Source organism: Pongo pygmaeus, chromosome 11 (assembly GCF_028885625.2).
Source record: "Pongo pygmaeus isolate AG05252 chromosome 11, NHGRI_mPonPyg2-v2.0_pri, whole genome shotgun sequence".
Lineage (NCBI taxonomy): Eukaryota > Metazoa > Chordata > Mammalia > Primates > Hominidae > Pongo > Pongo pygmaeus.
Window position 1 is genome coordinate 116,348,810 of NC_072384.2, and position 121,896 is coordinate 116,470,705.

Genomic DNA, 121,896 nt, shown 5'->3' on the forward strand with positions numbered 1-121,896 from the left:
CCCACAGCCCTCAGAGGAACAGGCCTGGAACCACCAGACACAGCCATCCCAGAAGCCTTGAGCTGTCACTGTCAGTGGACACTGTGGTCCCAGATGTATTTTTGGAATGATGTATCACCTGAGGGCACATCCTCAGCAAACACTCCTGACACAGCAAACTCACTAACTCTTCTCTTGTTTAATGACCCCACTGGAACTTATCACTTGATTCCAAATACCTCACCTAAACTGTCATCCAGTTCTCTCTTCTATCCCAAACCTCACCCTCTCCAAGCCTACCCAACTACTGCCCTTTCATCTCCTGGAGGGGACAAAAACCTGTTTCCTGACCCAGCGCAATGTGTTCCCATGATGCAGCAAGCTCTGGCCCTCCAAAGCCTCTCCCCACAACAAGCCTTTTTCTTCTCCCACTTGCCTCCAACTGTCAATTATCAGCTGTGTTTCCAGCCTCTGAAGGAGTTTAGCTACTTCACAGTTTCACCCAGGGACACCTTTCCTGCCTAATATCGCAAAACCACACTGTGGAATACTTCACTTCTCAGGGCTCTCTAAATACTGTCTCTAAATACAGAGGGTATTGTGAGAATCTACCAAATAGAGGTTCCCCTGATATGTGTTCAACATTAACACCAATGGCAATAGCAACGACAAATATATTGCAGATGAATGCTCAGTATGGACCTGTCCTAGAGCCCAATCCAACCCCAGTGGAAGTGGGCATTTATTGCTTGTGTCAAATTCACACTCACTCTCTTCTGATTTGCCTCTTGGAATTTTCATTCAAAGCACTTGTCCCTCTCCTGGCCAGAAATGGGTTCATGGCACAGTGAGGCCACCTCTCTTCCCCAGGAATTTGCATCTTGAGCTGACAGACCCAAAACTGGAACTAACAGGAGCAAATTCCTCCAGAAGGCTGTGCCCTACAGAGACTGGACAATTGTTTGAGCTCCAGAACGCTGTGCCCTACAGAGACTGGACAATTGTTTGAGCTCCAGAACGCTGTGCCCTACAGAGACTGGACAATTGTTTGAGCTCCAGAACGCTGTGCCCTACAGAGACTGGACAATTGTTTGAGAGGCAACATGTGGCACCACATGAGTACTAGAACCAGCTGGCCCAAGATTGAACATGGCTCTACTATTTATTGTCCATGTGACCATGGATTACTTAGGTTTACTTCTCTCTGCCTCATTTTTTTCTGCAGAAAAGCAATATGCACTGCCTGTTGGGGTCTTCTTAGGTTCAAATAAACATTTAGACTCACAAGACAGCAATAAGCACCAAAAGCTCCACATTTGGCATCAGTTTATTGAGAAGCATATCAGATGTTCTTCAGCACAAGAGTCCTTTCAATAGTCCACACAATAAAAATTAGGCTTAAGATCCACATCAGGTGGGAATTTCTCTGGATTAAAAACCTCATGACCTCTCCTCCCCCTTCACCCTCTTCTTCTTCAATAGCTGGTAGTTCTTGCAACAATTCCAGAGGCATAGCTTTCAGGTCCTCCCATAAGGACATGTAAGTTGTAAAAGTCAGAGAAGCCCAAAACTAGAGCTTCCTAACAGGTATTTATAGTTCTGTCAGTCTAGGAGCAATTTCCCAATCAAGGGTCATTTTTACCATAAGCAATGTCTCCTAGCATCATGGTTGACACACAGCATCATAACTGGTTTCCAGAGAACAGGCAGTTAACGAAAGGTCAATTAGGTTTTGTAACTCTTTTACCCACAGCATGACAAGTATACCCAACTTATAGCACTGTTTCAAGAAGCAGATGAATTAGTGCATGCCAAGGGCTTAGAACAAGGGCTGGAACATAGGAAGTTCTCAATAAATGTTAGTTATTGTTATCGGATATTTCTGGGATAGTCTGTATTTTCTCTGCCTTACAAGATCTGATGATCCAGTTATTTCTTCAGTTCTCTTAGCTACTACCAATCCTTCCAGTAAACTGAATCTTTGCTTATGTTGATCAGTACCTTTCTACTACAATTTATCAACTTGAATTACGTTGGAGTAGCCAGAGGAGAAAGAACCCATCTTAACCAGGTAGTCTAAACCTACCTGACTACAGGACTTTTGCTGAAGCTCAGATTTCACAAGTTACTGAGACTCTGAAAACTTCCAACATCCCACTGGCCCAGAGTGACAAGTGACCTGAAGCCTATGTGGCTTCCAGCCCAGAGCCTTCGGTGACTGCCGTCAAGGAAGAAGCCCTGTTGCTCCACTTACTTCACTCTGTGATTTTAGGTTGCTGTGTTTATTAGCGACTTGAGGGAAGAATGTCGTCAGTGTACACAGGTTCAAGTAGAGAGTGGTCTCAGAGAAGCAGCTAATTAGGGAGCAGGGTGTCAAACTCAAGTAAACAAGACAGGGATGCTTTTATCCTTGTATGATCCTTGGCCAGAGCAAAGACCTCAAGCCAGGGAGGAGCAGGTTATGGTAAATCTGTGCCTAAAGGGGAATCACTACAAATGGCATATTCATTTCTTTCTCCTGCTATTGGTGAATGAGAATGATGGTATCAGCAAATTTTGTTCCCCTTCATTTCACTGAGGTAACTGTCTGGTGTTGAAACAGGATGACTCATTTAAAGCATTTCTCCTCCCGTCTCCTTCTTAGGGTCATGGTGTCTGGTTTTTTGAATTGATAGTTCCTTTCCTTGTCCCAGTTCCCCCAAGTCCCCTGCCTCCAGCACCCTGGGTCTGGCCCGGCTTCCACCTTTCTGCCTCCAACACTCTGACTAAAGCGTTCAGAGCAAGGAACCAAGGTGGCTTTTCTTGGTTTTCTTGTCCTGGGGCCTGGTAGAGTGATTGGAACTGTACTCCTTGCTAAAGTGAGTCTTCATGCATTGGGTCTAAGGAACATTGCCTGGGAAGATGACTTCTTCAGAATAGAGGAGAGGGTAAATGGATACAAAACATAAGCAAATGTCCTGATACAGGCTGAGACTTCCACTGCCATCTTTCCCTCCAGAAGCGAGGCAACGCAGTCCAGCCCCCGGTGCCTCCCAATGGGCTCAGGCTTCTTTGTGCTACTGTCCTACCTGATACAGACTAGTCATTGTCTTCATAGATGACAATTACCTGTGCTATTAGTTACCTACTTTACTTCAAATTATTCCAATCTTTTTCTTTTACTTAAATGCCTATTTTACTCTCTTTAAATTCAAAATATCCAATGCAATCATAAGTTCCATGTATTTTTTATTTCCTTAATAAACGCTTATAGAACTCTCGTAATGTAACCAAATATTAACTCATTACAAATATTAACTCATTGAATCTTTGCAATAACCCTATGAGGTAGGGCTACTATTATCCCCAATTTACAGATTAGGGAATTGAGACTTAAACTAATGAGGAAACAATCACATCATAAATCATAGAACTGGAATTAGAATCAGGTAGGATGGCTCTGGAACTTGAGTTTAGCCTGAGTTCACCTGAGTTAACCCCTATGCTATTCTGCTTGTCCCCCTTTTAAATTAAATTAAAATAAAAGCCTAAATAGTAAAATGTTTCTATTTCCATTCCTGCACCACCTGAAATTATCTAATGTCCCACCAGTGGTATATACCACACTTTGAGAAACACCAGTTGAGTGAAAGGAGCTCTGAACCTAGACTTAACTTCAGTTTCTTTCTCACTATTTTCTGGCTGTGTGCCCTTGAGCAAATTTCTCGAGCTGTCTAAGCCTCGGTTTCCCCATGGGTTTACTAGTGACAATAATCCCTACATCTCCCACGGGTGGTTGGAGAGACTAAGGCAATCATACCATGGAAAGTGCTTTGGGAAATACTGTCACCACAAGTCAACATCATCCCCTCTGATGATGAATAACCACTTAAAATTAAGGAAGCAAGGCCCCTAGTTTTCATTACAAGCAGCCCTTGCTGGTTGGAAAATCTTTCCAATAAAAAGTAGATCCTTATGTTCCTTTGTGCTAGATATTGTTGCTGTTGCCACCAATCCAAAGTAAATTACTCCACGAAGTAAGGTCTGTTTATACTATTCCAGTACCTGATGACTTCCTATGCAGAACATTCAATGTGAGCATCTCAGCCAAAGGCCCATAAAGCCATTTCCCCCACACTTTACACTTAGCTGTGCTAAACATCTGCTTTTCTTGGCCACCTGAGTTGATGAGTTTCACTTTGCACTACGGTGAGGTCCAGGTGTCAAGCAAGGACCCAGACAGTTTCTTCCCTCCATGTCTCAAGAGGGGTCTGAGTTTATAGCCCTATTTCCCCTGCAAGAGCTAGTGGTGAGGAAACCCTGCAGCTGGGCGTCATTACACTCAATCAATGGCCACGACTTTTTTTTTCAAGGTAGCAGGCAGGGCCGAAGGTTGCATTCTCAAATTTTCAGCCAGGTTGAAACTGTGGCCATCTGGAAAGATGGATATGAATATAAACCTTGATGAGGAATCTTTCGTTTTGCCTTTTTGGGAGAGCTCCTCCAACGTGAAAACGCCTTGAGTCCTCACCCTGGGGGTAACATGTTTTCTTGACTGATCCTGTCAGTGTGGGCAAGCATCTAATCTCAGCTCATTTTTGCTTCTCTTCGTTATCAATTTAAAATGAGAATAAATAACGTAATGCTTGTAGAGTGTTTTGATATCCTTGCAGGAACAGTAATCTGTAATACATAAGTGAAACCCTTACAATGCAGATGGCTTTTGGGGGCTCTTACCTGATTCTAACACCCTTCAGTGTCAGAGGATGTCTTTTGAGCCCTGTACCACTTTTCTCCTTGGAGAATATATCTCATATAAGAGATAACATTAACTGATAACTGGCCATTGTGAGAGGAAAGTTAAGAAAAATAAACACCTCCTGATGCAGAGGAAGCATCTCCTGAATCCCACATGGCTTATCTCTGTACCTCTGCTGGCCAAACAAGAGTCTCCTAACATGGGAAGAAAGTAACTCTTTTCCTGAAACAATACAGGCGGTATTTTGGAGACCAGATCTCATCAAGGAAATGATTCAAAATCTGTTGCAACTGCACCAATATACTGATAGCCCAAGTGTTGCCCTTCACTGCTTTTGTATTTAATAACATGGGGGTTTTTCAAGGCTCAGTAACACCTCAGAGGATGACGGTAAAAATGGAAAATGGACCAAAAGCATAAGTTTCCATTCTTTCTGAAAGAAGATTTGCACATGGGGTCCTGTTTGACATATCTCTGTGCTTATAGTCCAGTCCTGCCAGTAGTTTTCCTAAGCTACCTCCACTGCCTATCGAACAGGCATAGATCACTTCTTAAACAGTGGTCATGGTTGTCTCTAAATAGCCATATTCATGTGGCTACTTGGGATTTTTCCCTTCAACCATTCCTTTAATGCAGAGATGTATTTAAACACCTGTATTTTAAAGATGGGCTTTACAATGTTGAAGTGGTGTCATCTGGGGTAAATACCTGAAGTTCATTGTCTCAGGCCAAGAGAATCAAGCATACCGACGCAAGAAGTGGGTTTAGGAGCAGAGGTTTAATAAGCAAAAGAAAGAGAAAGGAGAACAGCTCTCTCTCCTGGGACAGAGGGGGCACCCCAATGGGACTTCTGACCCATAGCGGAGTACACCAGATTTTACCGACAGGCTTGAGGAAGCGGTGTCTGATTTAAATAGGGCCCAAAGATTGGTTGGGCCAGGTGTGACATTTACATAATGCACGGGGAAACTGGTTGCCCCACCCTAATCTTATTATGCAAATGAGGTCTTTGCCTGGCCAGCACCCTGTTGCCTGTTTCTTACTGTACACATGGCTGGCAAAGAGAAGAGGAGATGGAGCCACCATTTTGAACATGCCTGGTCCCACATAGCCTTTTCGTATTGGCACAACTGCCGGCATTCACCCATGCAAGCTTCCAGCTTGTTTGTCTATGTCCGCAGCTTGATTTTACAGGCTGCTCTTTGTTAGAAAAGAAAATGATGTGGGGGCTGCCTTTTATTCAAAAGAAAACCTTACCAAGGACTCTCATACACTCACTATCTGCCTAAATAATTCCTTTTTAACTCCTATAGCATTGTTCCCTGTCCATCCACATCTCCCAAAGCCATCATCTTTGATAATGTGCTCTGTATTCCCAAGCTAATGGAACCAGACATCTTCCTGTGCCTCAAACCTTCAGCCTTATGATAACCATGACACCTCCATTATAAGCAAGAAAACCCAGACATGTAAAGGTCATAAACCTGGGGGTGGTTGACCCAGGGTTTACACCTGGCTGACATCCGAGTCCTGTATCCCATCTATTAAACAAACCAACTTCTCTTACCTCCTCTCTGAGCTACCTCAATGGGCATCACTAATTGCCCACTCCCCTTTATCAGCAGTGTCCTCCCTTCTTTCCTCTCATACCTGGGAGCCCAGCCTCTCTGAGCTGCATCGCAACCTTTTTTCTCTGAGTCTTGTATTTTCTCTTTTCCGATGACTCTCCTTTCCTATCCTCCTTTCCTTCTCTTTTCCTATCATAGCCAAATTCCTGAAAAGCCAACTATACTCTTCCCATTGCTCAATTCCAATCTGCTCCTCACTCCCTTGGAATTGACCACCAAAAGGACAGCTTCAATTCACTGCTGGTCTATTCCTTTATTTTTTATCACATTCAGATTCCATTCAGGCCCCAGGCAAACAAGTATATGCTGATGTTCATGCAATTGTGTATGCCAAAAAGAGATTTATATCCAGATATACACTTTTGTCCACAAATATTTCAAAGCATCTTACTAACAATTTTTCCAGGTCTTTTGTTTTCCTTTTAATTGCTGAACAATTTAAGCTACCTGGAAGTAAAAACTATGTCCTCTTGCTTTCAGTAGTGGGACTTAGGACAGTCGTATAATTAAATTAGAATCAAATATTAGATTAAATTCAAGCCATTTCTACCAAATCAAATCAACTGCATCTATTCTGTTAATACTGCAGCTCCCATAACTTCAGACAACAGGAACAGTATGTAAGAAGAGCTGCATTATCTAGGTAACAACTTGTTTTTTGAAAGTTGCTAATATTACATAAAAACCCCACTTCGGGTAGATGGAAAAGAGAGACAGAAAGAAGAAATTAAATTGTTGCTAGCTCTATCAAAAACCTGTGTGAGCAGGAGTTCAAGGGAAAAACAACTTTGAGGCATTGCTGGTGTGAGTGTGAAGAATATGTGGCCCCAAATATGCCACTTTGGCATAGAGAATATTCTGAGCTAAAGGCAACTGAGAACCAGCAGATACAGAAAAACCTCTTTATCTCCCTCAAAATGCCTAAAAACAGTGTATAAATTTCCCCTTGCATAAAGGAAATATATATTTTTAAAGGAATTTCCATTTGTAAAGATGTCTCTTAACCAGGAAGAGAGCTATTGCCAGAGACAATTCTTATCACATGAGAGACTCTTATCTGAATAAAAGACAATCTTTATTTACCAAACATTTTCTCTCCTTGAAACCACCTTTGCAAAATTATAACTGAGGAAATTATGACAGTGAAAGGAATCAGACCTTACCAACTCCACCTTGCTTCTAACTTTTAAGCTGTTCTTGTTCATTCCTGGCACAGGCCAAACTAACTTTGAGAAGAAATTCAGTTCATGGTTTGATTCTGAAACAAAATTGATAAAAGTCCTTTACCGAAAAGACCCTCTTCTTGCCTGGGGACCAGTCTGCCTTTGCAGTACTAACAAATCAGCTACAAGATTAGAAATTACACTTTAGGGTCCAAGAGTCTGAACCTTCCCAAATTGCCCCTGGGGATAACATCACTGTTATAAAACCTAAGATCAGTGCTTAAGATATTTTTCAGACCCTGCACTTGATGGATCAGCTGACACCATCCAGATTGGTAATCTGGCTCAACCATCATCCAGAAACAGAAAACAGCAAGAAAAACTTACTTCAACCCCCTGCGATTCCATCTCCAACCTGACCAGTCGGCACTCCCCACTTCCCAAGCCCCTACCCACCAAATTATCTTTAAAAACTCTGAACCCCAAACACTTGGGGAGACTGATATGAGTAGTAATAAAACTCTGGTCTCCCACACAGGTGGCTCTGTGTGAATTACTCTTTCTCCATGGCAATTTCCCTGTCTTGATAAATAAGCTATCTCTAGGCAGTGGGCAAAGTGAACCCATTTGGCTGTTACATCCTCACCTTTCCATAATTTGCTGCCCTGTCCAAAAGCCCCAAATCGTTTTTTCTTTGGTTACCCAAAAATAGTATATAAGCCTCCATCTTCTAGCCACCTCCTTGAGCCATCATTCTCTTTATGAACTCCCATGTATACATCTGTAATTAAAACCTTTTTCTCTTATCAATCTGTCTTTTATCAGTTTGATTCATGGCTCTTAGCCATACAACCTAGATGGGTATACAGAAAACAATCTCTTTTCTCCCCTGCAAGTGTGAATTGGAGGAAATTTTGTCAATATATATCAAAATTAAAAATGTATATACTCTTTGACACATAAATTCTACTCTTTTGGAACTGATCCCACAGATTTATTTATATTTATGTACAAAGAAATGTGTATTAAAATATTCACTGTGGCATTAAAAAATGAGGCAAACATAGGAAATGCTATTCAAGATATGTAAAAAAGCAAAATGCATATTTTGCATATGTATAATATGCTAATAGTTATAAGGGTAGGGAAACACACATATACATATATACACACATGTACTTACATAAGTGTGTATATCAAAAAGATGATAGATCCATAAACACACACATACACATTTGAATTTGGAAAGACTGCCTCTGGTAGCTTATACCAGAAAATACTCTCAGCTATTGTCTTTGGGAAGAAGAATTAGGGGTTGGGGATGGAAACTTATTTTTCCTCTACATTTGTATGTGCTAACTTAAAAGTTTTGCCCTGTGCAAGTAAGTATAAGAGAGGAAAAGTAATTTCCTCTCTACCCTCCATGGTTCTTAGCTGGGATTCCCTGCAGCAAAAGACAGATTAACAAGGGAAAAATAAACAGAAGTTTATTAACATGTATACCTCCTGTATACACAAGCAATAACTTTGGGAAATCTCAAAGATTAAATCTCAAGGCTAGATAAAGAATTGTCTTAGACTTCAGACTTAAATACTATTGTCCCCTGAAACAAAGAAAGAGGAGTGTGGAGAAAGACATGGTTATGGGGAGGTGGTCAGGAAAAGTGCAATAAACAAGAACCAGGTTTATTTTGCAGATGTAAGACCACACTTTCTCCATTGATAAGAGTCTCTAGTGATTTAGTCAGCCCTATCTTCCTGGTGTGGAGAGGGAGATATCCTTAAAAGTGAAGATTTCCTTCATAGGTATAAATTTCTCTTACAAAAGGGTAACTTCTTTTTCAAACTGTCTCCTGTGTCTGCAGGTTCTCAAAATAACCAGCTCAAAATAATCCTTATGCCAAAGAGGCATATTTTGGGATGACTTGGGGTAATGTGTTCTGAACCCTGTTAAAGTATTTTTAAAATTATTTTTAAAGAAAAATAATTTGCTTAAAGATGGGGTGTGAATTTGAATCCCTTTTTTCCCCCAGTTTAAAGAGTTGCTGTAAGATTTGAGAGGTATGGGTGGGCCAACTCTGAATTGAGATGTTTCAGCCACTGATTTAGGATGAAAGAGGGTTTTCTCTTGCCTCCCACTGGTTTTGTGTTTCACTGTTTTCAGAACATTAAATGAAGTGTTACCATGAAGAACTCACAAATTACTTAATCCTCACACAAGAGCCAGTCTCATTAGCTCACACTCACACCTCTTAGGTCATACCATGGCCATCAATTATACCCGGCTGATGTTGCAAGGGACAATCTCACTGCTCTGTGAAATATTTTTCTGTCTTACAGATTCTAGGTCTCAAAATACAAGGAATGACCTCACGAGTCACAGCCATATTGTTCCTATATGTAGTTAGAAGGAGATACCTTAAGGTCGGTAACACTGTTAATATTATTCAATCATTTCATCTCTCTTCTCAACCTCTCTATTCTCAACACTCAATTTCAAGTTTATGGCACCACTGCGATTCTAGCCCTTCCATTTCCCACTCAGAATATCTGTGTTATCGTCCCTCAGGAGCTCCTCGGATCTGGCATCCTCTCTACTGTCAACCTCACACCCCAGGCAAGAAGGGGAAATCCCAGAGGCCATGATCCTCCAGCCATCTGGGAGGCACCCCAAAGACAACAATTAGCAGACACTCTGGGACTTCAGGCAGTTCTGCTCCGTGAAACAACTGTCACTGGAGAGGCGATTTTACAGCAGCTACTGTTGTCAAGTGGAAATAAATTTTTAGTAATAAGAATAACAGCAATGGACGGATAAGCTGGCTCTTCTGGAACAGCCATCCAGGGATATTCCAGCCTTACAGTTCTATCAGGTCGAGCAAAAGTTGATGTTTCCACCTCACCAGGGAGCACTTTAGCCCTTAATCTCTTTTACAAGCAGCAGAGGACTTGAAGACCAAATGACAGCCAAGGACCTGGCCATTGCCGGGTAGCCTAGGAATGCACGACTACTAAGGAATTGAAGCCCTTCTCTGTGTCTCTGTTTTTCTCACTTGTCTTCTTTCCAGCTGTCCTATAGGTGTGGTAAATCTGAATGCACAATTCTCAAAAACCATAACTCCCACTTTTTCTAGATGCCAAAGAGAATGTTAAAATATCTTCAATTATCCATTCTCTCATTTCAACTTCAGCTTCTAGTATTGATTAAGAAGTAGAGACCACCTCATCTGTCCTCCTCAATCTTATACCTAGATGCACCTACAGCAGGAGAAACACTTCCAAGCACACGATGTGAATTTGTATCTTTACACACCTAACATACCGACTATTCCTGAATCCTCTTCCAGTTTGAAAGAGAATACAATGCAAGTAAAACCTGAATTGATTTTAGCCTGATGTTTTCCCATGGAACAGGGACTCATAAATCACTCCATATGTCAAACTCTACCCTTCTTCCCCGATTCAGTAATCACTCTCTTAGTAACTTGGGAGATATAAACTAGACATTTGTATCTACCAGGGGTTCTATCTGGCTTATTTATTTAATTCAGCTGAGAATTTGGGGTGTTATGTTTCATTAATTCACCAATGGCCTATTTTAAATCAACAATTCTGAGCCAACTTCTTTTTGAGATATTGGACTTGATATAAATACAATGCAGAAAGAAGTAATTCTCCATTCTGGGTTAACTTTGTTATTGTGCTAAGTATTCCCATAAGAAAAAAAAATTATCATATGCTCTCAAGCTTCACAGACATATTTTTGTCTGTATGTTTACTCAGAAAGGAGATAAAGTCTACAATTTCATTTTCATACTTTTACACCAAGATCCTAACCAAATCCAAAAACCCCAGCTATTTTGCATTAAAGCTAAAATCATGAAAATTAGTTAGAATCACAAATTATGTCTGGCTTTCAAGCTATCTGTAATGCATAGATGTAATGTAGCAAACATGTTGTATTTAAAAAAAAAATTTAAAGGTTTTAAAGGAAGGTTGGTGTCTTCTTCATTTCTTTTCAGACCAAGTGCTAAGACTTGGAGTTCAGGTAACTACTATTATTCATAATGGATTTTCAAAAATTCTAATGCAAGGAGAAGATAAACCTCTCCACCAATGTTTACTTACTGGAGAAAGCACAAAAAAAATGGGTAAGCAGATAGAGCTTTGTGATTTAAAGCAATAGCTTGCACTAAATGCCCCATCAAAAAGTAAATTCTCAAGTGTCACCTTTCAAATCTAAACCTGGAGGATGATTTTGCATTCACCACTAATGTCATCCATGATCTTATGACTCAGAAATACTGAGCCACTTCAGGCACATTGGTTTTCCTAACTAAATATCCATGTCTCCATCTGTAAAAAGTATAAATTCCTCTCATGCCTGTAATCCCAGCACTTTGGGAAACCAAGGTGGGAGGATTGTTTGAGCACAGGAGTTTGAGGCCAGCCTGAGCAACATAGCAAGACCCTATCTCTACAAAAATTTTTTAAAATTAGCTTGGCATGATGGTGCATGCCTATAGTCCCAGATACTGGGGAGGCTGAGGCAGGAGGATGGCTTGAGCCCAAGAGGTCAAGGCTGCAGTGAGCTGTGGTTGTGCCGCTGCACTCCAGTCTGGGTGATAGAGTGAGACCCTGTCTCAAAAAAAAAAAAAAGTTTAAGTTTCTTTTCTGTTTTCACTACTCAACTTTAAATGGCCTCTTTTGGTCTGAGCTATGAGGTCAAAAAAACCAATCAGAACTGAGTTTTCAGCTATATATATTTTACATCCTTGCAACAATACTCTGATGAAAGTGTTAAAAGATAAAGTTAGCCACATTGAAATTTTATTTGAGCAGACAGCAATTCATGAATCAGGAAGCTCCAGATCGCAGGTGGTTGGGGCTCCACCAATAGGGCATGAGAGGAAGAGTTTCATAAGGTGAAACTTTCACAGGGTGACTCTCAGAAGCAAGGTAAAGAAAATACAATTGGTTAAAATGGAGCAGAAGTTTAATTTGGACCATTCCAGTGGAAAGTCCCTAATTAGAAATTAATTGGCAGTTCTGGCTGGTTAAGCTTAAGTTTCATTTTCCTAGAATATGACCCTGTACACTGACTTGGGTTTCCATTTGCTTACATAGTAGGCAGTCTAATAGCCTCCTAATTAATTATTTTAACAAAAAGAAAGAACGCATGTGTCAGGCCTCTGAGCCCAGGCCAGGCCATCGCATCCCCTGTGACTTGCACGTATACATCCAGATGGCCTAAAGTAACTGAAGATCCACAAAAGAAGTAAAAACAGCCTTAACTGATGATATTCCACCATTGTGATTTGTTCCTGCCCCACCCTAACTAATCAATGTACTCTGTAATCTCCCCCACCCTTAAGAAGGTTCTTTGTTATTCTCCCCACCCTTGAGAATGTACTTTGTGAGATCGACCCCTGCCCACCAGAGAACAACCGCCTTTGACTGTAATTTTCCATTACCTTCCCAAATCCTATAGAATGGTCCCACCCCATCTCCCTTTGCTGACTCTCTTTTCGGACTCAGCCCATCTGCACCCAGGTGAAATAAACAGCCATGTTGCTCACACAAAGCCTGTTTGGTGGTCTCTTCACACGGACGCGCATGATATTTGGTGCCATGACTCGGATCGGGGGACCTCCCTTGGGAGATCAATCCCCCGTCCTCCTGCTCTTTGCTCCATGAGAAAGATCCACCTACGACCTCAGGTCCTCAGACCGACCAGCCCAAGAAACATCTCACCAATTTCAAATCCGGTAAGCGGCCTCTTTTTACTCTCTTCTCCAACCTCCCTCACTATCCCTCAACTTCTTTCTCCTTTCAATCTTGGCGTCACACTTCAATCTCTCCCTTCTCTTAATTTCAACTCCTTTCATTTTCTGGTAGAGACAAAGGAGACACGTTTTATCCGTGGACCCAAAACTCCGGCACCGGTCACGGACTGGGAAGGCAGCCTTCCCTTGGTATTTAATCATTGCAGGGATGCCTCTCTGATTATACACCCACGTTTCAAGGATGTCAGACCACACAGGGATGCCTGCCTTGGTTCTTCACCCTTAGCGGCAAGTCCCGCTTTTCTGGGGAAGGGGCATGTACCCCAACCCCTTCTCTCCTTGTCTCTACCCCTTCTCTGCTTTTCTGGGGAAGGAGCAAGTACCCCAACCCCTTCTCTCCTTGTCTCTACCCCTTCTCTGCTTTTCTGGGGAAAGGGCAAGTATCCCAACCCCTTCTATCCTTGTCTCTACCCCTTCTCTGCTTTTCTGGGGGAGGGGCAAGTATCCCTTAATCCCTTCTCCTTCACCCTTAGTGGCAAGTCCCACTTTCCTGGGGCAGGGGCAAGTACCCCTCAACCCCTTCTCCTTCACCCTTAGCAGCAAGTCCCGCTTTCCTAGGGGGCAAGAACCCCCCAGTTGCTTATTTCCGCACCACAACCTTTATCTCTGTGCCCCAATCCCTTATTTCTGCACCCTGACCTCTTATCTCTGTGCCCCAATTGCTTATTTCTGTGTTCCAACCCCTTCTCTGCTTTTCTGGAGGGCAAGAACCCCCCACCCCTTCTCTGTGTCTCTACTCTTTTCTCTGGGCTTGCCTCCTTCACTATGGGCAAGCTTCCACCTTCCATTCCTCCTTCTTCTCCCTTAGCCTGTGTTCTCAAAAACTTAAAACCTCTTCAACTCACACCTGACCTAAAACCTAAATGCCTTATTTTCTTCTGCAATGCCACTTGACCCCAGTACAAACTCAACAGTAGTTCCAAATAGCCGGAAAAATGGCACTTTCAATGTTTCCATCCTACAAGATCTAAATAATTCTTGTCGTAAAATGGGCAAACGGTCTGAGGTGCCTGACGTCCAGGCATTCTTTTACACATCAGTCCCTTCCTAGTCTCTGTGCCCAGTGCAACTCATCCCAAATCTTCCTTCTTTCCCTCCCGCCTGTCCCCTCAGTCCCAACCCCAAGCGTCGCTGAGTCTTTCTAATCTTCCTTTTCTACAGACCCATCTGACCTCTCCCCCCCTCGCCAGGCCGAGCTAGGTCCCAATTCTTCCTCAACCTCCGCTCCTCCATCCTATAATCCTTTTATCACCTCCCCTCCTCACACCCGGTCCAGCTTACAGTTTAGTTCCGAGACTAGCTCTTCCCCACCTGCCCAGGAATTTATTCTTAAAAAGGTGGCTGGAGCTAAAGGCATAGTCAAGGTTAATGCTCCTTTTTCTTTATCCCAAATCAGATAGCGTTCAGGCTCTTTTTCATGAAATATAAAAATCCAGCCCAGTTCATGGCTCATTTGGCAGCAACCCTGAGATGCTTTACAGCCCTAGACCCTAAAAGGTCAAAAGGCCATCTTATTCTCAATATACCTTTTATTACTTAATCTGCTCCTGACATTAAATAAAACTCCAAAAATTGGAATCTGGCCCTCAAACCCCACAACAGGACTTAATTAACCTCACCTTCAAGGTGTGCAATAACAGAAAAAAGTTGAAATTCCTTGCCTCCACTGTGAGACAAACCCTAGCCACATCTCAAGAACTTCCAAATGCCTGAACCACAGCAGCCAGGCATTCCTCCAGAACCTCCTCCCCCAGAAGCTTGCTACACGTGCCAGAAATCTGGCCACTGGGCGAAGGAATGCCTGCAGCCCAGGATTCCTCCTAAGCCACGTCCCATCTGTGTGGGACCCCACTGAAAATTGGACTGTTCAACTCACCTGGCAGCCACTCCCAGAGCCCCTGGAACTCTGGCCCAAGGCTCTCTGACTGACTCCTTCCCAGATCTTCTCAGCTTAGCGGCTGAAGACTGACACTGCCCGATCGCTTCGGAAGCCCCCTAAACCATCACGGATGCCAAGCTTCAGGTAACTCTCACAGTGGAAGGTAAGCCTGTCCCCTTCTTAATCAATATGGAGGCTACCCACTCCACATTACCTTCTTTTCAAAGGCCTGTTTCCCTTGCCTCCATAACTGTTGTGGGTATTGACGGCCAGGCTTCTAAACCTCTTAAAACTCCCCAACTCTGATGCCAACTTAGACAATACTCTTTTAAGCACTCCTTTTCAGTTATCCCCACCTGCCCAGTTCCCTTATTAGGCTGAGATATTTTAACCAAATTATCTGCTTCCCTGACTATTCCTGGACTACAGCCACATCTCATTGCCGCCCTTCTCCCCAACCCAAAGCCTCCTTCACATCTTCCTCTCATATCCCCCCACCTTAACCCACAAGTATGGGACATCTCTACTCCTTCCCTGGCAACCAATCCCATGCCCATTACCATCCCATTAAAACCTAATCACCCTTACCCTGCTCAATGCCAATATCCCATCCCACAGCATGATTTAAAAGGATTAAAGCCTGTTATCACGCGCCTGCTACAGCATGGGCTTCTAAAACCTATAAACTCTCCTTACCATTCCCCCATTTTACCTGTCCTAAAACCAGACAAGGCTTACAAGTTAGCTCAGAATCTGCGCCTTATCAACCAAATTGTTTTGCCTATCCACCCCATGGTGCCAAACCCATATACTCTCCTATCCTCAGTACCTCCCTCTACTACCCATTATTCTGTTCTGGATCTCAAACATGCTTTCTTTACTATTCCTTTGCACCCTTCATCCCAGCCTCTCTTTGCTTTCACTTAGACTGACCCTGACACCCATTAGGCTCAGCAAATTACCTGGGCTGTACTGCCGCAAGGCTTCACAGACAGCCCCCATTACTTCAGTCAAGCCCAAATTTCATCCTCATCTGTTACCTATCTCGGCATAATTCTCATAAAAACACACATGCTTTCCCTGCTGATCATGTCCGATTAATCTCCCAAACCTCAATCCCTTACAAAACAACAACTCCTTTCCTTCCTAGGCATGGTTAGTGCGGTCAGAATTCTTACACAAGAGCCAGGACCGCACCCTGTAACCTTTCTGTCCAAACAACTTGACCTTACTGTTTTAGCCTAGCCCTCATGTCTGCGCGCAGTGGCTGCCACTGCTTTAATACTTTTAGAGGCCCTAAAAATCACCAACTATGCTCAACTCACTCTCTACATTTCTCATAACTTCCGAAATCTATTTTCTTCCTCATACCTGACGCATATACTTTCTGCTCCCTGGCTCCTTCAGCTGTATTCACTCTTTGTTAAGTCCCACAATTACCATTGTTCCTGGCCCGGACTTCAATCTGGCCTCCCACATTATTCGTGATACCACACCTGACCCTCATGACTGTATCTCTCTGATCCACCTGATATTCACCCCATTTCCCCATATTTCCTTCTTTCCTGTTCCTCACCCTGATCATGCTTGATTTACTGATGGCAGTTCCACCAGGCCTAATTGCCACATACCAGCAAAGGCAGGCTATGCTATAGTACAAGCCACTAGCCCGCCCCTCAGAGCCTCTCATTTCCTTTCCATCGTGAAAATCTATCCTCAAGGAAATAACTTCTCAGTGTTCCATCTGCTATTCTACTACTCCTCAGGGATTATTCAGGCCCCCTGCCTTCCCTACACATCAAGCTCGAGGATTTGCCCCCACCCAGGACTGGCAAATTAGCTTTACTCAACATGCCTGAGTCAGGAAACTAAAATACCTCTTAGTCTAAATAGATACTTTCACTGAATAAGTAAAGGCCTTTCCTACAGGGTCTGAGAAGGCCACCACAGTCATTTCTTCCCTTCTGTCAGACATAATTCCTCAGTTTAGCCTTCCTACCTCTATACAGTCTGATAACAGACCAGCCTTTATTAGTCAAATCAGCCAAGCAGTTTTTCAGGCTCTTAGTATTCAGTGAACCTTTATATCCCTTATGGTTCTCCATCTTCAAGAAAAGTAGAATGGACTAAAGGTCTTTTAAAACACCTCACCAGCGGTCAGGAGCCAAGATGGCCGAATAGGAATAGCTCTGGTCTATAGCTCCCAGCGTGAGTGACGCAGAAGATGAGTGATTTCTGCATTTCCATCTGAGGTACCGGGTTCATCTCACTAGGGAGTGCCAGACAGTGGGCACAGGTCAGTGGATGTGCGCACCATGCACGAGCCGAAGAAGCGAGACATTGTCCCACTCGGGAAGTGCGAGGGGTCAGGGAGTTCCCTTTCCTAGTCAAAGAAAGGGGTGACAGATGGCACCTGGAAAATCGGGTCACTCCCACCTGAATACTGCGCTTTTCTGACGGGCTTAAAAAATGGTGCACCAGGAGATGATATCCTGCACCTGGCTCAGAGGGTCCTATGCCCACGGAGTCTCACTGATTGCTAGCACAGCAGTCTGAGATCAAACTGCAAGGTGGCAGAGAGGCTGGGGGAGGGGTGCCCGCCATTGCCCAGGCTTGCTTAGGTAAACAAAGGAGCCAGGAAGCTCGAACTGGGTAGAGCCCACCACAGCTTAAGGAGGCCTGCCTGCCTCTGTAGGCTCCACCTCTGGGGGCAGGGCACAGACAAACAAAAAGACAGCAGTAACCTCTGCAGACTTAAATGTCCCTGTCTGACAGCTTTGAAGAGAGCAGTGGTTCTCCCAGCACGCAGCTGGAGATCTGAGAATGGGCAGACTGCCTCCTCAAGTGGGTCCCTGACCCCTGACCCCCCAAGCAGCCTAACTGGGAGGCACCCCCAGCAGGGGCAGACTGACACCTCACACGGCCGGGTAACCCAACAGACCTGCAGCTGAGGGTCCTGTCTGTTAGAAGGAAAACTAACAAACAGAAAGGACAGCCACACCAAAAACCCATCTGTACATCACCATCATCAAACACCAAAAGTAGATAAAACCACAAAGATGGGGAAAAAACAGAGCAGAAAAACTGGAAACTCTAAAAAGCAGAGCGCCTCTCCTCCTCCAAAGGAACATAGTTCCTCACCAGCAATGGAACAAAGCTGGACGGAGAATGACTTTGACGAGCTGAGAGAAGAAGGCTTCAGACGATCAAATTACTCCGAGCTACGGGAGGATATTCAAACCAAAGGCAAAGAAGTTGAAAACTTTGAAAAAAATTTAGAAGAATGTATAACTAGAATAACCAATACAGAGAAGTGCTTAAAGGAGCTGATGGAGCTGAAAACCAAGGCTCGAGAACTACGTGAAGAATGCAGAAGCCTCAGGAGCTGATGCGATCAATTGGAAGAAAGGGTATCAGCGATGGAAGATGAAATGAATGAAATGAAGCGAGAAGGGAAGTTTAGAGAAAAAAGAATAAAAAGAAATGAGCAAAGCCTCCAAGAAATATGGGACTATGTGAAAAGACCAAATCTACGTCTGATTGGTGTACCTGAAAGTGACGGGGAGAATGGAAACAAGTTGGAAAACACTCTGCAGGATATTATCCAGGAGAACTTCCCCACTCTAGCAAGGCAGGCCAACATTCAGACTCAGGAAATACAGAGAACGCCACAAAGATACTCCTCGAGAAGAGCAACTCCAAGATACATAATTGTCAGATTCACCAAAGTTGAAATGAAGGAAAAAATGTTAAGGGCAGCCAGAGAGAAAGGTTGGGTTACCGTCAAAGGGAAGCCCATCAGACTAACAGTGGATCTCTCGGCAGAAACTCTACAAGCCAGAAGAGAGTGGGGGCCAATATTCAACATTCTTAAAGAAAAGAATTTTCAACCCAGAATTTCATATTCTGCCAAACTAAGCTTCATAAGTGAAGGAGAAATAAAATACTTTACAGACAAGCAAATGCTGAGAGATTTTGTCACCACCAGGCCTGCCCTAAAAGAGCTCCTGAAGGAAGCGCTAAACATGGAAAGGAGCAACTGCTACCAGCCGCTGCAAAATCATGCCAAAATGTAAAGACCATCGAGACTAGGAAGAGACTGAATCAACTAACTAGCAAAATAACCACCTAACATCATAATGACAGGATCAAATTCACACATAACAATATTAACTGTAAATGTAAATGGACTAAATGCTCCAATTAAAAAACACAGACTGGCAAATTGGATAAAGAGCCAAGACCCATCATTGTGCTGTATTCAGGAAACCCATCTCACGTGCAGAGACACACATAGGCTCAAAATAAAAGGATGGAGGAAGATCTACCAAGCAAATGGAAAGCAAAAAAAGGCAGGGGTTGCAATCCTAGTCTCTGATAAAACAGACTTTAAACCAACAAAGATCAAAAGAGACAAAGAAGGCCATTACATCATGGTAAACGGATCAATTCAACAAGAAGAGCTAACTATCCTAAATATACATGCACCCAATACAGGAGCACCCAGATTCATAAAGCAAGTCCTGAGCAACCTACAAAGAGACTTAGACTCCCACACATTAATAATGGGAGACTTTAACACCCCACTGTCAACATTAGACAGATCAATGAGACAGAAAGTCAACAAAGATACCCAGGAATTGAACTCAGCTCTGCACCAAGCGGACCTAATAGACATCTACAGAACTCTCCACCGCAAATCAACAGAATATACATTTTTTTCAGCACCACACCACACCTATTCCAAAATTGACCACATACTTGGAAGTAAAGCTCTCCTCAGCAAATGTAAAAGAACAGAAATTATAACAAACTATCTCTCAGATCACAGTGCAATCAAGCTAGAACTCAGGATTAAGAATCTCACTCAAAACCGCTCAACTACATGGAAACTGAACAACCTGCTCCTGAATGACTACTGGGTACATAACAAAATGAAGGCAGAAATAAAGATGTTCTTTGAAACCAACGAGAACCAACACACAACATACACAGAATCTCTGGGATGCATTCAAAGCAGTGTGTAGAGGGAAATTTATAGCACTAAATGCCCACAAGAGAAAGCAGGAAAGATCCAAAATTGACACCCTAACATCACAATTAAAAGAACTAGAAAAGCAAGAGCAAACACATTCAAAAGCTAGCAGAAGGCAAGAAATAACTAAAATCAGAGCAGAACTGAAGGAAATAGAGACACAAAAAACCCTTCAAAAAATTAATGAATCCAGGAGCTGGTTTTTTGAAAGGATCAACAAAATTGATAGACTGCTAGCAAGACTAATAAAGAAAAAAAGAGAGAAGAATCAAGTAGATGCAATAAAAAGTGATTAAGGGGATATCACCACTGATCCCACAGAAATACAAACTACCATCAGAGAATACTACAAACACCTCTAATCAAATAAACTAGAAAATCTAGAAGAAATGGATAAATTCCTCAACACATACACTCTCCCAACACTAAACCAGGAAGAAGTTGAATCTCTGAATAGACCAATAACAGGAGCTGAAATTGTGGCAATAATCAATAGCTTACCAACCAAAAAGAGTCCAGGACCAGATGGATTCACAGCCGAATTCTACCAGAGGTACAAGGAGGAGCTGGTACCATCCCTTCTGAAACTATTCCAATCAATAGAAAAAGAGGGAATCCTCCCTAACTCATTTTATGAGGCCAGCATCATCCTGATACCAAAGCTGGACAGAGACACAACCAAAAAAGAGAATTTTAGACCAATATCCTTGATGAACATTGATGCAAAAATCCTCAATAAAATACTGGCAAACCGAATCCAGCAGCACATCAAAAAGCTTATCCACCATGATCAAGTGGGCTTCATCCCTGGGATGCAAGGCTGGTTCAATATACGCAAATCAATAAATGTAATCCAGCATATAAACAGAACCAAAGACAAAAACCACATGATTATCTCAATAGATTCAGAAAAGGCCTTTGACAAAATTCAACAACCCTTCGTGCTAAAAACTCTCAAGAAATTAGGTATTGATGGGACATATCTCAAAATAATAAGAGCCATCTATGACAAACCCACAGCCAATATCATACTGAATGGGCAAAAACTGGAAGCGTTCCCTTGAAAACTGGCACAAGACAGGGATGCCCTCTCTCACCACTCCTATTCAACATAGTGTTGGAAGTTCTGGCCAGGGCAATTAGGCAGGAGAAGGAAATAATGGGTATTCAATTAGGAAAAGAGGAAGTCAAATTGTCCCTGTTTGCAGACAACATGATTGTATATCTAGAAAGCCCCATCGTCTCACCCCAAAATCTCCTTAAGCTGATAAGCAACTTCAGCAAAGTCTCAGGATACAAAATCAATGTACAAAAATCACATGCATTCTTATACACCAACAACAGACAAATAGAGAGCCAAATCATGAGTGAACTCCCATTCACAATTGCTTCAAAGAGAATAAAATACCTAGGAATCCAACTTACAAGGGACATGAAAGACCTCTTCAAGGAGAACTACAAACCACTGCTCAAGGAAATAAAAGAGGATACAAACAAATGGAAGAACATTCCATGCTCATGGGTAGGAAGAATCAATATTGTGAAAATGGCCATACTGCCCAAGGTAATTTACAGATTCAATGCCATCCCCATCAAGCTACCAATGACTTTCTTCACAGAATTGGAAAAAACTACTTTAAAGTTCATATGGATCCAAAAAAGAGCCCGCATCACCAAGTCAATCCTAAGCCAAAAGAACAAAGCTGGAGGCATCACACTACCTGACTTCAAACTATACTACAAGGCTACAGTAACCAAAACAGTGTGGTACTGGTACCAAAACAGAGATATAGATCAATGGAACAGAACAGAGCCCTCAGAAATAATGCCGCATATCTACAAGTATCTGATCTTTGACAAACCTGACAAAAACAAGAAATGGGGAAAGGATTCCCTATTAATAAATGGTGCTGGGAAAACTGGCTAGCCATATGTAGAAAGCTGAAACTGGATCCCTTCCTTACACCTTATACAAAAATCAATTCAAGATGGATTAAAGACTTAAACGTTATATCTAAAACCATAAAAACCCTAGAAGAAAACCTAGGCATTACCATTCAGGACATAGGCATGGGCAAGGACTTTATGTCTAAAACACCAAAAGCAATGGCAACAAAAGCCAAAATTGACAAATGGGATCTAATTAAACTAAAGAGCTTCTGCACAGCAAAAGAAACTACCATCAGAGTGAACAGGCAACCTACAAAATGGGAGAAAATTTTCGCAACCTACTCATCTGACAAAGGGCTAATATCCAGAATCTACAATGAACTCAAGCAAATTTACAAGAAAAAAACAAACAACCCCATCAAAAAGTGGGCGAAGGACATGAACAGACACTTCTCAAAAGAAGACATTTATGCAGGCAAAAAACACATGAAAAAATACTCACCATCACTGGCCATCAGAGAAATGCAAATCAAAACCACAATGAGATACCATCTCACACCAGTTAGAATGGCAATCATTAAAAATTCAGGAAACAACAGGTGCTGGAGAGGATGTGGAGAAATAGGAACACTTTTACACTGTTGGTGGGACTGTAAACTAGTTCAACCATTGTGGAAGTCAGTGTGGCGATTCCTCAGGGATCTAGAACTAGAAATACCATTTGACCCAGCCATCTCTTTACTGGGTATATACCCAAAGGACTATAAATCATGCTGCTATAAAGACACATGCACACGAATGTTTATTGTGGCATTAATCACAATAGCAAAGACTTTCAACCAACCCAAATGTCCAACAATGATAGACTGGATTAAGAAAATGTGGCACATATACACCATGGAATACTATGCAGCCATACAAAATGATGAGTTCATGTCCTTTGTAGGGACATGGATGAAATTGGAAATCATCATTCTCAGTAAACTATTGCAAGAACAAAAAATCAAACACAGCATATTCTCACTCATAGGTGGGAATTGAACAATGAGAACACATGGACACAGGAAGGGGAACATCACACTCTGGGGACTGTTGTGGGGTGGGGGGAGGGGGGAGGGATAGCATTGGGAGATATACCTAATGCGAGATGACGAGTTAGTGGGTGCAGTGCACCAGCATGGCACATGTATACATACGTAACTAACCTGCACATTGTGCACATGTACCCTAAAACTTAAAGTATAATAATAATAAAAAATAAAAATAAAAATAAATAAAAACACCTCACCAAGCTCAGCCACCAACTTAAAAAGGACTGGACAATACTTTTACCACTTTCGCTTCTCAGAATTCAGGCCTGTCCTCCGAATGCTTCAAGGTACAGCCTATTTGAGCTCCTGTATAGATGCTCCTTTTTATTAGGCCCCAGTCTCATTTGACACCAGACCAACTTAGACTGTGCCCCAAAAAAAACTTGTCATCCCTACTATCTTCTATCTAGTCATACTCCTATTCACCATTTTCAACTACTCATACATGCCCTGCTCGTGTTTACACTGCCGGTTTACACTGTTTCTCCAAGCCATCACAGCTGATATCTCCTCCTGCTATCCCCAAACCGCCACTCTTAACTCTTGAAGTAAATAAATAATCTTTGCTGGCAGGACTATGCTGAACCTCCATAGGCACTCTCTAATTAGATGTCCTAGGTCCTCCCAATTCTTAATCCTTTTATACCTGTTTTTCTCCTTCTCTTATTCCATTTAGTTTTTCAATTCATCCAAAACCGTATCCAGGCCATCACCAATCATTCTATACGACAAATGTTTCTTCTAACATCCCCACAATATCACCCCTTACCACAAGACCTCCCTTCAGCTTAATCTCTCCCACTCTAGGTTCCCACGCCGCCCCTAATCCCACTTGAAGCAGCCCTGAGAAACATCGCTCATTCTCCATACCACCCCCCAAAAATTTTTGCCACCCCAACACTTCAACACTATTTTGTTTTATTTGTCTTATTAATATAAGAAGGCAGGAATGTCAGGCCTCTGAGCCCAGGCCAGGCCATCGCATCCCCTGTGACTTGCACGTATACATCCAGATGGCCTAAAGTAACTGAAGATCCACAAAAGAAGTAAAAACAGCCTTAACTGACGACATTCCACTATTGTGATTTGTTCCTGCCCCACCCTAACTGATCAATGTACTTTGTAATCTCCCCCACCCTTAAGAAGGTACTTTGTAGTCTAGCCCACCCTTAAGAAGGTTCTTTGTTATTCTCCCCACCCTTGAGAATGTACTTTGTGAGATCGACCCCTGCCCACCAGAGAACAACCCCCTTTGACTGTAATTTTCCATTACCTTCCCAAATCCTATAAAACGTCCCCAACCCTATCTCCCTTCGCTGACTCTCTTTTTGGACTCAGGCCATCTGCACCTAGGTGAAATAAACAGCCATGTTGCTCACACAAAGCCTGTTTGGTGGTCTCTTCACACGGACGTGCATGAAAGCATGTTCTCAGAAAACCATTACTGTGGAGGTTTCTGAGTGCTCTCCTCTCATGATGTGCCTTTCACTTCAAAGACCTCCTCTCCATGTATCCAAGCCCTTTTTGCATTAAGGACTGTTCTGACAGACACTTCTTCTTTCCCTAATACCTAGCAGAGCCTACCCACAGGAGCACTAAAAAAAAAATTGTGGAAGAGGGATGCTATGCTTTTCTGCTCTTGAAGGAGCTCCAAATTGTAACCTTTCAAGATTTTCATGTGCCCACAGGATGTAGCTCAAGTCAGGGCAGAGACTACACTAGATGCAACAACTTAGGTTAATATTTGGTACAAAGCTTAACTGTAACTGTTGTCTCAGAAGAGGTATACCTATGCACACCCTATGGCCACACAAAATGGACTTCTGCTCACCCTTCCCCCCTTAACCTGAAAGCTACCCACTATAGATTAGATGTTTGTCCCCCCAAGCCTCATATTAAAATTATCCCCATTGTGGGAGACAGAACCTAATAGGAAGTAGGAAGTGTTTGAGTCATGGGGATGGATTTTTTTTTTTTTTTTTTGACCGAGTCTCGCTCTGTTGCCAGGCTAGAGTTAAGTGGTGTGGTCTCGGCTCACTGGAACCTCTGCCTCCCAGGTTCAAGTGATTCTCCTACCTCAGCCTTCTGAGTAGCTGGGACTACAGGTGCCTGCCACCACACCTGGCTAATTTTTTTTTTCTTTTCTTCTTTTTTTTTTTTTTGGATTTTTGGTAGAGACAGGGTTTCACCATGTTAGCCAAGATGGTCTTGATCTCCTGACCTCATGATCCACCCACCTTGGCCTCCCAAAGTGCTGGGATTACAGGCGTGAGCCACCGTGCCCAGCCAGGATGGATTTTTTATGAATGGCTTGACACTGTCTTCATGGTCATAAATAAGCTCTGGCTCTATTAGTACCAGCGAGAGCTGGTTGTTGAAAAGAGCCTGGTACCGCTCCTCTCTCTCTCGCCTCCTTTCTCACCCATGTGATTTCTGCACACGCCAGCTTTCCTTCATCTTCCACAGGGAGCAGAAGCAGCCTGAGGCTTTCAGCAGATGCCCAATCTTCCAGCCATCGGAATTGGGAACCAAATAAGCATTTTTTTCTTCATATATTACCCAGCCTCAGGTATTTCTGTATAGAAACTCTAAATGGACTAAGACACTACCCACAAACGTTTCATCCTGGCTTGCTGAAGTTGTTCGAAGAGGAAGTTACAGATCAGTTTCTTTTCCTGAAAGTATAGTCTGTTACCTCAAAGAAAGTGTTACCATCAGACAATCAAACGTATATAAATAAAGCAAAAAAATGTAAAACACTTTGAAATGGACCAAAGTTATTGTAAGGTGTCTTCAGTGGAGAACTAGGCATTGTCTAAATACATCATTTCAAGTTATGTGATTCTATGAGGCCTCTGTGCCTTTCCTTGACTTTCACTGTTTTACAACTCTTTAAGTTGTGGATAATTGGTAGTGACACAAACAGTTCTTTGTCCATAAACATGCAAGTCAATTTTGTTCTCTGAAAATACACCATTGGTTTTCCTCCCCCACTGTGGAATGAGACAGTTTTGCATCTATTTGTAAATTTATTGCAGCATCGTTTGCTGGTTCTTTAAATTTTCCTTTGAACTAGTTGTAACATCTTACTAGTTCTCTCATTAATTAATGATTTAAATAAAATCTCTAATGTGTATTCATTTTATATTTGAGATTCGTGATTCTATTCTATTTTTAAAATTATAAAACCCAGAGAACAGTACAAAATTGTTCTTTATTTTCCTCATTGAAGAATTCATGAAGTCCACCTCAGGTGGGCCTCAAAGAACCCCTCCTGTCTGGTCTCTACCTTATTCTCTCCCCACTTCCACTCCTAAAGTCTTCTCAGTCTTTTTAGCCATTTACCCTTATGTCAGAGGTGTTTGAACCAGAATAACTCCATCTTGAATAGGAGGTGGGTAAAATGAGGCTGAGACCTACTGGGCTGCATTCCCAGACAGTTAAGGCATTCTAAGTCTCAGGACGAGATGGGAGGTCAGCACAACATGCAGGGTATAAAGACCTTGCTGATAAAAACAGGTTGCAGTAAAGAAGCTGGCAAAACCCACCAAAACCAAGAGGGAGAGAGACCTCAAAACTCACCAAAACCAAGAGAGAGACCTCTGGTTGTCCTCACTGCTACACTCCCACCAGCGCATGACAGTTTACAAATGCCATGGCAACTTCAGGAAGTTACCGTATGTGGTCTAAAATAGGTTATAGAGAAATACCAATGGTGTATTTACAGAAAACAAAATTTACTGGCATGTCTATGGACAAAGAACTGTTTGTACCACTACTGGTTATCTACATGCCTACATGGCATGAATAATCCACCCCTTGTTTAGCATATCATCAAGAAATAACCATAAAAATGGGCAACCAGCAGCCCTCAAGGCTGCTCTGTCTATGGAGTAGCCATTCTTTTATTCCTTTACTTTCCTAATAAACTTACTTTCACTTAACTCTATGGACTCGCCCTGAATTGTTTCTTGCGCGAGATCCAAGAACCTTCTCTTGGGGTCCAGGTCGGGACCCCTTTCCTGTAACACTTAGGGCAGATTCGTAGGCAGTCAGTTCTATCTGAAAGGAGGAGAGACGAATATTTTAATTCTTCTGTTCCCTCAGCATATTACAGCTACAAAAAATAAATAAATCTTCCCGGTGCTAGTATTCATGATCCGTCAGTGCAAAACTCAAGTGTGTTATGCTATTTCCGGTAGTCAAAGATGCCTTTGGTGAAAGGGGAGGAAGAGCAGTTAAAACTCTCTTCTGCCACTCTGTATTGCCTTTCTTCTTTTATTAAAATGGCAGGTTGCTAATTTGTCCTTCCATTAATGAGAATGTTTTTTGTTTGTTTGTTCATTTTGAGACAGGGTCTCGCTCTGTTGCCCAGGCTGGAGTGCAGTGGTGCGAACTAATGAAGATGTTTTTAATTGATCCCCACTCTTTCATTTCATCTATTTTATGGCTTGAAATGAGTTCAGGTCATTAATTGAGCATTTACTATAGGGTAGGCATTGTTTTATTTGCTGGGAATTCATAGATCTCAAAGAGCTCACAGTTTGAAAGGGTCACTTTCACATAAATGAGTATTTATAATACAATGTAGCCATGCAGCACATAATAAACCTGTACATTTTCAGGACAACTGTTCTGCAGGAGATGTCCAGCCTGTGGCTAGTTAACGCAACTAAAGATTCAGCAAAGCACTCAAGCGTAAGGTCCTTAAAGTTTTTCTCATTGAGTTTTTGTTTTTTTATTTTTTTGTTTTTGAGATGGAGTCTTGCTCTGTCGCCCAGGCTGGAATGCAGTGGTGCAATCAGGGCTCACTGCAAGCTCCGCCTCCCAGGTTCACACCATTCTCCTTCCTCAGCCTCCCGAGTAGCTGGGACTACAGGCACCTGCCACCACCCCCGCTAATTTTTTTATATTTTTAGTAGAGATGGGGTTTCACAGTGTGTTAGCCAAGAGTCATTAAGTTTTAATAAGCCCAACCATCTCCAGACCAGAACCTCTCTGAATATGAGATAGGAGAGGTGAGATATCTCACACAGTAGCTATCAAGTTACTACTCACAAGCCAGAAAATGTCAGGGCTTACTTTGGCTTTCAAGTTCACAGTTCATGAAATACAGAGTTAGGAAGGCTATCTTGATGAGCATTCTTGATTGGACCTCTCTGCCTTTGGACTTGACATTCGGGGAGCTGTTCTACTTGGGGGTGCCTTTGTTAAGTGAAATGGGCAATTCATTTCCCTGACCACCAAGAGACATCCAGAATTTGTCATGTTTTATGAGTAATTTTGAAAGTGCTTACTAGACCTCCCTCCCTTTTCAACTGCTCAGGCTCAGTAAGCTTTTAAACTTTCTATTTCCTTACAGTACAAACAACTCTACAAGCAGGCCTCCTGCTTCTCCCCTCAGGCTATGCAGAATTATTCATACTCAAGGTCTAAAGAGGAACATCAGCATGAAGGAAAAACAGACTAAAGAGTGAAAACAAATTAGCAATCCAAACAGCCCTCTCCCCGCCTGTCACTGGAAGGCCTTTGGTGTCTCATTCCAGAGTCAAGGGGTTTTCTGAGTTGAAGATTAAAGGATACATTTTCAGGGCTCAGAGAACAGACAGTCTGTGAAATGCACATTCACCCAAGGCAGCCAGAACAAGGTGCGCATATGAAGAACCAGGATGTGCCTTCACCCCAAACCAGATGAGCCTGGTATGGATAGTCGGTATTTTGCACCTACTGGGCTGGAGTCTTTCATATTTTATTCATGCTTGGGTAGGAGAAAGAAAAGAAGAAAGAAAGAAAGAAGGAAGGAAGGAAAGAAAGAAAGAAAGAAGAAAGAAAGAAAGAAAGAAAGAAAGAAAGAAAGAAAGAAAGAAAGAAAGAAAGAAAGAAAGAAAGAAAGAAAGAAAGAAAGGAAAGAAAGAAAGAAAGAAAAGAAAGAAAGAAAGAAAGAAAGAAAGAAAGAAAGAAAGAAAGAAAGAAAGAAAGGAGAGAGAAAGAAAGAAAGGCCATTAAGCTCTCTTTGGGAATGTGGTAAATCTTATCTTAGTTATTCTCAACCAGGGTGATTTTGCCCCACAAAGAAACATGTGGCAAATGTCTGAAGATATTTTTGATGGTCAAAACTGGCACTGGGAGGTGTTGCTGGCATGTAGTGGGTAAAGAATAAGAAGGAGAAGGCTGAGCACCCTGTGATGCACAGGACAACCCCCACAACTAAGATTTATCTGTTCCAAGATGTCATTAGTGCAAAGGTTGAGAATCTCTGCCTTAAAACATAAAGCAGTAAAAATAGATGTTAAGAAAGCTCCTCCCTCTCTCATGTGTATATTTGTGTGTGTCTCTGTTTCCATCTCTCTCTCTCTCACACACACACACACACATACAGCCGGCTTCATAGGGGTGAAACCTATGCACATGAGCAGGGTCCCATACTCAGAACAGTTCCTGTACTTGATGTAATCCTCTGCTTCACCATCTTGAAATTCTCAATAATTTTGCATGAGAGGCCCCATATTTTCCTTTTGCCCTGGGCCCTGCACATTACGTAGCTGGTCCTGTATGCAAATGCCTGTGCAAGAGACACTCAGCCATTTCATGCAGTAGAACCATATGTTCTCCACTACCCTCTTTTTTCTCCCCTTACATTCCACTTTATTATAGTAGTGCATGCTTTCGTTCTGTTTTTGAAACCTCTCTTTGGGTTATGGCAGAACCGAAGCTGGAAAATAGACTTGTGTCATGGATTCTGAAGCATCTGCATATTTTCTTCTTGCCCATCAAACTGTCTAGAAAATCCATACAGGGCACCAAGTGGCAGTCAGCAGATCGTGCGACATAAAAATTTTCTCAAAGACGCTGGAAAGAAGCTGCAGAGGCTTTTCTTTCCTGCAAGGGCAGCAGGGCTCTACTCCGATCATCCTTGCAGAGATGACAAAAATGATCCAGGACAAGAATCTTAATATCTGTAATCAAATAAAATCCACTTTCATGTCCATCCTCTTCTTGCCAGTCCTTTTTCATTCAATGTTCTGGATTGTTCACAAACCTATGAATAAGCTTAAAACCTATTAAAAACCTGCAAGGCAGGAACCATCACTTTGCTTCTTGTTAATCACTTTTAATCTACTACCATAAGTCAATCAGCAACAATTTACTGAGCAATTGCGAAGGGATGGAAGACCCTATCTGCACACAATCTTGTTCACTTTTACAAATGGATCCCTTAAAATGTCCTGTTCCTGGAAGGATGTGGACCTCTCAGGGCACTAGAAGAAGCACCTAAGTGGATTATCTATGAGGCCTACATGAAAAACCAAACAAGAGCAACAATAAATTTGTTTTTTGAATACTGTACAGTATGACAAACCCTGCCTAAGAGATCTGGGTCTGCATACACGTGTCTCTACTGCCATCTTCTGACGGGCCATCCAGCACAGCCATCCATTAGCGTCTGCCACTTGGGAATCCCTCTGAGCACTTTAGAATTGAACTTACAAAGTAAATGGGCTTTGAAAACAATATTAAAGCACAAACCATAGTCGCTGCCACACTAGTAAACAGTTGAGAACATCAATAATAATTTTTAAGTTTGCAGGCAATTCAACTTAAAACAGTACACATGGAGCAGAATTCATCACTGTAGTCTGTGAGCAGACAGCCTTGACTGAACAGTGGGACTCTTCAGGGACCCAGGCAAGGACTATGGGAAAGTCCAAGGGAAGAGTCAACAGGCTGTGATCCTAATAGCTCAAATTCTTTTGGAGTTTTTGTTTGTCTGTTCCTATGAGGGGGAAAAAGACCAAAGCTCTGAGCCTGCTTTTCTGGGTAAAGTAGAAATACAGCCAATGTTCCTACTTAGGCATCACCTGAGACATGCCTAGTTCTCCTTTCCCTTTTGTTCCTAACAGCACAGACCAGATTGGCAATAGTAACAATGATGGTGATAATGTGGATTCCTCAAGGGCAGAGACTTCATTCTATTCACTGCTGCATTCCCATGACTAGAACAGCAATTCATAGTAGACATTCCAAAGATACGTTTCTTGCAGGGACATGGATGAAGCTGGAAACCATCATTCTCAGCAAACTAACACAAGAACAGAAAACCAAACACTGCATGTTATCACTCATAAGTGGGAGCTGAACAATGAGAACACATGGACACAGGGCAGGGGGCATCGCACACCGGGGCCTGTCGGGGAGTGTGGGGGCTAGGGGAGGGATAGCATTAGAAGAAATACCTAATGTAGATGACGGGTTGATGCGTGCAGCAAACCACCATGGCACATGTATACTTATGTAACAAACCTGCACGTTCTGCACATGCATCCCAGAACTTAAAAAAAAAAAAAAAAAAAAAAAGTTACGTTCTTAACAAAGGGGTAGTCATAGCTATCATTGATTGATGATATATTTTATGCCAAATCCTTTACAGTTCTTATCTAATTTAACATCTATAATAACCTATGAAGCATGTCTTATTATCCATGTGTTGGGTTTTTTTAATTTGTTTTTTGTTGTTGTTGCTGTTGCTGTTTTTTGCTTTTTGGTTTTTGGTGTTTTTTTTTGAGACAGGTCTCTGTCTATCACTCAGGCTGGAGTGCAGTAGCGCGGTCATGGCTCACTGCACCCTTGACTTCCCAGGCCCAAGCAATCCTGCCACCTCAGCCTCCTGAGTAGCTGGAACCACAGGCACATGCCACCACACTCAGCTATTCTTTAAATTTTTTGTAGAGATGAGGTCTCACTGTGGTGCTCTGGCTGGTCTCGAACTCCTGGGCTCAATTGATCCTTCCGCCTCAGCTTTCCAAAACACTGGGATTGCAGGCATGAGCCACATTGCTGACCTGCATGTGTTATTGATGGAGAGTGAATCACCAGACTTGACAGATGACCAGACTGACCGGAGAGGAATGAATTTATGTTGAGTTGAATAAGCTGTAGCCCATGAAGAGGTGGCTACATAAAAATAATAATAATAAACCTCCGCTATTGAGAAATTACTATACACCAGGACAGTGCTCAGCGTGATCTTATTTACTCCTAGGAACAGCTTGATGAAATAAATCTTACTTGGCATTGCCATTTTACAGGTGAAGGCCAGGAAGTTTCAGCAATCTGCCCAAGTTAGGAAGTGGAGAGCTGGAGGTCCCACCCAAGACTGCCTCGTGGATGCAGCTTCTCTTGCCCTCATAGCTTCCCTCTCATGATACATGCTAGGCTGTCCTCCTTCCTCCAGGAAGTCACCCCACGTTCTCGTGAGCCAACAACATCATTCTTCACACATCAACAATGTGAGCCAACTCCCACATAAAATGCCCACCAACAGACCAACTGCAGGGCATTTCATCCTGAAATATGTAGCAGCTGGACACACAACAGAAAGAGACACAAGGTGGAGACATGAGGGTTCAGGCTGGTTTGTCTACAGTGGAATGGAGTCTCCTAAACTCAATGGCAAAGGTCACAGGATGGTCAGCTGTGAGAAGACAGCATGGAATCAAGGGCAGCAAATTGTTTTGTCCTACAAACACTGTCCTAAAAACACTGCAAAATTCTCATGTTGAAACAAAACTCCTGGATATCTACACAAAAATCTGCACACAAATATTCCTAGCAACATTATTCATAATACCCCAAAAGTGGAAACCACCTCACTATGAACGGAGTGTCTCCAAAATTCATATGTTGAAGTCTTAATCTCCATTGTGATGATATTTGAAGGTGGGGCTTTGGGGGGGTAATTAGGTCATGAGGGAGGAGCCTTCGTGAATGGAATTGGTGCCATTAGAAGAAGAGACAGGAGAGAGATCCTCTCTCTCTGCCACAGGAGGATCCAGCATAAAGATGGCGCCCTCCAAGAGCTCCCTCACTGAGCACTGAATCAGCCAGCAACTTGATCACAGACTTCCAGACTCCAAAACTGTGAGAAATAAACATCTGTTGTTTAAGCCACTCAGGCTACAGCGAGTGTTGTGGCAGCCAAACAGACTAAGACAAACCCAAATGCCCATTAACTGATAAATGGATCCATAAAATGTTATAATATTGTATGCAATATTATTTCATAAAAATGAAGGAAATTATTCCACAATACAAAGGAATACAATTATGATTCATGCGACAATACGGTTGAATCTTCAAGACATTATACTAAGTGAAAGAAGTCAGGAACAAGGGTCCCATATAACCATAGGTTCCACTTACACAAATGTCCACAACACATAAATCTAGAAACAGAAACTACGTTAGTGGCTGCCTAGGGTTTAGGGTGAGGAGGGTAGATGTGAAGAGTGAAGGAGGAGTGACTGCAATAGAGTACAGTTTCTTTTAGGGTAATGAAAATATTTTAAAATTGATTGCAACTCTGTGGATATACTGAAAACCATTGAATTACATACTTAAAATAGGTGAATTGCATAGTATGTGAATTATACCTCAATGAAGCTGTTACCAAAAAAAAAAAAAACCCCACAATATTCTACACGTGCTTAGAAACAAAATAAGTTCTCCGATTGTTGGGGGTCCAGGGAGGAACTCATGGTGTTTCATCAAAATGATCCAAAATTGATTCTGTTCTGATCTAGCCTCTTCTCCCAGACATCCTTAACTCAGCAAATGGTCCCACAATCTGCCACAGCTAGAAAGATATGAGTAATCCTTGATTTCTCCTCTTCCTGCAGCATCCCCCAAATTCAAATCCATCAGCAACTCCTGTCCATTACCTCTCCAAAATACACCTCACACTTCACCTATTTATGCTCCTCCTCAATGCCACCAACCTAATCCAAACCATCACCCTCTCTCAATTCTGACACATCTTGCTCCCATTCTTGCCATCCTCTGATCCATTTGCAATGCATGGCAAGTTATTGTTTCACAACATAAGTCAGCTCCTGGCTCTCCAAGGCAGACACCCTTCTCTGGTTGCACAAGGCAGGAACTGAAGATCCACCCTTCCTCGTGCCTCCAGCGCTCTGTTCATCATGACCCCCTAAGCTACTCCAGGCGTGCTCTGCTCCCTTTCGCCCTCAGCTATGCCAAAGCCTTTATCGCCTCCAGCTCTTTGCACTTGCTGTTCCCTCTGCCTGGGCACCTATTCCTTCACATCTTTGCATGACTGACTGGCTATGACTCATCCTTTAAGGGTCCCAACTCAGACCTCTCTCAGAGAAGAGGCCCCTGCCCCTGACCACCCTGTGCAGAGGGGCCCCACTCAGTTCCACCTTATCTCATCCAGTGTTCATGTTATAGCACTGCTTGCAAATTGTAGTTACCTTGTTTGTTTATCTACTTTGTTCTCATCTGCCTTACCCATTAGAAACTGGATCCAATCTTTTCTTTTTATTCAAATGCCTTCTATAAATATTTGCTTTTTGTTTCTGTTTTTGTTTGAGACACGGTCTCACTCTGTTGCCCAGGCTGGAGTGCAGTGGAGCGATCACTATGAAAAGATCAGGTCACAGGGATACAAAGACGACCAGGATTTGTAGTTGACCAGGATTTGCTGCTACCCTAAAAGAGGTCTTCTTTTCTGGGGGAAAGGGACACAGTAATGTAAACGTGTATTTCAATGCAATATGATAAATGCTCTGAGTACTTTTGCTATTGAAGCACAGAGATAAAGCTCTCTCCAAGTCTGAGTCATATTTGTTCTGGAAGAATCAAGGAATTTTGAAGACAAAAAAATGGAGCAAGGGCTCTCCGGTTTTATTTGCAATGTTCTGTGTTTCCAAATCACTTTTAGTAATCTGCCTTTTGAGAGAGGCATCCCCTTTACCACTCTGCCTAAGAGGAAAATTAATTAGATGATTATTTAAAATTTGGTAGGTTTAAAAGGAATGGGTATTTGGAGCACACTTCACTGGTCTTTCCCCTTTTGTTTTAAAAATTTGCCGAAGTAAAAAGTTGCTTTAGAAAGTAGAAAACCAATAATGACACTAGCAACCTGGAATGCAGTAGAGGCAGTTATCCGGCATATCTCACGTTATAATATTCAAATATATGCCAAAGACAAACACAATTTGGCATGCTACAGAACTAGAGAAACAGGTAGGCCTGAGAGTTACTTGAATTTTTTCTGGGGCAGAAACTCAAAAATCCAAAAATGATCTTATTTACAAGCCTTTAGTCTCAGTTGACCTTTCTTCTTTGAAAGACATCCATGCCCTTTCGTCGTTTCATTTTCTGCCAATTTCCAAATGTTTTCCAAGAAAAAGACAACCTCTGAAACTCACCAAAAAATAAATAAATAAAAACCCTCTAAATCAATCACTAAATGAGGAAAAATAGACAGAACTTCGTTAATTGACTCAGGCTTTTAAAAATTGTCTCTCCTGATGGAGACTGAGGGATGATATGTTGACGCTCACAGAACACAGAGTGAGTCAACAGCGGCATCTAGTGTTCAATCAGAATCCTGCAAAGCCCCTCGTTGGAGATGGGAGGATCTGTGTGTTGTTGTAACAGGCAAATCAGTTACATTTATCCACTCATGGAAATCATTGAGAAGCACTCACCCGAGTGTTTATGGTGCTGCTTCCACAGATGTTCACAGGAGAAGGACGCAGGTTGTCCTAATTCCAGAGAGACCGAACATCACACAGCCTTGGCATGCATCTCACTCGCATCTCAGCCTCATCTCAGCTTCCCCTCAGACTAAAATTCGAAGACAGGACTATGTGCCTGAGAGTCCCTGAAGGAGAGAAGCCCTCTAAGATGGCTTAACAGCCTTCTCTGGAGTAAACGGAATAGATCGTGTTAATTGTTGGAAATAATCCTGCTTTTGCCTTAACTTTTTTCTGGACACCCTGAACTCTTCAGTGAATAATGAATTCTGGGGAAACTATTTAATCGGCTACAATCTATAAATAAGGGGTGATTTTGGATCTGTGTATGCCAGTGATTTTCACCATTTTTCCCCAGCAATGAAATGATTTAAGGGAAAAACGTGAGATATTTGGAATGACAATGTTACAAAAATAGATACATATACATAATCTATAGCTGATCTCTTTAAAGAGGGGTTGGTGTAGAAAAACCAGACCTACAGGCACTCAGCCTTCCAGAACTCCCATCCTTCTCTTGCCTCTCCTCACCCCACTGTCCTGGCCTCCCACCCTATTGACCCCAGCCTCGTGCCACTCCCGGCTTCTGAGGCTTATCTGCAGAGACCTAGGTCCTCCTAGAATAACACAAGCCTTTTAAACTTGGATCTGTTTTCTTTAGGAGAAAAGTGACAGAAAGGCACCCAACAGACCTGGGCAAAGGATACAAGGTACATTAACACAAGGTAAGATGTAACCTAGCAGACACAGAAAGCTACAAAAAGCGGGAGGCTTAGCAGCATTTTGGCAGTTGGAAAGACAAGCTTCCCTTGTTTTCTATACCCACCAAGGTGCCCTGCCTTCATCCTCACCACTTTGCTGATAGCATTATGTCTTTGGCTGAGGATGCCATCAGATCCTTTGGGAAATTCTCTTTGCCATTCTGAGAGATTTTATACCCTCCTGAGCCCTCCCAGGGGCTGCCCACCTGTCTGCCCATAGATGCAAGTTACTGGAGACAGTGCCAGCAAAAATCTGAAGGTTTACTGAAAGGAGAGTCAGTGGGCAGTATCTTCCTAACACCATGTGCCTTGGAGCTTCCTATATAATTATTCATTCGTTCACTTCATTCTCTGAGAAAGCATAATTGGGCATATTCCAAACTACCCCAACCAAAACGCCAGCATTTGTTATGGTTGGAAACTACGTGTTTACCTAGATTATAAAAATAATAATCCCGGACACAGTGGCTCACGCCTGTAATCCCAGCACTTTGGGAAGCCAAGGGCAGGTGGATCACCTGAGGTCAGGAGTTCACGACCAGCCTGGCCAACATGGTGAAACCCGTCTCTACTAAAAATACAAAAAATTAGCTGGGCGTGGTGGTGGGCGCCTGTAATCCCAGCTACTCAGGAGGTGGAGGCAGGAGAAACACTCTAACCCGGAAGGCAGAGGAGGTTGCAGTGAGCCAAGATCACGCCATTGCACTGCAGCTTGGACAACAAGAGTGAAATTCCATCTCAAAATAATAATAATAATAATAACAGCATCTTCTAAACAACAAAAAACCTGGAAGCCAGCCCTTATGGCTGAAATGTCATTTGTATGGCTTATCAGAGAATAAAATGAAGATTCCTCTCCATCTCTTTCACTCAGTAAACTATGTGTCAGATGTATGTCATTCTTACTCAAAGCTTATTAATGATAGGTAACACTGAGCAATTGCCACAAGACAGGCTTTCTTCTCAATACTTCATCTCAGGATTTCTCAATCTCAGCATTACTAGTATTTTGGGATGTACAGTTCTTTGTGATGGGGGCCTGTATTAAGCATTGTAGGATGTTTAGCAGCATCCCTGGCCACCCACCACATGAGAATTGCTTCCCCCAACCCCTGCTCCAGTTGTGACAGCTAAGAATGTCTCCAGATATGGCCAAATGTCCCCTGGGGAGCAAAATTGCTCCCCTCTCCTGTTATATAAGAATCATTACCTTGACCAGGTGCAGTGGCTCATGCTTGTAATCCCAGCACTTTGGGAGGCCAAGGCAGGTGGATTGCTTGAGTTCAGGAGTTTGAGACCAACATAGTGAAACCCCATCTCTGCTAAAAAATACAAAACATTAGCTGGGCATGGTGGCACATGCTTGTAGTTCCAGCTACTCAGGGGGGCTGAGTTAGGAGGATTTCTTGAGCCTGGGAGGTTGAGGCTGCAGTGATCCCTGATGGTGCCACTGCACTATAGCCTGGGTGGCAGAGCAAGACCCTGTCTCAAAAAAAAAAAAAAAAAAGTCACTGCCTTATGAAGTAATTATATAATTCATGCAAAAATCTATACAGATTAGTTGGTTTTATTTCCCCTGTTTTAAGTTGACAAAACCAAAGCACAAAAGGTTGTATAAATTTCCCAACTGTACACAACTAAACTCATCTTAGATGAGCACTCCAGCTCCAGAGCCTATGCTCTCCACCACCACTCTGTTCCATTCTCCTCTAAATTCCAAGCCCCAGTTTATTAACCAGAATCAGCAGAACTCTCAGAAGAGCTGGTAATTTCCCTGGCACCATCACTGTCTCGGGTGGATGTGCTGCCTCTTCCAGAGGCCTGGACAGTAAAAAGAAAAACAAGAGTTAACTCAGATCTTTTCAACCTTGCCCTCATGTGTGAAACTACATTTCTCAGGACATCTCAGCTAAGAAGTTACTATAAAGTTTCAAGAGCTATCACAAAACAAAATTTCTCCAGTTTCATCTCAATTCACTGTGGCCACCCTCTCCACCTTTAAATTCCTTCCAAAATCTTTGGGCCCCTGATTTGTTCAGAAACCACAGCTGGAACCACTTCAAGTGGGATCTTAGTGCGCGCTGTCTGAATTGATCAATTCCCATGCACTAGCTCATTTAAACTTTACAACAAGTATTTTACTCATTTAACTATAGGGGAAACTAAGGATTAAAGTGATTAAATAACTTGCCCAAAGTCACTCACATCATTAGTCAGTATTCTTCCAAGAAACATAACCAAAAGGAGAAATCTATCTATCTATCTATCTATCTATCTATCTATCTATCTATCTATCTGGGGTCCATAAGACATTTTGATACAGGTATGCAATGCATAATAGTCACATCATGGAAAATGGGGTATCCCTCTTTCAAGCATTTATCTTTCATGTTACAAACAATCCAATTACACTCTTTTAGTTACCTTAAAATGTACAATTAAACTATTATTGCCTATAGTCACCCTGTTGTGCCATCAAATACTAGATCTTATTCATTCTAATTTATTTTGTACCCATTAACCATCCCTAACTTCCCCTCAAACCCCTTCTCCACTACCCTTCCCAGCCTCTGATAACCATTCTTCCACTCTCTATCTCCATGAGTTCAATTGTTTTGATTTTTAGATCCCACAAATAAGTAACAACATTCAATGTTTGTCTTTCTGTGCCTGGCTTATTTCACTTAACATAATGACCTCCAGTTCATCCATGTTAGTGCAAATGACAGGATCTCATTCTTGTGTATATGCACCACATTTTCGTTATCCATTCATCTGTTGATGGACACTTAGCTTGCTTCCAAATCCTGGCCATTGTGAACAGTGCTGCAACAAACATAGGAGTGCAGATATCTCTTTTTGATACACTGATTTCCTTTCTTTTGAGTATATACTCAACAGTGGGATTGCCAGATCATGTAGCAGCTCTATTTTTGGCTTTTCAAAGAACCTCCAAACTGTTCTCCATAATGGTTGTACGAATTTACATTCCCACCAACAGTGTATGAGGATTCCCTTTTCTTCACATCCTTGCCAGCATTTGTCATTGCCTGTCTTTTGGATATAAGCCCATTAGACATCTTCAGACATGCCTGAATCCTTGAGTGGACACAACATCCAGTCTTTCTCCAAAGGTGCTCCAGAGATCACCTGCATCAAACTATCCTGGAGCAGGAAGCATGAAAGCTGTCTAGTTTCTCAGGCAGGTGATCAAGGTCAACACCATCATACTACGTCGCCTTGTTAATGTGTAACCTTTGTATGATGTGATGAAAATGACACTTCATCTCTGTGGCCTTCCCCCAATCTAATCACAAGAAAAATATCAGACAAATCCCAGTTGAGGTATATTTTTACAAAATATTTGGCCAATACTCCTCAAAAACAGGGACAGTCCAAGACACTATCATGCCCAAGAAGAGGAACTTAAGGAGGCATGACAACTAAATGTAATGTGGCATTAGGTAAAAACCAAGGAAATAGGAATAGAGTAGAGCCTTTAATTAATAATAATGTATCAATATTGGTTCACTAGATATGACTAACCATACTCATGTGAGATGTTAATAACATGGAAAACTGGGTGTGGAGTATAGGAAAACTTTTTTTTTTTTTTTTGACACAGAGTTTTGCTCTTGTTGCCTAAGCTGGAGTACAATGACATGATCTCCGCTCACTGCAACCTCTGCCTCCCTCGTTCAAGCGATTCTTCTGCCTCAGCCTCCCTAGTAGCTGGGATCACAGGCCCCCACCACTACACCCAGCTAATTTTTTGTATTTTTAGTAGAGATGGGGTTTCACCATGTTGGCCAGGCTTGTCTCAAACTCCTGACCTTAGGTGATCCACCCTCCTCAACCTACCAAAGTGCTGGGATTACAGGCATGAGCCACTGCGCCCAGATCATGAAAACTTTCTGTACAATCTTTGCAAATTTCTATAAATGTAAAACTATTCTAAAATAAAAAGTCTATTTAAAATGCCTATTTTCAGGCCTCATGCTAGTTCTTCAGAATTAGACTATCCCGAGTGGGATGCAGGCACCTACATATCTAACAAGACCCCCAGGTCTGAAAACTAATTTAGGCTTAGCTGGAACTCCTACTACACTTACAAGGCAAGACCCTTGCAGCCACCTGCTCAGCTGCCCAAAAGAAAGGTGCAGAAGCTTCAACAGAGATGAACTTCAGCATACTAAAGGGTAAATACTTAGCTTCTAGAACACAGCAGCCAGTTCCTTTGTCTCGTGTATTATATTGCCATCAAATGCCTCTGAATAGAAATCATCAGTTCAATCTTTGCCCCAAAATTGGATTTGAACCTCTTGCAGTAATGATGCTAATAAAATTACCTCTAATAAGATATCTAAACTGCATTTTTGCACTCTGCCATTAACAAAGTAAAACACTTAATGGTTAATTTGTCCTGCATCTTGGCTCACCACTGTATCTCTTGAAGAGTAACAAAACCAGCCAGGCATGGTGGCTCACACCTGTAATCCCAGCACTTTGGGAGGCCAAGGCGGGCAGATCACAAGGTCAGGAGATCGAGACCATCCCGGCTAACATGGTGAAACCCCATCTCTACTAAAAATACAAAAAATTAGCCAGGCCTGGTGGCGGGCACCTGTAGTCCCAGCTACTCGGGAGGCTGAGACAGGAGAATGATGTGAACCCGGGAGGCGGAGCTTGCAGTGAGCCGAGATTGTGCCACTGCACTCCAGCCTGGGCAATAGAGCGAGACTCCGTCTCAAAAAAAAAAAAAAAAAAAGAGTAACAAAACCAATATTTATAAAAGTTTTCCATGGCTCTGGAAATTTTTCATCAGGCTTGAAAGAGCTAAGTAACTACTCCTCTGTAACAGATTTCTGACACGAATATAACGAAAATGCTGCCATTCCTTACTTGAATTAAGATACATCAGGACCAAATTATATTGCAAAATGTAGCAGTAACATGCAGCAACATGCAAACAGAACATGATGCAGCGGAAAGAAAATTAAACTTGAGATCATAGTCGCAGGTAGTAGACCATGTTGCAGTTACTTAACTAGCTTTGTGGCTTCCAAGAAGTGACCTGAACCCACATTAGCAAAATGATCAGTTTGGAATAGAAGACTTGTAAGATCCATTTGAGCTCTGGAGTTTTCACTATGGAATCTCAAAGCCGGGAGTGAGTCTTGCACACAATATCAGTGTTAAAACTTGGATTTGTAAACTCAAAATAATTTAGAACATAATTCAGAAACTAATGATAAAAGGTAAATGTAAAACTTGAGCATCTTAGTCCTTGAGAATTATGTCCCACAACATGAACTCAGCCAGTATCAAAGGCATTCAAAGATGCCTTTCAATCCATTTTGCCTCTATTACAAATGCTGCCATGTGAGACAGAGACCCAAGGATAAAAGCTGACAAGTAGTAGAGAACAGAAAAGCCCCATAAAACAGATGTTTTAAACATGAAGCAGGTGTTGATGTTTATTTATACCTGGCTGCTGCATAGATTGACGTTGTTAAAATTTCAAAGTAGAGTTTCTCCCCCACAGACAAGGGACAATGAAAACAAATAGACAAGTCAGAAAAGAAATTAAAATGGTAAACAAGCATATGGAATAATGTTCAACCCAACTAATAAACATGCAAATTAAATCAACAAGGAGGTACCAATTTTTTTCCTTACCAATTTTTTTACTAGCGTATATTTCAGTGATGACAAAGATATAGTGAAACTATATTCTCATACATCACTGGTAAGTGATAGCATAAATTTGTACGGTCTTTTGGAAAATACGTGATGATAAGCGTAAAGAATGATTTATATATTCATGACCTTTGATTCTGCAATTTCACTAAGAACACAGGACAAAGCAATATGCGTGAAGATGTTCACTGCAGAGAAAAATTGGAAACAGCCTCTAAAAGTCCAAAAGTAGATGAAAGATTGTAAACTTTGTTACATCTACTCAAATATTATATAGCTTTGTAAAAATGATGTTCTCAGAGGCTATTTAGTAACATAAAATGTTTATGACTTGTGAAATGTGGTAAACTACCAGATCATATATATATACATATATATATATTTCTTTGGCTTATACAATGTTTTTAAAATTTTAATTTAGTGAACATTTTCACACTGAGAAAATTTACACAAAAATATGTTTGTTTGGCTCTACTCAAAAAATCAGAATAACTGGCAAAACTGAGCCCTCGTACATGACAATTATTTGCAGCTGAGTAGTAACTATTCCCTTTAGGACAAAAAATATATAACCCCCTTTGATCCACAGTCCCAATCCAATGGCTCTTGGAAGCATTTGAGTTCATAATCCCTGACCTAAATTTAAAAATCAGGGTTTAAAATTATACATATAGGCCAGGCACAGTGGCTCTCACCTGTCATCCCAGCACTTTGGGAGGCTGAGGTGGGCGGATCACCTGAGGTCAGGAGTTTGAGACCAGCCTGGCCAACATGGTGAAACCCCATCTCTACTGAAGATACAAAAATTAGCCAGGCATGGTGGCAGGTGCCTGTAATCCCAGCTACTTGGGAGGCTGAGGCAGGAGAATTGCTTGAACCCGGGAGGCAGGGGTTGCAGTGAGCCAAGATTGTGCCCCTGCGGTCTACCCTTGGCGACAGAGTGAGACTTCATCTCAAAAAAAAAATTATTATTATACATATAAATTTTAAATATGCACATAAAAAAGAATGAAATATCCCAAATTGCTACAAATGCTTGGTTGTCTTACAGTTCTGATATTATAGTTGATTTTTCTTTTTTTTTTAATTTTCTGCACTACTCTTTTATTTGGAAAATTGGTTAGGAATTAGAAATTAGAAACCTGAGCCAATGTGACCTCTCAGTAAATGTCCAGTCTTTTAGTAAATACCAATAATCTCCAGCAACAAAAAAAAGAAAGTGAAGACGATATATTTATTTCCCCATAATCTTGTAAACAGGTGTTACAAGAACCAGGTGTTACAATGAAAGCAAGTGTTGCCCCAAATTCTTCTAAACGTACAGCCCTTATTGGCCAGAATTTCTACCTTTGCTTCCTGTAATCCCAAATAAGTCCTCCTTTCTGTTCTCAGAAACAAATATTGAAATAAAAATGGGAGTGAAAGTTTCATTCTTAGGCAGACACAACAATATTCCAATAATAAGATCCGACAACACATTGTCAGGTGTGTGAAGTAGGCAGATAAAAAACAAATAGAGCTCTAGGCCTTGAGTACTGCTGGGTTTGACAGATTTTTAGTATCTTCTTCCTAAAAAAGGTGATGGAAACCAGACAGAAAAGTATTCCTACTATCGTTTACACAGCTTAATAAACTTTCAGATACAAATTTTGATGAAGATAATTGAAATGATTAAGCAACCATCTCTAGAAAGTGGATTCCTGATTAAGATACTTCAAATGCTAACTATATGTCTCTAGAATATATGATAAAGTTCAGTTACACATATGCATAATTCACATTACATGTTTAAAAATGTTTAAAATAAATTGCTGCATAAAAACTACAGATGTTGTTTTTTTAAAAAGTAATGATCTATAGGCCTAAGCTTCCTCTAGCTATTATGTCATTATTTTATTTCTGTATTTCTAATTCTATTCTCTCCGAATTTATTATCTTTAAATACTTAGAACATAGGTGAGAAACAATAGCAAATAAATCCCCTGTAGCTAATAAGTGATCAAACGATGAGACTCAAGCTAAAATCTGGTTGCCTGACTTAGTTCTCCACAACCCAGTGTTCTAAACCCATATGTTTAAGTGACTTGAAAACTGGATACCCAAATGTCCATCCATAGTGTGTCAAAACAGAAGATGGAAGAATATTCTAGAAGTTAATAACACTTGCTGAAACATTGTAAATAGCAAGTTCAAAGTGGCTAGCCATTTTCATGCTGTACGTAGTTGTGATTTAGAAGTTATGAGAGTATATACTCCCTTCACTGCAAAATATTTCTTGTGATGTTAGTAATAGAAAGTGATCCGAGGAAATGAATAAATACATTAATTCAATGGAAAGGAAGCCAGGGTTGTGCCATGATCCCTCTCTGGGCATTGGAAAGTAGTCAGATAAATTGGTTTCTGCTGCTATCACTGCAGTTCTCTTCCAAAAGTTACTGCCATTAGTCGGATAACTCCTAGGGAAACTTAACATTTAATGCCTTCACTAAAGAAAGGACACTCAATGATGGTCTTGAAAAACCATCTCATTGGAAAATAGGTGATAGTGATTGTATTGGCAACTCAGATACTGTCACAGTTGGATTCCCTGAGGGAAATTCTTTTGAAATGGAGATTGGCATGAAAGAAGTCTATTAGCAAATTCCTGTGGAGGAGAGAAGGAAGACAGGCTTGAGGAAAGGGAGAGATTTTACTAAGATGTAGTCACAACAAAAGCCTCAGCCAACCTAGTAGGGAACTCTGGAGCAATGTAAGTGTACGTGTGTTGTGTGTGTGTGCGTGTGTGTGTGTGTGTCCATCATAAATAGTTTCTATCTCAAGTGAATACAGTTTTTGATCTACCATTCTGATGGGTAGGGAAAGAACACATTTGACAGATCAGTGGCCGCAAACCATGTAGCTGACATTGTCTTAATCTATTCTAGCCAAGGTTTCACATCTGGTACAGACGCTGCAGTTACGGTTACTACTTGGCTGAGTTTTCAATAGTCCACTTTCATCCTCCAGTGTCTAGTTTTCATAGAGGTCAGAGTGATGAATTAAGTGGAATTATGATAAGGCTCAACATTCCTGCATGCTATAGGTCTGGAAGGGTAGCACTAATCTCTGCCTTCAGATGAGATGGAGTATTAATTTTGGTTTACTATCTTGGCCAAGAGGTGGGGCAGTTTCAGAGGCTTCCACATGGCTTTCCCTTTAAGAAAATTCTAACATACGCACCAAGAAAGGAATGGTGGTTCTGTCAGCTCTCAAGTATGTTCAGTCTGATTATTTATTCTGAAAGTAAGGAGATGACAGGGAGTCTAAGTAGAGGGATGATTATTTATTCTGAAAGTAGTTGTCAACAGGGAGTCTACCATTGGGTAGAGCCATGAATTCAGTGGACCTAGTGTTAAGTAATAACTGGAAAAGAATTCCATTTATTACCTGAATCCCATATGCCCCTCACTCCAAAAGGTGGACTCTAGTGATACTCTCGTCCTGAAGTGTCAACGTCAGCTTGGACCTTGTGTCTCAGCGCCCTCAGATTATTCATGTACTCCCCTTCCCCAGTGTACAGTTATCCAAGTAAATAACCATAGGGACATCATGGCCATCCACACTTGCAGTGGTTTTACAAAGCCCTTCTTGGAGACCTAGACTTTCCTTCAATCAGCAGTTTCTGCATTTGGAAAATAACAAAGGTCTGAAAATTTGGCAAAAGATTATAACCTTTTATTAAGGTGGCTATGTCCTATCTCCTGATCACCCATCCTTGAGGTCTTTTGAAGGTATCGTTTGAGCAATACTCATTTTAGACCTATTTTGCTCCTAAAGATGGCATGTTCCATTAACTGTCTCCAAAGCTCTCTGCAGGAATCCTTCGACCTGGCCACTCATTGTGATAATTGTATCCATATGGCTTCTGATAGTGACTCACTGCCATTGGGCCTCTGTTCTTCCATGTCCACTGCTGTCAGTGAGCTCACTTCTGTAACAGCATCTGGCCTTCAGAACTGCCACTGAGCTTCTCAGGGACGCTGGTGCCCTCTCACCAATGCATTCCTTATCCCTTTAGTACATATGTCCTCTGTGCCTTCCTGGGTGTCCCTTTGCCCTTAAGAAAGCATAAATAATATTCTGTGCAATACATCCATGAACTGTAAAACCAGGTGTTTGATCTACTAGTTAGAGGGTTTTCTCCTGGTGCTTATTAAAATAAATATTAATATAAAAACTTCCATCCATCTACCACCCCAAATCAACCTGCATACACAGATGAGCCTTTAAGAAGTACTAAAGTAAGAAAATAAAAAAAATAAAAAAGGAGTACTAAAGTAGTCGACAGGGAGACAAAAAGTGGGAAACTCTCTGGCGTTCCACACATCTGTGACTGGTCCTGCCAAACACACTGTGACATCTGCAGTGGCCACCTGAGGCACCCCTGCACCTCTCTCATGCACTGCCATGTCCATTGGACTTAACACACATCTAATCCTTGACTGGCTTTAGGATGATGGGAGGTCCTTAAACCCATGAGTGTTTCAGCCTCTCTGTCCTTTAATTGAAAGGGATTATGGAAAGAATATCTATCCCTTCTTATGTCAGAAATATAACACACATCCAGCTGAAAAGTAAATACAGGAGTCTTTTAATTCCTTGTAAGGAAAATTTCCTGGATAATTCCATGTATTTTAATAATCACAGAGATAGTCCTTATTCATTATCAAAAATACTATGGTAACAATTTATAGATGCAAACAATCTCATCTATTTTGACATAAAAAAGGCAGAAAGGCAAAATACAAATTCTGAGACGGAGAGTAAAACAATACAACATCCTGATATTTATTTATTTTATTGTTTGTTTCACTGTTTGAATGTTTATCTTGCAAGAGCCTACAGAATTGAGAGAAAATATCTGCAGGCTAATTTTACATAACATGAGGCAAAGATTAAGCACTAAATATAAAAAATAAAACTTTTAGCTTGCTTATTAAACTAGGAAGAATTTTCCTGAAACACAGCAGTTAAATTGGTCTACAATGCATTAATAAAAGGAGAACACGGATTTCGCCTATGAAATATTTTAAACATTGTGGACGCTACCAAAAAGCTCATTGGTATATAAAAAGTTTCAAGTCACAGTCCTCTAAGCAGACTAAATACAAGTTAGTTTTTAACCTGAATTCAAAGTGCAAAATCTGTAAAAATAAAAATATTGCCATTGTTCTCAGCAATCTATAGATTAACTTTACAAATCCTTAAAGTCTTTTCAGTAACAGGAACCATGATCTCTTGATAAGTTCCTTGCTTAAGTGGCAAGTAACTTTTGAAGCTGGACTTCTCAATCTGTAGAGAGAAGCAAGCGGCATTCGCAGCATTGCTCCCTTTTGAAAATTATCTTCTGAAGAGAAGGAGTTCCAGCAAAGATCTTCAGTGCAATACTCCCTGCATATGTGCAGGTCTACATGAGAGGTCCCCCCACAGGTGCAGCTGCCAGCTAACGAATCAGAAACAGATGAAAGACAAGAGAAGAAAACAGAGGTCAAACATTTCAGTTTACAGATGCCATTCCAGATAAAATGCCAAGGGCTTGGCCGGGCGCAGTGACTCACGCCTGTAATCCCAGCACTTTGGGAGGCTGGGGCAGATGGATGATGAGGTCAGGAGATCGAGACCATCCTGGCTAACATGGTGAAACCCTGTCTCTACTAAATATACAAAAAATTAGCCGGGTGTGGTGGCACGCGCCTGTAGTCCCAGCTACTCCAGAGGCTGAGGCAGGGGAATCACTTGAACCCAGAAGGCAGAGGTTGCAGTGAGCCAAGATCACACCACTGCACTCCAGCCTGGGTGACAGAGCGAGACTCCATAAAAAACAAACAAACAAACAAACAAAAACAAAAACAAAAAAAACGCCAAAGGCTTTTGGAATAGAAATGGACAATATACAAAGATGAGAGAACCAGATATCAATAATGTTGGGAATTTAAAATGCATGTACCACACATGAACACATAACTCTTTAAATGCAGCTGCAGGAAGTTCCATTTGGGTCTCCGCTCTGTCGCCGAGGCTGGAGAGCAATGGTGCAATCTTGGCTCACTGTAACCTCCACCGCCTGGGTTCAAGCAATTCTCCTGCCTCAGCCTCCTGGGTAGCTGGGATTACAAGTGCGTGCCATCACACCTGGCTAATTTTTGTATTTTTAGTAGAGACAGGGTTTCACCATGTTGGTCAGGCTGGTCTCGAACTCCTGACCTCATGATCCACCCACCTTGGCCTCCCAAAGTGCTGGGATTACAGGCATGAGCCACCGCGCCCAGCCATTCCTTGTCATTTCTATCATCTGATACATCTATACTTCTGAATAATCATAACTGATACTCAAAGAGATGCCCTGACACCCTCCAAGGTTCTACAAGGTGACCAAATCAGAGAGGTCACCTCATGCCTAGTATTATTTGGGGGTTAGCATACATTTTATAATAATTATTTTTAAACTGGCAATCCATTTTGGGACTCAATGACAGCTCTATTAATCATATTGTTTTATTAATTGAAATATTGCACTCAGTCAGTAGGATTAATGATCAGAGATTATGACACAAACAAAACCAAAACTGGAGCAATGGGCTCTCGTAATGGAACCACCCATTATGAACTATCCATCTGACCAACTCTTTAACTTTCTTCCTAAATGTGAGATCACCAAGGCGTTTCAGTGCAGCCTGCACAATTCATGGAGCAGGGTCCTCAGATTAAAGACTTTACATTTATGTAGAATTCAGTATCATTTTTCACTAAGCAAACTCTATTTGCTCACTCTCTTCGACATGTAATCGTCCAACTTTGGTTGACGGCTGAGTCCTCGTGGAAGAATTCCCATTCTGCCCCTGAGCCTCTCCTTTAGGGACTTGGAAATGGAAGGTAGTGCAGTTCTTTCTGGCCATCTGCCAGGCATGGAACCCCAGGCTTCTTGGGGTAAGTTCGACGAGCAAGCTTAAAGAACTCTTCTGCAGCATCAAGTGCAATGAGACGGTCCTGCAAAAACAAACAACAAACCAAAAAACTGCTGGCAAGGTAGGAACCGAGACATGTCGATGGGAAAAATCAATCTAACAACAACAAAACCCACCCTGGAAATGAAAATGAGCAAGTAAGACGTTTATTAATTTTTTCCTAACAAATGTAGAGACACGCCTTAATCCTTTACTTACATTATCCAAGAAACATTTCCCCACTCCTTAGTGTCCTTTCAGATTATTTTTTAGTCTTATAGGTTATATAAATAATACTTCTCACATCTCTTTGACCTACAAATGGTTCAGAAAATAGACTACACAGGAGAATTCACTGAAAAATACAAACTCTTGAGCTGGAACCCAAGCCTCAGTAGGTCTACGTGTGATACAGAAATTTGAACTTTCAAAACTCTTTAGGTGATTCTGATGCTGCGTGCCACTGAGGACCAGAGTATATAATGCCAGCATCTGCCACCTCATATGTGATAGTGATGGTGGTGTTGGAATACGGAGGATAGTGAATAGTTTTAAAAAGGCAAACAATTAAAGCAAAATTAGGGCAAATGAGAAAAAGCATCCACTTACCACAACAAAGAGATATCTCTCTGAGAGCTCCCAACTTGTTGGGAAAATATTGGTTTCTTCAGCCAGTTTTAACAACATCTCTCGAGCTTTCCTTGTGTTTTTAGAATCACTGATGGTGCTGAGTTTAGTCACTGACAACAAAGAGTCAGCTTCCTTTTGAAAACCTAAGGTACAAAAATGTACCACTCATGTAAACTGGTCCCAAGTTAACAAGTGTCCCCCAGTATGGTCCCTGCAGGAGATTACGAACAGACCCATGTGGATTCTGTACAAGCATGAAGCATCAGAAAACTGAAGCCAAAGGCACTATTCCATGTGCTGCCTCCCAGATCCATGTGATTGGCAGGATATTTAATTACAATTCTTTTGGTATTTTTTTTCTCTTTGTTAACTTTTCCCTCAGAGCCTCAGATACTCACCCACTGGCTGCTTGCCACCTTGTTTCTGGTTTGAAGCCCTCTTTCCTGTCCTCCCTACTCTTTACTTTCTCCCCTGTCCCCAGAATTCCTACCTGCCTCCCAGCCTGCAAAGTGGTTCCCTCCAGGCTGTCCTTCTCCAAACCTAGATTTCCTTCCTCAGGGTAATATGATTAGCTGGTAAAAATCACTTACCCAAAAGTATAAAGGACTCAAAGACTTAAACCTATTTGGAGTAACTTACATTGTTTAAAAAAAAAAAAAAAAAAAAAGGCTATTAGCTCACAACAATACTAGATATGCAAAGAGGGCAGCGGTCCCATCCCATTGCATGCCAACCAAAGCCATAGAGATCGGTCACATGACCCCCCACGCTTGAAAAGTGATGATGCCAAGATGTCATGTTCCCTTTCAAAGCAAAAGGATCAAGGACTTCAGAACTGATAAATTCACTTTTTAAACATTGAAGCAGGGTTATTTTATAATGTGGGGGTCACATTTATTGTATCACAATCCTGGGAGAACTGAGAAAAATCATTATCATTAACCATTAGTGATGAGGGCAGGTATCTACCCTAATGCCACAAGTATTTTTCCCAACCTCGAAGCTTTTCTTCCATATTTCTTCTGAAATTCTACACTGAGTTTTGCTGTCTGTCTTGCAAACAATATTTCTCCCAACCTGCTTCATCTTACAAAGCTATGACTAATTGGCCAGTACCCCATCTAATTAAATTAATTTACAATGCCAAAAAAGTAAATGGTAGTGCCCACATGACTGCACTGGCCTGTGTACCCTATACTAGGGACAGATGGAGTAACACATGGCAGAGTGTGTCCTGAAGACATGGACTGGTGACATCAGAAACATCAGGCATTTATGCTTGAGGATATAAGAGCAAGATTGGGAAAATAATTAGTACACAGTAGCCCTAATTAGTCAATTATTGACATTCCTTTTATAAAAACCATGGTGAAGAAATTGAAGAATAACGATCACAACTAGTTATTTTTACCATTTCACAATCTCTTTCAGACTTACCTAAATCTTCTAAGATGCGCTTCCATCTGTTTCTTACTTCCCTTCGAATCTGCCGCAGGGTATGGATATCATAGTTGAGTTTCTGCCACTCCTGTAGGAAAATAAAAGTTTAGTTTTATTTATACCTCTTGGCTTAAACCTCTATCTCATTCCCAAACTTCATGTTGCCTAAACACGTGGCTCTTCTCTTTTATTAATCTTCAAAGCACGCCTAAAAGAAGAGAAGGAGATGGATGAGATAAAGTTGATAGGAATAGTATCAGCTACCACTGCTGGAGAATCTGCTCTGCATCAGATGATATGGCACCTTGCATAAATTATCTTACTGAAACTCTTCATATTACATATTCTCTCAACTTAGTGATCTCACCTGTAAAGTGGAGTTAACAATGATAAATATTCCATTTAAGAATGTTATAAAGATTGATGGCATACAGAAAGTACAATATCTGCACACAGTGAGCATCTAATAAAATCTATATATTATTAAAGCCATTTTATAGATACAGTAACTGAGGCCCAAAGAGCTTCCTTGGCTAATCCAATGTCATCAGCTAATAGGTATCAGAATAGATATTTGAACCCAAGTCTGGCTCAAAAGTTCATAAGAAACTGACACACAAAAAAATCTATGTCTCCCTTTGTAGTCAGAATAAAGTAGACCCGAAAATCCCAAGTTTCTTGATTCCTGGGCAATGTTTCCTTCACCACCATATCTCAGCAACATTCTTTTTTATTCATTTTCCTTTGATAGGATGAATCTGTCACAAATTCAACTTTATCAACTGATTAAAGTTCTTTATCAGTCCTATGTATAGGAGGCCATCATGTTGTTCCAATACAGAACTTGAATCTTTTAGGAGCATTAGGGTCTTTATTGAGATAAGTGTGCCTTTAAAATGTCATAGAAATTTGTTTTTAAGGAGGCTTGTCACTATGGAGCAGTCATTTTTTAGAGTATACCTTTTACTGTTTCTTAGCAAAGACATTAACCACACAGCTATCCTAATGCACAGCCCAAAAGAACATCGTTCTAAATGCTCAATTTAGGACTCAAGTTATATGATATTTTGACTCCTGTAACTGAAAATGTTTCAATGATGCCATTATTTCTCTACTAAGTTCTGTTCAAGGCTTGCCTTGTTGATTGCTAATCAACTCATGACTGGTTAAGAAAAACCAATTTAGCTGCCATTCGCAAATGTTTATAGATACCATTTTGAAAAAGAAAAGCTAGCAAAACAAATTGTGTTTCGTTATGACTGCATTCTAGATCTTGAATCTGAGGATATGCCATCAGCAAGGCATGGGCTTTCAGCTATTTTCTAGAAGTCAAGAAGTAGCAAGTTTGAACACTTTCACCTGGTCCTCTTTTATTTTACCAAAGGCATGTTGAACATGCATGTGCACATGTGCATGGTGATTGGGGTCAGGGACAAAGTCTGTGACCTTGGAAGAGGGCAAAGTTAACTAAGTCATATAAGAAATATGCAACCCTGGCCGTATCTTTAGCATCATGTTAAAGCATACCTATCTAATCCCCCACAGACTATGTAAGTTGTAGGGGAAAAAACTCAAGTACTGCTGTCTTCATTGGATGGGCCTTATTATACTTACTTGGCCACTCAGTATAGCATATTGGAAAATACTGTGGGTGCTGAGCCTGAGTGTCTAGGTTTGAATGCCAGCTCTGTTATTTACCGACAGCCTGACTTCAGGGAAGTTCTTAACCTCACTGTTCCTCAATTGCCTCATCTGCAATATGGGGATAATAAAACTACCTACCTACCTCATTGGCTTATTGTGAGGATCAAATGAGTTAATACAAGCCCTTAAAATGGAGGTGGGTCCACATCCTCCTCCAAATCAGTGTAGCACAATTAAGAAACAATCCTAGGTCAAGAACGCTGGCTCACACCTCTAATCCCAGCATTTTGGGACACAGAGGTGAGCAGATCACTTGAGGTCAGGAATTCGATACCAGCCTGGCCAACATGGCAAAACCCTGTCTCTACTACTACTACTACTACTACTACTACTACTAATAATAATAATAATAATAATAATACAAAAATTAGCTGGAGGTGGTGGCACACACCTGTAATCCCAGCTACTACTCAGGAGGCTGAGGCAGGAGAATCGCTTCAACCTAGGAGGCAGAGGTTGCAGTGCGCAGAGATCGCACTACTGCACTTCGGCCTGGGTGAGAGTGAGACTCTGCCTTAAAAAAAAAAAAAGAAGGCCAGGCATGCTGGCTCATACCTATAATCCCAGCACTTTGGGAGGCTGAGGCGGGTGGATCACTTAAGGTCAGGAGTTCAAGACCAGCCTAGTCAACACGGTGAAACCCCGTCTCTACTAAAAATACAAAAAATTTGCCGGGTGTGGTGGTGTGTGCCTGTGGTCCCAGCTACTCAGGAGGCTGAGGCAGAAGAATTGCTTGAACCTGGGAGGCAGAGGTTGCAGTGAGCCGAGATCACGCCACTGCACTCCAGCCTGGGCAACAGAGCAAGACTCTGTCTCAAAAAAAAAAAAAAAAAAAAAAATCCTCCAGGACTCAGAATTATTTCTACTATGAGCATGGAGGACATGATACATTACATTATGCAGTATGCAATTTGTGAGGACCTCCAGAAGAAAAATTTCTCTGCTGTAAGTACTAGATGGTTTTATCTTTCCTAAAAATTATTTCATCTTTCTGGATGTTGTAAATTTTATAACTGATCCATTTCCACTTGTGCCTGAAAATTTCAAGTCCTTTCATGAAAAAATATATACATATAGGATTTCACAAGCATTTCTGAATTACTTCAATTTCTGGCTACTTTTTATGACTTTATTCATATTTTCCTCTTTCTTTCCTGTCTTATTCTAGTTTATCTTATCTCACTATACTTTTATGTAAGTTGCCTTAACTCCTTTTAGATAAAAAAAGATGACAATAAAATAAACAAAATATTAGGCAGTGCTACACTGTGCTTATTCTCAATGAAAATGACCCTGCTTTCTGGACTTCATGAAAAGTGACCAGATTGTTAGTCACACTTGATTAGAGACCCACTCAATCAATCCTCGGATGAGTTGCCTCATATGTTCACACAACTTTAACTTACGAAACAAACCACTAGGTGGCTTTGCCAACTTGCAATTACAGGTCTCTGCCAATTTTTCTTTTAGCTCCTTAGGCTGATGTCTTAGGCCTTGTTCTAAGTGCAGCCAAATCTCTGTTTTTCAGAGACTCATTCATCATTGGATCATCCAGGCTTTGGACTTTTAAAACATCCTTCCCATCCTGCTGTCCATCTATTAGTCATTTTGCTATTCCTAAATATCTACAATGAATGTTATACGAATTCATTCAGTTTCAGTGTCTGTTACTCTGATAAAACATTTTATGGGGAAGCAACACATAACTAATAATCAATATGAGATTAAAGATCTGCTAAGGATGGGTCCATAGTTGATGCATCTTTGGATCGCACCTTCCCCTACCATAGTTTGGGGACAGCTTGCACATGACAGGTGCTTGTTAAAATTAGTGGAATGAAATTATGGATGTCATACTTCCATATTATTACTGTCTTCTTTTGACAGAACAGTCATGAATAATCATACATTAAAGTATCTGGAAATTTTATGCAAAACTTAAAGCTCTAAAACCAGTAGAAGCATTGGTAGAGTTTTAACTAAGAATAGGCACTTGATTAAATAATTGGTAAGAGGAGAATCTGGATTCCTCTTAAACATGTGACTCCAAAGAATTGGATCTTGATATGGTTTGGGTCTGTGTCCCCACCCAAATCTCATATCGAATTGTAATCCCCATGTGTTGAAGGAGGGACCTGGTGGGAGGAGACTGGATCATGGAGGTGGTTTAGCACCATCCCCCTGATGCTGTCTTGTAATAGAGTTTTCACAAGATCTGGTTGTTTGAAAGTGTGTAGCGCTTCCCCCTTCTTGCTCTCTTTCTTTCTCTCTCTCTCTCCTGCCACCGTATGAAGAAGGTGCTTGCTTCCCCTTCACCCTTTCACCATGAGTGTAAGTTTCCTGAGGACTCTCAGCCATGCTTCCTGTACAGCCTGTCGAACTCTGAGTCAATTAAACCTCTTTTCTTCATAAATTACCCAGTCTCAGGTCGTTCTTTATAGCAGTGTGAGAACAAGCTAATATGGATCAAAATGCAGCAAATGAAAAATAGTGATGTAAAAAATTTTATCCACTTACGTCTCTCCACAACTAAAGAAACTAACTCCCCTACTCCCTGGTGTTAGAGCAAGTCTTCTGATGTCCCTCTCCAATTTTTAAATTGTAATGATTTATTTTTTAAGCTTGAAACAAATAATTTGAAAATAACAGTTAAAGGTCAATTACATATTCTTCCCTAGTGACTTCAATGCAATTCTACCAGACATCAAAAGCTAAAGTCTTATTTTCTAAAGTAATATTTTATCTGTTTCTCCTTAATTTCTGAAATAATATAGTGTGGTCAATGTGATGCCGTGGCCCTGAACTTTAACAATGGGTCAATTAGCAAAGGTGTAGCAAAAGAAAACATACTGAATCAATTTCATAAGATACCTGAGAACAAGTCAAACTGAAAAACATAATTGAAATCAATAACTGAAGATGTTTATAGCTGAATTCTTGGGGTTTTTTTCCTCGTCAGTTGTTGGCCAAATCAGATTAGGGCTGCTAGATAAGAAGGTTGAGGCAGCAAGATGAAAGGCAGAAAGAACTCAATGTCCTGCCACCATCAATGGCTAATTCTCCTCCAGCTTTCGATCCCCAGGAGCTGACCTTGACCTTGAGTCCTGATTTAAGCTCCTCAGATGACTTTCTCATGCATAAAACTAAAACAACATTTGATTCTTTGACCAGCATTTCCCCATTTCCCCCACCCTCTGTCCCCTGGCAATGACTGTTCTACTCTGCTTCTACGGGTTTGACATTTTTAGATTCCACATATAAGTGAGATCATGCAGTAATTGTCTTTCTGCGCTTGGCTGATTTCACTCAACACAATGACCTCTAGGTTCATCCATGTTGTCACAAGTGGCAGGATTTCCTTCTTTGTTAAGGCTGAATAGTATTCCATTGCAATATATTTACCAAATTATCTTTATCCATTCATTCATCCATAAACACTTAAGTTGTTTCCATATCTTGGCTATTGTGAATCATGCTGCAATGAACATGGGAGTACAGATATACATCCCCATAGTGTATATATGGTGACTATAGTTAACAATACTGTATTGTTTACTTGGAATTCAATATGATTTTAAGTGTCCTTACTGCACACGTGCATGTGCACACACACACAGATGGTAGTTATGAGTGGTAATGGATGCGTTAATTAATTTGACTGCGGCAATCACCACACAATGTATATGTATATCCAAGCTTCATGTTGTATATCTTGAATATATATAATTTTCACTTGTCAATTAAATATTTTAAAATTAAAACACAACATTTGATTCTCATCTGTATTACTGAGTTTGTAGATAAATGGGATTGTTTAAAAGTACTTTTTATTTCTTATAAAAAAGGGGACTTATTCATTTAAAGAAATATATTCTGACAATAACTTACATATATTTTAAACCATCTTAAACTCTTAGGAACAACTTCAAAAGAGATCAATTTATTTTTAATTATAAAAATAATATAATCACATAGAAATACAATATCAAAGAGAACAGAAAGATACAAAATGAAAACTAGAGGTTTTCATTTTTCATTTAATCCTCTTCTTCCAGTCTAATTCCTCAGAGATAGCTATTGTTGAACATTTCCTCTTCTTCTTCTTTTTCTGATAGCTACTTCCATAACTCCAAGAATAGGCTTATACTTCCAATTTCTCATGTGTTAACTTTAAACTTCCTTGTACTCCCTCTATGAACAAAGAGTAACTTAGCTTTTCCTCTGTGCACATGTGTGCTCTCTCTCTCTCTCCCCCTCTCTCTCTCCTATCTCATTGCAAGGGAGGCTGGAAAAGTGAGGAAGCAGATTATCAACAGCACTTTGGACCAACCACGATTCATCCCTTAAGGTTGGCACCTTGCTGCCCCAAACAAAAGCTGGATTCTGATGGCAAGGAAGAAAGAAAGGGCATGAACACCGGGGCAGCTAATATGTTTGCCACAAGTAATATGATGTTTTCTTTGCCAACATCTGTTATCCCCTTCTCCCATCAATCTATTAAGTACACTCAGACTTTCCCTTGCAGAACAGTTATAGTCTTAGCTCTCAGAGCGGACACTGATTGGCTTATGCCAATAAACTCATTTTTGGCTGTATATTAGAATCACCCAAGGAGTGTTTTAAAATAGCCATGCATGGGATTCACTTTCCAGACCAATGACATCAGAATCCCTTGAAGGGGTTCCAGGTTTGCGATCCAATGACCAAGCCAACTAGCATAACCTATTGGTTCAGGGATGGGCACATAACCCAACTCAAGCCAAAAGAGAGGCAGTGAAATCCATGAAGCTTCTGGAGCAATCAAGAATGGTGTTTTCTCTTCCCCTGCACAATGTGATATGAAGGTGCAAAATCTGGAAATGCTCTCATCACTTTGACTAGCCTGAGAAGAGCCAGATTAAGCAAGAAGTAACACTCAGAGAACAAAGTTGAAAGAATCACAGAGATATAGAGCCTATGGATATCCTGACTCTGGGTCAATTCTCATCTGAAGTCAGACCTACTTTAGGAACTCTCTGTTGCCTTAGCCAATTCCATTCGGGTTTAGACAATTGGAGTTCTTTTTCTGGCCCTTGCATTGGAAACATTCATGTTGTAAAGCCTGCTCATTGAGTATATAAAGGACAATATAGATACCACACAAAATGTTAGCTTCATATTTTCCCACCCTCACCCCCAGGAAAAATTTTCAGTGCATAAATTTACCTAGCAGGGAATAGATAGGGCTTATAGCAGATGCAATGTTAATGGCTCTGCCTAGATCCCAATCTTTCTGTCCCAAAAGTGTCTTAGGCAATGACACAGATATAACAGTAGCCCTTGTCTGTAGCCAGGGCTTACTTTATGGTGCCTCCCCTGAATTCTGTCCAGCAGAGCAAAGCCTCTGACTCTCATGAAATGTTGCTATAACAAAGGAAAGAGGTGGCTTACATCTAATTGGCTAATTTCTTCCAAAGATCCAAGCAAGAAGGGTCTAACTATGATTGGCTTAACCATTCAACTCTCTTATGAAAATAGGTTGAATTCTTCTGGCTGGATCTAATGACCAATTCAAAGTTCACTTTTGATTAAAAACTTTGAGCTAAAATCTATTCACCATCTGAAGACCAACCATTAAGATGACCTTGTCTTTTGTCTTTCTTGGATGGTGAAAAACCATCTTCAGAGGAAGATGTTCATACTGAGGCTAAAATGATCCTTATTGTATTTGATCTGTGCGCGTGCACACACACACACACACACACACACACACACACAAAACAATCAGAAGAGTATTGCTCAAATATTATAGATGACACTCTGGTGAAGTTATGTAACTTGCCCCATGCCCAACCACAAACAGCAGCTAAGCCAGAACTCAAATCTAAGTGCATCGAATTCCAAAGCCCACAGACTCTATAAAAAAGAAGAAACAAAAAAGAATGACTATTGTTGTTTCCTCAAATTATGCTTCTTTTTTCTTATGCATTCACTATTTTATTTTATTTTATTTTATTTTTTTAGAGAAGGAGTTTTGCTCTTGTTGCCCAGGCTGGGGTGCAATGGCACGATCTCTGCTCACTGCAACCTCCCCCTCCCGGCTTCAAGCAATTCTCCTGCCTCAGCCTCCTGAGTAGCTGGGATTACAGGCATTCACCACAATGCCCAGCTAATTTTGTATTTTTAATAGAGATGAGGTTTCATCATCTTGGTCAGGGTGGTCTGGAACTCCTGACCTCAAGTGATCCGCCCACCTTGGCCTCCCCAAGTGCTGGGATTACAGGCGTGAGCCACCGCACCTGGCCACATTCATTATTTGTTAAGGTAATACATTTATATGATTCAAAAAGTACTAAAGGCTCTGTCCACCAGTCACTAGTGTTCTCTCCACAGGTAATTAATGTTACCAATTTTATCAGCATTTTTCCCACAAACAGTAGCATATTATACCTTGCACTTTTCATTTAATAATATGTTTTAGCAATCAGCCTGTATCAAAAATGTAAGATCTGGGCTCTTTCTTTGACTTTTTTACCATTTAGTATAGACAGAAATGGAATAATAAACATATTTGTTTTATAGAAAATGCTCCCCCATATTACAATATTTTCCTGCATCTGCCTTAAAACTTGAACATTCCTTAAGATTTTTTCACTTCCTAGTCATTCTTTCCAATATCACTGTTGAAAAGCATTAAGCTCCCACGTGGATTCATGCACCATATACAACCCTTTGGGAATTTTCATTTCAACTCAAACAGCAAACTAAAAGAATATGCCACACTGCTGGGACGATGACAACACTGCATTACAAAAATTAAATACATCTAAATCACAGACTAAAAATTAGAGTAGTTAAATACTTTTACTTGGAAGTGGCAGCTTCTTGGTAAAATGAATTCTTTGAATATGATGACTGTTGTCTCTTTCCTTTCAGTTTTCACCAATTGACATCATCTTATGCTGCTTCTACTTAAAATGAAGAGGGATTATCCAAAAGATAGAAAAAATGTATTGACTGCTTCTCCAGTTTAGTTTTCTTTCATTTTGTAGGTAGTAGGAAATATCAGATAAAGTGGAGAAAGACATATAATACACGGTGGGAATCTGGATTATCACCAGCATCTAAGAAATCCTCTCATGTTTGTCTTTCACAGAGAAATGTGAAATAGATAATGCAGACTAGGGTAGTTTTTCCGCTACTGAAGAGTACACAGAACTGTTGATGTCAGTCTGGAGAAAGGTCTCCAGTAATGCACCGTGGGACTCAATTTTGGAGCTGATTTTTATCAGTGACTCGATGAAGTCAAAGATCACAAAAGTAGAAAGGATTACTAGTACATGGAATCATAATGTCAAACGTATAACAAATAAAGCCTGTGAGGTACAATCTAAAGGCCAAAATTTATTAGGAATAAATAAAAATACACCCTACTTTTAGGTTGAAAAAAATCAACAAAGCCAAAGCAGCAGATCCAGGGATCGGCCTACACAGCAGTTCATGTGAAAGAAAGGCTGAGGCCTTGGATAAACCAAATGTTCCAAATCTACCCAAAATGTGGCATTCCTGAGGATTAACTGAGTTAATATATGTAAAGAGATAAGAGTGGTACCTAGAAAATAGTAAATACTCTGTAAATATTACATCTATCTATCTACCTACCTACCTACCTTCCTACCTACCTATCTAATCTATCAATCATCTATCTGCCCTTTTTTGCAGATGCCTTTAAATCCTTTTTGGGTTTTGTCAGTTAGGTGATACAGAAAATAATATATATATCGAAAGAGCCTGTAGAAATTAAATTTCTAGAAATTAAAAATTTTATAGTACATTTCTTTTGGTGGTGTTTGTTGTTGTTTTTGAGATAGTATCTCACTCTGTTGCCCAGGCTGGAGTGCAGTGGCATGATCATGGCTCACTGCAGCCTCGACCTCCCAAACTCAAGCAATCCTCCTGGTTCAGCCTCCCGAGTTGTTAGGACTACAGGTGTGCACCACCACGTCCAGCTAATTTTGTTTACTTTTTGTAGAGATGAGGTCTCACTATGTTACCCAGGCTAGTCTCAAACTCCTGGGATCAAGTGATCCTCCCACCTTGGCCTCCCAAAGTGTTGGGATTACAGGCGTGAGCCACCATATGTGGTCTAAAAATCGTATAGTGTGTTTCTGTATAAAGTATAGAAATTATACTTCAGTGCTCCAGTTGGGGAGGGCTGTGTTACCCTATGAGACAGACACCCTTGTAATCCATCTTAAGATGAGGAAACTTAGACTGAAGTAACTTCCCAAAGCGCACACAGCAAGTAAGTGAAAAGCTGGGATTTGAAACCCAGACAGTCTGGTTGTGCGGCTGACACATTGAGCCACTATCCACGCTGCCTGTTAGAACAGGACAGGAGAGCGTGGGCAAGGCAGGAAGGAAGGAAAAGAAGTAGAAAAAATAGAGAAAAAGCAACTGATTCAAGAAAAGACCAACCTGAAGCCACAGCAGCTACGCCTGAGGAGGAACTAGGAAAACACAATCGAAATCTGGAGAGAAAACAGAACTTTTCTAGAGGCAGAGAATTCCCCGCATCTAGCACAGGATGCTGCCAAACCCAAAGATGTTCTTTTTCTGAAGGGTGGATTCACGGGACACAGCGCCCTGGTGCTTCCTCTGGGGACTTCAGCGCTCCTCTTCCTCCTCAGAGCCAGTGGCAGGACCCTCCAGCCCCTCCTACTTTTCCCATCCCTCCCTCCCCCACACTCTCCTCTCCACTTTGTCCCCACTTCATCTCTCAAGGAGTTTGAGGAAGGTAAACCATTCCCCTCAAGAGGAAGAAAGAGAGGAGGCGGGCAGGAGCCACAGAGGTCTGAGATTCTAAGGACTGAGGAGAGAAGGTAAATATTTGGGGCTGAGCTGTGCTTGTCTGCAGCAGGGAGGGCTGTGAGATTCCCTGATACTTTTCTGAAAGGAGGTTTCAGGCTTCTAGACTGAGAAATTCCCAGGAAGACTTACCTAAGGTAACTCCTCGGCTCTTCCCACTTCCTTCCCCCAGCTCTCATCTCAAAAGGAAGCCTCTCCTTGGAAACCTCCCTGGACAGCATGCCCCCTTTTTCCCCCATGCTTGTGAGATTACAGCTTTAAAACTATTCACAATAGCAAAGACTTAGAACCAACCCAAATGTCCAACAATGATAGACTGGATTAAGAAAATGTGGCACATATACACCATGGAATACTATGCAACCATAAAAAATGATGAGTTCATGTCCTTTGTAGGGACATGGATGAAGCTGGAAACCATCATTCTTGGCAAACTACTGCAAGGACAAAAAACCAAACACCGTGTGTTCTCACTCATAGGTGGGAACTGAACAATGAGAACACATGGACACAGGAAGGGGAACATCACACACCGGGGACTGTTGTGAGGTAGGGGGAGGGGTGAGGGATAGCATTAGGAGATATACCTGATGCTCAATGACGAGTTAATGGGTGCAGCACACCAACATGGCACATGTATACATATGTAACAAACCTGCACGTTGTGCACATGTACCCTAAAACTTAAAGTATAATAAAATAAAATAAAATAAATAAATAAATAAAATAAAATAACTCCTGATTCAGAACCCAGCCAAGTCCTCTTCAGAGTTCGTGCAGCAAACCAGTTTCACTCACTCACATGATGGGCCTCTTCCTCCCAGAGTTAATTAGCTGCACATTTTAACAAACACCCAAATGTTTGACTGTATTTGCCAAACCCAAGAGAAAAAAGATTCCACAAGAAATGAGCTCACTTCTCTTCATAGGACAGCTGGCCGTACTGACGCAAGCAGCCACAGTGCCCTGCCCTTAATGAACTCTTTGACCTCCTCAAGCTCCAGTCCATTCTCCATCCCTCCCTTCACTGCCAAATGGCTTAGACTGGGAGCCTCCATTGCTCTTCTCACTTCCTCCTATCCCCTGATCACCAGCCCCCAGCAATCTGCCTTCTTCAGGCCTGCTCTCTATGGAAAGGGCTAAGGTATTAATACTTCCTCCCCATCCCACTAGTGACCTGATTTAGGGGAGTCTTATAGTCCTTTCCAAAGACCCTCACCGCCTCTAAAGCATTTAATCCTGATGGTCATACCCTTCTTAACATGCCTTTCTAGGTTTCTAAGGGAAAGGGAAAAGGAGATGAGCATTTATTAAGTGCCCACTGAGTGCCATGGGTAGTAAGTCCCCCACCACCCTGTGAGGTGGGTATTAGTATCCCTATTTTGGGGAGGAAAGTGACAGTATCCTGCCTAGAGTCTAAGTCAAGAGGAGCTCTGGGATTCGGGATCTGCTGCCTCTAAAGCACATCCTCCAGCTGATCCCCGTCACTCTCAGCTCTCTTCTCTCTGCTGGTTCCTCTTCCTTCATCTCTTCCTTTGCAGTCCTTTCCTAAGGCTCTGTCTTAGGTCTTCTTCTCACCTCTATCTCCCTAGATAATTTCCCCTAATGCCTCAATTTCTCTTGTCATTAATTCTCTCTAGTGACTCCTAAGTCTCTTACTTTAGTCCTCACCCCAAGCCTTGGCTCTAGGTCTCAATTTCCACCTTTCTGCTGGATGTGTCCAAGTGGACGGGCTGCTGACATGTGGATGAGCCCAATCAGACTCCACCATCCTCCCGCAAGTCGCCCTTCCACCTTATGTTCCCAACTTTGTCAACTGCTGCTCACTCCCTTAATCCCATCTTCCAAATCTAAGCCAGCCACCTCAGCTTGTTGATTTTCCCTCTGCACAAGTTTCTTACTCTTTTCTGCCTTAATTGGCCTGAATGCCAGCAGAAACTGGTTCCCCTGCTTCCAGAAGATAAATTCTCCAATCTCCTCCCAACCTGCTGTCTTCCAAAGATGAGATTGGGTCACTTCCCTCCCTGAAAACTTCAGTTGTTCCATACCGCTTACTGAATAAAGTTTCAATCCCAAGAAGGTTACCCATGATCTGACCTTTCTGGTCTTGTTCCCAATGACAGCCCTCCACACACAGTCTGCCTCTGACACTTGGGACCACCACTCTATCCTCCAGCACACCTTGAATGAACCTGCATGCCTCGACCATGTTCATTCATGGCCTCCTCCCTCTGTGATCTAAATCCTACTCACCCTTCCAGGCTCAGCTCAAATGCCACCACCTCTGAGAAGTCTCTGCTGTTCTTACCAATTGAAAGTAAACTGCTGCTTCCTTTGAACTTCCTCAGTTCCTTTATGAAAATTGTTGTAGAGTTACTGACTGTATAGATACTCCTTTTTTTTTTGAGATGGAGTCTCACTCTGTCGCCCAGGCTGGAGTGCAGTGGCGTGATCTCGGCTCACTGCAAGCTCTGCCTCCTGGGTTTATGCCATTCTCCTACCTCAGCCTCCCGAGTAGTTGGGACTACAGGTACATCCCACCATGCCCAGCTAATTTTTTGTATTTTTAGTAGAGATGTGATTTCACCGTGTTAGCCAGGATGGTCTCAAACTCCCGACCTCATGATCCACCTGCCTCAGCCTCCCAAAGTGCTAGGATTACAGGCATGAGCCACCACACCCGGCCAAGATACTCTTATACCATAGGTATCTATAATGTCTCCTTTATTACCAGAGTATAGGCTACCTGACCACAAGAACCAGGATTCGCCTAGGTCCTACCCAGCGCTTTGTACACAGCAGTTCCTCCAGTGGGGCTGCTGAACTGCACTGCACATGATGATGCACGTAAAAGCCAAGTTCTGGCCGTGCTCGAGTGCCTATCGTGAATACTGAAAGCCACACTAAATTTTATTGGAAAAAGTCACTTGGGCTATAATCCATGTGAATTCTGAACAAGGCAGATTTATATAATTAAGATATTTGGGCCGGGCGCAGTGGCTCATGCCTGTAATCCCAGCACTTTGGGAGGCTGAGGCGGGCGGATCACAAGGTCAGGAGATCAAGACCATCCTGGCTAACATGGTGAAACCCCGTCTCTACTAAAAATACAAAAATTAGCCAGGCGTGGTGGCAGGTGCCTGTAGTCCCACCTACTCGGGAGGCTGAGGCAGGAGAATGGCGTGAACCCAGGAGGTGGAGCTTGCAGTGAGCCGAGATCGCGCCACTGTACTCCAGCCTGGGCGGCAGAGCGAGACTCCGTCTCAAAAAAAATAAAAAATAATAATAAAATAAAAAAAAAAACACCTGGGCCTGGACGGTGTCAAGGAGGGCACCCTCTTCCGACACTACAAAAGCTGACTCTCTGCATCTACCAGGCATGGTGTGCAAGCAAAAAAGATAAGATTGTATTTCACTGTTCCTAGACAGCTGGCACACTCATTAACTGTCTGCCCTCACCTCAGCCCAAATGGAAAAGGATCAAATGACACAGCAAAGAAACATAGTGACTTAGAGGATAGGCAAAAGACTGGACTAACCTTGGAGTAGCGGTTGGCAGGGGGTGGAGGCCAGGAGGGGCCTGTGCCCAGCGGTCTGGCACCTTCAAGACTTAGAGGGGCCCTCAATAACTCCCAACAATGGTTGGCTTTATGCTTTAGCTTGGATGTCTCACCACCCTGGAGCACTCCCTTTAAGAAAGGTTTGTCTGTTGGTAACCAGAGCTGAGGAAAATGAGCCTTTTTGGCTGGGCAGGTCAAACTTGGATGTAGGTATCTCTCTCCATGCCTCATTAGACCTACCCATTCTGTGAGATGAGAACTAGTTTCTAGGTATCAGATTCACGTACAGGTCTCCTCCTCCCTTTTTTTTTTTTTTTTTTTTTTTTTTTTGAGACAGTGTCTTCCTCTGTCGCCCAGGCTGGAGTGCAGTGGCGCAACGTTGGCTCACCGCAACCGCAACCTCCATCTCCCGGGTTCAAGTGATTCTCCTGCCTCAGCCTCCCGAGTAGTTGAGATTACAGGTGCCCACCACCATGCCCGTCTAATTTTTGTATTTTATAATACAGATGGGGTTTCATCATGTTGGCCAGGCTGGTCTTGAACTCCTGACCTCAAATGATCTGCCTGCCTCAGCCTCCCAAAGTGCTGGGATTACAGGCATAAGCCACCGCACCCAGCCTCTCCTCCTTTTTGACCCAGAGCTATCTACTTGCCCTTTCACTGAATCCCAGGAAAAACTGGGTCTTAGTGGAGTTCATGATGCCCCCAGGCCTAGGACCACCTGCTGCTCCCATCACCAGGCCCTAAGGCCCCACCCCAGATGCTCTGATACTTAAAAGATAAATAAAGTGAAATTTGGGGGCAGTTCATCTCTATATACCATACGGAGCCTCAAACCCCAAATCGCACCTCGGAGTTACTGCTTAGAGCACCTTAGACAGGCACATCCATAGCCTGGTTACTAATGCAGTCCCACCACTCTTTGCAATGCTCAACTGTTTTGACTCTGAATCTGAGCTAGAGTTTTGACCTAGAACAGGTCAAATGCGAAGGCTGAGTAATGCTTTTCCAATTCTATTTATTTTTATTCCATGGCTCCACTTGAGTTCTAGAAACAGACTGCTTTGCAGCCAGAGGCCCCTGACCTAATTCTTTATCCTGGTTTTAACCAGATTAAGCCAAGGGAGAGCTCACAGCTCCTGCTGCCCAAGTGTGTCTGCAAAGCCACAGGAAGGGGCCACTAAGCAATAAGATTCAAGCTAGTTTTGTCTAATTTAGGGACTCCCACCTCATGTACAGTTTAGGGTTAAAAGACCAAAACTCAGGATGAGATTTTGCTAATGCTGTCAGTGGGAGGGCTGGGGGCTTGCCATTTTCCATGTGATATTGTTATTCCTAATCAACTAGTTGGAACCACCTCCGAGTTCTGGGGCTCTGCAAGGAAGAAAGATAATTAGTCACAGCAAAGACAAAGGATAATATGACTAAATTCCTGCTTGTGGATAGAAAAAGAAGACTTACATTTCTAACAAGGCAGAAATAGCCAATTCATTCAATTAGTTTAAGCACATACCATTGAGAAAGGCCACTTCTTCAAAGTAGTGACCCAAATTTAGATTGAACTCTGAATCCAGAGTAGAGAAAACATCTCAAAGATCTTGCTATCCCTCCACATCCAGACCTGTGCTGTCCAATACAGCAGCCAATAGCCACACATGCCTACTGAGCACCTCAATGTAGGTGGTCCAAACTGAGATGGGCTGTAAGGGTAAAATACACATCAGATTTTTGAAGACTTAAGAAAAAAGGGCCAAGCATGGTGGCTTACGCTTGTAATCCCAGCAATTTGGGAGGCCAAAGCAGATGGATTGCTTGAGCCCAGGAGTTCGAGACCAGCCTGAGTAATGTGGCAAAACTTTGTCTCTACAAAATATACAAAAATTAGCCAGGCGTAGTGGCGCACACCTGTAGCCCCAGCTTCTCAGGTGACTGAGGTAGGAGGATTGCTTGAGCCTGGGAAGTCAAGGCTGCAGTGAGCTGTGATCACGCCACTGCACTCCAGTCTGGGTGACAGAGTGAGACACTGTCTCAAAAGAAAAAGAAAAAGAATGTACAATTTCTCATTAAGAGTTTTTATATTGGCCAGGTGACGTGGCTTGCACCTGTAATCCCAGCACTGTGGGAGGCCGAGGCAGGTGGATCACTTGATCTCAGGAGTTCAAGACCAGCCTGGGCAACATGGTGAAAACCCCTCCTCTACCAAAAATACTGTAGTCCCAGCTACTCAGGAGGCTGAGGTGTGAGGATGGCTTGAGCCTGGGAGGCGGAGACTGCAGTGAGCCGAGATCATGATCATGCCACTGTACTCCAGCCTGGGTGAAAGAGTGAGACCCCATCTCAAAAAAAAACAAACCAAAAAAACAGAGTTTTTATATTGATTACGTGTTGAAATGATAATTTTGTTATATAACTGATTAAATAAGACTATTAAATTTAATTTCACCTATTTATTTTTACTTTTTTAATGTGGCTACTAGAAAATTTAAAGTGACTTATATGGCTTGCATAGTATTTTTATTGGGCAGTACTGATCCACACAACATTATACTCAATTGTTTAATTTTAAAGTATGGCAAAACTTGCAAAGGAATGTCTTTTTAGCCTAATACCACCAGAAAACACTCTTGTGTGGCTCCTTCAGGATTGCAGGCCCTCTCCAAGTGATGGTGGAGGTGAAGATTCATCCCCCTTTTAGTCCTTTATTTGAAGCCTGTCTTTCAGTTTACAAAAATGCTTTCATACCCATAATTCATTAACTGATAACTACACCTAGACAAACGTCATTGCTTTGAAAAGACCTCTAAGACAAGAAAAAAGATAAATACATTTGACTAAATACTAATCTGAAACTTTTATGTGTGACGGGAAGGAAATAACAGTGTCTTTCAGTTTACAAAAATGTTTTCATACCCATAATCTCACTTAACTGACAGCTACATTTAGACACGTCTCATTACTTTTAAAAGACTTCCAAGACAACAGAAAAGATAAACTTCACTAGTAAAATTTTGAAGCTTTTATACAGTTAGGGAAAAAATCACAATAAAATGGCAAGCAATATACCAGAAAAAGCATTTGATACAAATATAGCAAGGAGTTAATATAGAAAGAAAGTCAGGCCAGGCGTGGTGGCTTACACCTGTAATCTCAGCACTTTGGGAGGCTGAGGCAGGTGGATCACTAGAGGTCAAGAGTTCAAGACCAGCCTGGCCAACATGGTGAAACCCTGTCTCTACTAAAAATACAAAAATTAGCTTGGCATGGTGGCACACATCTGTAGTCCCAGCTACTCAGGAGGCCGAGGCACCAGAATCGCTTGAACCCAGGAAGTGGAGGTTGCAGTGAGCCAAGATCACACCACTGCACACTAGCCTGTATGACAGAGTGAGACTCTGTCTCAAAAAAATAAAGAAAGAAAGAAAAGAACAGAAAATCACACTAATGAGCAAAAGACATTGAGATAATTCACAAAAAAATCAATTAAGCCATAATATCCACCCTATAATAACCAAAGAAATTCTCAAACAATGAACACTGTGTTGCTATTGTTGTCTAGCCAAATTACCTATCAAAAATAAAATGAAATTGTCCAGTGCTAGAGAGGGTCTAGTGAAAGGGGCTATTTTGTATTATGATTGAGTTATACAATTTCTGTCACTTACTGTGAAAACTATTTGTCAGGATGTATCAAAGCATATAAAAATGGGCAAAATCTTTAACCCAAGAATTCCAGTTCTAAGAATCTAGACAGACAGACAGACAGATAGATAGATAGATAGATAGATAGATAGATAGATAGATATCTCTTTTTAAAATACCAGAAGCAAAATGCAATAAAATAGTACGATAGTATTTATCTTGGCTAGGATTATGTATGAGTGACTTTTTTCCTCCTGTACTTTTCAAATTTTCCACAATGCTCACGTACTTCTTTTATAATCAGAACAGAAACTTTAAAATCCCTAAGAATGATTTTTTTAAAGCTTCCTTTGTAAACCTAATCTAGCATCTAATTAGCTCAAAAATGGAAAAGTCTAGGTCTGAGTATGACTATAACTTAAATTTATTTTAAAAGGTATTTGCTATGTTTCAGATGGCAACTCATAGGCCATAACTCATCTGATTTCAAAGAATTTTGTTAAACTGAAAATCCTATTGATACATTTGCAGGTTCCTGTGCATGTCCCAGTATTCAGCCGAAAACACTGTTGCTTCTATGGGGCATTGACCCTGTATTCCAGGATCTCACCAGCCTCAAAGGGGAGGAGGCAGACAGGGAGCATGGCGACAGCAAGAACAAGGTGGCGACAAGGACAGGAGCCCCAGCAGAGTTGAGGTCATCTTGGGGGATAGGGGAGAACATTCAGCAGAGATAGGCAGGGTATACAGAGGGAGGAAGGAAGAGAAGAAATTAGAAAGTTAAAATGTGCTTTTTAGAAAAACCAACAATCCTAGAAATCTGACAGTTTCTCATTCTTTAGCCCAAAAGCTTCCTGTTGTAGTGGTCAACCCTTTCCTAATTATTCCTCCAGGATACCTATCACCATGGACCCTACTTACATTTGCTCTTCCTTTGTTTGCAAGCTGTCCTGCTTGACACTGAACAATTACAGTCCTTTTTTACCTTTACTCCCTAGGAGGAAGAAGTTTAAGCAGCAGGGCTGTGATCCATTCGTTCACCTAAAGGGAGTAGGGGACTTAGTGGCAAGAAGGGATGAATGATCCCAGGAAAAAAGGAAAGAAGGCAGGTGATCCTATCTAATTTCTCATCAACTGCACCTCCAGGTAATGAGAGGAATGATCCTTGCTAGGAAGAAAAACCTTGTCTACTGAATGCCCTTAGAAGGATGTCTCTGGCCAGAGGATTTCTTAGAATTGCAATACCCAAAATCTTTGAGGCATGGCTCCTTGGAAAATGTCATGTAGCCAACAAAATATTGAGGGGTATCAAATGGAGTTCTTTTATAACTTAAAAGCTTTGCACTGTACACCTTACTTAGACCCATTTAGTATTGTGAGTCAGAGGGACAGGTCTAGGGAGGGAAAGGGGGTCCCAGGGAGACATCCTCAATGCCCCAGACCTCTCTCTGCTTTATCTGAGCCTCTCAATTGCCTGCCTCTTTGGAATTATTAGTAAAGCTTAATGATGGGTAAAATTCATGATCCGCATGGATCTGATTTGACAATGGGTTTTGCTCATCCCACTCCACTTCCATAGCTTGATTTCTACTTTATAATTTTTCCATATTTTCATGACCTACCCCAGATCTTCTCAAATTACCTATATTCTTTTTTTAAGACTTAGAGCCACAAACTAAACCACTTCCTTAATCACCCCAAGCACATCTAGAGCACACTGTGTCCCCACAAACAAACCTGGTCATACTGACACTTTAATAAAAGGGACAGTATGTTGTGCTTGTCAATGGCAATAGGGTTCCTTTAACAGCTGAGAATTATTACTTAAGTTCAAGCCTTGTAAAACATTTTCCCTTTTTTTTTTTTTTTTTGAGACAGAGTCTCACTCTGTCATCCTGGCTGGAGTGCAGTGGCACGATCTTGGCTCGCTGCAACCTCTGCCTCCCAGGTTCAAGCAGTTCTCCTGCCTCAGCCTCCCAAGTAGCTGGGATTACAGGCGTGCACCACCATGCCTGGCTAATTTTTGTATTTTTAATAGAAACGAGGTTTCGCCATGTTGGTCAGGCTGGTCTCGAACTCCTGACCTCGTGATCCTACCACCTTGGACTCCCAAAATGCTGGGATTACAGGCATGAGCCACTGCACCTGGCAAACATTTTCCGTTACAATTCTAGTATCCCATTCACTGTCCATTTTTACACCCCCATAATCTTTAACTGAGCCTACAGATTCTGCCTACCTGACTCAAGTGTTGGGGCTTACTCTTACAAACCCTGATGCCAAAAGCCTCAGGCAAAATAATCACTTAAGCTGAAGCAGTCCTGGGATTGTCTGGAAAAACTGGTTAACACATTTATTTATAATTACCCAGTCTTTCCTCGCTATTATAGACATATGAATGACTTCTCACCAAGCCAGTTACGAAGCTGCATTTTGGATCCTGAATTCTGCAGCCATTCCCAGTTTCTGAGACCTTTACCTTGTCGGTCATCTGCCTGCCTCTTTGTCAACATGACAGGCTTCAGACAAAGCCATTAAAACATTTCCTGTGAATTTAAAACCCCAGAATAGGAAAGGAAAATAGCAGAGTGGCACTAGTCCAAGACAGGGTGCATTTTAATATATTTGAAAATTATAGTGCATTTTTTCACTTAGACTAATCTCACATAATAGAGCACTGTTTAGCCATTTTTCAAAAGAAAGAAATCACCAGTAAATGAAAAATGTTTTATACCCATAAATGAAAAAGCTAGAAGACTCTCTCAATCTCTAAAGAGGATCTCTTCTTCCAAAGTATCATAATATCATAAATCAGGGGGTATAAGAAGTCTTCCTCAAAGAGATTGCTCATGTGTCCTTTTTGTATGAAAAATTAAATCCACACGGTCATTTGCGCCAAGTCTACTGAGCACCAAGTGGCCTCAAGTAGAGGTCAGCAAACTTTTTATGTGTATTTTATGTTGGGGTTCTGTGTGAGACATCATTTGTAGCACAAAAGCAGCCATAGTCAGTATGTAACCTCATGGGCACGACTGTGTTCCAATAAAACTTTATTTATAAATAGGCAGCAAACTGGATTTGGCCCACGTGTCATAGTGTGTCCTAAGTGTGAAGGGAAATGTAGCAGGAGGAATCAAATCCACCCATTTTATTCTCAAAAATGCCCACAACTTCCACTTCAGGCCCAGTGCATGCATCTTGCTCAAAGGGCATGAATGAGGTCTGGCATGAATGAGGTCTAGCAGCTTAAGATGCAAACACATAGGAGTCCAATATTTAATGTTTTGGGGGTTAAAAGCTACATCACCTCTTCACAGTCCATCAGCCTTTAAATATGAGGACTTTTTGAAATCATGTCTCCAGAAGGAGGTATCACTTCTGTCAGATGAGAAAACAGGCCCAGAGAGGTTGAGTGGCCAGCCAAAGGTCACACAGCAAATTCACAGTAGAGTCAGAAGACAGTAGTAGAGTTAGGCCCAAACTCCAGGAACCCTTTCTGCTGAGTCACCTTCCTCTTGTGCTCTAGGGAACAAGCATCTGTTTTACTTTTCAACACTCATTACCACAGCATCAGGTAACAGAGTAAATAAGATGAGCTTTTAATCTTGCTTCAGCAGGATAGTGATTTTTTCAAATGTTGCCTCACAACAGAAGCCCAATATAAAATACACATGAAAGAAAGGTGCCTCTCTCCCTCTGCCTGGCCCTACCCAAAGCTCATGGGACAGCTCGAAGGGATCCTAATGATCACAGAAACCAAGTAGTTCAAAAGTGATTTTCATTACCATCTACTATCTCTTAGCACCTCTCAGTTCTAGCACTCCCCTCCTCTACCTCTCAGACCTGCCCTATGCCCAGGGCCCACTGATGCAGTGTTCCCTCTTACAAGCTTCCCCTCCATAGCCTACCATCAAAACTTACTAGTCCTGGAGCCCAGTCCTTTGAAAAACTAATTTGTGCTGACCTATGAGTAATTGGTAACTTAATTTTTTGCTAAACATAATTAATCTCTCATTAGAACTTTTTCTTTGAGACAGGGCCTCACTCTGTCACCCAGGCTAGAGTACAGTGGCGCAATCATGGCTCACTGCAGCCTCAACCTCTGAAGCTCAAGCGATCTTCCTGCCTCAGCCTCCAGAGTAGCTGGAGCTACAGGTGCACACCACCACACCTGGCTAATTTTGTTTTTTATTTTTAGTAGAGATGAGGTATTGCTATGTTGCCCAGACTGGTCTCAAACTCCTGAGCTCAAGCAATCCTCCTGCCTTAGCCTCCCAAAGTGCTGGGATTACAGGCGTGAGCCACTGCACCTGGCATTGTCTGATAAGAATTTAATGTGTTATTCTTCCCAGACATCAGATTTGAGTTTTAAAGGGGCCTTTAGTAGCCCAACACAATGTTTTTGAAATTGGGCAGCTTCTCCAAAGATGTCTCAGGAGCTGCCTAAGATGGAGAAATCTAGGCTTCTACCCCTATGTCATTCACCCAGAGAAGCTTTAATTGTATGTTTCCTGGTGGATTTCATTTGAGGGAAGAGTTCCAGAGATAACATAAAAAAGCTTAAAAACCACAGACTTATGCCAAAGCACTGACCCATGATCAACATCTGAACCACAGTGCCAGTACAAAAGTTATTTTAAGTGTGTCAAGAATTGTAAAGCATCTGAGTCTGAGATTTCACCCCCTTTACAAGCTAACAAGTTCTCCTGCCAATTTCAGGGGGGCTGGCAAAAGAAACGAGATTCCTGGATCAGCATTTTTATGTCATTTCTCTGAATGCCAGTTTCCATATTGTAAGGCAGAGAAAAACAGATGATGCATATACAGTAGGTTGCATTACAGAGGAGAAACCCTGAACTTAGGGAACCTGAATCTTTTATAATGGGCAATAATCCTGCCTGCCCTTTGTGGCAGAGGGAGACAGTATGTCCACCTCCCAAGGCCATGCATTATATAAGCATCCTTGAAAAGACAGTCCAGAACAAAGGGCAGACGATGACTCTGCTTACAAGATGTGCAGAGACCAGCAGACCCAGGGAGAACTGTCTCCCAATATGGAGGTCATGGAGGGGTGGGGGGCAGTTAAAGCTAGGCCTACTTAGGACTCCCAGCGTAAGCTTCCCAGGCTGGGAGTTAGCAGGTTCAGAGGGAAAGAAAAAACCTTGCAAAGGGACAAAGAAATGTTTTCTACTCATTTAGTTAGAAAGCATTCACCATCCCTCTTAGGATAGAGTTAAAAATTCTCACCATGGCCTACATTTTTTATTTTATCAATTGCATGCCTATCATTATGGGTTAAATTGAGTCCCCCCAAAATTGGTATGTTGAATCCTAAGCCCCAGTACCTCAGAATGTGACCTTATTTAGACACAATCTCTTTACAGAAGTAAACGAGTTAAAATGAGGTTATTCTGGTGGGCCCTGATCCAGTACAACTGCTTTCCCAATAAGAAGGGGAAATTTAGATAGAGACACGTGCACAGGAAGACAACAAAGATACAGGGAGAAGACAGCCACCTCCAAGCCAAGGAGGGGGCCCTGGAGAACATCCTTCCCTCAGAGCCCTCAGCAGGAACCAACCCTTCATCTCAGACTTCTAGCCCCCAGAACGGTGAGAGAACAAATTTCTGTTGTTTAAGCCACCCAGTTTATGGTACTTTGGAACGGCAGCCCCAGCAAACCAATACACCCACCAAATGAATGTATTTTCCATTTTGAATTCACAAGATGAATCAAATAAACAGAGCCATCCATGAAATATGAGTTTTTCTACTTTGAGACTTCTGCATCAAAGGACTGTGACTCAAGCCTCTTTAACAAGGGTCTCTTACTCATCTGCACAGCCATACACGCACAGGGCAGCAGGGAAACAGCATGGGCTCTGGGTCTGAGTCTGAGCTTCACCCCTGACTAGCAAGTCATTTAGCCTCTGTGACCTCAGTTTTACGAACTGTAGAGTGGAAGACACTTGCCTGCCAATGCCACAGGCTTGTAAAGCTCAAACATTACACAAGAAAGCACACTGCAAAGAAAAGTGTTGTACAAATGTTAATTATTAGGACAAGATGATCACAGCTTCAGCTGCTACAGTAGGTTAAAAATAATACTGATATTTACAATACCAAAGACTTGGAACCAATCCAAATGCCCATCAATGATAGACTGGATAAAGAAAATGTGGCACATATACACTATGGAATACTATGCAGCCATTAAAAAAAGAATGCGTTCATCCACGTCCTTAGTAGGGACATGGATGAAGCTGGAAGCCATAATTCTCAGCAAACTAACACAGGAACAGAAAACCAAATACCACATGTTCTGACTCATAAGTGGGAGTTGAACAATGAGAATACATGAACACGGTTGGGGGGGACATGACACACTGGGGCCTGTTAGGGGATGGGGCGCAAGGAGAGGGAGAGCATCAGGACAAATACCTAATGCGTGCAGGGCTTAAAACCTAGATGACGGGTTGATAGGGGCAGCAAACCACCACGGCACATGTATGTCTATGTAACAAACCTGCACGTTCTGCACATGCATCCCAGAACTTCAAGTAAAATTTAAAAAATAATAATAAAATAGTGACAACTGCTATCCACGCTTGGAGGCAGGAGTTCAATAGAAAATCATCATTCTGACACATGTCAGCATATGCCCTCTCTCTAGTTTCCATGTACTCTGAGGTGCTTTTTATTCCCCAACCATCACTTCAAAACAGGTAAGCGGTAAATACTACATCATGGATCAAAATATTAAGAAGTCAATGAAATTCTATGCTTTTGGACACCTAGCAATCAAAAGCCTAGATCTATCTGGTCCTGAGCCAGTTCCTCCAGATGACTGGATCTTGCCCTGTGTCAGATGAGAAGGATGAGAAGTTTGCATAAAGAAAGGCACAGGCAGAATAAGGTAGAATATCCTGGGCAAGGTGAATGTAGAAAAACATGGATCAAAGGAGCAGAGGTCCTGCCTGCTTCCTTTCCTGCCTACACGGGCTGCGCTCTCAACTTACTGCAGCTGGGAGAAGAGTCCAAAGCAGCAGAGACAAAAGAGCAAGAAAAGACCTTTTGAAACTAGGGCAGAGGAACAGGTAGAGTGAGTATATGAAGGACAGCCTGTGTTTCAACATCAGCCAAGGATCTGCTAGCAAGAAGGGAGATCATTTCTCAAATGCACTGCCTTACCTAACCCATCAGAAGGGAAAGACATTCCCGGCACCCGCACTTAGTTGCCCGATGGTGCAACTCCAAGATATGCCAGGTGCTGATTGCCAGCTCATGCCAGGGATCACCCCCTCTAGACCATTCAGCCGTTGGGCTCCACAAGATCGTTTCGGACAGGAAGCCACCTGGATGGTCCAGTGCTGTATCCTCTACCTTCAGGACCCTGTCTCCTTCCTAGGAATCCTGGATCCCAGGCCTCTGGCAGTATTTCTCAGATGATGAGGCTGCTCCAACTCCAACTTGGGAAAGACCAAAAACTTCAGCAGCATTATCCACGGGTTATCTGGAACTCCAGCAAGAAAGCACTGAACTGGCCTCTCTATTTAGAAAACCTCTCCTCTCCATAAAAAATTAAAAAAGAAAAGGAGGAATAAGAAGATAGGATTAAAAAGAGCTGTGAAGCTAGGTGCAGTGGCTCACACCGGTAATCCCAGCACTTCGGGAGGCAGAGGCAAGTGGATCACTTGAGGCCAGGAATTAGAGACCAGCCTAGCCAACATGGTGAAAACTCATTTCTACTAGATGTACAAAAACTAGCCAGGCCTGGTGGTGCTTGCCTGTAATCCCAGCTACATGGGAGTCTGAGGCGAGGTTGCAGTGAGCCGAGATTGTGCCACTGCACTTCTGTCTAGGCAATAGAGTGAGACTCTGTCTCAAAAAAAAAAAAGATAGAGGAAGCATTTTGGGATACGGATATGTTCATGACCTTGATTGTGGTGATGATTTAATGGGTGCAAAAATTATCTAATTGTACATTTTAAATATATGCAGTTTATTATATGTCCATTATACCTCAATAAAGTTGTTTTTTAAAAAAAAACAACAACAACAACAAAAAACCTCTCCTCTCCCTCAATTTCACCAATTACGATGAACTGGGGTTTACAAGTTCTTCTTCCAAAATTGCAGAGCAGGTTAAATTCATCCACCATTCACATCCCTCACTGAATTCCTCTGGTTGTCTCCTAATACCTGCTTTTTAACAATTCCCAGCTGAGCTAAGCCTAGGTAAAGTGAATGGACATGTAACTGGGTGAAAAGAAGGGAGAAAAGAAATATCAGTGTTGGGGTCCTTTGGGGGTGAGCCAGACTTGGTAAGGAGCAACCAAAAGGGGCACAGCCAGAGGATGACAGGGCAAGAACCCTGGAGGCTGGATGACCCTGGAGAAGGGGCCCTTCGAGAGTTAAAAGGAGAGCCCAGGACAACAGAGGGAATGACCTTGCATGCAAAGGCAGCCCATCTTGCTGGTTACAAATACCTCTTTGGGTAGCTCAGTCCTACTCCAAAGCCCATTCCCTCCCAACTTCTGCCTGGAGAAGCAAAGAGACAATGGCTCAAGAGCATGTACTGTAGTCACTCTCCATTGAAAGAAATGCTGAAACCTCATCAACATTAAACAGATAACACCACATGCAACATAAGATAACAAAGAGCATTTTTGAATTTATTTTTGCAGACTGCCAAGGCTGGATTCAAAGAGAGGACACCCTGTCCAGTCCACAGTCCACAGGCCACTGCCTCCTTACAAGCTGTTGCATGCCCACTCCCAGGTATCCTGCAACTCCCCCAAATGTTAAGTGATTGCTGGGAAAGAGATTGGAGCAAATGGATAAACACACATCCCTGAGGCATGTCCCGCGCTTATCAACAAATTCAACTGCAGTAGATTTTTATCTCTACCACTTTGACCTGTTTTCCAAACTTTCTGGTACACTCACCAACACTGGCAAAAAGAGTAAAGAAAAGAAACTAGAACAGATTAAAGTACATTCAGTTGTACACTGGAACAAAAAATATTTTGGTTGTGCTGCAACAGGCTGACTCCCATCACAGCCCTCTCTGAGGACAGCCTAATACCTGGGCCTGGTTAACCATCAAAGGCACCTGAACCTTCTACTTCTTAGTTGAAAAATGCAACTCCACAGCCAGGTCTGGCAATCTGTGACTCCAACACGCTTCTTGCATGCTTGTGGCCTCCTGCTGCAAAACCTGTTTTTTATGGAAGAAGAAACTAGGTTAATTTGGACTCGGGTCCATTGAAAATCACCCCATGTTAAGTGCTTTATTAACAACAAAGACAACAGCATATTGGTAAAAGAGCTTGGGTGTGACTTTTCCTCATCTAAATTGTAATTCGACATGACAATTATTTCAAGAGGGTGTGCCCAGCTTGTATTCATTTGCTGTGTGGCCTGCCTCCTAGATTGCAAAACCATAAAATGACACAGCTCACTCCTGGGCTGTAAATAGCATGACCACGTGTAAGGATTATGTAACAACAGGTATCCGGGCACCTGGCACCCAAAGGAAAGGACGGTTTCTGGTCAAGAAAAATATGGTCTTTTTCCAGTACACTGTGGATTTAAGTCTTAGAAGCAGCAGGTCTCAGCCCCCATCAGAACTGGGCAGGGGCTCCCATTTCCCCACATATTCAATTAAAGCCAGAAAGCAAGCCCGGTGTTCTTATGGAGGGCTCCTCAGAACCCTCTTCGATGCCCCACCTGAGCCCAAGCATGTCAGGAGGTTCCATTGCATCTGTATCAGGGACTCTCCTGGGCTCCATGCAATTAACAGCCATTTTTACTGTAAGAGGAGCCAGATCAGCCAAGGGAAGAGGCAGGGCTAGGAGTGGTGGTGAGGGCACAGTGCTGAAAAAGGCAACACACAAAGATCTATTAATTAGCATGTGACTTTACAGGCAGGGGAGGGGAAGACAGCTGCAAAGAAAGGTACTGATGTAAAGGAAGAATCTTAGACCCTTGGAAAGATAAATGCTGATCAATGGCTTCATCGCCTTTCTGCTTTATCTACTCTGGTGCAATTCCTCAAAGCCTGCTCCAGTTCCTAAACACAGATACAAACACACACACAGACACACACACGCACACACACTCTCTCTCTCCCTCTCTCCACCTCCCACTTTCTCCAGCACACCCACAGTAAATCAAAGCAAAACAGTTTAGAAAGACCCAGGGAAACAGCCACCACAAAATGTGTTAGGAAATAATAGTAAGAGAATTTTATTTTATATGAATTATATATATATATGAAATAATACCTCTGAATTGTATTCAAACTGTACAGAAAACTATAAAGTTAAAGGAAAGTAAAAGCCTCCTTCCCTCCACCTACTTCTAATGCAGGTAACTGTCCACAAATCTTATCACTGTACATTAGCATATATATGCTTTTACACAAATGGGATAACATTATACATACCCATTTAGCAATAGATCATCACCGTCTTTCCAAGTCACTATCTATAAATCCTATCTCATTATTTTTGAAGGTATATAGCATTCATTAGTGAAGCTACTTAAGATATACTTAACCAGTACTTTCATTGGGTAGTTTTATTTCTATACTTTTGCCTTTCATAACCGTACTCCAGGGAACATATAACTTTGTTTAGCAGTGTGAAAATGGTGCCCACTGACCATAGGCTAGATTGACAGCAAAACTGCTGGATGAGTTGATTTAATTTAGATGCAATATGTAGGCTATTCTACCTTAAAAAGAGCTAGTCAGAGCAACCTAAATGACTGCCACAGAAGCCAAGGAGCTGTTTTGATCACAAGGAATACCATTTGGGGGCAGCCACTTCCCATGGGCTCAGCCAAGAGAAAAATGTAAATCTTTACTAGACACTGCCACAGTCCATTCGGGTAGAGATTCCCCAAAGCTTAATAACCTCATAGGTTTCTGTACCTTCAGTCATCTTTATATATTAAATAATGAATCAAGAAAATGAATAAGCCTTCAGTTGGGAAAGTATAACTATCAATGGGCAACAGAGATGATATCATTATTTGACAGGAAGACAGTCAAGAAGTCTCATGGGGCCGGGCACGGTGGCTCACACCTGTAATCCCAGCAATTTGGGAGGTTGAGGCGGGCAAATTGCCTGAGGTCAGGAGTTCAAGACCAGCCTGGCCAACATGGTGAAACACTGTCTCTACTGAAAATACAAAGAGTAGCCGGACGCGGTGGTGTGCACCTGTAACCCCAGCTACTCGCAGGGGGCGTGGTATGGGGGAGCTGGGCTGAGGCAGGAGAGTCGCTTGAACCCAGGAGGCAGAGGTTGCAGTGAGCCAAGATCACACCACTGCCCTCCAGCCCAAGTGATAAAGCAGGACTCTGTCTCAAAAAAAAAAAAAAAAAAAAAAAAATGGGAGAGTAGGATGTCATGTCCTCACTGAGCCTTGGCAGTGCATTAAGTTCTACTTGCAACAATCTGTGTGTGTCACTCGGACTACAATTTCTTGAAACTCTACCTTCCATTCTATCCCATGCATCTTGCCTTCTATTCCAAATCTGTTGGTTCTGTGTGGGTATCTGCCCAGCCTCTTCAACTAGAGCCTTTATTTGAAATACATCCCTTTCTCTTAGCCGCATATTCACACAATATTACATTATTCTAGATTTGCCTTGATTCCACATTCTGCTATCTGCCTTCCCAAATTTCTGCCTGTACCCAGTGCTTAAGGCTACTACTCATCTGGGGATGACATTCAGAAATCACCATCTACCACCATCAAAGGACAGGAGGTTCTAGCCAAATGACATGAATAACTTTATACTGGAGAGGAAAGCACCAAGTTATCATACCTTGAGGACAACGGTAGTTGCTGTGGTATAGGTAACGTATTTAGAGCAGCATCTAGAGTACAGGGAGTGCTCCATAAATGTCAGTTGTTGGGAAGCCCATCAGACTAACAGCAGATCTCTCAGCAGAAACTCTACAAGCCAGAAGAGAGTGGGGGCCAATATTCAACATTCTTAAAGAAAAGAATTTTCAACCCAGAATTTCATATCCAGCCAAACTAAGATTCATAAGTGAAGGAGAAATAAAATCCTTTACAGACAAGCAAATGATGAGAGATTTTGTCACCACCAGGCCTGCCTTACAAGAGCTCCTGAAGGAAGCACTAAACATGGAAAGGAACGACTGGTACCAGCCTCTACAAAAACATGCCAAATTGTAAAGACCATCAATGCTAGGAAGAAACTGCATCAACTAACAGGCAAAATAACCAGCTAACATCATAATGACAGGACCAAATTCACATGTAACAATATTAACCTTAAATGTAAATGGGCTAGATGCCCCAACTAAAAGATACAGACTGGCAAACTGGATAAAGAGTCATGACCCATCAGGGTGCTGTATTCAGGAGATCATCTCACGTGCAGAGACACACATAGGCTCAAAATAAAGGGATGGAGGAAGATCTACAAAGCAAATGGAAACCAACAAAAAGCAGGGGTTGCAACCCTAGTCTCTGATAAAACAGACTTTAAACCAACAAAGATCAAAAGAGACAAATAAGGCTATTACATAATGGTAAAGGGATCTATTCAACAAGAAGAACTAACTATCCTAAATATATATGCACCCAATACAGGAGCACCCAGATTCATAAAGCAAGTCCTTAGAGACCTACAAAGAGACTTAGACTCCCACACAACAATAATGGGAGATTTTAACACCCCAATGTTGCTATTAGACAGATCAACGAGACAGAAAATTAACAAGGATATCCAGGACTTGAACTCAGCTTTGCAACAAGCCAACCTAATAGACATCTACAGAACTCTCCACCGCAAATCAACAGAATATACATTCTTCTCAGCACCACATTGCACTTATTCCAAAACTGACCACATAGTTGGAAGTAAAGCACTCCTCAGCAAATGTGAAAGAAGAGAAATTATAACAACCTGTCTCTCAGACCACAGTGCAATTAAACTAGAACTCAGGATTAAGAAAGTCACTCAAAACTGCACAACTACATGGAAACTGAACAACCTGCTCCTGAATGACTCCTGGGTAAATAATGAAATGAAGGCAGAAATAAAAATATTATTTGAAACCAATGAGGACAAAGACACAATGTTCCAGAATCTCTGGGACACATTTAAAGCAGTGAGTAGAGGGAAATTTATAGCACTAAATGCCCACAAAAGAAAGCAGGAAAGATCTAAAATCGACACCCTAACATCACAATTAAAAGAACTAGAGAAACAAGAGCAAACAAATTCAAAAGCTAGCAGAAGGCAAGAAATCACTAAAATCAGAGCAGAATTGAAGGAGATAGAGACACAAAAAAAACCTTCAAAAAATCAATGAATCCAGGAGCTGGTTTTTTGAAAAGATCAACAAAATTGATAGACCACTAGCAAGACTAATAAAGAAGAAAAGAGAGAAGAATCAAATAGATGCAATAAAAAATGATAAAGGGGATATCACCACCGATCCCACAGAAATACAAACTACCATCAGAGAATACTATAAACACCTCTATGCAAATAAACTAGAAAATCTAGAAGAAATGGATAAATTCCTGGACACATACACCCTCCCAAGACTAAACCAGGAAGAAACTGAATCTCTGAATAGACCACTAACAGGCTCTGAAATTGAGGCAATAATTAATAGCTTACCAACCGAAAAAAGTACAGAACCAGACAGATTCACAGCCGAATTCTACCAGAGGTACAAAGAAGAGCTGATACCATTCCTTCTGAAACTATACCAATCAACAGAAAAAGAGGGAATCCTCCCTAACTCATTTTATGAGGCCAGCATCATCCTGAAACCAAAACCTGGCACAGACACAGCAAAAAAAGAGAATTTTAGACCAATATCTCTAATGAACATCGATGCAAAAATTCTCAATAAAATACTGGCAAACCGAAGCCAGCAGCACATCAAAAAGGTTAACCACCACGATCAAGTCAGCTTCATCCATGGGATGCAAGGCTGGTTCAACATACTCAAATCAATAAACATAATCTATCACATAAACAGAACCATCAACAAAAACCACATGATTATCTCAATAGATGCAGAAAAGGCCTTTGACAAAATTCAACAGCACTTCATGCTAAAAACTCTCAATAAACTAGGTACTGATGGAACGTATCTCAAAATAATAAGAGCTATTTATGACAAACCCACAGCTTAATTACTAATCAAAGCTTCCTGATTTAATGTGAGACACATCATTTTGAATAAAATTAACTGATGAATGGACACATCGGGTAGAATTTGAGCTTTTGTTAAAGCATGCCCTATGTATGACAATAGCCTAGATGTCTTTGAAATAACAATCACACATTGGAGTTTTCATAAGAGGGAAATAAGCTGGATGCTATCTTACATTTTTTTCTACAAAGTTCTATGCCTACAAGCTTATTCCTGTTCACATTTAAAATAAAAGATAGGTCAGGCACGGTGGCTCACGCCTGTAATCTCAGCACTTTGGAAGGCCAAGGCGGGTTGATCATCTGAGGTCGGAAGTTCGAGACCAGCCTGACCAACATGGAGAAACCCCGTCTCTACTAAAAATACAAAATTAGCCGGGCATGGTGGCACATGCCTGTAATCCCAGCTACTCGGGAGGCTGAAGCAGAAGAATCACTTGAACCCGGGAGACGGAGATTGCAGTGAGCCGAGATCGCGCCACTGCAGTCCAGCCTGGGCAACAAGAGTGAAACTCCGTCTCAAAAAATAATAATAATAATAAAAATAAAAGGTAAACAAAATTATTCAATTATCTGCCCTAAATACACTGAACCTTGTAGCTTTCCTTCTCCATTTTATAGTAAACAGCATTGACACCAAGTAAGAAGTGCATTTCTGCTTGGGCACTACTGAGAAAAGTCACTTAACCTCTTGGGTCTCTCACTCACTCTCTTTTAAAATAAATAGTTTATTTATCTCAAAAGACTGCCTTGAGAAGCCAGCAAATGCTTATAGGAGGTGCCTTGACTGTATGACAGGCAGGTATCTCTGATGATCTCAGATACTCTAAGAAAAACCAAAGTCAATACTGAGTAGGTCACTGGAGGCCTGACTTGGTATTAACCCCTGGTGTTTCAAAATGTATATGTCATCAACTGTGATTTTTTAAAGATAAAAGCTTTGAGGCAGCTTTATGGTTTCAGTTTCCTTTCAGGCCCTGTTTTATGCAAGATGTGAAAAAAACAAACAAACGAACAAAAAAAACAAAAACTAATGGAAAGAGCCCATTTCTGTCAGCAAATTATCCTGCACATGCCTGCCAATTAATATGTGGCCTTCCAGAAATTTTGACCATCACAAGCACAATACGCAGGAAACGCAGAGGTGCAGCAATGTGTTGCTGTGACAGCGAGGTTCTGGATATGGAGAAAGTTGGCCAGCATCTGCCCTTTTCCTCCAGGCACTGCATTCTCCTGGAGGGCCCCAACTTGTTGTCCATCCTTCCTATTTCACTGACCTGTCAGGACTCAAAACGTACGTTACCCTTGGCCTTCATATATCTTTCTGGGGCTCCAGAGGAGTGAGGTCAATGAGGACAAACTCTAAAGAAGAGTAAAACAAGGAGGCCTGGTCATCACAACCTAGAATATAAATGCCCAGAAAACAGAGTAGAATTCAGTTACAAAAAGCTCCCCAGTCTCCTGTTCTTTCCATAGCCAAGCAGCTTCGAGGGAGGCTCCACCAGGCATCAGCCTCTTCCAGGTTTACATCCCTCATGATGATATTGAGCGGTTGTGACTGGCCCACAGTTTCAGTGCATCTACTTTATGCAGGTGTGAAAACTGATCACTATGAAACTGTCAGCTATTTTTTTATTGAGCAATTTGGAGGTTAAGAAAAGTGATAGAGGCTGGGCGCAGTGGCTCATACCTGTAATCCCAGCACTTGGGGAGGCCAAGGTACTCGGGAGGCTGAGGCAGGAGAATCACTTGAACCCGGGAGGTGGAGGTTGCAGTGAGCGGAGATCGCACCACTGCCCTCCAGCCTGAGCAACAAAGCAAGACTCTGGCTTAAAGAAAGAAGAAAAGGGAAGAGAAGCAGAGGGGAGGGGAAGGGAGGGGAGGGGAGGGGAGGGGAGGGAAGTGAAGGAAAGGGAAGGGAAGGAAAGGGAAATATTAATAACAAGTGTTGGCAAAGATGTAGAGGAACTGGAACTCTTGTACCTTACTGGTGAAAATGTAAAATGGTACAGATACTGTGGGAAACAGTACCGCAGTTCCTCAAAAAATTTAACAAATTAAATAACTTAAATAAATTAAATAATTAATAACTCATTAAATAAATTACTCTATGATCCAACAATTCCACTTCTAGGTATATGCCCAAAAGAACCAAAAACAAGGACTCAAGCAGATATTTGTACACCTGTGTTTGCAACAGCATTACTCACAAGAGCCAAAACATAGAAGCAACCCGAGTGTCCATCAATGGATGAATGAATAAACCAAATGTGGCATATACACACTACGGAATATTATTCCGCTTGAAAAAGGAAGGAAATTCTGACTGCTGCTGCAGTGTGAATGAACTTTGGAAATATTACGCTAAGTGAAGAAAGCTAGCTATGAAAGGACAAATACTGCATGATTCCACTTATAGTAGGTACCTAAAGTAGCCAAATTCATAGAGAAAGAAAGTAGAAAGTTGCCAGGAGCTGGGGAGTTATTGTCTATTGGGCAGAGTTTTAGTTTGAGAAGATAAAAAAGTTCTGGAGATGCATGATGGTGATTGTTGCCAAAAAATATGAACATACTCAATGCCACCAAACTGTACCACTTAACTGAAAAATGATTACAAGAGGAAATTTTTGTTATATATATTTTAAATCAAAAAAGAAAGGTGATCCTTGTCTAGGGCAGTCCCAGTTTATATTTTTGGCCTGGAATACTTAATATTAGCAGCCCCTCTCCTCTTACTTAAGAACTTAAGTGACTATGTCCCAAACTGGACAACAGATAGTATAATAACTCTAAGATTAAATAACCATTCAGTATCATCTCATTAGAATATGGCAGAGGTATGATTCTTATCCTCAAATCTGTCTGATTCCAGAGCCCACGTTCTTCACCACCACACATCCTGCAGAATTGCTAATGGTGCTGCTCCCCGGTCTACATCAGGTTTGCCACTATTTATTGTGTCAACTCTGCTGACTTACGTGGAGCACTGAGGTGCTACCTACTTAGTAAGAAACACTGGCCAGGCGCGGTGGCTCACACCTGTAATCCCAACACTTTGGGAGGCTGAGGCGGGTGGATCACCTGAGGTCAGGAGTTCAAGACCAGCCTGACCAACATTGCGAAACGCCGTCTCTACTGAAAATACAAAAATTAGCCGGATGTGGTGGTGCATGCCTGTCATCCCAGCTACTTGGGAGGCTGAGACAGGAGAATCACTTGAACCTGGGAGGCAGAGGCTGCAGTGAGCCAAGATCACGCCATTGCACTCCAGCCTGGGTGACAAGAGCAAAACTCTGTCACAGCAAAACTCCATCAAAAAAAAAAAAAAAAAAGAAAAAAGAAACATTGATTCTCTTAATGCTAATCAAAAGAAATGCTTATATATTTTTTAAAAAGGAGAACAGGGATGAGCAAAGAATAGAAACATCACAGACCGATGAACAGAACGTCTTCTGGTATAATCCATGGATTTTAGTAATCGAATGGTGCAATAGCATCAGGGCCATGTGATACGCAGTGCCCAAAGCAGGTAGATACAAAACTAACACCAAAACCAGTCACTCCATGACTCAGTTGACACAGGGTGAGTAATGATCAGCAAACACAGACCGGAGTGTCTACTCGAGGCAGGAAGCCAATATCCGCTTGGGAACTTTGTCTTTGACCAAAGAGGTTCCACTGATGCTCTTTCTAAACTCACTGGAGAGCCTGGAGTACTGTTTCTAGTCATGCAGGGTTTCTGGGTCACACCAACCTGAGCTGGGATCCCAATGCTCCCAGTCACTTCCTCCAACACTTTGTACCAGTGACAAAGTCTCTAATCATCTGAGTCAAAATGCCTCTTTCATAGGGTTACCATGAGGATTCAGTATTTGTCTGGAGAACATGAAGCATGTTGCTTAGCATACAGGGTAATATTCTATAAATATTATTACCTAGAAAATAGAGTGCAAGAACCCCTGATTCTCAGATCCTAGTAAGCTTGTTTATTCTCTCCCTCCACCCTGCCCCAAATCCTCTAAACCCAAATAGTCACTAGCAAAGTAAAAGAAAGAATAAATGCATTCAAGAATCCAAATAATCTGGACCTCAAAGAAAGAAGCCTTTGGAGGATCCCAAAATTATCTAGAGAATCGCTTCCCTTTTCCAGTTATTTTGCTCCTCCGTGGTTGGGGTAAAACTTGCAGTCCTATCTCCAAATGTAGCCAGTGTTCACCCACTTCTGGAAAAATCAGATGGCCCTGAAAGAGTGGGCTTTGTCCAATTCTTGGGGACATATTGAGACACAGTAATGCAGAGCCAAACTGGAGTATCTCAGTTTCTGAGTGCTTAAGCATTATGTGGCTGGTCCACGATCAATTCAACCCCCCTTTCCCTGTTTCTCCCATACAATATTCCAATCAACTCTGCTTTGTTGTCCCTTTTTGTATTAGGGACATGATAGGCTAAGTGTATGATCCAGACATTGGAGACAGCCCGTGGGGGAAGGTCTGTTCCTATCTTAAACATTTTTAAGGAACTGTTTACAATGTCTGGCAATACCCTAGCAGGTAGTCTTTATGTACTGGGGGCAAATAAATTATAAATGAGGATCATTTATGTGTCTGCTTCTGTAGTTTTAATTTTTCACTTTTATTTTTAGTTGACATGTAGTAATTGTATGTATTTATGAAGTATTGCCTCTGTAGTTTTAAAAAAATAAAATTTAGCTGCTCCCAGGGGGTTTGGCCAAGTGTGGTTTTCAGAGATCACTCCAGCCACACAAGCATCTGGTGACCATGTGGTTCCTGCTGATGAGTGACTAGCAGGCAGACACATGTCATGAGAGGTATATGCATTTGTCAGCATACAATTACTTAATAGCCTTAAAGGATAAGCATAGAATTTCTGTCACTCATTATGCCAAATAAACATCACCTATTTTTGAACCAAAACAGTACTTGAAAGGGTTTATGAGAATGATCTGATAGTTCACGTATTAGTCCATTTTCATGCTGCTTATAAAGACATACCCCAGACTGAGAAATTTACAAAAGAAAGGTTTAATTGGACTTACAGTTCCACGTGGCTGGGGAAACCTCACAATCATGGCAGAAGGCAAGGAGAAGCAAGTCACATCTTACATGGATGGCAGCAGGCAAACAGAGAGAACTTGTGCAGGAAAACTCCTCTTTTTAGAACCATCAGATCTCATGACACTTATTCACTATCAAGAGAACAGCATGGGAAAGACTTGCCCCCATGATTGAATTACCTCCCCCCATGTCCATCCCACAACATGTGGGAATTCAAGGTGAGATTTGAGTGGGGACACAGCCAAACCATATCAGTTAGCATATATCTCCTTAACCAAAAATGTAAAAGCAGCCAGTCACAGTGGCTCATGCCTGTAATCCAATGCTTTGGAAGGCCAAGGCAGAAGAATTGCTGGAGCCCAGGAGGTTGAGGCTATCATGAGCTATGATTGCACCTCTGTACTGAAGCCTGAGCAACAGAATAAGACCTTGTCACCAAAAAAAAAAAAAAAAAAAAAAAAATTAAGGCTTTTTTAGCAGAGTCAAAATGTGAAAGCTATGTACAAACTCCTAAAGGAACTGCCAAACCATAGAAAGAGGCACTAAAACAGGTCAGAGAACACTAAACAAAGTGAAGAAGGGATGGAACAGAATAGAATGAAATATTTTGGAGGTAATAAAACAGAAGACCAGGAAATAAGTCTTCACTAGCTGCAATCACCATGGAAAAGCATAACTTGGGAAAAATGTGTGTTGTGCCTGGAAACACTTCCTGAAACATGGTCACCATCCTCAGACCAAATGTAGCTGTCATCCCATTGATATGAAAATTCCTTTCGTACTCATTGGCACCAACAAGACACAGAAACAGGCTTATGAGCAGACTTTGCTTATACATTTTGAAATCTACATTGAGTCACAAACAATATCTGTTCCTTTCTCTCCATTTCAATCCTGATACTCATTATATATCTCGGGAGCCACAAAGGCAGATTCAAATCCTGCATCCAAACTCAACAGCTGTGTGCCCTTAGATAAGTTGTTTAAAATGGAAATAATAATGGTACCTGCTTCAGTGAGTTGTTGTTAAAGAGGACACAGTTAACATATGCAAAGTGGTCAGAACAGTGCCTGGCACTATTTTCATTATTATTAATATCTTAGAGAATAAGTTCACTCAGTATGATTATAATTATTAAATAAATAATAAGTTGTATCCATATTTCATTAACAATTATTAAGCTCCCTAGAGCAGAGCATGTTATGTAAAGTACAACTACTTTAATGAAAATGAACATAAGGATAATGATTTAGGGACATTGAGGCTGTTTGCTACTTCTTAGGCAAACATAATGTACTTTATGGCATCATTCAAAGACAAAAGCAATATTTTTTCCACTACTTAGAGGTTTGCAAATGCATCATTTCTTCTGCAGAAGGTCTGTTTTCCATCAGCTCCTGAAGGCTTATATAAATGAAGGTGGATTCTGTCTATGAGGTTTAAATAATGTTGTTTTGTATTTTTTTGACACCAAATGACTTTAAGCTCATGCCTTTGTTTCATTATTTGTTCTTCTATATATATTTTTTTTCCTGACTTTTTTCAGTTTGGAACACTATAAATTTAGCCTTAATTATCTGTGGTCCTTCCTCTACCAGCTTCAGATTCCAAGGAGAATGCAGATAGTACATACACTGCCTTGAATTTATTTGTTATCATCCAGAGAATTCCAAAGATGGACATTCCTAGGTCTTTTGTGCTATTGCTACTCAAGGAAAAACATTATGTTCCATTTTTCTTAATACCTTTCTTGAGCTTCTAAATTGTATCATACAAAAAATATCTAGGGTTCCTTGTTCCTTAGTAAGTGAAATTTGATTTTCTTCCAAAACCAGAATCCTTTTTTTTTAAAATTAAAATCTGTACCAATTTTATCCTGTGTGGAAAAGAAAATAAGCAATAGTAATAAATATGGAACTCATTCAAAGTTAAAACAATCCCCCTCTAGCTTCCCACTTTCACCTTCTAAATCAATGGTGAGTTCGTTTTTCAATTATCTTGGACAAAACAACAATAATCATAACTAGTAGTAGTCGTTGCTATAAACGTCTTTACATATCAATAGCTCATAGGCATGTTTTATTTTATTTAATTTTATTTTAAGCTATCTCCTACTGGAAAGAAAACATATTTATTTAGCTGGCATATTTTTTAATTGAGTTATTTGAAAATCTGGACATTTTATATGAAAATCTGGATTTTCAGCTTCTTTTGAAAAATTAAAAATTCCAGTATTTGTGGGTCCACATTCTTAACATGGCAAGTGGGTTCACATTCTCAACATGGCAAGCAGCTATCTAGAGCTTAACAGCTGCTCCCATTAAAAGCAGTATGAGTTTCCAATGCCATTCAATATGCGGGGTGAAGGGCAGGGGGTGCCCACTTCCCTCACTGATGTGATTGCCTAGTCCCTGGAGAGATCTGAGATTGCAACCTCTGTTTGCCACCTTGAAGTGTTTTTCCTAGTTTCCCAAGAATGAAGTGATATGGTTTGGCTGTGTCCCCACAAATCTCACTTTGAATTGTAATTATCCCTACGTGTTAAGGGCAGGGTCAGGTGGAGATAATTGAATCATGGGAGCAGTTTCCCCCATACTGTTCTCGTGGTAGTGAGTAAGTCTCACAAGATCTGATGGTTTTATACATACGAGTTCCCCTGCACAAGTTCTCTTGCCAGCCACCATGTAAGGCATGACTTTGCTCCTCCTTTGCCTTCTGCCATGATTGTGAGGCCTCCCCAGCCATGAGGAACTGTGAATCAATTAAACCTCTTTCCTTTATAAATTACCCAGTCTTGGGTATGTCTTTATTAGCAGCATGAGAACAGACCAATACATGAAGCACTGTTACATTCCAACTTTCCAAATGCACATACTTTGATCCAACAATTCTACTGAAAAAACTATGGAAGGTCATACAAATATATATGGATGTCCACTACAACATTGCTTCCGACAGGAAAAAAATTAAATCAACCTAAATATCAATAGGAACTGGTTGAATAAATGATGGTGAATCCATGCAAGAGAATACTAGAGGGTCCCCTAAAGCAAAAAAGTAAACCTAAGCATATTAAAATGGAAATATGTCCAAAATATATTAAGTGTGAAGAAAGCAAAGTACAGAACAGTACATAATACGTGATCCAATCTGTAGGGAAAATGAATTTCAACATTTTAGAAGAAAATATAAGCAATTTTTTTTGCTGTTTTTTTGAGATGAAGTCTTGCTCTGTCGCCCAGGCTAGAGTGCAGTGGCACGATCTTGGCTTACTGCAACCTCTGCCTCCCAGGTTCAAGCGATTCTCCTGCCTCAGCCTCCTTAGTAGCTGGAATTACAGGTAAGCGCCATCACGCCCAGCTAATTTTTGCATTTTTAGTAGAGACGGGGTTTCACCATGTTGGTCAGGCTGGTCTCAAACTCTGGACCTCGTGATCCACCCACCTCAGCCTCCCAAAGTGCTGGGATTACAGGCATGAGCCACCACACCCGGCAACATAAGCAACTTTTAAGAACTACATTACTTTTGTACTTTTAAAAGAAGAAAGTGGAAGGGCACAGTGGCTCAAATCTGTAATTCCAGCACTTTAGGAGGCCTAGGCAGGTGGATCACCTGAGGTCAGGAGTTCCAGATCAGCCAGACCAACATGGTGAAACCCCGTCTCCACTAAAAATACAAAATTTACCAGGTAGCTAATTAAAAATTAGCCGGGTGTGGTGGTGCATGCCTGTAATCCCAGTTACTCTGGAGGCTGAGGCAGGAGAATCCCTTGAAACCAGGAGACGGAGGTTGCAGTGAGCCAAGATCACACCATTGCACTCCAGCCTGGGCAACAAGAGTGAAACTCCATCTCAAAATAAAAACAATTAAAAAATTTAAAAAATAAAAAAAAAAGGAAGAAGGAAGCACTATGAAAAGGTTTATTTCCAATCATTTCATGCATAATTATCATCACGTCTTCATGTTATTTATTTGACTGCCTGTCTTGGTAACAGAGTTCCTGCCTGATTTTATTTCTTAGGCAAGAGGAAGAGGTTATTCCAAGATGGCCAAATAGGAACAGCTCCAGTCTGCAGCTCACAGCGAGATCAACGCAGAAGACGGGTGATTTCTGCATTTCCAACTGAGGTACCTGGCTCATCTCATTGGGACTGGTTAGACAGTTGGTGCAGCCCACAGAGGGCAAGCTGAAGCAGGGTGGGGCGCTGCCTCACAGAGAAAAGCAAGGGGTCAGGGAATTCCCTCTCTTAGCCAAGGGAAGCTGTGAGGGATTTTGCTGTGAGGAACGGTGCACTCCAGCCCAGATACTATGCTTTTAACACGGACTTTGCAACCCGCAGACCAGGAGATTCTCTCAGGTGCCTATGCCACCAGGGCCCTGGGTTTCAAGCATAAAACAAGGTGGGCGTTTGGGCAGACACCAAGCTAGCTGCAGGAGTTTTTTTTCATACCCCAGTGGCAGTGGAACACCAGTGAGACAGAACCGTTTACTCCCCTGGAAAGGGGCTGAAGCCAAGAAACCAAAGGGGCTGGCTCAGCAGATCCCACTCCCATGGAGCCCAGCAAGCTAAGATCCACTGGCTTGAAATTCTCGCTGCCAGCACAGCAGTCTGAAGTTGACCTGGGATGCTCGAGCTTGGTTGGGGGAGGGGCATCCACCATTACTGAGGCTTGGGTAGGCAGTTTTTCCCTCACAGTGTACACAAAGCCGCTGGGAAGTTTGAACTGGGTGGAGCCACTGCAGTTCAGCAAAGCCACTATAGCCAGACTGCCTCTCTAGATTCCTCCTCTCTGAGCAGAGCATATCTGAAAGAAAGGCAGCAGCCCCAGTCAGGGGCTTATAGATAAAACCCCCATCTCCCTGGGACAGAGCACCTGGGGGAAGGGGTGGCTGTGGGCACAGCTTCAGCAGACTTAAACGTTCCTGCCTGCCGGCTCTGAAGAGAGCAGTGGATCTCCCAGGATGGCCCTCAAGCTCTGCTAAGGGACAGACTGCCTCCTCAAGTGGGTCCCTGACCCCTATGCCTCCTGACCAGGAGACACCTCCCAGCAGGGGTCAACAGATACCTCATACAGGAGAGCTCCTGCTGGTATCTGGTGGGTGCCCCTCTTGGACGAAACTTCCAGAGGAAGGAACAGGCAGCAATCTTTGCTGTTCTACAGCCTCCACTGGTGATACCCAGGCAAACAGGGTCTGGAGTGGACCTCCAGCAAACTCCAGCAGACCTGCAGCAGAGAGGCCTGACTGTTAGAAGGAAAACTAACAAACAGAAAGGAATAGCATCAACATGAACAAAAAGAGCATCCACACAGAAACCCTATCCACAGGTCACCAATATCAAAGATCAAAGGTAGATAAATCCACGAAGATGAGGAAAACCAGTGCAAAAAGGCTGGAAAGTCCAAAAACTAGAATGCCTCTTCTCCTCCAAAGGATCACAACTGTTTACCAGCAGGGAACAAAACTGGACAGAGAATGAGTTTGACAAATTGACAGACATAGACCTCAGAAAGTGGGTAATAACAAACTTTTCCAACCTAAAGGAGCATGTTCTAACCCAATGCAAGGAAGCTAAGAACCTTGAAAACAGGTTAGAGGAATTGCTAACTACAGTAACCAGTTTAGAGAAGAACATAAATGACCTAATGGAGCTGAAAAACACAGCAGGAGAACTTCATGAAGCATTCACAAGTATCAGTAGCCAAATCGATCAAGCAAAAGAAAGGATATCAGAGATTGAAGATCAACTTAATGAAATAAAGCGTGAAGACAAGATTAGAGAAAAAAGAATGAAAAGGAGTAAAGAAAACCTCCAAGAAATATGGGACTATGTGAAAAGACCAAATCTACATTTGATTGGTGTACCTGAAAGTGATGGGGAGAGTGGAACCAAGTTGGAAAACACTCTTCAGGATATTATCCACAAGAACTTCTCCAACTTAGCAAGACAGGCCAACATTCAAATTCAGGAAATACAGAGAACACCACAAAGATACTCCTCGAGAAGAGTAACTCCAAGACACATAATTATAAGATTCACCAAGGTTGAAATGAAGGAAAAGATGTTAAGGGCAGCCAGAGAGAAAGGTCGGGTTACCCACAAAGGGAAGCCTGTCAGACTAACAGTGGATCTCTCTGCAGAAACCCCACAAGCCAGAAGAGAGTGGGGGCCAATATTCAACATTCTTGAAGAAAAGAATTCTCAACCCAGAATTTCATATCCAGCCAAAATAAGCTTCATAAGCAAAAGAGAAATACAATCCTGTACAGACAAGCAAATACTGAGAGATTTTGTCACCACCAGGCCTGCCTTACAAGAGCTCCTGAAGGAAGCACTAAATATGGAAAGGAAAAACCGGTACTAGCCACTGCAAAAACATACCAAATTGTAAAGACCATCGACACTATGAAGAAACTGCCTCAACTAACAGGCAAAATAACCAGCTAGCATCATAATGATGGGATCAAATTCACACAAAGCAATATTAACCTTAAATGTAAATAGGTTAAATGCCCCAATTAAAAGATACAGACTGGCAAATTGGATAAAGAGTCAAGACCCCTCAGTGTGCTATATTCAAGAGACCCATCTTACATGCAAAGACACACATCAGCTCAAAATAAAGAGGAATATTTACCAAGCAAATGGAAAGCAAAAAGAGCAGGGATTGCAATCCTTGTCTCTGATAAAATGGACTTTAAGCCAAAAAAGATCAAAAAAGATAAAGAAGGGCATTACATAATGGTAAAGGGATCAACGCAACAAAAAGAGCTAACTATCCTAAATATATGTGTACCCAGTACAGGAGCACCCAGATTCATAAAGCAAGTTCCTAGAGACATACAAAGAGACTTAGATTCCCACACAATAATAGTGGGAGACTTTAACACCCCACTGCCAATACTAGACAGATCAATGAGACAGAAAATTAACAAGGATATACAGGAGTTAAACTCAGCTCTGAAGCAAGCAGACCTAATAGACATGTACAGAACTCTCCAACCCAAATCAACAGAATATACATTCTTCTCAGCACCACATCACACTTATTCTAAAATTGACCATAATTGGAAGTAAAACACTCCTCAGCAAATGCAAAAGAACAGAAATCATAACAGTCTCTCAGAGCACAGTGCAATCAAATTAGAACACAGGATTAAGAAACTCACTGAAAACCGCAAAACTACACGGAAACCGAACAACCTGCTCTTTAATGACTACTGGGTAAATAACAAAATTAAGGCAGAGATAAATAAGTTCTCTGAAACCAACGAAAACAAAGACACAACGTACCAGAATCTCTGGCACTCAGCTAAAGCAGTATTTAGAGGGAAATTTATAGCACTAAATGTGCATAGGAGAAAGCAGGAAAGACCTAAAATTGACACCCTAACATCACAATTAAAAGAACTAGAGAAGCAAGAGCAAACAAATTCAAAAGCTAGCAGAAGACAAGAAATAACTAAGATCAGAGCAGAACTGAAGGAGGTAGAGACACAAAAAACCATTCAAAAAAAAAAAAATCAATGAATCCAGGAGCTGGCTTTTTGAAAAGATTAACAAAATAGATAGACAACTAGCAAGACTAATAAAGAAGAAAAGAGAGAAGAATCAAATAGATGCAATAAAAAATGATAAAGGTGAGATCACCACTGATCCCACAGAAATACAAACTACCCATCAGAGAATACTATAAACACCTCTATGCAAATAAACTAGAAAATCTGGAAGAAATGGATAAATTCCTGGACACATACACCCTCCTAAGAATAAACCAGGAAGAATTTGAATCCCTGACTGGACCAATAACAAGTTCTGAAATTGAGGCAGTAATTAATAGCCAACCAAAAAAAGGCCACAACCAGACGGATTCACAGCTGAATTCTACCAGAGGTACAAAGAGAAGCTGGTACCATTCCTTCTGAAACTATTCCAAACAACAGAAAAAGAGGGACTCTGCCCTAACTCATTTTATGAGGCCAGCCTCATCCTGATACCAAAACCTGGCAGAGACACAACAAAAAAAGAAAATTTCAGGCCAATCTCCCTGATGAACATCTATGTGAAAATCCTCAATAAAATACTGGCAAACTGAATCCAGCAGCACATCAAAAAGCTTATCCACCGCAATCAAGTCAGCTTCATCCCTGGGATGCAAGGCTGGTTCAACATATGCAAATCAATAAATGTAATCCATCACATAAACAGAACCAACGAAAAAACCACATGATTATCTCAATAGAAGCAGAAAAGGCCTTCAACAAAATTCAACAGCCCTTCATGCTAAAAACTCTCAATAAACTAGGTATTGATGGAACGCATCTCAAAATAATTGATGGAACGTATCTCAAAAGAGCTGTTTATGACAAACCCACAGCCAGTATCACACTGAATGGGCAAAAGCTGGAAGCATTCCCTTTGAAAACTGGCACAAGACAAGGATGCCCTCTCTTACCACTCCTATTCAACATAGTATTGTAAGTTCTGGCCAGGGCAATCAGGCAAGAGAAAGGAATAAAAGTATTCAAATAGGAAGAGAGGAAGTCAAATTGTCTCTGTTTGCGGATGACATAATGGTATATTTAGAAAACCCCATTGTCTCAGCCCAAAATCTCCTTAAGCTGATAAGCAACTTCAGCAAAGTCTCAGGATACAAAATCAATGTGCAAAAATCACAAGCATTCCTGTACACCAACAACAGACAAACAGAGAGGCAAATCATAAATGAACTCCCATTCACAATTGCTACAAAGAGAATTAAATACCTGGGAATACAACTTACAAGGGATGTGAAGGACCTCTTCAAGAACTACAAACCACTGCTCAAGGAAATAAGAGAGGACACAAACAAATGGAAAAACATTCCATGCTCATGGATAGGAAAAATCAATATCATGAAAATGGCCATACTGCCCAAAGTAATTTATAGATTCAATGCTATCCGCATCAAGCTACCACTGACTTTCTTCACAGAATTAGAAAAAACTACTGTAAATTTCATATGGAACCAAAAAAGAGCCCGTATAGCCAAGACAATCCTAGGCCAAAAGAACAAAGCTGGAGGCATCATGCTATGCTACCTGACTTCAACTATATTACAAGGCTACAGTAACCAAAACAGCATGGTACTAGTACCAAAGCAGATATGCAGACCAATAGAACAGAACAGAGGCCTCAGAAGTAATGTCACACATCTACAACCATCTGATCTTTGACAAACCTGACAAAAACAAGCAATGGGGAAAGGATCTGCTATTTAATAAATGGTGTTGGGAAAACTGGCTAGCCATATGCAGAAAACTGAAACTGGACCCCTTCCTTACACCTTACACAAAAATTAATTCAAGATGGATTAAAGACTTCAACATAAGACTTAAAACCATTAAAACCCTAGGAGAAAACTTAGGCAATACCATTCAGGACATAGGCATGGGCAAAGACTTCATTAATAAAACACCAAAAACAATGGCAACAAAAGCCAAAATTGACAAATGGGATTAAACTAAAGAGCTTCTGCACGGCAAAAGAAATTATCATCAGAGTGAACAGGCAACCTACAGAATGAGAGAAAATTTTTGCAATCTATCTGACAAAGGGCTAATATTCAGAATCTACAAGGAACTTAAATAAATTTATGAGAAAGAAAAAAACCCCATCAAAAAGTGAGCAAAGGATATGAACAGACACTTCTCAAAAGAAGACATTTATGCAGCCAACAAACATATGAAAAAAAGCTCATCATCACTGGTCATTAGAGAAATGCAAATCAAAACCACAATGAGATACCATCTCATGCCAGTTAGAATGGCGATCACTAAAAACTCAGAAAACAACAGATGCTGGAGAGATGTGGAGAAATAGAAACAATTTTACACTGTTGGTGGGAGTGTAAATTAGTTCAACCATTGTGGAAGACAGTGTGACGATTCCTCAAGGATCTAGAACCAGAAATACTATTTGACCCAGCAATCCCATTACTGGGTATATACCCAAAGGATTATAAATCATTCTACTATAAAGACACATGCACATGTATGTTTATTGCAACACTGTTCTCAAAAGCAAAGATTTGGAACCAACCCAAATGCCCATCAATGATAGACTGCATAAAGAAAATGTGGCACATATACACCATGGAATACTATGCAGCCATAAAAATGGATGAGTTCATGTCCTTTGCAGGGACATGGATGAAGCTGAAAACCATCATTCTCAGCAAACTAACACAGGAACAGAAAACCAAACACCACATGTTCTCAGTCATAAGTGGGAGTTGAAAAAAGAGAACACAGGGACACAGGGAGGGGAACATCACACACCTGGGCCTGTCAGGGGGTAGGGGCCTAGGGGAGGGATAGCATTAGGAGAAATACCTAATGTAGATGACAGGTTGATGGGTGAGCAAACCACCATGGCACGTGTATACCTATGTAACCTGCACATTCTGCACATGTATCCCAGAACTTAAAGTATAATTTTAAAAAAAGATGGAGAAGAGGGAGAAGGGGAAGAAGGAGAGGAAGAGGAAGAAGAAGAAAAGAAGGAGGGGGAGGAGGAGGAGGAAGCTTCTGGAGGACCCATCACACCAAGCCCAAGGACTAGCACAAAAAAGACACAATGGGCCACTTTAGAAGCTGTGCTTTTCGAGAGGGCTTTGTCGTTCATGTTCCTCTTCTGTCTTTTGAAAAGTAAAGATAAGCGGGAAGAAAGGTGGGAGCTCCTCCAGGGAGAGCTGCCAAATTCAGCTCCAAATACCTTTTCCAGCCCCTTTCAGATTTGCATGGGGCCCTGGTGAGAGAGAGAGAGACAGAAAGAGAGAGAGAGAGAGAGAGACACTATACATTATTTCCGTATTGCTGTTACTGCTTTGGGCAGAGTGAGGTAAGAAGAGGAAGAAAAGAGAAGAACTGACTCTGTTTTCACCAGCAGAAACCTTAACTGGTTAATATAATACAGGAGTGTAAGAATTTGTTCTTTCCACTAAAGAGAAAAGAAGGCCACGCATTCCCAATTATATGCTCAGAAAGGGCAGCCAGGCAGTGCAGTTCTTGGCGGCAGCAGGATTTATGACTTGCCTTCAGCATTGCCCATCACAGAGGGGATTTTGCTGGGGACATGGGCAGCCAGAGGTAGTGGGTGCTCGGTCACTAGTGGGATGCTACACAGCAGCCACTGAAGGAGTCCCAGCCCACCCTTCCCCAGGCCTCAAGAGCAGAGGCAACTGCCAGCCCTTCCCCCACCCTGTGATCTACATCTCTAACCCCTCCAAAGCATGCAAGTCACATCAGAATAAAAGGACCGGGACACATGGCACTTCTAAAAGTTATCACCTCCTGCTAAAATACGTTTTTTGGGGAGAAAAAAAGTTACCAATTACCAAAAATAAAGAAACCTCGATAAGGAAAAGACAAGCTCCATAGCACCTCCACCCACCCCCGCGCCACCAACATACACACTAAACCCAACTATAAGTTTCCCTACCCTGCTCAATTCCTCTATACAAAGAAGCATGGAGTGTATATTTAATACAGGTTTCTCCTCAGAGGTAGCTGATGAACACAGAAGTCAGAAAACCTAACTCAAACATGACTTTCCAAAGAAAGGAGAAAAAAAGTATGATTGTCTTTGCTGTTTTTTCTTAACTTACAGAGTTCTCTCCTTTTTAATATTCTAGTGTTCTTAAATCAATCTCTTTGGATTTAGAGTTATTGCGAGGGTTCAAGCCTTATCACAAGAAGTATCTCAAATATATACTGGATCCACTGCTGTCTGATCAATATGCACAATTTAAGGACCTTTAAACAGGAAAAAAAAAAAAAACTAATTCAGGCTTCACTAATTCAAAATTAGTGATAATGCAAAGTACCCTTCAAACTTCAGTCTGAATCAAGTAACTGTGGCTTACCAAACAACTGGAAAGATTAGAGATGGACGGTTTAAGCCATTTAAGATGACAAACTATCTTCACACTCTTCAACAGCCTTGCGTGTAATTTGTGCCATTAAGGTAGGAATTAGAAATGAGCCTTATCTCTATATCAAGCAGGTCAATTAAGACTAGCTATAATTAGCAACCACTGATAATATATGCTGCTAAAATACCTGCCCTTCATTTCAAACATTTCATCCTCCATTCTTTTTGTTATTTCAAGGGGATCTTCTCAGGAATTACTATTTTTTACTATATAGCATCATCTGCGCACAGCAAGACGTCAAAAGGTGCTCACCTCTGAGTCTTTGGCCTGCTGATTACGAATGACTATCAAATTGCACAGGGTTCTGTCGTCATCTGCCTCTGTGTGGGACACATCATGGGGCATACTCCATAAATTCTTCTCATCATCCCTCACCAGAGTTGTTCCAAATGAAGAATATGGATTGTTATCACTGTTGTATAAAAAAAGGAAAGATTGGGGTTTTATAATATATATAAAACGTTATATATCATATGCATGCAACATACAATATCAATTAAAACTTATACTATGTAATATATAAATATATTGTCAAAAGGGTCTGAATTGTCTTTAATAATTAAGCATAACACAACACAGCAGTGAAAACAAACCAAAAATATAAATAAATCACTTTAAAAAGAACAGAGAACAGATGTACCTGAGCAGAGGTAATTACTACAGTTAAATATGAAATTCAGCACCAAGTACCCCAGAAGCTAAGACAACAAAGGAAACTCAAATCTATTTTTTTTTTTTTTTTTTTGAGACAGAGTCTCGCTTCATCACCCAGCATCACCCAGGCTGGAGTGCAGTGGCACGACCTCAGCTCACTACAGCCTCCACCTCTCAGATTCAAGTGATTCTCCTGCCTCAGCCTACTGAGTAGCTGGGATTACAGGCGCCTGGCACCACACCCGGCTAATTCTTGTATTTTTCATAATACAAGACGGGGTTTTGCCATGTTGGTCAGGCTCGTCTTGAACTCTTGGCCTCAAGTGATCTGTCCACCTCGGCCTCCCAAAGTGCTGGGATTATAGGTGTGAGCCACCGTGCCCAGCCAGGAATAGAATTCTTGTGTGATTAAAAGAAGAAAACAATTAACATGAAGGGATGAACGTTTGACTGGCTCTGAGTTCAAGGAAGCATAGTAAACTTGGAGTACAATGATATATAATAGCTATCAAATTCCTTATGCCAGGAAAATTAAGTAATAAACATGCATACCCAAAGACTTTCAATAAACAAAGCAGAATGTTGAGTGAGAATTTCAGTAGTCCCGTTCTGTACATTTGTTTTATGATTTATGCCTTAAAAGGTGGTACCTGGGTGTGGACTTACAGAGAAGATTAGTGACAGAGCATCACATCTGGGGCATGCCTGCACACAGCCCCAGTTAACTTCTGTAACCCCCAGTTGACTTCTGTGGGAAGGACAGGTAGGATCATACAGAAGCTATTCACTTCATCTAGTAATATGTATAAAGCACTGACTACATGCTAATCACAGGGCTCAATAAAATTGTGAGCAAAACAGACATCATCCCTGTCCTTGGACCTCACTAGAATCTAGCATGGGAAACACATTAATGAATGATCACATGACTATAAAATAAAAATTGTGATAAGTGCCATTAAGTGGGAGCTCAGGAGGCCATGAGAACATATGCAAGCTGCTAAGAGAAAATCCTCATGAAAGCAGGCGTCAGGTAGGCGTCATGAAGAAGAGGTGCTGGAGCTTTAAGTGGAAAAACAAGAACAGAGTTGCAGGCAGAGGAAACAGCATCTTTAAAGGCCTGGGGTGGAAGGAAACAGGAAATGTTAAGATGTCTATATGGGATGCTCAGAAGTTGGCACTAAGGAAATCTTGCAACAGGAAGCAAAGTGCCAGTCCCCAGATTGGGGTTCAGCAGCAGGAACCCACCCAGCTTGGGAGGGGCTCCAGCCCTAGAGTGATGAGGTACAGGTCAGACTGCCAATCACAGCCTCAAATTTTGGAAGACAGGGCCGGGCACAGTGGCTCACGCCTGTGATCCCAACACTTTGGGAGGCTGAGGCAGATGGATCACCTGAGGTCAGGAGTTCAAGACCAGCATGGCCAACATGGCAAAACCCCATCTCTACTAAAAATACAAAAATTAGCCAGGTGTGGTGACACATGCCTGTAATCCCAGCTACTCAGGAGGCTGAGGCAGGAAAATCGCTTGAACCGGGGAGGCAGAGGTTGCAGTGAGGTGAGATCACGCCATTGCACTCCAGTCTGGGCAACAAGAGCAAAACTCCATCACACACACACAAAATAACAATAATAATAATAATTATTATTATTATTATTATTATTATTATTATTATTATTATTGGGACAACAACCAGGGCCCACTTACAAAAACTAGGGCAAAAGGTGGGGACAGAATCTTGGAATCAAGGCTAGCAGGAGACCAGCTACCTGAATCAGCATGGGGTTTAGAGACTGAATGTTGAACAGTGCTCCTGAAATCCTTGTGGCTGCAGGTCAGAAGTTTAGGGTCTGGGACTGAACAAAGTACCTGGCCCTACGGGGAAAGGTGCAGACGATAGGAAGTCAGACGCAGCTCAAGCACACTATGCTCAGAACCGTGCTGTTTTTACTGATTAATACCACAAAAGCTAGAACACAGGCAGCCCCACAGCCTGACTCTTCCTAAGAGTGATGAACCAGTGAAAGTGGAGGAAAATGATGCCTTTGGGCCCTGCCCATGTGATCTTTTATGAGCATGTCAAATTCATTCATTGCATTCATTCCATTGTTTGTTTATTCAACAAATGTGGAATAAATGCCTGCTGTATACTGAGTACCGGGCTGGGTGCCATGGGGACGTGAAGATAAATAGGACATTGTCTCTGCCCTTAACATAACTATAATGCAATGAGATCAGTACATTTTTTTAAAAAAAGTATACACAGATTGTTGTAGGAACAAACAGGAAGAAGTGATACGTTATGTACGATGAGAAGGAAGTTCAAGAACTAACCAGACCTGAGGACTGAACAGGCTTCCACCAGGAAGAGAAACAAGGGCAGAGTTATTCCTTGTAGAAGGATCAGCTTAAGCCAAAACAGTATATGGAGGCTTCAGGAGCCCATGAGGTTGGGGAATCAAAGTATTCCTGCATGACTGCAGCACGTGGTGCGCGGAGCAAGGAAAATGGAGGGACATGAAGAAGAAAAGGTAACGTGGGGTCAGACTAAAAGTAGTGCTGGCATCCAAGCTTCATTCTGTGAACAGCAACATTATCAACAGGATTTTGAGCCATGTCAGGTCTGGATTTTAGAGAAATAACTCTGGGTGAAGGAAGAACAAGAAGATGGCTTAGGAGGGTGTCACAATCAACTGTCACATGCGGGTAGGTGTAATTTTCAAGCCATGCTCTTTGAGGTCCTGGTGTCAGGGGGCCTTGGGACCACAGTGGGGCAGGAGTAAAGAAAGAGATGGGCAGGGCTTCTCTGGAAGAGATAGAAAGAAGCCCACGAACCAACCACAACCAGAGCAGCTTCTCCATTCAAATAGTCTTTGTTAGAGCTAGAAGGAAGATTGTTTGAGGTACAGGAAAAATGGGGTTCTACTGCTAAACAAATACATAATTTTGAACATTCTGAAATTATGACTGAGGTAAAAGTAAGCGAGGCTGACAGCGAGGGAAATAGCAGTGAGAGTGGAAATGAGGACCGATTCCAGCAGCATCGGAGAGGGGGTGACAGCAGCCCATAGTGGGAGGCACAGAGGTACCAGCAAAGGTGATGCCTTTAACTGTAACACATGGGGCAGAAGCCAAGGCTGACATTATGAGCCTGCAGGATGTTCAGGGAGATGTCAGGGATCTGGGTTTAGAAGCGAGGACAGGGCAGAGATCTAGATGTGGGGGCAATACACAGCATTTCATGGCATCACAGAAGCAGGTCAGAGAATCAGAAGAACGGTCTTAGGGGATTTGGAGAGGGAAGAGAATAGCTGAGTCAAGAAAGAGAGATCAGGCAGGACAAAGAACAGGAGGACACCAGAGAGTGTCAATAACATGAAAGATGCTGACTCCAATTTCTTTCTGCAGCCAATGATATGCAACCACTGCATAATATATTCAGGGCTTGAGCCAAGGGCTCCTGCATTCCACCCCTCACATTACACAAGCATCTAAGGTAAGAAGGATGGGTGGCATTGGCCCACTTTGCAGATAGGGACAAGAATACTGCAGTGCTTGACTTCTTCTGGGCCAGGCAGCCAGCTGACAGTCCCCGCAACATGAATTCCTGGGTGGGGATTTCAGACATCCAAATGCTGTGACACGGATGCACTCACAGTGAAGCAGCTCAGATAATGACTACCTGTGTGGATGCTCCCTGTACAAACCAGCAGGTTCCCCTGTGGCTTCTCCCCAGGATGCACTCTCCTTGAGTCACCCAGACCTGGCACAGAGCTTCCACCAAGAGCTGCAACCATGGCTTCTAACATCACAATAACTGCATCTCTGGAGCAATGAAACCCTGGTACTTTTCCTGACATCGGTCTTCCATCTTCCCCCAGATGTGTTTCATTTCTATGTCTTGTCTCCTCAACAGGTGGGTCAGTTCCTCTAGGGCAGGGGTTGTACCCAGTATTTCTTCTACATTTCTACATTTCTTCCCCACATCACCTAGCAGGGTCCTAGGACAGAGCAGTTGCCTTAAAAGTACTTGTTGAATGCAACAACTGTGCTGTGATCCCAATCTGCTGAAGGAAATCCCAGACATAATTCATGGTTACCGCCTTTTAAAAATTTCCCTAAAGCAGCAGCTTTAGAAAGGAGCCAGTATGTACCTGAAAAATCAGTAAAAATGACATTAGACCATGAATAATCTAGCCACCTTTTACTTTACTAAGCCACAATTTATTTTCCTATTTTAAAATGACGATCTCAGCTGCCTCCCTGGCCAATTCCCAACCTTCTCACAACCTCTCTCTCTGTCTCTCTATCCCTCCTCTCTCTAGCTGTCTCTGTCTCTCTTTCCTGTCTCTTGCTCTCTCTCACTATCACTTCTTTTCCTCTTTATTTCTCCTCTCCTCTCTCTAGCTGTCTCTGCATCTCTGTCTTTCCTCTCTTTTTCTCGCTTATCACATCCATCCACACACATACATGCATGACTTCAGCCAGCATAAAACACTAGCCTCTCATCCTTAATCTACAAGCCCAAGTAAAGCTCTATAGGAAGGTCAACCCCAGCCTGTTTAGAAGTGCCCATGTCTCTAGAAGGTGAGTGCCTCCTGGGTTCTCACCATATCTAGCCCTGCCCTAATTAGAAGCAGTGTTCCCCTAACAAGCCTCCAACTCTGCCTAGCCACTGATATTCAGGGGATGATGTAAATCAGGAAAGAGAACCAACCGCTGTGCCCCTGGACCGGCTATGCCTCCCAGCAGTGGTATTCTCTGAGAGCTCCTGGGCCCTCCCCAGCAGGATCTGACCTGCTTGTGGCTATGAAGCAGCCTCCTCCACTCTGCCCCACTCCCTCTCCAGACCCAGACCTGGCTCCTGCTTCGTTCTTATTCAGTAATTGCAAGGTTTCTTTGGGGCATAGGAAAGGTGGGGTGCCACTGTTAAATAAATAAAGAACTTTTTTCAAAATACTGGTGAAAATGCGCAGGGGCTGTGAGCTCATTCAGCAGCATCAGAAGCATCTGTGAGAGTTGGCCTGGCTCACCAGATCCTGGGTCCCGTTCTCTGGGCCTGCCCCTTTCAGTCCTGCACAGCCACCAGGTCAAGGTATCAAGCCACATTGTTTTAAAACTTTTAAGCCTTTGGACAGAGAAACTAGAACAGAGAGAAGCCTACAGCAAATGGCCTAAGGAGAAGCAACTTTGGAACCTCTATGTATCCCAGACCATGAAGGGCTCTGGGACCTGTGTCAACAGAATTTAGTGCAAAGGCCCGGGGGTCTGGGCCTGAAAACCCCTGGGAGAACAGATTGGGGGAAACAGACCATAAGTCAGAAGGTTCCCTTTCTCTCCCTTCCCCATATCATGAGTTCTAAAAGGCTCTAAAGAAAGTGAGAGTCGTTTTTCCCCTGGCCACCATCTGCTGATGATAAATATTTTATTAACATCAGGCATTTGAGAGGTGGCTCTGATATTACACACTAAGCTGCTTTTACTCTCAAAAGGTAGGGTAAGATTTCGCCCTTAATCCCACCCAGGGGCTCAAGACCCAATCAATCCAGAGTCTTTTCTTTCAACATGATCTAAAAAAGCGACAAAGGTTTGTAAGTACTAACTTCTGCCTGGGGATATGGCTGCAAAATGCTAGTCAGCATTGAAGCTATTTACCAAGAGTTCCTCAGGATTCCTCACTGCTAACAAGGGCTGCATGTAAAAGACCTTGGAAGGCTCCACAAAATACAGTGCACACAGGCTGGCCTCCAACACCAGCAGTTCCAGTGCCTTTACTGCTCTCCCCACAGGCCATGTGGCAGTGGCCACTAGCTTAAGACTGAAACTCTGAAAACAGCAAAGAAAGAAAATCTCCAGTCAACAGCAACCAACGGTCCAGAAAAACAGGCTGCCAGGTCCACACCCTTGACACTCACAGACTTTTGGTCTGATTTCCTGCTAGGAAGTCGCTGGCCTGCTACCCCGCTGGCTTCAAGACCTTTCCCTTCTTCCCTCTATTGAGACCTCCCTGGGATGGAGCAGGTGAACCAAAGATCTTCTCCCTCTCCATCCTAGCCTTGCTTCCCTCCTCGCTCTCCTTCTTTGTCTTTCCTTCAGTCCCTCCTTTCTCCCTCTCCTCTTTTCTTTCTTTTTTTTTTCTTCTCCCTCTCTCTTCCTCTCCTTTCTTTGTTTCTCTCTCTCCCTGTCCTTCTCTTTCTGTCTCTCTTCTCTCTTTCTCTCCCTCTCCTCCTCTCTTTTTCCTTCTCTCTCATTCTCTCTTTCCTTCTCTCTCTCTTTTCTCTCTTTCTATCTCTCCTTCCTTTGTTCTTTCCAATACTGGCTTTCTCTTACCTAGTTGATCCAGAGTTTAAACATGGCTTATCCCCAAGTTTATTTCTTTTTTTTTTTTAATTTATTTTTTATTTTTTGAAACAGAGTCTTGCTCTGTTGTCCAAGCTGGGGTGCGGTGGGGCGATTGTTCCATTGGTTCCAGCGCTTTCTTCAGCACTCGCCACCTACACTCATGACCTCCTTCAACCCCAGAGATGTGACCTGCCTCAGTGTGAAGGAAGAAAAGCCCTGGGCACCCCTTTCCTGGCATCCCACTCTGATGTGCTCCTACCATTTGGGCTTTCTATTCTCACGCTGAGGCAGAGCGCCGTATGATGCTGCTTCACACATCTGTGACCTGCTTTCAAGGCTTGAAGACGGTCCTGACAGGCACCCTGTGAAGCAAGCATTGTTATGTCATCCAGCTGAGGAAACACGAGGGCTCAGGAAGAAGACCCAGTCCGTGGTGTCTCCTCTGCTTTCATTCATACCTGGTCACTTCATCTAGTGCCATGCCTTTAAACATCATCTACATGAGGAAGATTCCTGAATTGGAATCCCCAGCTCAGTACTCTCTCCCAAATTTCAAATTTCCCGTCTTCGCTGGGATGTCTCACAGACAACACAAGCTCAGTGTGGTCCCGACCAAGCACCCGATCTTCCCGCTAAACCCATCCACAGGCTCCCCACTCAGATGATGGCAACACCACCCTTCCCATTGCTCAGGCCAAGACCCTTGACGGCATCCCCCACTCCCTCATCCCCTATATCCTATCCATCAGAAAATCCTATTGGCTCCACATTCAAAAAATATCCACCTCTACCACTACACCCTGAGCGAAGGCGTCTTATGTTTTGCACAAGAATTTTCTACAGTTGTCTCTTTTACCCAGCTATTTCTTTCTATTCTTAACACAACAGCCAAAGTGATCCTTTTAATATGTAAATCTGATCATGTCATCCTTCAGCTCAAAACCTGCCAGTGGCTAACTCATTTGGCCTAGAGGATAAGCCGAAGTCCTGCAGTGGTCCCCAGGCCTGCAGTGACAGTCCAACAACCCTTCCGTCTTCAGTTCCCTGAATCCATTAGTCAAGTCACACTCTGACCTCAGGGCCCTTGCACTGGCTGATCTCCATCTGCCTAGAATGTTTTTCTCCTGACAGCCACATCCTCTCTCCTCCCTCTCCTTCAAGTCTTTGTTTAAACACCACCTCCTCAACAAGGCCTGCCCTGACCAACCTATTTAAAATTGCAAACATGCTCCCTCCCTTGTTCTACTTTTGTTTCCTACACACTTATTTATGTCCTAGTTTACTTATTATGTTTACTGTTTATTGGGCTCCCCAACACTACCACCACTACCACTAGAACAAAAGCCATGAGGACAGGGATCTGTATCTACTTTGCTCAGTGATGTATCTCAAGTACTTAAAACAGTGCCTGACATGAGAATCACTTGAACCCGGGAGGCGGAGGTTGCAGTGAGCAGAGATAATGCCAATGCACTCCAGCCTAAACGACAGAGTTAGACTCTGCCTCAAAAAAACAAAAAACAAAAAACAAAAAAAAAACCCGTGCCTGGCACATAGTAAATGCTCAATAAATATTTGCTGAACCAATGCACTCTTGTTTCCCAAGTTCACAGGGCTCTAAACTGTAGAGATGACTATGACTCCGTGTCTTCAAGCTCACAGACAAGCTCCTAACATTTTTTTTAGCTGTTTAAATTTATGAAAATTGGCCTTACAGTCTTGTGGGAGGAAGCAGATGATAAGCACATATGTTTACGCCATGTGACATTCAGAACTGTAAAGAAATACATAGTGAGTAAGGGACACAGTGAGGGGTGGGGCACTGTTTTAAGAGAATGGTCAGGGAAGAATGTTCTGATAAAATGACTTTGAGCAGAGATCTAAATAAAGTGAAGCAGTTATCCACACAGAAAATTAGAGAAAGAGTCTTCAAGGCAGGGCAGGCAGAAAGCGCAAAGGCCCTGAGGCAGGGGTGTGGGTGGTATATTTGAGGAGCCAGGGGGAAGCCAGTATGACTGAGGGATGAAGAATTAATTTCACCTTATATGCTGACTTTAAACCATACTTAATAGCCCAAAACTGGAAACCACCCAAAAGTCCACCAAGAGTAGAATAGGGGAACAAAATGGAATACAGTCTAAAGCAATAAGAACCATGAACAAGGCTACACACAACAACATGAGGAATCTCACAAAGCTCCACCAACAAAGTGAGTTCTATGAGAACACACAGTTTGATCCCGTTTATGCAAAGTTTAAAGGCAGGCAAAACAAAAGTACATCTTTAAGGTGCACACATAGGTGGGAAAGCTAAAAGCTAGAAGTCTAGATATGATCAAGGAGGAGAGAAGGGGCTGGCAATAGCTATCTCTTGCCATGGGAGGTGGTTCCAAGAGTATTCACTTTCTAGTTATTCTTTTTTTTTTTTTTTTTTTGAGACAGGGTCTAGCTCTGTCACCCAGGCAGGAGTGCAGTGGCACAGTCTTGGCTCACTGCAGCCTCTGCCTCCCAGCTTCAAGTGATTCTTCTTCCTCAGCCTCCAGAGTAGCTGGGATTATAAGTGCCGCCACCACACCAAGCTAATTTTTTTGTATTTTGAGTAGACACAGGGTTTCACCATGTTGGCCAGGCTGGTCTCGAACTCCTGACCTGAAGTGATGCACCTGCCTCGACCTCCCAAAGTGCTGGGATTACAGGCGTGAGCCAACAGTGCCCAGCCTATGGTTATTCTTTCTACTGAACATATTTGTGTATGGTTTTTTGTTTGTAATATCACACATTGGAACACAAGTTTTTAAAAGATTTTTGTAAACAAACAAAAAAAAAACCTAAGTAAGAGCCAATTCAGGACAGTGTCAAACAGTTCAGGGGTTCTTTAGTTGCACACTATGTCACCAAAATTATTTCCTAAAAGGGCACAAAAGAATAGAGTGCATGGTATATAACTGTCACAAAACAAAGATTTATTAACCAGACTAAAATGACTTCAGTTGCTAACAGAATAAACTATTTTACCCATCATTTAAGCAGAGTTTACTTTTTAAACATAGGTGGTGTAGTGATAAGATCACTTCAAGATTCTAGAGAATAAAAAGTTCCAGGAAACTCTCACATGATGTGTAGGAGAAAGAAACTTCATCTTCTCGGGGAACTTCCAATGGCACTAAGACTGACTAATGCAAGTCACAAAAAGAGAAGAGGGATGCTGTGGCTTTCCGGGGAAGAAAACCTTTAAAAGTCATCCTTTTGAATTTTGGACAGCTGACTTCTTATAAAGAGCTTCCCTCCTACTCGTTGGGCCTAAAGCCCAGTCCCTGGGACACCACTCATGCACCTCTGGCCCTCCCCTATCACTCCTCTGTCTTTCAAAAAGGCAAAAGTGCCAGCCTTGCAATGGGAATCTTCCAGCCAGGGCACTTTCCTTCAGTAAAAACCCTTTGTGCCCCTGCTGGCACTTCCTGTGAATCATTGTCTGGCCCCGGAGCTACCGGCTTTGCAAACTGCAGGTTTCTGCAGGAAGCCACAGATGAGGTGTGCCAATCTTCCCAATCTGCTTAGAGACTTGGCTCCGGAAAACCCAATAGTATATGGTGGGAAAAAAGTCAGGCCATCTGGGCCCCGGTCTGAGAAATCTCACTGACATAAACGTACTCGTCAACACTTTCTAAAAGCTCTTCCAACGGGGAGAAGACGATTTGGTCAGCTCCAAGGTCATGTGAGTCCACACTGTAAAATGAAAAACTCTACAAATGTAAAAGATTATTATACTTCTAGAGTTGGTGGTGATTCCCTTTTACATGTTGTGAGCCCTCCCTTACCCCCACCCTTCTTTCCCACTGGCACCTGGTTTCCCTAGCCTCGATGCAGGAAAAGGCCCAGTGTGTCTGGATCCCGGGCTATAACAATTCAGGGAAAGATTCAAACCCCTAACACAACTTCTAACACACACCACATAAGCAGCTAGTTCCCTACCTCTCTGCACACCAGAAGGGCTCTGCTCTTTCTATGGCATTGAAATCTACTAGCATATGAATCCCAGTTCGACCACGTGTGCCTCTAAGCAAGTTACTGAAGTTCTCTGTGTCTTAGCTTCCTCAATGGCCAAGTGGGGATGGTGGACATAATTACAGCCAATCCTCATTATTTGCAGATTCTGCATTTGCAAATTCGCCCACTCGTCAAAATTTACCTGTAACCCCAAAATCAATACTAGTGATGTTTCCGAGGCCATTCGTGAACATGCCTAGAGTGGCAAAAAATTTAGAGTTGCCTGAGACGCACAGCCCCAGCCGAGGTCAAAAGGCAACACTCAGGCTTCTTGGTTCAGCTCTCAGACTGGAAACAAGCGTCCTTTTTGTGATCACTTAGCAACATTTGATTTATTTATTTATTTATTTATTTATTTATTTATTTATTTATTTTGAGATGGAGTCTCGCTCTGTCACCCAGGCTGGAGAGCAGTGTCTCAATCTTGGCTCACTGCAACCTCCGCCTCCCAGGTTCGAGTGATTCTCCTGCCTCAGCCTCCAGAGTAGCTGGGATTACAGGCATGTGCCACCACGCCCAGCTAATTTTTGTATTTTTAGTAGAGATGGGGTTTCACCACGTTGGCCAGGCTGGTCTCATACTGCTGACCTCAAGTGACCCACCTGTCTTGGTCTCCTGAAGTGCTGGGATTACAGGTGTGAGCCACCGCACCCAACCCCCACTTAGCAGCATTTTTTTTGCATTTTTGTACTTTTAGCTGGCAATTTCACTGTTTAGAATATCTCCCAAAGTGTAGTGCTGAAGTGCTAACATACATGTTGGATAAGCTTCACTCCAACCTGAGATATAGGGTGTTGGCCGTGAGTTCAATGTTGATAGATCAACAATATATATTAAATAAGGTGTCTTTAGGCAGAAACACATAAACCAAAGTTATGTATTGATCGGTTAACAGGGATCTAATCCTGCCATCGGCTCACAGGAACCTAACCCTGTATTTCCCCTAGGAACAATGGTTCAGTATTCACTAATTCAGTGTTCAAGTGACTTTACAGAACCTAACTACCACAGACAACAAGAATCAGCTGTGCTTCACAGGGCTATGGTGGGGATTTCATTAACAGATATAGAAGAAATGGTTTAGTCTGAGTCACGTTGCTTGGGGCAGAGACTGAGTTGAAGAGGAAAGCATCTCTGACGGGGAAGTTCATCTTCCCTGCCCTCATGCTGCTAATCCTGTATAGATTGGGCTTAGTGCTTGTGACAGACTAGGCACTGTTGTAAATGCTTTGTATCTGTGGGCCATTCAGGAAAATTCAGTTTGTTTTGAATTTGGCCCACACCCGAAGGCCCTGATCAATTCCTTTTTAGAATGATCCTTTGTGTGGGCACAAAACAGTCATCTAGAACAAACTGAGATTTTATTTTACTTTTCCCTCCCAGGAATTCAGGCACTGTAGAAAAATAAAACAGTGACGTCTGTCCATTCATTGCCTGCAGAGGGCATCAAGTATGTTATCATGAATGGAAGCTGCAGGTGGGCATCGAGATGAACAAGGAGCAAAACAGATTTGGAAGCTCATTATATGGTCCACTTGGGTGACTTAAGAGAGAGCCACACATAAAATCATAGCTATCGTTGTTCCTTCTTTCCATGTCTTCTTTTGCTGTTGAAAAATCAGACAGAAGTAAGGATGTTTGATTATCAGTTATTAACAGCTAATAGAAATTAGAGAGTAACAATTGTACTTCCCTGAAAAAGTTCAAAGCAACCCTTGTGAAAGATCCCTCGGTGCATGACATTTACACCATAGCCAGCTTCCCTGTGTTCTGATTCAGCATCTCCCAGGCCTCTGATGTCTGTATTAGATCCTACATGGCAGTAGGCTCCATGGTGCCAAAAGACCTGAGTGTCTTTCTCCTTAAAGGTGACTGCAGCTGTGCCTCCAGGAACACAAACATGCTCAGGAGAATCACATGTTCAAGCGATTCTCCTGCCTCAGGCTCCCAAGTAGTTGGGATTACAGGTGCCTGCCACCACACCCGGCTAATTTTTTTATTTTTAATAGAGACGGGGTTCGCCATGTTGGCTAGCCTGGTCTCGAACTCCTGACCTCAGGTGATCTGCCTGCCGCGGCCTCCCAAAGTGCTGGGATTACAGGTGTGACCCACTGCACCTGGCCTCAGGTAGATTTTTATATGGCAAAAGCATGCTCTTATCACTGATGGAAGAAAGCCATGCTACAAAAGTGAAATAATTACCAATGCTTTGGGCTCACACATCTTTCCAAAAGTACTCTGTAATGGGCTGAATAGTTTCCCTCCAAAAGATATGTCCAAGTCCTAATCCCCAGTCGCTATAATTATGACCTTAAATTAAGTCAAGGATCTTGAGATGAAATCATCCTAGGTTTTAGGGCAGACCCTAAATCCAATCACTGGTGTCCTCATAAGAGAAAAGAGAGGGAGATTTGAGACACAGAGGAGAGACACATCAAAGATGAAGGGAGGCAAAGACTGAAGCTGTGAGGCCACAAGCCAAGGAACACTGCGAGCGACCAGAAGCTGGAATCAGTGAAAAATGATTCTCCCCTAGACCCTTTGGAAGGACTGTGGCACTGCCGAAACCTTGATTTCAGACTTTTGGCTTCTAGAACTGTGAAAGAATAGATTTCTCTCTCTCTCTCTCTTTTTTTTTTTTTTTTTGAGGCACAGTCTCGCTCTGTCGCCCAGGCCGGAGTGCAGTGGTGCGATCTCGGCTCACTGCAAGCTCCGCCTCCCGGGTTCACGCCATTCTCCTGCCTCAACCTCCCGAGTAGCTGGGACTACAGGCGCCCGCCACCACACCCGGCTAATTTTTTGTATTTTTAGTAGAGACGGGGTTTCACCGTGTTAGCCAGGACGGTCTTCATCTCCTGACCTTGTGATCCGCCTGCCTCTGCCTCCCAAAGTGCTGGGATTACAGGTGTGAGCCACCGCGCCCAGCAGATTTCTCTTGTTTTAAAAGCCACCACCTTTATGGGAAGTGGTGGTGGCAACCACAGAAAACCAGTGATTACATACTCCAAGTATTTGTTTTAATTAATACGATGAAATTTTGAATCAAAAGTCACTCACTATTTTACAGACAAATGATCAATGATCGGCCGGACGCAGTGGCTCACGCCTGTAATCCCAGCACTTTGGGGAGACCGAGGCAGGCGGATCACCAGGTCAGGAGATCGAGACCATCCTGGATAACATGGTGAAACCCCGTCTCTACTAAAAATACAAAAAATTAGCCGGGCACGGTGGCCGACACCTATAGTCCCAGCTACTCGGGAGGCTGAGGCAGGAGAATGGCGTGAACCCGGGAGGCGGAGCTTGCAGTGAGCCGAGATCATGCCACTGCACTCCAGCCTGGCAACACAGCAAGACTCCGTCTCAAAAAAAAAAAAAAAAATAGTGGTGACTGTTGCTCTACTTTGTGAATATACTAAAAACTACTGAATTGCATACTTCAAAAAATTTTTAAATCAACTAAAAAAAAGTTTTCAGATCCAATCTTCAGATGCCTTGTATAGGGAAGAACCTGCAGGTACCCATATACACACATGCCACTGTTCCACGTATCCATTAATAAGCTGTTCTTCCCAAATATCATTGGAAATGGTGCCAGAATGACACTAAACCACATGAGACCAGTCCACTCATACCCACATGCTCAGAATAACAATGATAATTAATAACTACAATTTATTGAGTATTAACTATGTGTCACACTCTATACTAAGCACTTTATATGTATTATCTCCTTTTATCTCTCATGGCAACCCTTGAAGTATGTACTATTATCATCCCCATTTTACAGATGATGAAATTGAGGCAAAAATAATTTTAATAACTTGTGCCAGGTTACCCAGTTGGGTGAGCAGACTCATTCCAGGCAACCTGATTCACAAGCCCTATGCTACTCCACTCCAATTGACCCTGGGGCTTCTTAAAATCACATGCAAAATTCACTGACTTGTATTCACTGGATAGAAGCCAAGACAGGAGAGGGTCTAGATTTTAAAACAACCAGAACTATTAACTGAAACAGCAGTCCTGGACAGAAAACTGGAAATACTCAAGCCTCTGAGGTTGAAACTAAGCTCAAGTCTGTATTTCATGTTACTAAGAGCCCTGACAAGTTCAGCGTATAACCTAAGCATAAAATTCTAGATTGTAGTTACCCACTACCTATTAGATTAGAGATAGATTATTCCATTTCTCCCTACATACAATAATCTAAAAATCTAAGTGGGAGTGCCATTGACAAAAGCAATCAAAAACACTGTATATTGTGTGTATGACTTTATATATATAATATACATGAGTTACATGTTTATATACATGTGTGCTTACCAAACAGCGAGCAGTAGATGATAATTTCTAAGTCCTACATCCTAGAAGAGGAAGATGGATAAGGGCAAAGTAATCAAAGAAGGTTGCTTGAGAAGGCCTTGAAAATAGCTTTTGGGAAGGAGGAGCAAGGATAAAGGTCACCACTTGAGGGAGGGTTGGAGCGAATGAGTGGATTATTCCCACGGCAGCAAGGAGTGTACACTGTTTAATGCACTGGAAAATCAGAGTGGACAGGCAGGAAGGGGTTATGTAAGATCTCCAAAGTCAAGGGGGTGTTTGGACTTGATAGAGTAAGAAAAGGTAAATCATTCCTTAGAAAAAGTTGTGCAAGCTGTATTACGTGAGTTTCATACTTCAAAAGAAAGAAACCCTGGCTTTAGTATTTGCTTATTCAACCCTGGAATTCCACCTGAAATACTGTTTCCTAATTCCATTTTAAATATTCTGTTTCTGTCATGTCTACCCTATGACCTAGTGCAGCCTCGATTTCAGCAAACTCAAGACAGAAAATCATTGCTTAAAATCACAGCAAAACTAGGCTGCTATGGTCTCTTCACAAAGCCTCTTAGCTTATTGCTAATGAGCATTACATTTCCTCACACTTCATAGCTTAACCTGTAATGAATCAACATCCTAGTGAATAGGCTGCCCCTTGATGAAACATGCATTTTTTTCATGTGAAAAATATTTCCTTATACTCAGTCACTGGAATAGTCTTCGTTGGGTAATAAAATTGAATGAGAAATAGACAACTTTTTTGCTGAGTGGCACAGAAATCCACAGTCGCCCGTTTCATTGTAATATACCGAACAAATACCCAGTCACAGTTGTATTTTATCAGACCCCTATGGAAACTTCTGATCAACTTCTCTCCCTTACTTCCCTGCCCAGGCAGGACGCCCGAATTCTTGGCACTTTGCACAGACATCCAGCTGGGTCTCAGGTGTCTCCGAAGATTTGTGCTTTTCGGCAAAAATCTTACTCAAGGCACAAACCCAAACATCCCATAAGGAACCAAGGGGCTGAGATGGCGCCTCCGCGTGCCCTTCCAGCAAGCCCACCTCCCCAACTCACACAAGCACACAGTGTCCACACTCTCGGCGCCCGGCTGCGGCCCAGGTAAGCCCAGATCCCGGCCCGGGCGGCGCACCCACCTGACTAGGGGCTCCTTCTCAGGCAGGGCGCGCTCCTCCAGGCACTCGCACCGGCAGCAGCAGCACACGGTTCTCAGCCAGTCCCTCAGCCCCATGGAGAGCGAGGGCCCCCACCGGCGCCGGGAGCCTGGGGCCGAGTCGCCGCGGCGAGCGATCGAGGCTGAGGCGCGGCCACCGCGCCGGCGTCCAGGTGCGGGGACAGCGGCAGCCCGGGCGTCGCGGGCTGGTCCGCGCGCATCACGCCGCGGCCGGGGACGCGGGTGAGGGCTGCAGGCCGCGCGCCCTCCTCTACTTGCGTTTTGTTTGGGGCGTGAGTTTTCTTGGGGCTTTTTTTCCCCTCTTTTAATTCCCCGAGCGCAATTTGGGGCGCATGCGTCCCCGAGACGCCCCGCTGCCGCCCTCTAAGGGGGAAGCAGGGACTCCAGCCAGTCCTCAAAATCCCAGGGCACCGGAGGTTGGCAGCCGGGCTGGGGGAGGGTGGGGAGGGGAAAGCCCTGGAGCCACAGAGCACGAGGTTAGGCTGAATCTATTTATACCTTTTATTGGCTTCACTGCGCGAGGAAATTAAAGATCCTCCCCCACCCCCACACGCCTTCAAAGCAGAGTTTTGGGCATGTTTTTGATGTCAGCTCCGCACAGAGTAAAAGTTACCAAAAGAGCATGGATTGATGCATATCGACGTAGGGTTTTTTTTTTAAATAATATATTTACAATGATTTGAAAAATTGTTTTCAAACCTCCTAGTCCTTAAGTAGCCCCTATTTGTGAGGCAACCACTTGTGAGTTTCCAGAGCTATTTATATATAGTTGTATTTATTTGTGCTTGTACAAACTTGTTAATATATGTGCCTGTCCTCCTCCCTTTGACCCAAACAGCGGCATACTCCACACATTTCTGCACCTGGCTTTTTTGACTCAGTGTATCATGGAGACTGTCCCTTGTCAGCGCGTGGATATCCTCCTCTCATTTTAACAGCTGCATGCTAAGCAGTTTTAAGGATGCCCACATGTTACTTACTCAGACCCCTATGGATGGACATATGGGTGGATTCCGGCCTTTCATTATTAATGCTGCAGTGAACATTCTTGAACCAAAGTATTTGAACACATCTGCAAGAATGTCTATTGGATAGGCCGGGCGCGGTGGCTCACGCCTGTAATCCCAGCACTTTGGGAGGCCGACGCGGGCAGATCACGAAGTCAGGAGATTGAGACCATCCTGGCCAACATGGTGAAACCCCGTCTCTACTAAAAATACAAAAATTAGCCGGGCGTGGTGGCGGGCGCCTGTAGTCCCAGCTACTCGGGAGGCTGAGGCAGGAGAATTGCTCGAACCCGGGAGGCAGAGGTTGCAGTGAGCCGAGATCACGCCACTGCACTCCAGCCTGGGTGACAGAGGGAGACTCCATCTCAAAAAAAAAATTAAATTAAAAAAATATATCTATTGGATAAATGTTTGGCAGTTGAATTGCTGGGTCATTGGTCAGGTGCCTTTTTAATTTTGATGGATCTTGACAAATTGCTCCCCAAAGAAATAATCCGAATTTACACTCTGACCAGCAACATATGAAAGTATCTACTTCCCTATACCCTCGCCAAATGCAAGGTTCAATCTAAAGTTTTGTCTTTTCCAGTCTGATTTATTCAACAAATATTTACGGAGCATCTCATCTGTTATGTGCTGGGCATTTTCTAAGAGCCGGGAATACAGCAGTGAATGAAACAAATACAAATCTTTACTCTCATGGAGCAAACGTTCTAGTGGGAAGTCAGACAAACAAAGTATTATTCAATATGTTAGGAGTCAATATGTACTATGGAGAAAAATAAGGCGGGGAAGGGAATAAGAAGTGCCAGGGAGAGCGGGGTGTGTGTTTGCGTGTGTGTGCGCGCGTGCGTGTGTGCTTGCGTGTGCGTGTGCGCGTGCGTGTGCGTGCGTACGTGTGTGCGTGCGCGCGTGCGTGCGTGCGTGTGCGTGTATGTGTGCGTGTGCGTGTGTGTGTTGGGTGGAGGGGAGTGGTGCCTGCACTTTTAAAGGAGGTGGTCAGGGAAGGCCTCGCTGAGACTGTGACATGTAAGAAAAACTTGAAGGAGGTGAGCAAGCTAGCCATGATATCGCCAGGAAGAGTATTTCAGGCAGAGTGAATATGGGCAAAACCCCAGAGGAGGGAGAATGAACTATGGGGTACCTGTGGGAGAATATGGACTCTAGGGGCTCTAGAGAGAAGCGGGCCAAGGAAGGGGAAGAGTTATAGGAGATAGCGGAACACGGGACGTTGTAGGACATTGATTGCAAGGACTCCGGATTTTGCTCCACATGAGCTGAGAAAATCTTCAGAGGTTTTTGAGTAGAGGGAACGATATGGTCTAACTGAGATGGTAATAGGATCCAATGGCTGCTGTCTTGCGAAAAACCTAAGTGTCAAGGGAGATGTATGTGGAGGCCATTCTAATGGTCCAGGTGACAGATGACAGTGGTTTAGACCAGGGTGGTGGGTGGTAGCAGTCGAGGTGGTAAGGAACGGCTGGACTCTGGATGGAATTTGAAGGTAGAGCCAACAGGATATGCTGAAGGACTGTAAATAGAGTGTGAAAAGAAAAAGAAAAAAGTGAGTCCCAAGTTTTGGATTTATAAACTTGGAGGCTGAATCTCCACTGGCTGAGATAGAGGAGTGTGGGAGGAGCCGGTTTGGAGAGTGAGGAGGAAGAGCAAGAGCTTATGAAAGTGTCAATCCTCATGGGCGGTGTATTATTTTTAAAAGTGTCTTACTACACATGGGTTTGTCCTGTTCCAGCTACAGTGTGAGGCTGAAGGGACTTATCAAGTACATATTCATTGAAAGGCTACTAAGGGATAAGGAAAAATAACAGAAGGTCCCTGCAGCCTCTGGCTTAGCTGGGGAGACAGGATATGGACCCATCATGAAACATTAACAGGATGTGACAGAGAACCAGCTGTCACCAGACAGCACAGGACTGTGTTGTCATGCCCACACCATGTCGCTTACCACTTGCACCTGGTGCCAGGATGGAGGCTGAGTGTGGTTTTACAAAGCACACTTCCTACTAGCTGGAAAATCCCCTGGTAAAAATGACTATATTCTGAAATTGGATTTTGGATTTTGAGATAATCCACCTAGGTTCAAATAGAAAGTGGGTAAAGGAGGGTCCCAAAATGTGAACTCAGCTAGCAAGAAAATGAAATCTAGGGACGGACAGCTACTAGTAACTATTTGAGTTGGATTTGCTGAGAATGGAGAAATTGGAGCATTCAGCTCCAGGAAAATATAGGTGCCGTGCTCCATTACTAACTTTGATTTTTAAACATGTCACTTAATTTTTCTGAACCTCAGTTTTCTAATCTATGTAATAGAGGTGACAAGTCTTACCCTATTTAACACAGTTGTGAGACTCAAATGAGACAGTCTTAAAACCTTTATAAAGCCCTGAAGAAATATCAGAATTCAATATTATTAAACAAATTCAAATAATATAGGCCCGTTTGGGGAAATGTCTGCTTCAGCACTACTTGGCTTGCATATGACATTTGTACCTCTGCAATATACAGGCATCTTTTATGTGGTTTGTTGCAGACAGGATATTCATAGAAAGCCACAGAACTACATCTATTTAACAAACTTGATCAAGAGGTTAATGTCCTGCCTTGCTAAGGATCACATCAAATGTTTGCCAACTCTAACAGTTACTAAGATTTTTTAAATTAATTTTAAGTTCTAAAACTTCTAAATGAAAGTCTTCTAAAAAATTGGAATATTACAGTTCAGATTTCCTCTGTTGACTATCCACAACCTAATCCCCTTTCTACCTCCACCCTCCACATCCCCCCAGGTAACCATTATTATCAATATGGTACAAACCTTTTTCTGGACACATAAACACATATGTGTACTTGTGATGTAGCATCATTGTGTGTGCTGTTATTGGTAGTGAGTTTTGTTTTGTTTTGTTTATCTAAAAGGCATGCATGCATCTATTTGCAAGCTTTTTCTATTTAATAATATGTCTTGGAGAGCAATGCTTGTTAGTATACTAATACTACCTCATTCTTATTAACTGATGTGAGTATTCTGTTTATTAGGTTTTTAGGGATTTTTAGATCAGTGTTTTTCTTAGCATTCCTCTTCCCAGAATTTTAATGCCTTCACTATTTCCTTGCTGATAAATTACAACTTTGATGGGAATCAAAATGTGACCAAACTCTCCAGTTTCATATTCAAATATGGTAGCTGAGATCACATTTTGACAATCCTATTTCAGATATCATTCACAGGGGAGCAGCAAGCTTCCCCTTTTTTAGAGTGGCGCTAGATGGTTCCTACTGCCTGAGTTGAAGCCAGCGCCGCCAACCACATGCAGCAGCATCTGACTTTTACAAAGAGCCCTCTGGGCACCTGATGTCTGGGGAGTAGGCAGTCCCCTGCCATCAGTGACTCACAGACCCATCAGCTGCTTGTTTCCAAGGCAGACCTGCTGGGTCCTATTTTCAGATTTCCCCATAGCAGGGGAAACTCTACAGTCTGGTTTGAAAACAACTAGTAGAGTTTGGAGGCCCCTCTCTTTAAGAATTTTTTTACGACTTCTGGGAGTTAGAGGAAAAGGCATAGGCAGGGAGGAAAAATTAGAAATTCAAAACACTGAAGCTCCGCCTGGGCATGGTGGCTCATGCCTGTAATCCTAGCACTCTGAGAGGCCAAGGTGGGCGAATCACCTGAGGTCAGGAGTTTGAGACCAGCCTGGCCAACATGGTGAAACCCCGTCTCTACTAAATATACAAAAAAAAAAATTAGCCATGAGTGGTGGCGCATGCTTGTAATCCCAGCTACTCGGGAGGCTGAGGCAGGAGAATCACTTGAACCCAGGAGGCAGAGGTTGCAGTGAGCTGAGATCACACCACTGCACTCCAGCCTGGGCGACAGAATGAGACTCTGCCTCAAAAAAAAAATTAAGCTCCAATGCCACATCACGAACACATTCCACCAAAAAGTTGTGCTTAGTTAGACAACATAGCA

At 42.2% G+C, this 121,896-nt stretch overlaps 1 protein-coding gene across 3 annotated transcripts; it reads right to left on the bottom strand.

Moving 5' to 3' along the window:
* Positions 1-46,882: 46,882 nt before the first annotated feature.
* Positions 46,883-117,364, bottom strand: MREG (melanoregulin). 3 transcript variants are annotated; one of them, XR_008501092.2, is made up of 6 exons: positions 116,867-117,364; positions 100,596-100,755; positions 51,321-51,411; positions 49,863-50,026; positions 49,079-49,296; positions 46,883-47,752 (listed from the first exon to the last, which is right to left on the bottom strand). XR_008501092.2 is itself a non-coding variant. In XM_054478270.2 (6 exons), exons 1-6 carry the CDS (start codon positions 116,959-116,961, stop codon positions 49,162-49,164), a joined length of 795 nt encoding a protein of 264 aa, XP_054334245.1. In that variant the 5' UTR covers positions 116,962-117,364; the 3' UTR covers positions 48,787-49,161. The 3 variants fall into 3 exon arrangements, 1 of the variants encoding a protein (XP_054334245.1); XR_010122878.1 differs by having other exon boundaries at positions 46,883-47,869; positions 48,570-49,296; XM_054478270.2 differs by lacking the exon at positions 46,883-47,752 and adding an exon at positions 65,414-65,563 and having other exon boundaries at positions 48,787-49,296.
* Positions 117,365-121,896: the final 4,532 nt, after the last annotated feature.

What these genes read in the sequence shown, in the direction of transcription:
- MREG (XM_054478270.2), bottom strand. Translation starts at nt 116,961, where the DNA reads ATGGGGCTGAGGGACTGGCTGAGAACCGTGTGCTGCTGCTGCCGGTGC. An exon ending in AGCAGGCCAAAGACTCAGAG is followed by an intron (nt 65,564 to 100,595) that starts GTGAGCACCTTT and finishes CCTTTCTTAAAG; the next exon opens with GGAGTGCTCCAGGGTGGTGA. An exon ending in CTGCCAACCGCTACTCCAAG is followed by an intron (nt 51,412 to 65,413) that starts GTTAGTCCAGTC and finishes ATTTTCCTACAG; the next exon opens with GAGTGGCAGAAACTCAACTA.